Genomic DNA, 144179 nt, shown 5'->3' with positions numbered 1-144179 from the left:
GCAGGCTAGCAGGTCTGGCTCCAGCCAGGCAGGGCACTGAAGTCCCAAGCTGGGAGGGCAGGGAAAGCAGGGGCAGAAGTAGTCTTGGCAAGTCAGTTGGCAGCCCCAAGGGGGTTTCTGTGATCCAACCCATCACAAACAGCCCAGCAGCAAAGTAAAAAAATGCCCAAGACACATTCTTAACACCTAAAAAGATTGGGAGCAGGACCTCAATGTGATTTACTAGCAGGTGCAATGCACAGAGAAATACCTCTTTTTCCTTTCCAATGGCCAATAATTCATTGGATTCATCTGCTGTCAGATCTTACTATTTCATATATCAGATTGCCAGCTAATTTATTATCTGCAGCCATGCACCCATCACACAGGCCTCTTGAAAAACAACAACCCACACAAGAGTAAAAAAACCTGCCAACAACTGATAGCAAAGAGATAATCCCAAGATTAATCACTGACAACCCCCATGATTTAAAGGCCTTCGGAAACACCTTCCCCTACCAGTCATCTGGGTGCTAAGAGTCAAGTTAATTTTCGGGGTAGGTCCACTGACTCCTGTAGAGTTACCTTACATCCCAGGGCTGAGTTTGGCTCAAGACATGCCCTGCCCAAATTCTGTCCAAAGGCTTTCTCTAAAGGGATAAGCCATAACGACAGGCTCCAGGGGACTCCAGCACACCAGGGATGTGGTTGATGGGATGATACTTCCCGGTAACCACGTGGGGCTGTGCTGACAGAGTTCTGTGGGAACTGCTTGAGCACCCTGAGAGCAGTGTATCAGTTCTGGACCCACCTTCTATGGGCCTTCCTCTCTTCTGTCTGGCCTGGAAGAGCAGACTGGGATGGGGTGAAAGAATGCCGTACATGGAATCGTAGGCCTTGTGACCAGGTCTCCAGTAAGGCAGCTCCACAGTGGCGCCCGGATCTGCTTACTGAAGTCAGTGGGGACATCTCCATTGACTTCTACGGACATCGGCTCAAGCTCTAAAAGGTCCTGCACCAAAAGTTCCCAGACTTTGGCCTCCAAGAACCTGCACCTGCAGACCGTTCACTGGAGCACTACAGCTGTTCTCAGCTGCCAAGAGGGCACATGGGGGAGAGGGGTAGTTAAACAACCATCCCAAAAGCAAGAGCAGGGCCCGCCGATTGGAATGGGAATTGAGCCAGTTTAAGCCAGGTTTGGACTTGATCCCTGGTCTCTAAAGTAGCCAGAACCCTGGCCTTTCTCAGAATAGTTCAGCACATCAGATCCTGAATTATCATGTCTAGTCAGAGGTACTTGGAAATTATAAGAAGCAACAAAACCAGGTTATCCACATTTTATTCCCGCCCCCAAACCTCTTAAAAGATTCTAGTTTGGCTTGGATTGAAGGTGAAGGTCCAAACCAGTCACTAATTAACATGGGGCTGTCTGGTTTTCTGGTATTTATGTGCCATAAAAATTAATAGGGGATTTCTTTGGGCAAATAAATTGTGAGTTGGAAGGTGCCACTTTTGGCCTTTGTGTTCATCATAACCTCTCAGTGAGGTTTCCTCACAATTCTGAGTCAGTTTCATCCCAAGAGCCTATACTGGCTTCCCAAAGCCTGTTCTTAGAATTGGGAATGATGACAATCTCAGGTATTGTCATGCAGCCACTCTGGGGAAAAGTTAATTCTTTCATGTTGACCTCAATGGGCATTAGTATCCCAGTTTTACAGAAGCAGGGAAGGGAGGCACAGGTTTTCCGAAGTGGCCTGTCATTTTGGGTGCCTCCATTTTTTTCTGGGTACCCAAACTGAGACAGCTACAATCCAGTTTTCAGAAATGCCAACCGCCCACAGAACCCATATTGAAGTCAATGGGTGCTCAGTTCCTCTGAAAACCAGGCCCAGAGGGGTTTAAAGATGGGCACCCAACAATGGGACCATGACAAAATTGAGAGCTCTCTCGAAAAAACTGGCCATATGTGATTTGCTTAAGGTCAAACAGCCAGTCAGTGATAGAATCAGGGATCTAACCTAGATCCCCTGACTCCCAGCCCTGGGCTTTAACCTCCAGCATTAATCTGTACTAAGCCTATGCCAACTGCTGGGGTTTTGATTCTGTTCCCTTACAGCTATTTTACATTTCCATCTGTAATATCCAGCAACCTCCATCAGAAAACCACCATTAGGTCAATTCTGAGGGTATGGAGTATGCCATACTTCAAATATACTCAAAATTCAGAGAGGGGTAAGCTTCAGAACATCATGAAGAATATCACTGACACTACTCCAGATCTTCTGGTGGAGTAAATGGTCAGCGTAGCTCTGTTGATGTCAATGGAGCGACACCAGTTTACATCGGCCAATCCTCTTTGAGTTGCTTCCCCCCCACACACACCTAGTCATGAACCATTCTCCCTAATGAATCCCTTTCCTCCAATAATGTAGCATCGAGAAAGAACTCCTGTTGGATAGAACATTTCTACAGAGCTAGTTCTTCTTTGAGGCCTGAGGAGAGCTGCAGGTGTCTGGCATGGGATGAAAGCAGGCAACTAACAATGCTGTTTTATTCCTGACACTAGTCCTGATATTTCACTGGCCTGAAGTATGTCAGTGATACATGAGCCAAACCTTAAACTATATATGTAATACACAACATTGGGACCGATGTAATGGATTAAAAGGACACGATTATTATGATTATCTCAACTGCAGTGCCAGCTATTGAGTCATGTTCAGCCAAGGAAGTATCATGGAGACAAAATTTACTTCTTTGTATACTCGAGGGAGGGGAGGAGGAAGACAAATGACTCCAATCTGAAGGATGAAGACACCAGCCAGGCAAATTTTGCTTCTTTGAATGGTCCACTTTCTTAAGCGGCAACCACAAAATACAATGTTTAATCCATTAAAAGGGCCAGTCTCCAAGATTCAAAATCTGGATTTTGTCAACGCACCAGACTGCAACTCGCTGGGTGGGCTCTGGCTGGCTAGGTGATACTCTTGCATTTGGTTCCTTCAGGAAAGATCAGGGTGCCACTAGCTTTATGTCTGGTTATCCAAAAACCTTCACTAATTGATAGTCATCATGAGCACAATGGAACAACATATCATTATCTTAGAGTAAGTCAGATCAAATGTCTCCTGGTTAAAGAGGGACAGGATGGTCTTGTGGCTAAAGCAAAAGCCCTAGGAGAAAAGAAATCTGGATTCTCTGTCCCTGGATCTGTCAGAGTTTTCCTGTTTTGCCTTAGGTACTTCCCTCAGAGCCTACCATGGTTCTTTAGTGGGAGGAAAGTGGGGAGAGATTCGCCATTTTGCTCACTGGAGCTGCCGGGTGGTGCGTGCTTTTGCAAATCTGGCCAAAGAGGTACTAAGCACCTCTTGAGAGTGGATAAGTGCCCTCAAATAGCACTGGAGTCAACTGGAATAGAGGGTTTCTCCATGCCTTGGTTTGCCCCATCCATAAAATGGGGAGGATAATACAAGCATCACCAGATGGTTCAGAGGGGTCATTCGTTCCTGAGCAGATCCTGGCCTGGAAGATGCGAGGAAAGGTCAAAATACTAAGAGACTAATAATGGGGGGGAGGGATAGCTCAGTGGTTTGAGCATTGGCCTGCTAAACGCAGGGTTGTGAGTTCAATCCTTGAGGGGTCCATTTAGGGATCGGGGCAAAAATTGGGGATTGGTCCTGCTTTGAGCAGGACATTGGACTAGATGACCTCCTGAGGTCCCTTCCAACCCTGATATTCTATGATTCTATGAATAGATGTAGCATGAGAAGCAGGACACGGAACCAGAGTTTACATCACTCTGGTAGCACAGAGGGGCCATGGAGAAATCACGGCAGCCCAAAGGAGAGTTCCTCTGGCATAGGAGCTATGTAAGGTCAGTGGATAGTGTAAGTTTCCTGCAGCCCCAAGGTAGGAAGCATGTTTGGGGTGGAGTTGGGACCAGGAGATGGAGTGGTCATAACCCTGAGCTCTGCACAGCCCACTGATAGGTGTCAAGAGACTACCATAAGTTATGAGGGCAGGTCTATACAATCATGGATAGTGTGGTGAAAGTGGATAAGGAAGTGTTATTGACCCCTTCACAAAACACAAGAACAGGGAGGGGGGGGGGGACGTGACCCAATGAAATGAAGAAGCAGCAGGTTTAAAACAAACTTAAGGCAGTACATCTTCACAACATACACAGTCAGCCTGTGGCACTTGCTGTCAGGGGAGGTTGTGAAGGCCAAAAGTACAAATGGGCTCAAAAAACAAATTAGATGAGTTCAAAGAGAATAGGCCCATCAGTGGCTACTAGCCAGGATGGTCAGCGATGCAATCCCATGCTCTGGGTGTCCCTAAACCTCCAAATGCCAGAAGCATCTGGCACAGGCCACTGTCAGAGACAGGATACTGGGCTACATGGACCACTGGTCTGACCCAGTCTGGCCATTATGGCCTCATGAGCTACTCTACTATTTTACTCTGGGAGCCATACCAAGCAGGAAGAATCCATGTAGCACAAAGATAGCTTAAAGTCACCCCCCCCCCCATTCCCCCAATTCCCATCCAAACCGGGTCTTGGACAGAGTCTAGTCCATATCCTGCTGAGGTTATGATTAAATGGGAGAGCTGGGTTCTTTTGGGATGGCTTTTAGGATCACAACTACAGATGGACAGGAAAGCAAGGTTAGTATATTTAGCGGGACAAAAAATTATAAAATAAATGAGCTTTTTCATGTTTGACATTTGCTGTGAAATTTTCCATTTTTCAACATAAAATTTCATTTTGTTTTGGTCGGAGTGGGAGAGAGGGGAATTGCCCTCATTTTTCTCCCCACTGGAAAAAAATTGGGGTGGCAGGAACTAAATATAGTCAGGGAAAGGATCTGGGGGGTCCACCCTGACTTTGTCTGCCTGCCCCTAGCCCAGCCCTATCACACCCATGATTTCGGACACAGTGCCTTGGACAGCCATGCCTAATGGTTAGAGCAGGAGTTGGTAGTCACTAATCAGATCCCAGGGTCATAGCCAGAGCCGGAGGCCAGATGCCAGAGCCAAGGGTCAGAGCTGAAGTCAGGAACTGGAGCCAAGGGACAGAGGCGGATTACCTAGAACAGGGGTTCTTAAACTGCGGGTCGGGACCCCTCAAGGGGTCGCAAGGTTATTACATGGGGGGGGGGGTCATGAGCTGTCAGCCTCTATCCCAAACCCCACTTTGCCTCCAGCATTTATAATAGTGTTAAATATATTAAAAAGTGGTTTTAATTTATTAGGGGGGTCACACTCAGAGGCTTGCTATGTGAAAGGGGTCACCAGTACAAAAGTTTGAGGAAAAACTGACCTAGAACGAGGCAAGGCTGGGCCCAGGGCAGGAACAGGCCTTGGGGCGAAGCATGAACAGGGCTGGAACAGGACTGGGAACAAACAGGAGATATCACAGCCAGGGCCGGATTTCCAATTAGGCACCGTAGGCACGTGCCATGGGGCGCCTGTATTCTAAGGGTGCCTAAAAGTTAAAAGTGGGTTAAAAGTTAAAAAGTTCATACACAGGCCAGCAGTTCTCAGCTTGCGGGCTGCATGCAGCCCAATAAGCACACAACTGCGGGCAGCCCAGCCGCATGCTAAAAAAAAATTCAAAGTCTCGCCGCTCCCAGATCCCGGCAAGGGGTGGGATTAGCTGAGGGGGAGACTGCCCCACTCAGCCCTGCTGGAGCACTCCTGCCAGCAGGAAAGGCGGAGCAGCTCCCTGTGGCAGGGGAAGAGCTCAGAAGAAGTCCAACGCTGGGGGCCCTGCCAGCAAGCGGGTCCTGAGGGAGCCTGGCCCGGGCAATCCCCACTCCTGCTCCAGCCTGGCTGATCACACCTCTCCCAAGGGGCCAGAGTGACCCCCGACTGGCCGCCAGCTCATCCCTGTGTATATGAGCACCTCCCAGCGGGGCAGGACACGGGAGAGTGGGTCTCTGGGGGGAGATGTGGGGGGCCTCTGGGCAGCCGGGGGTGGGGGTGCTGGGAAGTAAGGGGCTTGTGGGGGTGCTGGGAGGGGGGGGAGGTCTGCGCGTGTTGGGGCGCTGGGCAGTCTGTGAGCGGCACTGGGCAGTTCTGGTGGTGGGTCTGTGCAGGGGGTGCTGGGCAGTAGGGAGTCTGTGGGTGGAGGGGCGCTGAAGATGCTGTGCCTAAGGGCACGTAAGGTGTAAATCCGGCCCTGATCACAGCCCAGGGCAAAGGCTTCAACCAAACTGCTGCTACAGCTGGGCTACAGCGCTGGTTAGCCAATCGGGCCCTATGGGCAACCAGGCAGCCTACCATGGGCCAGCTGCGCTCATGAGGTGGCCCAGAGACTGGTGCTGCTGCAGGCAGACACCTGGTCCTTCCAGGCGTGCCCCTACATGGGGGGACTACTGTGAAGGTGGAGCACAGCCAACCAAAGCAATTCTGCTGCTGGGGCTATGCCCCAGAGGCCCTAGCAGGTGCCCAGTAGCCCCTCTGCATCACTGGCACAAAGAGACCCTGGGACAGCCATTAGGTGGGCCCAAGGAGGGCTGGAGTTAGCCCTTAGAATCATAGAATCATAGAATATAAGGGTTGGAAGGGACCCCAGAAGGTCATCTAGTCCAACCCCCTGCTCGAAGCAGGACCAATTCCCAGTTAAATCATCCCAGCCAGGGCTTTGTCAAGCCTGACCTTAAAAACCTCTAAGGAAGGAGATTCTACCACCTCCCTAGGTAACGCATTCCAGTGTTTCACCACCCTCTTAGTGAAAAAGTTTTTCCTAATATCCAATCTAAACCTCCCCCACTGCAGCTTGAGACCATTACTCCTCGTTCTGTCATCTGATACCATTGAGAACAGTCTAGAGCCATCCTCTTTGGAACCCCCTTTCAGGTAGTTGAAAGCAGCTATCAAATCCCCCCTCATTCTTCTCTTCTGCAGGCTAAACAATCCCAGCTCCCTCAGCCTCTCCTCATAACTCATGTGTTCCAGACCCCTAATCATTTTTGTTGCCCTTCGCTGGACTCTCTCCAATTTATCCACATCCTTCTTGAAGTGTGGGGCCCAAAACTGGACACAGTACTCCAGATGAGGCCTCACCAATGTCGAATAGAGGGGAACGATCACGTCCCTCGATCTGCTCGCCATGCCCCTACTTATACATCCCAAAATGCCATTGGCCTTCTTGGCAACAAGGGCACACTGCTGACTCATATCCAGCTTCTCGTCCACTGTCACCCCTAGGTCCTTTTCCGCAGAACTGCTGCCTAGCCATTCGGTCCCTAGTCTGTAGCTGTGCATTGGGTTCTTCCGTCCTAAGTGCAGGACCCTGCACTTATCCTTATTGAACCTCATCAGATTTCTTTTGGCCCAATCCTCCAATTTGTCTAGGTCCTTCTGTATCCTATCCCTCCCCTCCAGCGTATCTACCACTCCTCCCAGTTTAGTATCATCCGCAAATTTGCTGAGAGTGCAATCCACACCATCCTCCAGATCATTTATGAAGATATTGAATAAAACCGGCCCCAGGACCGACCCTTGGGGCACTCCACTTGATACCGGCTGCCAACTAGACATGGAGCCATTGATCACTACCCGTTGAGCCCGACAATCTAGCCAGCTTTCTACCCACCTTGTAGAGCATTCATCCAGCCCATACTTCCTTAACTTGCTGACAAGAATACTGTGGGAGACCGTGTCAAAAGCTTTGCTAAAATCAAGAAACAATACATCCACTGCTTTCCCTTCATCTACAGAACCAGTAATCTCATCACAGAAGGCGATTAGATTAGTCAGGCATGACCTTCCCTTGGTGAATCCATGCTGGCTGTTCCTGATCACTTTCCTCTCATGCAAGTGCTTCAGGATTGATTCTTTGAGGACCTGCTCCATGATTTTTCCAGGGACTGAAGTGAGGCTGACTGGCCTGTAGTTCCCAGGATCCTCCTTCTTCCCTTTTTTAAAGATTGGCACTACATTAGCCTTTTTCCAGTCATCCGGGACTTCCCCGGTTCGCCACGAGTTTTCAAAGATAATGGCCAATGGCTCTGCAATCACAGCCGCCAGTTCCTTCAGCACTCTCGGATGCAACTCGTCCGGCCCCATGGACTTGTGCACGTCCAGCTTTTCTAAATAGTCCCTAACCACCTCTATCTCCACAGAGGGCTGGCCATCTCTTCCCCATTTTGTGATGCCCAGCGTAGCAGTCTGGGAGCTGACCTTGTTAGTGAAAACAGAGGCAAAAAAAGCATTGAGTACATTAGCTTTTTCCACATCCTCTGTCACTAGTTTGCCTCCCTCATTTTGCCTCCCCTTCATTTACCAGCACCAGGTAGGGTTGCCAGGCGTCCGGTTTTCGGTGCAGCAGCTCCGGTCGGCGGTGCAGCGGGGACCCAGGGCTCAGACAGGCTCCCAGCCTGCCCTAGCTCCACGCAGCTCCTGGAAGCGGCCGCCGGGTCCCTGCGGCCCCTAGGTGGCCAGGGAGGCTCTACGCACTGCTCGCGCCCCGAGTGCTGGCTCCGCAGCTCCCATTGGCTGGGAACCGCAATCAATGGATGCTGTGGGGGCAACGCCTGCAGAAGCGAGGGCAGCACGCGGCGCCTCACTGGCCACCCATGTACCTAGGGGCCGCAGGGATCTGGTGGCCACTTCCTGGGAGCCGCAGTAAGCGCTGCTGGGACCCCGCACCCCCTCCCGCAGCCCAACCCCCTGCCCCAGCTCTGAGCCCCCTTCTGCACCTCAAGCCCCTCATCCCCAGCCCCCATCCCAGAGCCTGCACCCCCAGCTGGAGCCCTCACCCCCTCAAATCCCACCCCTCTGCCCCAGCCCTGAGCCCCCTCCTTCACCCCAAACTCCTCATTCCTGGCCCCACCCCAGAGCCCACACCCCCAGCTGGAGCCCTCACCCCCTCACACCCCAGTCTCCTGCCCCAGCCCGGAGCCCTCTTCCGCACCCTGAAACCTCTCATTTCTGGCCCTACCTGGAGCCTGCATCCCCAGCCCAGAGCCCTTTCCCACACCCCAAACCCCTCATCCCCAGCCTCACCCCAGAGCCCAGCCAGAGCCCGCTCCCCAACCCCCTGCCCCAGTCTGGTGAAAGTGAGTGAGGGTGTGGGAGAGCAAGCGACAGAGGGAGAGGGGGATGGAGCCAGCAGGGGTGGAGCCAAGGAGAAGAGGCGGGGCCTCGGGGCGGGGCAGGAGTGTTCGGTTTTGTGCGATTAAAAACTTGGCAACTTTAGAACCAGCCCGTGCACTAGCCCCCTACTACAAGGGCACAGAGAACAACTGGAAAGGGGAAAATAATGAGGTTTTGAGGAAGTGTCATAGGTAGGGATGTAGGATTTTTTGTTTGTTTGTTTAAAAAAAAATAAAAAGTTCGTCTGAGCTAAGGAGGAGTGTTTCAAATGCGTACTGTTTCCTGAGTAAAATAAAGACAAAACCATAAAATATGAAAAATGAAAAGTCCTTATCTTGACATGAAAATATTATTCAGAATCTCTACAGATTGTTTTGCTAATTTCCAGAATGAATGATCAAATAGCAAGGGAGCCTTCTTTGGCTGCCAATATTTTTAATAGGCATCTTAGTCAATGTTAGTACAGCTGCCCTTTCAAATCAACTCTTGTGATGACTCATGCTTGGATTCAGAGGTTTCCCAAGGTTTATCTGCTCTCTTAATGTTCTTTGGTGGACCCGTCTTTGTGTCCTGTAGCAGGAGAGTGCCATCCAAAACACACAGCTCCACTGGGTAATAAAAAGGACACACACAATGAAAGGAGGTGAAGATGAGCTGTTCTCCAAGAGCTCTATATTTACACAGAACACTCGGAATCCAACACTTCTCCCGCCACTGCTCCAGCCTTACTCATGGCTAGTTCACATCACCTGTTTCCCCTCTGAGTCGACATTTCCAAGAACTCTGGCTTCCTGACATGCCCTCGGAAAACTAAGAAAGTGAAGTCTTTGGAGTTACAAGAAAATACAGCTGATTGCAGAGCACTGGGGAAAGTGTCAACAGCCAGTGCAAACAAAGGAGAGAAGGGAAAAACCTAAATATACACAAGACGTGAGCCTGGTGAAAGACAGCAACAAACAAGACAATTCATGTTATTTTAGGAGCCTAATTTCTCTTTTATTCTACATCATCTTCGTCACACTGGCCTGGTGCTTAATGGCATTCAGTGGACCGGCAGGATTCGGTAGCAGGGCAGGGGAGAAGGAAAAGCAATAAAATAAAGGATGCAGCCTTCAGCTGAAAACATGACCCTAGGCCCAAAGGTAACGTGGGAAAGGCTTTGTTTAACTCAGTGATGTTGTTCCTCCTTCCAGACCAGTCTAGAGCCTCTGAAAAAGGGAAGCACTCTCAATCCAGTTTTGGAGCCTCCAGTAGCTTGAAATATCTCCAAGTCTATTAAACCCTGAAACCAAAATAAGCATTTTGTCCTCCTTTCATGGAATCATATCAAAGACCTCTTAGGTCAACAACTTGTCCATTTGCCTGCCAGTGTCAGATTGTGCTCCAGAGTATATTCTCCAGGTCTTTGTCAAACCAACTTTTAAATGTGTTAAACAATGGGAAGTTCTGCCACCTTCCTGGAAAGTCTATTTCAAAATCTTTTTCTTATGCCCTTATCAAATACGCACCATAAATTAAAGAGAAAGTGGGTGAGGTAATATCTTTTATCTGGCGAACTCTCTAATATCCTGGGACTTTCATTTGACACTGCTACAACTACACTGCATAGCCAGAAATTAAAGGCATGTATAAGTACCGATGTAATATCCAGCTAAGAATTCGCCTTTTGTTTTTGCATTGCTCCAGGGACTTAAGCTACTCAACTATTGATATATTAGGAAATGCGTTTCATAGGAGAGAATGCCTGTAGTGCCATTGAAGGATGCCTTTTTAATAAAAAGGTATTGTCCATTTTAATGGGTGCATTCAGTACTCCTTATATAGCTGACTCCTCCAGTTCTCCTCCGGTTTTATATACTGCCGGTTTTAGGCTTTTATACTTGCATCAATATATTATCTGAGGGCACTGATAGGTTTCCTACAGTCCCTATACACTCAGCAAAGCTCTTAGCTGTCTGCTAACTTTAAGCAAGTGAGTAGTCAGTACATAATTTGGGTTACTCAGGTCCTTAAAGTAAGTAAGTATGTAGTAGGGTGTCCAGAAAGCAAATGTTAAAAATCAGGACAGGGAGTGGGGGAGGGGTAATAGGAGCCTATATAAGAAGAAGACCCCAAAATCGGGACTGTCCCTATAAAATCGGGACATTTGGTCATCCTAGTATGTGATTAACTGAGTTTCTGAATCAGGGCCGAAAAACCTCACTTGACTTGGAGCCTGACCCAAAGCCTATTGAGGTTAATGGGAATCTTTTCTGCTGACTTCAATGGGCTTTTGATCAGGCCCCGGGTAGGTGGATATCAACACAGAGACACATGTGCTCTGTATTCACCGTCTTATCAATGAAACAGGCATTTGTCTGTTTCTAGACCACGTCCTCCCCTGCCTATGTGCCGGATACTACCATTGAGAACGCATTCACTCTGCAATCTCATTGGTTCCCATCTTACATGAAGGGCCCACTGCACCGTCCTTTGCAGGCTAAGCTTTCTGGCACTGATTAATAAGTATTCTGCATATAGCAGTTGCTTGCACAGTCAGCTGTTTAGTATTGATTTATAATTGGTCTTCAAGGGAAAACTAGGCTTTTCCATGTCTGCCAGACACCAACGAAAATAGAGCTCACGTTAGCAATCAGAGATTTTTTCTGGTGCTAAGGATGGGTGCATTGCGGGGGGACGGGGATGGGAGATTTGTGCTCTGTTCACAGAGATACCAATCCTCAGTTACCCAACCACAGTCCATACCAAGGATAGATACGGTGGGCTCCTCGCAAAGGATCAAGAAATCGAGGGGGTGGGAGGCTAGCTCAACGAAATACAAACATGAAAACAAGGCCGACGTTAGACTTTCCAGCATTCTGAAAGGGCAGGTTCTTTCCACAGTCAGGGAGAAAAAAACAGATTTACTAAACAGTGTGACATAACTTGTTTGCACAGCATTTGATGACATCTACTTTATTACCTACACTACCTCCGTGTTAGCCCCCAGAGCCTTTTCCAGAGGGCTTGGGAAGAATGCATACAGTATGGAAAAGAAATAAAAGCAGTGTGAGGCTGGATGGCACAGCTGGGTGAAAGGAAAAAACCACCAGAAGCAACCTGGTTGTGTGTAAATACTGAGCAGTGGGGGGAAGAAATATGGTTCTTTCCCTTACACTCAGCATCATTTGCCCACTGGGTATAATTGAGACTGAGGTGGGGCAACTAAAGCTCTGCTCCTCATTACTAAGATGTGCATGATTGCTGGCACAGCATGGTACTCCCATGAATGCCCATCTGTTTGCATACAAGACCTATTTGCGAAAAAAGGGGCCATCGTTAACATGGCAGAAGGAGGGAACCTCTGGGAATGCTTTTTAGCTATTCCTCTCTATTCGGCATTGCTGAGGCCTCATCTGGAGTACTGTGTCCAGTTTTGTGCCCCACACTACAAGAAGAATGTGGAAAAATTGGAAAGAGTCCAGCGGAGGGCAACAAAAATGATTTTGTTTGAGGCTGGAGCAAGAGGAGAGGCTGAGGGAACTGGAATTATTTAGTCTGCAGAAGAGAAGAATGAGGGGGGATTTGATAGCTGCTTTCAACTACCTGAAAGGGGGCTCCAAAGAGGATGGATCTAGACTGTTCTCTGTGGTACCAGATGACAGAACAAGGAGTAATGGTCTCTAGTTGCAGTGGGGAGGTCTAGGTTGGATATTAGGAAACACTATTTCACTAGGAGGGTGGTGAAGCACTGGGTTACCTAAGGAGGTGGTCGAATCTCCTTCCTCAGAGGTTTCTAAGGCCCAGCTTGACAAAGCCCTGGCTGGGATGATTTAGTTGGGGATTGGTCCTGCTTTGAGCAGGGGGTTGGACTAGACGACGTCCTGAGGTTCCTTCCAACCCTGATATTCTATGATTCTGTGATTTCAAATCAAGGCTGGGATAAGGCATAGACACTAGAGGCTTAGGGCTGAGCTCCTGCAGTCAAGTGAGATCAGAATCGCCGTGTTAATTACAAAATGACAACAAATAGATTACATTTTCAAAAGTCTGATTTTCAATGTCATTTAGGCATCTAAGTCACTTGGGCTTTTGAAAATCTTACCCTCTGTTCTTAACACTCATAGAAGCAAAGGAAAATTTGAAAACACTGACCTAAGTGTAACTGATGCCTGCTTGAGTTTGCAAAGAGCCTGAACCTATAACTCCAAGAGGTGTGAACTGTCCTATATATCTTAAATCTGAAACCTGCCGCCTCACCAAGAAGGGGTGGGGACACAGCATGGAGGGTAGGATGAGGGGGAGGGATGGACAGGTTGTGCCTAAGTCCCCAGTTGTCTTAATTTTACTCTGTTTCAAAGAATTCAACAAAGTATTCCAATAAAAATTTCTCACTGTCTTCTAATGAAATACTGCGTTCAACTGGAGGGGGATGAGTGGGGGAAGGTGTGGATTTCCCTGCCCTGAGGTTCCTCTCCCTTTAGGGATACTGCTAAACCACCCACCCTGCAACGACTTATCCCTTGCTCATCAAGGGTGAAATGCATCCCTCCTGCAGGTGGTCTGCCCAAGGTCCAGGCGCTACTTCCCACATAAGCTCACAAAGTATAGATCTTCGGCACAAGACTGAGTTTGCCCACAAATCCTGCTCACCTTGAACAAAGATGGCAATAAACCATTACCAATACTAGCACTGACTGGGGGTGGAGCTGGGGGGAAATCCCTAGATTTCAAGATTTGGTTTTGTCCCAAAATTGGATGAAAAGTCAAAATATCAGAACTGATCATTTCAACCATTTATATTGTAATGTTTCAAATTTTATGTTCTATCACATAACAAATATCAAACTGATGAAGTCAGAATGAAAGGATATCGTCGAAACAAAACATTTCGATGAAATCTGTCCGTTCCCACCAAATGCGTTGATTCCTTCTAATCAGCATTTTCCAAAAGAGAACGGTCACGGTGGAACATTTTCAGCCCTCGCTATTGAATATGGGTTGGACTGGTGCGTGAACCCCCTATTCTGTTCTGCAACATTGAAGAACTTCACAGGCAAGACCAACCAACATTCACAGCCAGCCCACTGTGAATGGTCCAGTGGATAGGAAAATGGACTGGAGATCAGGAGAGCTAGGTTCTGTTTCCAGCTCCATCATTGACCGTGGGCAAATCACCTCACCATTCAGTGCCTCTGTTTTCATTGTCCAGCTAGGTTGTAAGCTCTTAGAGGCAGGGACTGTCTCTCACTATATGTGCCTACAATACCTAGCAGAACAGAGCCTGGATCTTGGTTGGGGCCTGTAGACGCTGATAATAAATAGCTGTAGTTAGAAGATGTAAAGAAGAGAGCTGTGCATTAGCATCTAAGTAACTTTAATCACCAAGACCGGATATGCACATGCAGAGCAGCCCAATCGGATTCTGTGTCATATTATACCTGAAATACCAGCACTCTCTTATTACCACCTGTGCCATGCGTGTGGGTAAAAGGCTCTAAACCCCCGGCCTCCACCACTCTGATCAAATTGGTCAAAAACAGGCCCACCACTAAAACAACAAAAGCAACTCTGGGATTTGGATGGAGACAGTCTAATTCCAGCTATTTATTAGTTTTATTCTAAGCAGCACCTACAGGCCCCAACCAAGACTCTCATATTTGATATTTTTCTGAAAGCTGCAGCTCCTGAACACAAAAGTGATTTCCTGAGCATCTCAGTGTTTTTTCTTTTTTTCCTAAGCACGTTTCTAGCCCTCGTGGTTCAAAATGGTTGGAATTTCTGTTTTGTGGGAAGTTTTGTGGAAATCTATAAAATTTTTTCAAATAATCGGCATTTTCTGATGGAAACCTGTTTTGATGATCATTTTCTGCCCAGTTTTACTCATGGTTGCAGAGAAAAGCTTGAAAACATGCTCCTTAGTTTCAGAGTAACAGCCGTGTTAGTCTGTATTCGCAAAAAGTAAAGGAGTACTTGTGGCACCTTAGAGACTAACTGATTTATTTGAGCATAAGCTTTCGTAGCTCACGAAAGCTTATGCTCAAATGAACTGGTTAGTCTCTAAGGTGCCACAAGTACTCCTTTTCTTTATGCTCCTTAGTGTAACTTAAAGGCTCAAAAATCATGAGGCAAATAAAAAGAACCCAACAGAAATGGGATATTAGACTAACTGGATCCCCGCTCTGATCCATTTTGGTATTTCCTGTATTCCCATGAGGCATGAGATGGAAAGAACCCAGCCTGATAAGCAGATGTGTTTGCAAGGCTGGCAGTGAAGAGAACACAGCTAAGCTCTTCAGGGCAGGCATTGTCCTTTTGAGATGTGTTTGCGTAGCGCCTAGCTCCATGTGCTCCTGATCTCAACCCCGAGGCACAGCTGCAATGCAAAATATAAACACCAATGAGCACATGCGATCTGGAACCGCTGAGAGACAAAGCAAACAGAGACGCAGACAGTTACTTTCCAGACTAAACCCACCCTTCAGAGCTTTGAAACAGCGGAGTTGCCTTTTTCATAGCTCTTCTCACCCAGAGCATCTGTGAGCTGGAAGAGAGTTGAACAAAAGTCTTTGAACCAATATAAATATTAAATATCACTAAATAAAACAAAAGGGAAGCCACTGAATCTTGCTGCAAGGGGAAAAACAGGAAGGGGATTCTTTCGATGAGAGGTGAAAACAAGAGCACATGGGGTGACGTCCAGTTTAAAATAATACCAACACATCAAGTTGCGTTTGTTACAGGAGAATGGAGTCTGTGCCTACAGCTCATCCAGCAGAGTATAATCTGGGCTGGGAGAACCAGTTTGGATAAGTAACGATGAAAACCGTTGTCCCCATGCTGGAACCAGACCAAACCAACCATTAGAAATGAATGTCCCAAGAGTGAAGCACTCACAGGAACACCCTTGCTGCAGAAATATTTGTTGCAAGCGTTTCTGTGCTGGCAGTGAAAGAAGCACACCCACAGATGGCCCCAAAAGGGGGTGGGCTTCACCCAGAAGGAAAAGGCCCTTGTCTGAGGAAGTTTGGGGTGGGGGGTGCATTTGTTCTTCCTGAAGGGGGGCGGTGGAGGAGAAAGCCAGACTCTTTTCTACATCAACAGCAGCAACAGGAGAGGAGCTACCTCTGCAGTGTCACCAACGCTCCTGAATCTCACAGTATTTAGCGTTTCTTAAAGGGCAATTGTTGAAATCAGGACTTTGTATGAGAATCTCCCCACCCCACCCCCTTTTTTTTTTAATAAAGTAAATGTCTAGCCCTTGCTGTTGCAAAGAAAAGCTTGAAAACATGAAGCGAGAGCAACCCAATGGTCAGAGATCAAATAAAAAGAGCCCCATTCTTTTTTAATTTTTAAATCTCATGATTGTTAAACCAATCTCATGATCTATGGGGGGATCTGACTCACAATTTTTTAGTGCTTGGGGCTGGCACCTCTGTACCCTTTTCCAGTAACAAACAGATGCTGTTCTGTTGTTTACTGAGCTTGTGCCTGTGTCATTATTTGGAGGACCACTGCCTGCTTGGGATGATCCATCCATGAGGAGAACACGAAGAAGCATAATAATATTCGACGCTACCCTGGCCACCTTCAGAAGCAACTCCAAGCCCAGGCCTTCCCAACTAATGCAAAATGTTGCTCTCCTACTTACTGGTAAAATTGAAGGTATGAGAGCTCTCTTATTGATACTCCAAGAGTCGTATCATGTGCCTAGTTACCAGGGTGATGGGCATAAAACCGTTGTTTGCAATAACAAATTAAGTAAATAAAGAACAATGAATAATTATACCCTAGCTGCAGGAAGCCTTTTTCTCCCTATTAATTTATCTGAACGCCAAACTCAGGCGTTATTTTCTTTTCATTAACACAGCCTCAGCTTACCTTACCTGCCATACTTGGCATGAAACCTTCTATCAAATGCACAAAATAAACAGGAATAATAATAATGTGGCTTTAGCTTTCCCTTCCCCGTGATGGTCTGCCTTTGAAGTGCAGGTGGATTACCTGGTTTCCAAGAAAAGATTTGCACCTCAGCTGAACAGAATTGTTTGAAAACAAGACCAAACCTGACTTTTGTTTCTAAGATTTTTTCTTAAGAAGAAGAAGAAAATGATTCTGCTGCTTTCCCAAAGGCAAGGGTCACTTCCGTGCGGCTGTTTGACAGTCCCTATAATTAACTTCTCAGAGTCAGATACATGGATTTTGTAATAATCTGAGGAGGTAGCGGCACTGGCCCTTTAAAAGACAACCATGTCCTTCTCCTGTAGCGCCATCTAGTGGTGGAGAGGAAGGATACACTTGGGGTTTAGGCACTGAATTGGGTCTCAGGAGATATCGGGGTTCAGTTTCTAGCTCTGCCACTCCCCCTTTGGGCCTCAGTTCCTCATCTGTAATATGGAGATAAAAATCCTTCCTTTGTCTGTCGTGTCTCCTTAGACTGTAAACTCTCTGGGGCAGAGACTGTCTCTTACTAGGTTTTTGTACTGCACCTAGCACTGATCTCAGCTAGTGCCTCTAGGAGCTATCATGATAATAGTAATGGAGAGGGATCAGAGAGTGCTGTGAGACAGCAGAGACGGTCTGGAGCTGGCTGCCCCTTCTGTGTACTTCTTCTGTCTAGCCTGAGACCCTCCTGACCTCCAAAGACACTGAGAAAGTTTTTTAGGCAGTGGTTGGACCCGATGACATGTTCCATGCCCGAAATTCAGGAGACTAATAATTGGATGGCCAAGGAACCGGATAAATGATAAAGTTAATGGGAGTCTTTCTATAGACTTCTATAGAAATTGGATCAGGCCCAGTGTTAATCTTATAACTTCTCGCAAGTTGGTGGAACAAAATAGACCCTGGTGTCCAATTTGTGTTTTTCTCAGTGGGGTGAGCTAGGGTCAGAATTGCAGAATCGTAGGGCAGGAAGGGACCTTGAGAAGTCATCAAATCCAGCCCCCTGTGCTGAGGCAGGACCAAGTAAACTTAGACCCTCCCCGACAGGTGTTTGTCTAACTTGGCTTTAATAGCTTCCAATAATGGAGACTCCATAACTTCCCATGGAAGCCTATTCCAAAGAGCTTAACTACCTTGATAGTTAGAAAGTTTTTCCTACTATCTAACCTACATCTCCCTTGCTGAAGATTAAGCCCAATACTTCTTGTCCTACCTTCAGTGGACATAGAAAACAATTGATAACAGTCCTCTTTATAACAATATTCTACAATATTGGAAGACTGTTGGGTGCTCCTCCGTCTTCTTTTCTTAAAACTAAACATGCCCAGTTTTTGCAACCTTTTCACAGAATATCAGGGTTGGAAGGGACCCCAGGTGGTCATCTAGTCCAACCTCCTGCTCAAAGCAGGACCAATCCCCAACTAAATCATCCCAGCCAGGGCTTTGTCAAGCCAAGCCTTGAAAACCTCTAAGGATGGAGATTCCACCACCTCCCTCAGTAACCCATTCCAGTGCTTCACCACCCTCCTAGTGAAAACGTTTTTCCTAACATCCAACCTAAACCTCCCCCATTGCAACTTGAGACAATTACTCCTTGTTCTGTCATCTGGTACCCCCTTTCAGGTAGTTGAAAGCAGCTATCAAGTCCCCCCTCATTCTTCTCTTCTGCAGACTAAATAATTCCAGTTCCCTCAGCCTCTCCTCTTGCTCCAGCCTCAAACAAAATCATTTTTGTTGCCCTCCGCTGGACTCTTTCCAATTTTTCCACATCCTTCTTGTAGTGTGGGGCCCAAAACTGGACACAGTACTCCAGATGAGGCCTCGCCAATGTCAAATAGAGTGGAATGATCACATCCCTCAATCTGCTGGCAATGCCCCTACTTATACAGCCCAAAATGCCATTAGCCTTCTTGGCAACAAGGGCACACTGTTGACTCATATCCAGCTTATAGATTCATAGATACTAAGGCCAGAAGGGACCATTATGATCATCTAGTCTGACCTCCAGCACAACGCAGGCCACAGAATCTCACCCACCCACTCTCGTCCATTGTAACCCCTAGGTCCTTTTCTGCAGAACTGCTGCCTAGCCATTTGGTCCATAGTCTGTAGCAGGTCTCATAGGTCAGGTTTTCCAAACCTTTTATCTTTTTTTTTTTTTTGGCTCTCCTCTGGATTCTTCCAGTTTTTCCACTTCAGTCCTAAATTGTGGTTCCCAGAACTGGACACACTACTCCAGCTAGGGCCTCATAGTCCAAACAGACAAGACAGACCAAGGAAGTGTTACCATCCCATTATACAGATAGGGATCTGTAATTTTAAAACTTAAAAAAATGGACCAGCTCCACAGCTGCTGAAAAAACCAAGGAGAAAACATTATGAAAAATTCTCTCAATTTTTTTTCTGGATATAAAAATATGAGCAAAAAATCTGACCAGCTCTGGTAGCTAGCTAGCTAATTAAGATGGGCGCAAACCTAAACTCCAAATGCCATGGATTTTTACATAAAGCTACTTACAAATACCAGCACTGACATTTGTGGTTGCTGGAAACGCTCTCATAAGGGTATGTTCAACTCTATTAAGGGCTCTTGCCTCACCCACCGAACACCAGCACAGATCTGATTCCAAGCATTCAAAACCTATTCATTCTGGAGTAGAGGGTACCTGTAGGAGAAGCTTTGAGTCCGGAGGGGGGAAATGTTTGGCGGAAGCTCCATGCACAGCAAGCCTGAGACCTAGCTCCAAAACATTCTGATGCCGCTTTAGAAGGAAAAAAGAAAAAAAACAACCACCTGCAAAAAACCTCACCCCTGCCAACTTATGCAGGAGGTTCCAACCCATCAGAATTCCATAAGCGGCCCAAACACATATTAACAAAAAAGCCAGATCATGTGTGCCTGGAATTTGTTGGCAAACACAGGTCAGAAAGGCAGATGTTGTCCTAATCTAACCTCCACCCACCAGTAAAGTAGTGCCAGTTTGCTGCCGACTGTCCTCCACCCACTGGGGCTGGTCCCTAGGGGAGTCCAGAGATGACAATGCAAACACTGCCTTTTACCCAACATTTGCCCCCTCTTGCTGTGGGGGGGAAAAATCATGCAAAGGGCGTTTCCAACCAAAAGGGAGTCGTCATCCCCCAACTCCAGAACCAGCTGAAATGCTTACAAAGAAGCAATGTGGAGCCGGCACGAACCAATAGAATCTCAGGCACCATAAGCTGTGGTCTTGTCACTTCTTACACCTAAGCAGCATTTGGCTTGATGTCTGCTAGGAGGGGAACCTTGCCAAGAAGAGCCTGTTATCTTTCCTCTGATATTTAGATTGTAAGCTCTCTGGGACAGGTACTGTGTTTTTGTTATAGGTATGAACAGCACCTAGGACAATGGGGCCTCAACCGCTCACTGGGGCCTTTTAGTGTCACTAGAAAACAACTACTACTAATAAAAAACACGGCCCTTCAGGAAGTGATGGAGATTCAACAGGAGATACACTTTGCTCTGAGCCAGTGCCCCAGCATAGTGCTATCTTTTGGGGATGAGATGGAAAACCGAAGCAGGTAGTCATCCAGGATCTGGAGGGCAGGGGGCAGTTTCAGGTGGTGGGAGGCAAGGCACTGAAAACAGGAGTCTATGCTATTACACAGGGAATCTTTCCAGGACATCACACATACCAGAATGGAGCCACCATGAGTTAGTCAAATTTTTTCCATCAGTGGGAAGTTTGGTTTTCAACTAAATGGCATTTTTCAAGAACAGAGTCTGTTTTTGCAGAAAATTTTGATTTTTCAGAAAAATTATGAACACCTGAAAGCCAAAATATTTTAATTTAGATATGTCACCATGGTGCCTCAAGGGAGCTTTAGTTCAAGTGTCTCATGTCCCCATTCTCCTCTGTGGTCTGGGCTCCCCAGCCAAACTTCATATCCCATGATGAAGGGACTGCCATGGTGCACCAAGATGGACAGTGTGGTGCATCATGGGAGATGTAGTCATGGGAGATGCAGGGAGCCCAGTCCATAGAGGAGAATAGGAGCATTAAGCACACAAACTACAATTTCCATGAGGTACCACAGCTCATATCCAAATGGAAAGAGTTTGGTTTTAAATTTTTCATTAAAAAAAAATTTAAAATTATCCATAGTGAAAAAAACCCATTTTCCAGTCAGCTCTGGGAGCTAGCATGGCCATCAGATCCATTCTGATACAATTACAATCCCCAGGCCTTTTCTCCTGCCAAATCTTTACAAAGCTCGAGGAAATTCCAAAACTTGAGAAATAAAATGTTATTTAGTTTCCATTCTTGCAGCCCCAAGCCATAAGTGGAAGTGGAATTAAAAAGTATCTTCCTTCACATGACTAAAAACTCAGCTCTCCCCCACACTAGGTGCTTCCCCGGTATTATCAGATGGCATTGCAATTTAAGCCCACAACAACACTAACTAAAAGCCCCCTCGGAATTCACAAGATCAGTACCATGTAAGCATTGTTGTTGAAGCCATATCGGTCCCAGGATATTAGAGAGACAAGGTGGGGGAGGTAATATCTTTTATTGGACCAACTTCTGTTTAACTCTGTAAGCTCGAAAGCTGGTCTCTCTCACGAACAGAAGTCAGTCCAACAAAAGATATTACCTCACCCACCTTCTCTCTCTCTCTCTCTCTCTCTCTAAGATCAGTATCAAGTTTAACTGTTCACTCTCTTTCCTTTCCCATATTCTCTACATCCAGCATTCCCATTTAGCCCAATGGCCACATTAGCACTCCTTCCTGGGCCACCCAATTCCAATCAATCAATCCACCCTCATCTTCCAAACCAAACCAGGTGCTATACAGAGGTCATGCAATGTCATCCCAGTCAAACAACTTAGACATTTCTTTCCTGTCAATATAGTGCTATTTAGGTTTCATGGAAAGACTTTTCTTCTCAGCCTGTAAACCACTCCCACTTCCCCAATGACAATAAATAAGGATAGTAATAAAGCTTTGAAATCAAAGGAGAGAAGAATCACAAGGTTTCCAAATCAAGTTTGAAGACCCCAGTGGCGCTCAGGAGGGCTCCAGAGCTGACCTTTCCCCACCCCACCCCCCATTTTCCTTCTGAGCTTCATCTGTCCGAACTCTCAGCACAGCTCTACAATTCTGCTGACAGTGACATGGCTTGGAAGAGAAGGGTCCTGTTTTAATTAGACTATCCCCCGTGTGCTTCTCTTTTAAGTAGCGGGAGCAGTGAGGGACAGTTCACAACACATGTTCCTGTAATTTACACCTCAGAAAACACTGACCAGGGAAGCCGACAAGACAAGAACCTAAAATGTTGCCAGAGCAGAAACATCATTCTCCTGCTTTGTCAAAAGTCCTCAGGAAGGGAACAGAAGTTTGGGAGATGATTAAAGACTGGAAGAACATGGTCTAGTGGACAAGGCCTCAGCAGATCCAGGCTCCAATTCTGTCTCTGCTCCTGCCCTTTTATGTGACCTTGGGCAAGTCTGTGCCTCTGTCTTCTCTATTTAGATTGCAGCCTCGGCAGGAGAGGGACTTTTGCTCCTAGCTCCCAGCACCGCGGGGCCTTGATAATGTTCGGAGCTCTAGGTGCTACTGTATAGAAATAATTAATGATAATAATAGAGGTTGAGAGACTTGCCTGAACTCAGAGATCTGGACCTGGAACTGCACTCACTCACCATCCAATGCCCATGGAGGTCTTTCTGTTTACTTCAATGGCTGTTGGAGCATGCCCTGGGCTTTAGATTTTTATTGAAAGTTGCCAGCCTCAAAAGTCAGATCGGATCCTGGTGTGGGTTCCACAAACCCCGCCTAAGCCTGTGGCTGTTGAGATCTGGTGTACGTGGGCTGGGGAGAAGGTTGCTGTAGACTAGAGAAAGAAACCCTGTAGCCAGGATAGGACGACACCACCCCACTCTGTACTCTTTGAGCTGGGCGCCCAGTCAACAGCCGCCTCTCTTCGGTTGTCCAGCTCTGAAGGCAGCACAGAAGTGAGGGTGGCAATACCATGACCCCCCCTAAAATAACCTCATGACCCCCGTTCAAATTCCTTTTGGGTCAGGACCCCCCAATTACAGAAACGCTGGTCCCTCCATAAAAATCTGTATAGTATAGGGGAAAAGCAAACAAAAGACTAGATTTCACAGTCCATGATGCGCTTTCCATGGGTGTGAATTTGGTAGGGCCCCAGCAATGAATAATTAGCAACACTGATTCCACCAGACTAATCAGGTCCTCCGATGGCGCTGTGCATTCTGACGGAGCTCTGTTAATCAAGGCCTTGTTGTTTTTAATATTTAGTGAGAGTTCCATGTTGATTTTTTTTTAATTGGTATATGTACCTGTGTGGTGGGGGGAGGGGCATAAACTACTACAGACAAGAAAGAAGTAGGGAGAGATCATAACAGTTTGAGAACCCTAGAGGGCTGCACGGGTAAGAGCGTGTGACGCACCAATGCCAGGTCCTTGCATTTTAAGTGTCATGTCCCAGTTATACTGGGCTCCACTTGTTCTCAGCAGATCTGCCACCCCACACGTTAGGGCTCAGTGAGGCCTAAGGCAGATGGGCTGAGCATTGGATTTAATTATTTTATTTTGAGAGAGAGAGAGAGACAGACTCTCTCATTCTGTGTTTTTTTTTTTTTTTTAAATCTCAAATTTTTACAATATGTGTTCTAGCTTTGCCTCCTTCCGCTGCTGGAACAGCTGTCAAAACGTGGCTGGATGCGAGGCTACTGCGGCTTTACGACTCACATTAGCAGCTCTTTAAGGGTCTGGCAGAGACTGGCTGTGAGGTTTTAGCCTGCAATTTCTCATTCCCCAACTGGCAGGAAGTGTAACGTAAGGTCAGAAGGGAAGCACTAAAGGTATGTGGCAGGTCTGGCAGGAGGCAGCCCGGAGCTAGCCCCATGGGGTCTCCAGCTCGGATCACACTGCCTACACCCTTCCCTTCTCGAGGCTGGCCAAACACTCTCCAGCCATAGCTTCTGCTCCAGGGCCTTGTCACAGCTCACCCCGTGCCTTCACTTTACCTCTCTTCCCCTGCTGTCTCCTCTGCGCCACAATGCTCTGTTCATTTCTGTCTCTGTGCTCCCTCCCATGCCATACCCATGCCCAGATTAGCCACCTTGCCCTCAACAATCACTGCTTCCAGTCAGCCTCCTTCCAGTGCCAACCTCCCACCACACAAACCCCCTGGCATGTCCCACAGTCCCTAACTCCAGTGCCTAGCCCCTGAACAAACCAGAACCCAAGAGGGTCTAACAGGACGCATGCATAATGAGCAGTGAAGCTCATGACCTTCCCATGGAATCCACCCCGCATTTGGCATCAGCCTTCACTGTGCCAAGCCTAACCCAGGGCTGGTGCAGACAATGGAAAAGCCCCAGTGTAATGGCATCAATGTCTGCTCTGCAGGGCCACCAAGCACCGGGAGCCAATGGAGTAAGCAGGGAGCTTCCTTTTCCCTGCCTCAGCCCCCTGCATGGAGCCTGGCAGCGGATAGGGAACGGAGAAGAGGGGCTTGGGGCAGAAATGCAAAACCCTCCTTCCATGTACATGGTCCACTGGCATGTGATGTGGTCTCTGGTTGCTCTCAGGGCCTCACGACATCTCCTGTGACCCAGTCCCTGGCCCTTCCTGCACCGTAAAGGGGAGACAAGAACATCTGAGGCCCTCCACTAACCGGGACTGTCCACATCTCCTTTGATGAGAAGAATCTACCACCCATCCTAAAACATGCACCAGCTCCACCAATACCAGAGAAACCATTGCTCAATCCAAGAGCTCCCAGAATCCACCACCTGCAGTCTGGCCTCCCTTTATTAAGCCAGCAAAGCACAACCTCTCCAATGCCACCTGTCAGCTGCCAGTGTCCTGGATCCCTCTGTCAGGCTTCAGAGCATGGTACAGAGACAACGCGTGTTGCCCTGGTGGGTGATCTCCTGTTCGCTGATGAGTCAAGTGCAAGCCTTGCTGGACCTCTCTGCAGCATTCCATACCCCTGAGCACCAGGCAATGCTATCCATCAGGCAGGAAGCTGCAGAATAGAAACACCCTGAAATGGCTCAAGTCCTTCCTCTCAGACTGAACCCAGAATGGTCATTACATGCAACTGTCTTCCACCTCCAGAGCTCATCTCTTGCATGATATTCATATCTATATGAAGCCACGGGGAGAGCTGGTCAGGTTGAAGAGCCAGCAAAGACAACACCCCACTCTACATCCAACGTAAAACAGAGCCATCTCCCAGCTCTCTCAATGCCTAGCTGAGATCAACATCTGGATGCAAGACAGCTGGCTGCAGCTGGATGCAGGCAGGACCGATGCTGGCAGGAAGAGGAAAGTGTTTCCAAGGATTTGCCATCTCTCCATTAGGAACATCTGCCCTCAGATTGCTAACTCACTCCACAGTCTTGGGGGTCTTGCCTTGCAATCCCAAATCCTACTGGATACCCACACAGTCATGGTGGCCAAAAAAAAAACCCAAACCCACTTTCATCTTTGACTAGCCAGATGGCTACCCTCTCCAGCTGTCAGACTCCAACCTGGCTACCATGATCCATTCACGTGACCTCCAGACTACACTACTGCAACTCATTATATCCACATGCCCTGGAAAACAATGCAGCTGGTGGACCCACACAGCAAGTCCTTCTGCTGAGCAACAAAGGTCACCATGAGCCCATCTACCCAGGGCTCTGGTCTCTGCCCTGCTCTCCTCGAACTAGAGTACAGTTCGAGGTCTCAGTCCAGATATTCAAAACCTTCCATGAAACTGACTGGAGCCATTTGAGTAATAGCCTCTAGCTCTGCAACCCTGGCTTCAGACAATAGCTACATGCCGCCAAAACCACAAAACGGTCAATTAGCAAGGGACTCCAGGACACAGAGCTTTCACCAGAGCCTGATCTAGACTACAGGGCTCCCTGACATGTGAAACAAGAACGACTGTGGACCTAAACCACCTTCAGAATGAAAGGCAAGAACCTCATTTCAGCCTGGCTTTCCCTCAATGAACGGTCCTCATGCACGCAGGCAGACACACAAACATGCCCTCTCCCGCGCAAACTGGAAACATCCAAGCTAATCCAACTATTTCTCCTGCAGCCAGGGAAGGGAGAAAGCGAGAAGGAAATTATGATTTCTATTTTTAAATGCTTGGCACGTGCACAGGGCCTACAGTGACGGAGGGAAACAGAAGACAACTGTCCAGGACTTCCTTACACAACACCAGCCGGAGCTTAGAAGTTAGGAAGTCTTATCTCAATGCTGTTGCTGTTTCTGCCTGCGAAGGAGGTGCGGGGAAAGACGGCTGGGCCCCAGCCCGTTAATTATTAACTTACTATTGACCAATTACTGGGCACAGCTGGCATTCACTAATAATCCAATGGATCACAGTGCCAGTCTGGTTTGAAAGAAATGGAAAATGTGGCTCCATGTGGCTTGCAGGCTAGATGGGATGTTGACCATCTTTCATCATAGAACCTCCTGTGGTATTCCTACTCATTGTAAAAGGCTCAGAGAAAGCCACCGCTTAAGGTATATAGAAAAAAAAACAAGATATCTAGCCCCAAAGCAGGATACTGAGCACCTGAGAAACCTCCCCCCTCCCTTTAGAGACTACAGTGACGAGTAACCTAGAAATACCAGACATACACAGAAGAGCTTCACTTAGTTTAATCCACTGCTGATGCAGCCCTTACAGTCCCCACAACTGGATAGCATCAGTTCTCTGCCTTAGAGCGTAACCTGCAAGACTCAAAGGGGGGGCAAGCAGAAAAACCTGGACGGCCACCCCCAGGGCATTCTGCCTCTTTCTACACACTGTCTATGGATCTGTGTGCTGTCCAGTTTTGTATCTGCTAATTAAAAAAAATCCTAGAGTCTGGTGACTTCTGCAGAATACAGCGAGGTTTTTCAGGCTGGAAGAAGTAGGCTCACCTGTTAAGCCATAGGTACACTGCACCTATGGGGCAAAGGGGTAGGTCAGTGCACAGACATCATGTTTCCGTGGAGTGGTTTGTAATGTGAGGGATTTGCTCCTGGCCTGTAGTTTGCCCTAGGCTAGCCCTTCACTGCAAACATCTTCCACACCCAGAGGCCTCACTCATGAACGGAAACCAAAATGATATGGACAAGGCTCCTAGACTAAGGCCAGAAGGGATCATCATCATGATCTAATCTGACTTCCTGCATGTCAGAGGCTACAGCACCTCACCCACCCACTCCTGTGATAGACCCCTAACCTCTGGCTGAGTTTGAGTGACAGAGAATCCACCATTTGCACTAGTTTGAACCTGCAAGTGACCCATGCCTCATGCTGCAGAGGAAGGTGAAAAATGTATGGCTCGTTCAGACAACATTGCCTTCTCCGAATAAACCCTTTCCCCAGCCATAGGGAAGAACAAACAGGCTGTCACAGCGCTTCCTACAACAGCATCCGTATTAAAATCCAAGCATGGCCCTGCAACAACTGGACCATGGGAGCAGCCCCAAGTTCAGACCTGTGTTTGGCATAAAGCTCCCTCTATCCTGCTCACCCACAGATCTTTTGATGGGAGTTGTGCTGTTGATTGCTGCAGTGAAGCATAGCAATTCTTGGGACCTCTCTCTCTAGCAGGGCATGGAGCCTGTGAGAATGCCTTGCAGTACAAGCTTTGCCTAGTCCTGGTTTTTCGGTTTGTTTTTTTAACATCTCAAGCCACTGGGCTTTCACCATTTCCCTTGGGAGACTTTGCCACACACCCCTGCAGCCCACTGTGCCCCCTGCATGAGTGCTAAAGGCCCCCACTCTTGCAAGGGTGACCTATGAGAGTTTTGGGCATTTGCATGCCACCAGCGCTTAATCTGTGCCAGGGCTGAGCACCAGCAACTCGAGGCTTGGCCATTCATAGCCCAGCACCTCTAGGCTTGGTGCATCAGTAAGGCTGCCAGTGTCACGGAAGTCACGGATTCCGTGACTTCTGCAGAGGCCGGTGTGGCTGGCTCCGGGGCCGCCCGATCAGCTCAGGCAGCTGCTGGGCCAGTCGCAGCGGCTGGTGCCGGGGTAGGCTCGGGACACCACCCTCAATCCCCCTCCCTCCCCACAGCAGCAGCAGTTTAGGTTTGAGAGGGGGCTCAGGGCAGCGCTTACCTTGGTGGGGCTCCCCCCAGAAGTGGCAACGTGTGCCTCCCTCAGCTCCTCGCTCCGTTCGCTGCCTCCGCCCACAGGCGCCACCCCCGCAGCTCCCATTGGCCACGGCTCCCGGTCAATGGGAGCTGCGGAGTTGGCAGTGGGCAGAGCTAGGAGCTCAGGAGGGACATGTCACTGCTTCCGAGAAGCCAGGTCAGGAACCTGCCAGCTCTGCCAACTCTCCTCCCCTGCCCCCACCCCAAGCAGCTGCAGGGGTCCCAGGCCCCAAGTACCTGCAGTGCACCCCAGACCACCACCCCCCCCAGCACTCACGGCACCCTCTCTTCCCAGGCTGACCCCTCAGCACCCGTGGTCCCCCCACGAGCACCCACAGCATTCCTAAGATTTAGTCAGGGGTATATAGTCAAAGTCATGGACAGGTCACCGGGCCATGAATTTTTGTTTTGCCTGGTGACCTGTCCATGATTTTTACTAAACATACCAGTGACTAAGACGTAGCCTTATGCATCAGTTTTGAAAGTTTAAAGAAAGAATGGCTTATAGCACCAGCACCTCTTTCATTACAAATGAAGCCCTGCATGCCACAGATCTGAAAGGAAAGGGCATTTGGAGAAAAGTCCTGGGAGAGACGACTTGAATTCTTTTTAAAAGCGCTTCTCAAAAATTTAGTGTCATGTCCACATGCCTTCTGAGTTTCTTTGCAGTGTAGACATTACATACCCTAAGACTCTAGTTAGACACCTGTAGGCAGCCCGTGTCAGCTGATGCAGGCGTGGGCTACAAGACTGTAAAATCAGGGCACAGAAGTTCAGGCTGAAGGCAGAGCTGAAGCTCTGGGGCCCCATGAGAGAGGAGCCTGGCCTCTAGCCCAAACCCGAAAGTCTAAACTACAATCTGACAGTCCTGTAGCCCAGTGGTTCTTAGGTCTTCCAGGAGGTACATCAGCTTATCTAGATATTTGCCTAGTTTTACAACAGGCTACACAAAAAGTACTAGCAAAGTGAGTACAAACTAAACTTTCAGACGGACAGACAATGACTTGTTTATACTGCTCTATAAACTCACCATTGAAAGTACAATATTAATATTCCAATTGATTTATTTTATAAACTATATGGTAAAAATGAGAAAGGAAGCAATTTTTCAGTAATTGTGTGTTGAGACACTTTTGTATTTTATGTCTGATTTTGTAAGCAAGTAGGTTTTAAGTGAGGTGAAACTTGGGGGTATGCAAGACAAATCAGACTGCTGAAAGGGGGACAGCAGTCTGCAAAGGTTGAGTGCCACTCCTGTAGCCCAAGTGTCGCAAGCCCAAGTCAACTGACATGGGCCAACCACAGGTGTCTAACTGCAGTGTAGAAACATCCTTATCGTTTAGGCCCTGCACTGGCAACCCTGAAGAACTTCTAGGGCTTTTAATAGTCCCACAGTTAGTACAGCATTGAAGTGCACACAGTACAGTATTAGTGTAGAGGGAAAGATGGTCCAGTGGTTAAGTCACTTGCTTAGGATTCATGAGTTCCATTCCTTGCTCTGCCACAGTCTTCCTGGGTGAGCTTGGGAAAGTCACTTAACTGCTCCACCTCATCAGTAGGATGAGACTAGCACTGCCCTCTTGCACAGGAGTGTTGTGAGCATACACGCTATAAATGTTGAGGTGGTCAGATGCTGTGGGAATGGGAGACATACGACGTACCTTAGATAGGTATCAGAACTAGCAAATCACAAGACCGCAATCTTTGGGCATCAGGTAGGGATGCTATACCACCAAAACTAGTATTTATCTCAATTTTAACACCCCATAGCAACCAGTTCACAGGGTGCCATTCCTCCAGTTTGTATTGTGCTGGGAAATACCATGAGTACAGTCATCCTTTGTGCACCTGAGTCTCAGAGCCATTAAAGGTTGAGATCCTCCTCTTGAAGGCCTAAATCCCATTGGGGTAGAACATTCAGAAGTTGGCATTTAGTGCCAGGCTAGTAAGGCTAGCTTTAGAAGTCTGGTTGAGGAACCCCACAAACTGACAAATGTGTTATGGAAAAAGGGTCCTCAACCAGCAGATAATCTGCTAACACAGCAGCAGCAGAATGAGTTACAAGTTCTTTTCCTAGCCTTCGCGGGACCAGCTTTTCAAGTCCCTCTCCATTTAGTCTGTCTTGAAGCAGTTCCCCAGAAGCTCTGCAGCTAATCAAATCCTTGTGTGCCATCTAGTTTTGGCTCTTCCAACCCTTCTCTTAAACTTAGAAGGGGAGGGTAACACCCTGTTTCCAATATATTCTTCCGATCTCCTTTTCACATGCCCAAACCATCTAACCCAAGTTCCCTCAGGTTCTACAATGGGTACCTCCTTCAATGTTTCCCCTAATTCATTCATTGCAAACATTTTCATTTCCACTCTATCCAAGAGCTGCACTCATCTCTTCCTCAGTGGCCTGCACTCTTGCATGATTCTAGCTATAGTCTTGTAGATCTTACTTTTCCGTTGGATAGGCATTCTCCTAGCACAGAACACTCCGCTTGCTTCTCTCCAAGACTTTTCTGTTCTGCTTGTAAATTTTTGCTTGAGCTCCCAGCTTGTCCTGTACTATTAACCCAAGCTACTTGAACTTCTGTACCTTTAGTAGTGGCCAGCCCTCCAGACTTAGTCTCATGGTCTTCCTGCAAGTTATCAGTGAATCCATAGACACATACTCTTATTTCTGCTGACTTTTATGCCATGTGTTTCAAGTACGCACTTCCATATCTCTAAATAAAATGAGCAGGATTGTTGTGCATTATTCACTTGGCTCGGAGGGATTTAGGGCAAGACAAAGGCAAACAGGAGAGGGAACCATCTCAGGTGAGAGCTTGGTTGGGAGTATCTGCCTGTACGAGGCTTTGCTATACTTTAGCTCCTGTATATTGGCATCTTACCAAAAGTTAAACAGAAGTCCAAAGCTAATATCACCCTGCACAACCTTAACTCACACACGTTTGCTCAAATGGGTGGGAGTACAGGGTTAAGCCTTAATAGCCCCTTATGTCTTCTGACGTGCTAGAGGAGGGGCATCCAGCCTGTGGTCCTTGAGGTTATAAATTGTTGCTTTTGAGGGCTACTGTATTTAAAAAAAACCCTCAGATTTCTAAACTGAAATGTTTGGCTCAGCCCCATCATTCCAGAGATGGAGTAGGGCCTCCTAAACTCCATCCCACCCCTCCAGCCCCAGGAGCAGCTCTGACATGAGCAGGGAGCACCACATAACTACTGCCCCTTCCTTGATGCGGCTTTTCCACAGCTCCCCCTGATGCCCATCCATTACATGGCAAGGGCAGCCTGAAACGAGTGGGAAACAGTCCAGAAGCTGCCCCAAAGGATGGGTTGTGGCCACTTGATCTCTTTTGAAAGGATCAGACACCACTGCCCTAGAGGAGTTTGTATCAGACACCAGCCAGCACAGGCTAAGAAAGGGGAACAGACGTCATTATAATTTAAAATACATTTATTGTTTCATTTGTTCTGGCTTTTGTTATACAAAGATGTTAAATAACTTAAATACATTCTCAACAGTCACTCAGAATCAGATTTATACCTACAAGCTGTACATATGAGGTAGAGAAAAATAACTTAGGCTCCCATAAGACATTAAAAAACCCAAAGAAAATACTAATCTTTCATATGTTAGTGTTCAGTCCCCCCATCTCCATTGCAAAAGGAAATGCCATTCTCAAGTGCACAAAACAAATCCTAGACTCCACATTCAGACCACACAGGGAACTGTAGCAAAATGGAAAGGGAGGGTCACGTGCAGAGTATGAAAAGGCTAGTTTGGGTTGGGTTAATTTAACACAAAAAAAAAAAAAAAAAAGGAGAGCTGGCAAGGCTGGGATAAATGCAACAGGCAACCCAGCTTCCTGTTCATACCTCTTTGCAAATTGTGTGATTTAAGTGCATTTCTCCAACTCCTTAGAGACTAAGTGCTTCTACACTCGTTATTGAATGGAGGCCAGCCCAGCCCAGCACAACCCCTACGAATACAGCATGCGCAATGGGAGAGTGGGTTGTGGTAAGAAAGTGACTTTTCAAAGCTTGGCTCTCAGAAAACATTGAGCCGTGTGCATTTGAACACAAAGGATGGGGGCGGGGGGGGGATCCAATTGAACTGCATTTCCATTATTTCAGTATTTCATTAACTTCAGTTTTCCACTTAGCATGATCCCTTTAAAGTAAGAGCTAGCATAAAATGGCACCCAAGTGAAGGTGCTGTTTGCATTTCTGTTCTACTCTTTCCTACAAGCTTTGGAGCTATAGAACTTCCCATCAGAGATACTCTTTCTGCTTTAACCATTAGCATTAGGCTGAGAAGTGACTGGAGATTCAAGTGTTCTGTATTATGGACCCTTTTCCCTCTAGGGGGGCCGATCCAATTTTAGCCCCACATTGCACTCTAAATCCAGTCACCAATTCAGCGATCTTCTGGCAACTTGCAGGGAAGTAAATTACTGTCTCAGCCCAGGTCCTCATGGAGAGATGTCTACAGGCTCAATCCTGCAAGGTACTGAGCATCCTCCACCTCACACTGACATCAATAGGAGAGGAAGGCACTCAGCACCTCTCAGGTGAAACCCATTTTACAAAGCCACTCACAATGCATAACCCAAGGCCTGAACGGGTGAGGGAAACTAGAGATTTTCTGCATTAACTATGTAGCTGCTGGAAATGAACAGGCAGGGAAAGAAGCTAGCAATGGCATTGCCCGGCCTGCAGCTGTTCTGTGGGCTACAGAAAGGCCTCAACTCTCCTGGGATGTCTGCTGGGAACATTTCACGAGCATTAAAAGTAGTGTTTGCAAATGACCATTCCCCTCTAAATGCTCCCTTCCAAGCAGTGACCCTTTAGAAAGGTTTTCCCTCATCAAGCTTGTACTCTTGATACTTGGCAAAAAGGTGGAGAAATGGCTAATGCCCATGGCAAAAGTGGAGCCAATGAAAGAGTAAGTTTGCAGGCCCCCACCCTCCTGGTATTTCCTTACAGGAAGGAGTGTAGATGGCCGGCTGAGGACATGACAGGTGTTAAGTCTCCCTCATCCCCTTCACGTTCCTTTCCAAAGTAGCCAGCTACAGTAAGTCATGGCTTTTGACAACAGGTCCTCAACTCTATCCTTTGCCTCCAAGGAGGACTGCCAAGCATCCTTAGCTGCAATGGACAATTCCAGCCTCACATTCGCATGCAACAACTACTGAACTGAAGTCAGCGAGAGCGGTGTGTGATGGAGGACAGAATTAGGTCCTGCTTGTTTAAACCCTTCCATGTGTTCTCATTCCTCCCCTCTCACCCCCCACTGCTTTCCTAATAGCCACCTCTGCAGCTCCAACTGAAAAAATCATTGGCAAAAGCCTCATTCATTTCAGGGACAGCGGTTTTGGCCCTGGATTCGTTATATTCCACCCGATACAGAGCAGATCTTAGAAGTTCAGCTGACAAATTTTAGGTATGGGCATCTTTACTGTAAACTTCTGCTTCCCTCCACCTCTGATCAGAAATTCTCATTTCAGTGTGAGGGAAGGAACGGATGGACAAACACGGTCATCACCTTAAGGTAAATACTACTTGGTTTGCCAAGGTAAGGCCTCTGAAGTTGGAAGAGAACAGTACTGTAACATTTAGGATTGGTTTTGCACTTCTTCACATCCAATATATGGAAGTCAGTTGCAGAGTTCAGAAGCTTGTTAAAGAGATGATGGGTGCAACAATTATTCTTGTGGGATTTATTATTTAATAGAAAAATCTAATATAAAACAAACGTTTTCAGTTTGCCTGGTTTACAAAAAATATTTTTATATTTCTGACATAGCTAAACGCACTGCTCAAAAAAGTATTTTTCCATCGGCTAACTTCTTTATTATCAAAAATTACAATAAAATTATATAAATAATGGTTGCACCCTCCCACTACCTTCCAAGTCTTGCTGGATCAGATAAAGGAGAACCAGCCCATAAACACTGGAGGGGGAGGGGACAGCAGAAAGCTCCCCATACACACCCTGCCATCCCTCTCCAGTTCTATCTGCTGCAAGAGTCCATTTTAGAAAGAAAAAAGCTTAAGCTTTGCTTTCCTTGTAAAATGGCACCATGACAGAGACAGGGTCCAATTCCACTCTCATACCAGCTTTATATAATGAGTAATTGCAATGGAGTTACACTGGCATAAGTGACAGCAAAACCAGCCCTTATGGAAAAGTAGAACTTAATATGGATGAAGTCAATAGATGTTTTTAGAGCAACCTCCAGATGCTTATCTTTATGTCTTATACAGGGTTTTTTGAGCTACTAGCAGGGATATAAATTCTCTGGTAAATTCCATAGGATCATTTTAAAAAAACCTAGAGAGAAGAGTTAGGAACTTTTATAATTCTCTTTAGCGTTCAGAGGCATTTCTGTAAAGACACTACTGGATCCATCTTAATTAAGTTCTATAGGACCTTCCCACAAGGGAGAGACCTAATTTCCCCCCCAATCCATTTATTTTCCAAAAAGAAGGCAAATATTGGAAACCCCTGGGATTTAAAAAACAAAACCAAGTGTGTATGTTATACCTCCTTAGGTCAAAAAGGCAAGTTCTGATTTCAGGGTGTTAGTATATTTTATACACTGCCTATACATTTAATGCATGTGCCTCGCTACTATTTTAGTTATTTATAGTTTTGCTTAACCACAGGAGAATAAACCTTACTATTTACAATATATAACAGGAAAGTAATATATCCAAATTAACATAAATACAATTTGTTTTTAAATACTTACAGAAAGCATCCAGGCTTCAGTGCGTGAATTATAATACACAGAAGAGCTCTTTCACTCAGTAGTTCATTCACTCTTTGCCTTTTACCTCTCTGTGATCGTTTAGTTTGCCTTATTGCCCCAGCCTCTCTCTCTCCGTTGTCAAACACATTGCTTGGAAATATACACCATGTGCAAGCTACCCTATTTGATGTGTCCCATCCACAACCCCCAAACTCAGTGTCAGTGCCATATATATATATATATATATATATATATAGGGCTCTCCATACATATATAGGGCTTCATTGTCCTCTGGCATTGACAAAAGTGTGGTGTTACCCCAGATAGGTCAATGCATACGGATACACAGGTTAAAAAGGATTGGGGGAGGAGAGGGGAAATCAGGCCCCACCGTTACAAAAAACTAAATGAAATCCAGCATGTAACTGTCCTGCTGAGAGTAGAGAGGGGTCTGGACCCAGCCACTGAAATCTAAAATTCCTCAAGTTTGGGGTATGTTTGGATCTGGGTTTAAGCCTCTTTTGGGGAAAAAAGGGGATATGAAAATATTACTGCAATGAGTTTGTGTCAGAGAGAGATTGGACATAATACCACATTGAAACCACAAGGTCCTTCTGAAAGGCTTTACAATAAATAAATGTTCGTTCAATATTTATATATAATTATGCATATATATCCACACTGACTAATAGGTTTCTGTTCAGTCTATTTAAAAAAAACAAACCACCAGGTAAACTGCTTGTGTGCGACTTTCGAACTGGCACATCTGGCAGAAGTCGTGGAATCCTCCTTATACCTCGCATTCAATGCGTCGATGTGCATTTGCCATACAGAGGTCACCAGAAAGGACAGGTGGTGCCCCAGAACTACCCACCACCCTCCCCAGTGCACCCAGTCTCCAGAAGTGTACAAAGAAAGAGCTAGTACGTTTTGCTTTGCAGGATCGTAAAGCTATTTAAAAAAAAAAAAAGGGAAAAAAAAACACCTTCCCTCCCGCACTGTTCCCCACCCCACCGGTCACCCACCCACCCAGAAGAAAAGTATGCCAACAGGCCAGGCTGGACGGTAGTTATCTGTTGATTAGGAAGAGATCCCTTCCCAGTAGATGCACATGAACACCTTAAATATTAGTGGCTACTATTTGAGAAGACGCTCCAATGATAGTCCTTCCTGGAAGGTCACATGGCTCTTGTTACACAACCATCTATTTATCCTTGAAAGCCAAGGAAAAAAAAAAATTAGCCAGTCACCCTTCCTCCCTTGAAAGCCAGATATGGGTTATAAAACTAGTGACAATCACTACTAGACAATCAAAGACTGCTGCCAAAAAAAAAAACACCACGAACAAAAATGCCCTCCACTCTCCAGTGTTTCCTTAGAAAGCTTCGTTAAGGCATTTACCAGCCGCTTCTGATCCCAGCAGTGTTATATGACCGAAGAACATTGCCACATCATCAAGTACTAGGTTGTAAATATCCTCTTTAAAAAAAAAAAAAAAGAGGGACGGTTGTCATCTAGTTCACAGCATTGGAGCTCTCGGCCATTGCATTTGGCTTTTGTTTCTTTGTCCGCTGTTAGGTAGAACCATATGTTCACTCGGCATTTGGAATCCCATGGTTTGTTACCTTTAAAAATATGGTTCTCAATCTAGTGGTTAAAAAAAAAGCTTAAAGTCATGGGGTCTTACATATAGCTTGTGCCATGTTCTAGAATAAATGGAATGCTGACTAGTAAAATAAAATCTTCGCCAAAAGGTCCGATCCAGTCCAGAATGGCTGCTATACAACGCAAGCAAGCATCAAGTCAGCCTTGCCTTCTGAGATGCAACGGAATTGATATGGTCATAAGCCGACTATTAAATCAAAATAAGTTCCAATTCAGCCTAGATAAAGGCTAAAGAGTCCTCATTTGGGTTTTTGAAGCAGCTGCCACAGGGTGAGTCTAATCAACAAGCAGTGAAAGAGAAATTAACCCTATACAAAATGAAAAGTGAAAGGTCTGCTAGTGGTTTTATTTTTTCAATTAAGACAGTGATAGTGCTAAAAACCTGCATCTGAAGAACATGTGAAGAGGACGAGTGTCCGATCAGACTGAAGGGGGCGAGTGTGTCTTGGAACTCTTCCCAAACTTTTTGTTGTCTGCAACATGGCAAGCTGGAGGGACCTCAACATTTCTGAAGCTATGTTCACTGATCAAAAAAACAGATATGGAGCCAGAGTTAAGATGGACAAAGAGCTACCCTCAAAAGTGGGTCTGAGCTTCGTATGCTAGATCTGCAGAAATTCCACTAGAGGAACAATTGGTACTCTCTATGCTTTACCCACCCCCTATCTTTAGAAAGCCTCTACTACCTTGACCACAACTTTTCAAGGCAAAAAGATCCTAAGTCAGTTTCTCTCGTTCATTTGCTTGGCTGTCTGGACAGTCGGGTAGATTTCCAGGAGTTTTGCGGAGGACTAGTGAAATAATCAACACCTCAAGGTAAGTGAGTGATCTATCAAGCTGATGGGTTCATGGACGGCTTTGGTGAGGGTCTACTGGTACCTAACCCCAATGGTGACAGGCACTTATTTCCACACGGTTGGACCTCATGGTTAAAATTCAGTCTACAGGAAAAAAAAACAACAAAAAAACAAAAAACAGCAACACAGCTGGGTCACCTGTACCCTACAAAGTGCTTATGTCTCAACATAGCTTTCAGATCCTAGAACGTCAGTCAAACCCTGTTTGTCTCCATGTGTAGTTCTCATAGATCATGATCTCCCACCACAGAGGACATCCATTAGGCAGAGCATGCATTAGTCTTTGCAGGTATAGACCTCTTCTCGTTGAGTACACTGCTTGCACTCAACGTAGCAGCACCAGCGAACCTGGCACTGGCATGGCCGTGTGACCACCCTGCTCTGTGTGTTGTGACCTCGGCCACAGCAAATGCTCTCGCAGTTCTTGTCCTTGTAACATTTCCTTCCTGAAGTCCCAGGTGAATACCTGCTCATCAGACAGAAACTGGGGGAATCGTCAATGTAGACGAGATCTGTAGTCCTTGGGATTTGATCGCTGTGGCCAGGGGTGGATTTCTTGGGTGGCGAGATGTCCCCTTCCCCCGTGGCCTCGTTGGTGGTGCTGCCCACTTTGAGGGACGTCTCATACTTCTGCTTCAGCTGCTTGCCAATCTCATGGAACGGAGAGAGCTGCCGCCAACAAGTTCGGACAGTGCAGGATCCGGACACACCATGGCACTTACAAGTAGTCTCCACGCCAGCTTTGATGACCTGCAAATAGAAGAATGCAGTCAAAGAGAAAGTCAGTCACTTATGGGAGCACAAGAAATGTAACCACAGAGCGAGCAAACAGTCTACAGGCTACCCTGTGAAACCATGAAATCATGGCAATTCAAGAGCGATCTCCTGGCTGGAGCAGGAAACTGGGGGCATACAGTTCTTTCCCTGGTTCTGTCACACTGATTTTAGACAAGTCATTTAACTCTTCTGTATCTCAGTTTCCCTGGCCTCCCAGGTGAGTTGCAATGCTTGGCTAGTTAATATCTGAAGTGGTTAGAGATCCTGCGGTACTAACCTGGAGTTTCTTGTTACCCATTATATTTGCACAGGTAGATTTTTCAAGCTGGGATGAATCAGAAGTTGTATATTGCAGTGGGATCATTCCTGTGTCCATGAATAACTATAATGTTCACCTTGCTTATCATTTTTACCATTTGCCCTTCCATGGTAAGTTACCAAAAACTACTAGTGGTTAAGCAAAAAAAGTATTTCTAAGACTCATTTGGGTAGGTTAAATGTAATCCTTTGTTACAAGTCTTAGATTCATACCTCTAGTAGCCCTCTGTTGGGTTCTAGAGTTAAGTCTTTCTACAGTGGTGGTCCATAGACCACCAGTGGTTTGCACGATACTTGCTGGTCACATTGTGCAGGCTTTCCTCCATTTCCAGTAACTACATTGCAATTAAAGACAGCTAAACACTTCCCCCATCTAATCACAGGCAGATAAGCAATCATGAATAGAGGGGGAGCACCCACAGGAGTTGCGGGCTACACTTCGAAAAAAGTTTGAGCCTATTAGGCCAATTTCAGATGCGTCACTTACAGTAATTTTAGTGCGACGATGCCTGGGGGGGGGGGGGGGGGGAGAAGAGCACACGCGAGTGCACAAGGATGCTAGATTCCAAATTGGCAGCATCTGGGAACACCAGAGAAGCAGCTCACTAGGTTTCAGACCATACTACACACTGTCCTACTGGTAGGCATGAGGTTCTGGAGGGATTTAAGACCTAGTGAAGTGTCCTATTCTCAGGTTGACCATACTGAGAACGAGTTACTGTGTTTTGAAGCAGGGTAAGAGAGGAAGCAGGAGAAAGCTACTGTAAAATCAGTAGCCCTGTAGAACCTCACAGCTGTCATTACGCTCTACTCAAAACTTCATGACTGGAATTCCACCTCTGCCACAACCTTCCTGCTCCAGAAAGCATAGGGTCCCTATCACATGAGGGCACAGAACCCACATCACAGGGCAGCACCTATGGAAACACAGTTGAGCAGTTCAGACTCCAGCGAGCAGATACCAACAGCATACAGACACCAGTCAGTTGAGTACATCAACAGGACACCTTTGCATACAACCAAGATCATCGAGGGTTCCCTCCAGTTCATGATCCTATTCTACAGATCGACAGCTCATCCAAAGAGCGGGCACAGGTTCTCACAAAGTATCACTGCTCACTGGCCAAGCGGAGGCTTAATGAACCATGCTGTAATTTGCTATGAAAATCCAGGATGCTCCTTTGTTCTCTCCTCTCCAAAAGGAGAGGTTCAGATGGGAAAGGATGGAACACATTCACGTATGTGAACACAATGATCTCATTGTGTCAGCCGCAGAGCTGGGCTAATAACTGATTTTTTGGTTCACTGGCAGTTTTAAAAAAAGTTTGCTTTGGGTCAAGCTGAAACCAACATTTTTGGGGAAGGAAGCAAAGGGCTAGATTCACAGAGGAAGTAAGCACCATTAACAAAAGGGAGAAGGAGATGTCCCCCCACCCCCATACCCAAGAGCTCAGTGGTTAAAGGTATTTGCCTGGGATGCAAGACCCAGTTTGAATCCCTGCTCTGGAGTAAGAACTGGAAACTGTTAACCACCAGGATAGGGGGCCATCACCACTTTGTGAATGGCTCCTACAACCCCTTATGAATTTAGTCCAAAAAGCGGGGGGAGGGGGGCCAAAACATTGTTGTGGAAAGGACTAAACCATTTCAAGATTTCTGAACCGGCCCCCTGGGCTGAAGCAGTTTTCCAAAACAGACACCAATTGGCAAAATGTTTCAGTCAACTCAAATCAGCATTTTTCAGTGAAAAAAGGTTTCGCCCAGCCCTTGTCACCACCTGGGGTTAATAATTCCCCTATTCAATGCTACAGGCAAGGATGAAGTCTTTAAAAACCTGGAGCCTTCAGAAGCAATTCTGCATACGTCACTAGGCTATAGGTCATTACCTGTGCAGGGTCAGATTCCCTCCCAATTATATAGTGTATGGTACTCCAGAGACCTCAATGGCGTTCTCAAAATCCAGTTGATGTAAGAGGCTCGAGGGGTCCAAGCCTCAGTCTGAGTGATCCAAAAGAGTGGGAACTATGAGGAAGTTCGGTGGGGTTAAAGCCTGTGGCTTCATATAAGAGGCATATTAATGGAGACAGCTACTTGTTCTCTAGGCACATTGTAGTCATGTGGAAAGACCCATCATGATGAGCACTTCCATTCCTATCCCATAGCACAGAGAGGCCCACTACAGATCTCAGTGGGATGCAGGATACACAGGGCCTATACCAGGGGTTCTCAGGACAAATTTTTTGGTGGCCTCAGAGTATGGCCACCAACTCTGGCTGGTGGCCGCTCTTGCCCTTTTTCCTAAAACACTTAATTAGCTTAGGAAAAATCAAATAAATATGCACATCGCAATCTTTGTCATTTATTTATTGACAGCTAGTAAGTCTGTTGTGAAAAGTGAGATTAGCAAACATACAAGTATCATTTTCCACAGCAGACTTACTCAGCCCAGGCAAGCCTGGGGACAAATTAAACCCTGGGGGAGGGCCAGGGGAAATGGGTGGGGGAGTTAGTGAGGCCTGAAGCCAGAACCCAAAGTCCTGCAGCTGGGGCCCATGGATGGAGTCAGAAGCCATATGGCTGGACCCTGCCACCACAGAGCCAGTGCCCAGGGCTGCCCCCAGAAGCCAGTGCCCAGGGCTGCCCCCAGAAGCCAGTGCCCAGGGCTGCCCCCTGCCACTCCTGAGCTGAAGCCCAAGCTAGAAGCCTGAGCCCCATCACCCCTGGGAAGGTGGGGAACACACCGGCTGCCTGCTCCTCCAGTGTTGTACCCCAGGTGACTACAGAGGGGGACAGGGCCCCAACCCCTGCTGGCAGCCCCAGCAACCAACACTAAGGTAGTGCATCTGGGGAGGGGGGCACTATTTTGCCCTCCCCATCACAGCCCAGGAAGCTGTGGCTGCAAGAAAAGTCCCAGATGGCTGCATTTAAGAAACACCAGCCTTTATGGTATTTTGCCTCCATTCCACAGTAGAGCCACAGCTTAAGCTCTTCTGGCCCTTCAAGGGGTAGGATGTGACCCAGAGTGCGACGGCAAGTGAGGCCGGGAATCGAAGCCCACTAGTTTGCAAAGAGTCTATGGCGGAGTGGCAGAGCCATGAGCACACTATGCAGGTTTGCTGAAGACTTCAGCACACCAGTGACTCATGTGGCCTCTTTGGCCATTTTTATTCTCCCATCTCCTGCCTCCCTCCAAGGCATGCTAGTTGGGCAAATCTTGGAGCCTCTTGGAATCAGAGAATCTCAGGGTTGGAAGGGACCTCAGGAGGTCAACTAGTCCAACCCCCTGCTCAAAGCAGGACTAATCCCCAATTTTTTTTTCCCTCCAAGATCCCTAAATGGCCCCCTCAAGGATTGAACTCACAACCCTCGCTTTAGCAGGTCAATGCTCAAACCACTGAGCTATCCCTCCCCTCTTTCAGCACAGTATGTTACAGAGCGAGCCTACACAATCTTATGACAAAAAGGTCAGGATCCTCATAATTATCCCCACTGTACAGATGGGGAAACTGAGGCAGGGAGGTGAAATTACTTATCCGAGTCACCCAGCAGGCCATTGGCAGAGCCAGGAACAGCCCAGGTCTCCTCAGTTGAAGTCCATTGCTCTACCCAGTGGGTCACAACCCTGGGGGTGGGAAAACCAACTGCTTTTCAAAGAGGCCACAGTTGCACGATTTCAAGCCCCCCCCCCACCCCCACACACAAAGGAGGGGCAGTTCCACTTGAGTCCTTCTCCTTCCCACTCCCAGCTTTGAGTTTGAAGGACGCTGGGAAGCCCTGCAAATTGAAACCAAAACTGACACCTTTGTACGGGGTCTCGTGTCAGATTCTGCCCTTGTTTAAGCCCATCGACTTCTGTGGGGCTGCAAGGGTAGCGTCTGGCCTGGAGGCAAGGTGTTTATTTCTTTACTCGAGCGTCCTCAGTCTTCCACTATCGCATTCTGTGGCTGCGGAAATGCTGATGTCAGGGGATGGAGACATCCGAAGCAGGATGTGATTTTGGAGAAGGGCTGGGGCGGGAATGGAAAGACCGACAGTATCTATTTCCAAGGTGTACACACACCAGTCAATCTAGGGAGTTCTTCCCGTTACAGCTTTAATTTGTACACAGGCTGTTCTTACTTACTGCATGTCGAAATAATTTGGAGCTCAGGAGGAGCAGGGGCTGGGCAATGGAAGGAATGTGTTTTCGCAGGAGATAGGAAGTATGGGAGGGAAGATGGCAGGACACAGGGAGGCCCAGTGCTGCAGGAAAGGAGGTTGCTGCAGAAGTCGCCTGGTTTAATAGAGGAAGCCGGAGGCAGCCAGCACTAGGTGACTGCAAGGAGAGGGGAATACAGGCCAAGTTCTCAGCTGGAACAAAGCGCCATCGCTCTACTGACTGATTTAGCCGAGTGGAGGATCTGGTCCAATTTGAAGGCATTATTTACCAGACTGTCCCAGAGAGACTTCTTATTGCTGGAGCCCATCCCCCTTAGAAAGGGCTAGATAACCTACTCCACCCATCCCTCTCCACAGGGGGGTTGAGCCCTGCAACTACTTTGTAGCTGCTGGGAAAACCAAGAGGACACCTTAATTGGACAGTCGTGGGTAGCCTGTACTTTTCATGGATTGGAATAATCTTTTTATAGTTCTGGTTCTTCCCCCCTACCCCAGAGGGCAATAAAACGCCCAGCTCCATATTTTCCACGAGAGAGGCTTTGTTTTTACTTTAAACGGACAAGCTATAACCATCCCTTAAAACAGCAAAGCAGAACACAGTCTGTTTTATAAGCTCCCTCCTGTAAAAGGTACCACTGCTGAGCACTCTTCCTTTGGGCCATCTGGCTTTACTCAGTGTCTTGAAATCAACCTTCACGCCCCCCTCCCACCCATGACGGTGTCAGCCTACGTTATAGCCCCACAACAGCAGATGACTGGCTTAAATCCATTTCCCCGACCAACGGGTTCTTAGTTACTTGGCGGCATGAATCCACCACATGCAAATCTGCAATAGGTCATGGACTTGGGAGCTGGGGCCTGGCCCAATCCTGATATTACAGTCATTTTTAGAAAGATGCTTCGCATCGTATGGCCTTAAGCAAACCCCAGCCAATGGTCACACTTCATTCCTGTGACAGCCAAGACCTTCTCAAATGCAATCCAATAATACACAGTAGCATTCAAACAAGTGACGGGTTACAGAGAGCGATGTGTTACTGCTTACAGTGCTCAGCTGGGCCAGCTTGGTCAGAAGCTGTTACACGCTATGTGCCAAACTGTCTAGCCAACTCCGCAAGAAATCCCACAACGTTAGACAAGAGCACACAGAACACATTTCAAAACACTAAGAGAGAGCCCCTATGCTTGCTCTCCTGCAGTCACTTCAAACTGGTTCTCCCCCCACACCCCACTCCCCCAGTGAAAACTGAAACAAGTTCTTATACCTGACTTCATGCCCAGACCACCAGTGTGCTGGGCAAAGCTGACGAGAGAGGCTTGCATAAGGTCTGTACTGCAGTCACTTCACGCTCCTGGAGCAAACTCCTGAGGCTGCTGGTTCTCCTCCTCACTCCTACAACCCACTCCCTTGTGCTCCGGCAAGCAACCCAGTGCGTGAGATTATCTACCTCTGGCACCCCACTGTTGACTTGGCTGGTGAGTAGGATCCTGTATAATGTGATTGTGCCAGATGTATTCAGATCCATTTAAAAGATGCTTGTTTGACACTCTTGCAGTATCAGACGGGATGGACAATTTGACCACCTTGGCCCATCTCTGCAGGTATGCCAGCAGCACTGGAGGAAACGCAAGACCCTATGGCACCCCCTAGAGGACAGGCAAGTGCAAAGAATGCAGGCTGCAAGGCTTTATGGGTGCAAGCCTTCACTGCAGGGCCAAAGGTGAGCGGAGATTTATTGCGTCTGGCTGAGGTTTTTGTGTTTGATGGAGGTGGGTCTGCTGGAGAAGAAACACGGCAGTTTATGAACTATAAGTATTGAAACCACCAGACAAACCTGGCAACATTGTCCTGATCTCCCTGCCAGCCCCACGGTTACCCACAGCCAGGACTACTCAGCCCTGGCACAGGGTGGAACTGAGCATCAAGTTTCTACTCCCCTATTTTTAATGAGCGTACCAGTTCCTCTATTCCAGAAGGGTGCATTTACAGTGCTGGTGCATAACAGGGACACATACCAAGCTCCCCATAAAATTTCTTCTTCTGGGGCTCATGAAGATTCAAGAATCTTACGAGGTGGCTACAGTGAAAATCCTAGTGAGCTTCCTCTCGCAGCCACCCTCCCTCACTGCCAATCAGTCACAACTCATGGAAGTCTTCCATGGAAAGCCATGGCTTAGGGGGTCTCACCACATCACAAGAGAGGCAGCCAGGAGAGGGCACCTGCTGGTGGACAGGTCTGCGCGGTGCTGGAGAATGGATTCCGGTGCTAAGGCCCCTGGGACAGAAGCATAGCCAAGAAGGAGCAGTAGCAATGCCAGCTCATTCAGGCCGGTTGCCGTAACTTGACGGTGGGAGGGGAGAGAAGGGGGATGGCACGTGTGGCTTGAATAGGATTTCTGCAGCGTGTTAGGTCAGGTTACCTCACACTTTCTAGTTTAGAGAAGGGAGTGTCGATTGGAACACATACTAGCTAGTTGAGCGGAAGCCCATGGGGAGCCGAGTTACCCGCTTTGCCCCCATCTCTCACAGACTTACTCTGATCTTGCATCTACCACTGGGGTCCTTTTACATCAGAAATATTTCCGCTGTGATACTAAGGTGATGCAAGTTCGCACAGCAGGTTGGGGCAGAACCAGGAACAGAAGCCTGGTTGCTCTATGCCCAGGCCTTTGCTTGATGCACTCGACCATGCTGCCTTCAACACCACTGGATTTACAGGGGAAGAGAACTTCTTTTAAATAGAGTTTTCTCTGTCCTCTAAATCATCAGGGATGGTCACAGCTGGAGATGGGACACTGAGCAGGCCAGGGCTCTGAGGTGGCAGAGCATAGTCTCTCTCTCTCTAGTGCTTCGCTGGCTGGTTCTTGCTCACATGCTCAGGGTCTAATGGAAAAGGAGGACTAGTGGCACCTCAGAGACTAACCAGTTTATTTGAGCATAAGCTTTCGTGAGCTACAGCTCACTTCATCAGATGCATCACCCTATGTGGGATCAGGAAGGAATTCTCTCCCAGGTCAGACTGGAGAGGCCATGTGACTTTTGCCTTCCTCTGCAGCGTGTGGATGCGGGTCACTTGCCAGGATTATCTGGGCGTCTCTCACTTAATCCCCTTTAAGGATGCATGGGAAGAGGATTAGGGTACAACACCACTTCAAGAATTTAGAGCATCTCTGTTGCTCTGGATTAAACAAAGACTGAATGGCTAGCCAACCACAAAAGCAGTTTCTCCTCCCTTGCTGTTCACACCTCAACTGCTAGAAGAGGGCCTCATCCTCCCTGATTGAGTAACCTCGTTATCCCTAGCCTGATTCTTGCTTGCATATTTATACCTGCCTCTGGGAATTTCCACTATATGCCTCCGAAGAAGTGGGTATTCACCCATGAAAGCTTATGCTCCAATACATCTGTTAGTCTATAAGGTACCACAGGACTCTCTGCCTCTCATCTGTTCACACAGCAGCTAACTGATTATCCAGCACTGGAGGACCCCACTTCTGACACACACTCGGGGAAGAGGGATTACAGCAGAGCACCACTCTGCAATGCAGTGGCATAATCCTTCCCCACAACAGCAGCACCTGTAGCCTGCGCTTGGTCGCCAGCTAAAGTCCAGTCTTAAAAAAAAAATTAGAGTTTTGGACATTCTGCAAACAAGCTTGCAGTTTTAGCCAAAATGCTGAGCACAGATCCCCATTTGCCCCCCACTAGGCAATCAACCGTTGAATGGTTTTAAACCAGTTCCTGGAATTGTCTAAACTCAGGAGCTGGGCACATAGTCATGGGAATTCTTAGACGGTTTTATTCTTCGAGCTCAGCCTGCAGCTTCCTAACTCAGATCAATAACCTGCTCCTCACACTTTTCCAGGTGTGGATTCAGACACGTGTTCAGAGCAGGGGAAAAAAAAATCCAAGAGGTATATGCTAACAGAACTTCCCTTTAGATGGTCATTCTAGAAACAATAACTGCATCTGTTTCCTCCCCTATCCGCTTTTACATTTAGATTTTTTTTATTATTCAATTTAATGATATTTAGAAGAATGTAACCCAGCTTTAAAGCAGTGTTTTGCACGGAAACTTTAGCTTCAAGATTCTTCCTGATTTGGTTAATGTTTGTAAGCACTTTGTGAGGGATAAGTACTTTTCCTGATGGGTTAACTTGGAAAGAATTCCAGGGGCAAGTTCATGGTCAGGCTTTCCTTTTCAGAATGGCTTTTGCAAGGCAGATCTGAACCTGGGAAAATAAAACGTATGCCTGTATCTTTCTACCTGCAGTTGCCTTGCTAGCCATTTGATTTGTAGGTATAGGTCAGGTAATTGACCCTCCAGATGCCAGTATTTTGCAGGAGCAGTTTGCTGCGGATGGAAAAATGCAGGTACAATTTGCAGCCATGTGTACCCCTAAAGAATTGCATATGCAACATGCTTGTGTCTTATGCTTTGACTTGTTGAAAGGAGTGATCATTACACATCCTTGCGTGCATTTAGCCTTAGAAGCCCTGCCTGACAGCTCTGGAGATGAAATCTCCTTGTCTGCAGGGAATAAAGACAGGTAGAAAAAGGAAGGATTGTGTAGCGATCTGGGCTGTGGGAGTCCTAGGTTCAAGTCCCTGCTCTAGGAGAGGTCCTATGTGACCTTGGATAAGTCACTCTGTGCCTCAGTTACCTTACAGACGGGGATATTAGCACTTCCCCCCCCCCCTCAAAGTGCATTCTGGTCAGATAGTTTGACACTCCAGTGATTGGGGCCAGGGACAGTACCCCAGAGAGGGACAGGCTAGACTTCCACCTCAGGCCTCATATGGAGAGGTCACCTCCGGGGCAGGAGAGCTGACCAGCCAGACCATTCAGTCTGAGAGCTCCCTATGGACACCAACCAAATTCCTCTTTTTTGGCAGTTACAATGGGGCCCAACCACACTCTTGGTGCTGAAAGCCAAAGCACGGCTATCCCTAGTTGTTACCAACTGGGGTCCGACGTACCCTGTGGGCCTCGAGGGGAAGAGTGACCTGCTGCTAAAGCCACTTCTAGTACAGCAGTCCCCAAACTTTTCATGGTCGTGCCCCCGCCCTTACCCTGATTGTGCACCCCCATCCCAGGAACAGGGCCATAGCTCCTGGGGGCGGGGGGGCATGGCATGGACACGGGAAACGGGGCCAAGAACCGAGCCATGGCCAGTGGCCAAGGCTAGGGCCAGGCGAAGAACCATGGCTGGGTGGTGCTCCTGCCCTGATCTCTCCCCCACTCCCAAATGTTCTTCCATGCCCCCTAGGGGGCATGCCCCACAGTTTGGGAACCAGTGCTCTAGTAGGATTCTCCCTCCCATTCCTGCCCTTACAAACATGAGCTTGGGAAAAAAAGAAACACCCCACTGATGCAGAGACCTGAAATAAGATGGATCCATTTTATAGCCTTCAGCAGCTGGCTTGGGAACAGGCCTTTCGTAGTTTTACATAATCTCAGCAGGCCAAAACCCCTCAACTGGCCTTTCAGGTTACTCCAAAATAAAGCAAGGAAACTTAATTACTGCATGAGGGGGAACAACTTCTGATGGATTTATGGTCTCAAGAGACTGGGCAGTGGGAATTCGCTGCTTTGCAGTTTTTCTGCCTCCTTTGCTCTACACCCTCATCCTCCCTGGTGGAACAGGCCTTTGAATGCACCACCCTGCAGAGGCAGCTGACAGTCACCCACGTTCCTGTCCCCTTCAGCTGACTGGGAGGAAGGGAGAGAGAGCTGGGAACAATGGTCCTTCCTGGGTAGCTGCATCCCCTCTCATAGTGCCCCTCAGACTGGTAAGGCATGCTTGACCAAACATGCCTCAGGGAAAAGGTCAGGCCTTTGTGGGATTACAGGAATTTAGCAACGCTCCAGAGAGACAGTTGCAAAGTCACGTTTAATGATACTTTGCTGAGAAACATGGACGAAATTTAATTAAAACATCACTTACTCAAGCCCAGTGGAACTAATTGAGTGTGCTAACATTCTGACTTTTCATTAATGGGTTACAAAAGAGGGGGTGAAGAGGGTGGTGGAATAGCATCCAGCCTCGCTTTGTAATATAACTGAGCCTCTTCCACTTTGCTGCCAGCCACGGAGCTTTGTGGCGTTGACTTCTTTCAGCAGGGGGTGGTGGGTGGGGAGAATAGCTGAGTGAGCTCAAGTAGATTTGGCAGAGGAAGGGAAATTGCTTTTTTAATAAGTGGGCTATTCAGAGCTCATGCTTCACAATAAAGAGGATGCTGGAGAGGTCCAAAGTCTAATTACCTCATCCTCACGCCAGACAAGCTTGCCCTTTCATTAGCAATTGAGGTCATATGGGAAGCACTTTGCAAGGCCGAACGGGCATAACCAGCTCAGTGAGGATTTCAGTCTTTGCGGGAAGTTACAGTTGACACATCAAGGGTGTCAAGAAGTGAAGTCAGAACCTCTACCAAGAGGCAAAACTAGGGTTTTGGGTTTTATTTATTTATTTTTTTAAATGGATGGGGCAGAATAATACCACCACCTAGGAATACATGGCACATTTAATAGCCTTTGTCCATGGAGAAGTTGCTCTGTTGACTGGAAGGAGACTAGAGTTTGTTGCCAGCCCAGTGAATTAGGCGCAGTTCCCTTCTGGGAATTGGTCCTGCTTTGAGCAGGGGGTTGGACTAGATGACCTTCTGGGGTCCCTTCCAACCCTGATATTCTATGATTCTATTCTGCTGTATCTCAGGCACCCGTGACACATTCTGCCAGGGTTGGGGAGTAGTGTGCGGGGCGGGAGGGGCAATCCATGCTGCTGAGAAGCAGGGAGAGACCACCCAAAATTGGGGTGAACCTTTACCAGATTGTTCCAGTGTCGGTCCATGGCAGGGGTGGAGAGAGTGTCTGGGTAGGGCTCTCTTGAAGGCAAGCTATGGGAGGGAGGAGTCTTCTTGCCCACCCCCAAGCCAACCCAAAGCAGACTCTACGGTGCACAACATGGATGCATCTGGTCCACACTAGTTTAACTAAACGGATGCCTTTAAGCCAGGGCAACCCCTAACGTGGACAGTTGTGGCCCAGTGTTCAGGCTCCAAGTCCCAGGCTAGGGCCCTAAAGTTGAATTCCCTGCTCAGCCATAGACTTCCTACGTGACCCTGGGCAAGTCACTGGCTTTCCAATCTGTAAAATGGGGATCACACCTCAGATGAGTGTTGTGAGGGGATAACTACATTAAAGACTGGGAGATGCTCAGATACGACAGTAACAGGGGTCCTACAGGTACCTTAGATATTAAAAGGGAGCTCTATTGCAGTCTCTCAAGTTGGTTTGTGCTATCTCAGATTAAGAGTTGCCTATTTTGAAACACAGGGCAGATTCCTCCATTTAGTTAAAAAAAGTCAAGGCACCAGCTGGTTTTCGAGCAGCCCTCCCATCACAGCTATCAGTTTAGCTTTTGGTGCTAGTCAATGGTTGGAGAAGCTGGAGCACAAAAAGCCAGGTCCAGTTTCTTTAGGAAAAGAAAAGGAGGTTGCCAAGAAACGTGACCTTGAACTGGATTAATTAACCCTTTAGTGGCATCCCCCTCCATGAAGGTATCGGGCTAGAGAGGCTGCCAAAGCAGAGGGTTCCCACACTTCCCTTGACATGCGCACCTAGCTCTCCTTGTTATCCCTGGGAATTAATGCTCAGCTCCATGTACAAGTGACAAGATGGACACAAGGAAAAAACAGGTTACAAGGAACGCTTCTTATTCTACCCAAGAGAACAGCTACAGCCACACCATACCAATGGGTTTAGCCACCAGGATTTAGTACAGTTTAGCTCTTATTGTGGCCAACCCAGGGGTAGCATTGCTTCGCCAGCCAGAGTGAACAAAGCCAGGTCAAACACAACAGCCTCTTGTCTGCATCTTTAGTTATCATTGAATGATGGTGGGGCAAACTATCCTGGCTACGTTAAGCTACATGCAGGCAGGACCAAGTCTACCTAGACCATCCCTGACAGCTTTGTCCAAACTGTTCTTAAAAATCCTCCATTGACGGGGATTCCACACCTTCCCTGGGAAGCCTATTCCCGAGTTTACAGAATGTTTATCTGAATATCTAATCCAAGTCTCCCTTGCTGCAGAAGGTGGGAAGCTTCTCAAAAGCTCTGCAGGAGGCATCTTAGTCCTGACAGCAACAGCGTGCAATTCTGCTCCTCCTGAGGGGAGGTGCTCATGCACCCTGGCAGTGGCCATGGTATTATCAAGAGGTGGCCAGATGTGATCAAGTCCAGAAGATGGGGAGGGGAGACTTCCTCTGATTTCATTTCAGACCCAACTCTAGGGAGGTGAAAGGCAAAGTGAATTAACCCAGACCACCCCTTAACTCCCCCAAGAGCCGATTTCCACAAGAGCCAGATTGGGTGGCTGGAAGGAGCAGTCTCTCACCTTCATGCCCACAAGGTTGTTGTGAAAGTCCACCCTGGCTCGCAGGTCCTTGTTGGATTTCTTCCCTAGGAACTCCTTGACAAACTTGTTGCTGTACTTGAGGTTGTCACCGCAACCGCCCCACTGCCAGGCCTCTCGGTTTTCCAGATCGGGGGCCTCGTCGCAGGTGCAGCGCTCCATGCGCCCAGCGCTGCAGGCCTTGGCCATGGCGTGGGTGAGCCCGGCCGAGGAAATAGCGTAAAGGAAGGCGGTTTCCTTAAAACCTAGGAGAGGAAGAGAAAGGACGGTGTTACTTTGTGGCAGGACTGCCTTGCTGGACACTGTTATCTCCAATGGACTGGACTGAAGGGATTAAGTTATTGCCAAAAGCATTACTCCACACAGGGTTATATGACAGAGTGAAATATTGGAGAATATAAAAGAACAATCTTTCTGTGGCAGAGAAGTGAGGAGAGAAAGGACAGATCAGCACTCAACCTGCAGCTCTTATCCTATGTGTGGCTAAGGCCTTGTTTACACGAGGAAACTTGCTGGTGTAGCTACTCCAGCAAACCCTCCTAGTGTAGACACAGTTTATACTGGCATAAAAAGGGCTTCTACTGCATAGCTCACTCCAGTTCCCTAGGAAAGAAGCTATGCTGGCAAAGACACTTATACTGCTATAAACTATATCTACAGTAGGGCTTTTTAACTGGCATAGCTATGCCAGTTAAAACAAACAAAAACCACACTCATACCAGCATAGGTATGATGGTTAGGAATTGTTAGTATAGACCAGGCCCATACCTGAGTCAGAGAGGAAGGAGGAGGGAAAGTGTTGGGGTTTTTTTGGGGGGGTGGGACGGCATCTGTGAAGATCCCCAGCCTCCAAAACCAGCAGAGGAACAAGTCAAAATCCTCATTAAGTAATCCACAAACAACAAATTTGAGGTCAGCAAGAGCTTCATGACCATGACTGTGTTGCACAGCAGAACCACTTGCAGTTAAATGGTTACAGTGGGGAATATGAACAAGACTTTCTGCTCCAGAAGCACATGAGCTCAAGGAAACTAGGTATGTTGTTATTCCTTATAAATATCCAAAGAGTTGAGCAGGGAGGAGAGTGACCTACACAGCAGCTGGCCCATTACCAAAAGGCACTGTCACATTTGACAAGTGTCTTGTGTTCATGCACACCCCCACACAACGTAGCGACTGTATCCATTTTACAGTTAATTAAACTGAGGCACAGACAGGTTAAGTGACTTGGATCAAGATTACGCAAGGAGCTGATGAAGACAGAAATGGCTCCTAGATCTCCTACTATCAAGACAAAGCTACTGCATGTTTGAGATCCGATCCCAGAATTCAGTTCTGGATCAGACTCAAGAATCCCTATCTTGTGAATCACTCAAGCAAAGGGTGAGACAGTGGCTGGTGTCTGTCAGTTAGTCGGTCACCCAAAGACATGAAGGTTCACACTGCTAGACGGGATCGGGCAGTGGCCATGCAAAGCAGTCGTTTCAGGAGTGAGATTACATGGTGCTGGGCCAGCACCAGTTTTAGCATTGCAGGGCATTCCCAGATCCATGGATTTCTAGGGACACAGCACTATGTAAGAGTCAGGTTGACACCAAGGGCCTACTGGAAGTCTGAACTTGGGAGATGCAGGTTCCATTTCCTGCTTTACTACAGACTTCCTGTGTGACCTTGGGCATGCTGCTTGGCCTCTCTGCCTCAGTTCCCCATCTGAACAATGAGGATAACTGCACTGCCCTACATCACTGGGGTGTTGGGAGGATAAACACAAGAGATTGTGAAACACTTAGAGATCTGCTGATGGAAGGCCCTGTCTAGGAGCTGGGCATTATATTGTCATAGCCCAATGTTGAGCCCACCAGCCCTGAAGGGGTTAAGGTGGCCCAGAAGCCTCTGGACAGGAGGCCCAGGGATTTATAAATACTAATTGCTGATGAAGCCCAGCTGGGGGAGAAGCTGTAGTAGCAGGAGAAGGCTGCAGGGACACCAGTCTGCCGTCAGAGAGACCAGGTGGGAAGGAGGAAGCTCAGGGGGAAGAATGAGCCCCGGAAGAAGGGTCAACCTCTGTGGGGAAAGAATGCCTTGCCTGAGAAGGCAGGGTAGGAAGAAGCCCAAGGAAACGGCAGGAAGGAAACTGTTGGGGTTGGCTGCTGATTATAGGATTCCTGGCTGGAACCCAGTGTAGAGGGTGGGCCTGGGATTCCCCTACCAGCCACTGGGAAGTGGCACAGAACTGCTGGAGGTGCCCTCCATACAGTTGGTCCTGTGTGAGGCCGATATTCGGGAAGTGGGGACCATGGAGTGACCTAAACAGAGGGCTGAGCTCTGAAGAGAGCACTGAATTATGGGAAGAGACCACCACCACAGTAGAGTGGCCATCAGCAGGGGGCACCATATGGCAAGAACGCTGCTGTGCCATGCCTAGCCAGGAGGAGGTGCTCTTGGGGTGGGTGAACCCCCATCACCCCTCATTTACTGCAGGCCACACAGAGCTAAACATCTCTGCACAGGGCCATTCCCCCCACACACCCAATACGAATGCAGAGAGGCATGGCCCCTACGAAAATCCCCAATTTCACCCACTGCAGCATTCGTTGGCTGTTTCTTATCTTGGTACCAGACAGGCTAGACTCTAAAGGTGTTACAAAACCCAACGTTCAAAGGGCAGTGGCTGAAGGTGACTGTTGCCCATGCCACATAATCATCACACAACCCCATGATTTGGCCCATCTCAAGCAGGCAAACCTCTATTAGAGTTGCAGACTTGCTCCAAACATGGCAGGGGTGCTCAGTAGCCGTAAGTGATCCCCGTCACACAGGACAGATTGTGTATTATAGAGCGGCCACTGACAAATGTCAAAATCAATGGGAGCATTCAACACGCCAACATTGGTTTGTGGCAACTTTCTCCTGCTAACTTTTGGATGCGAACAGAACAGAGGAGAAACTGGATTTGGCAGAGAGATTCCTAGATTTGTAGGGTGAAGCAGTGTGCTCCACTGGAGGGATTCCAAACTGCTCAGGTGTGTGTCATAAGCTCCATATAGCTAGAGGTGGTAATCTTTAGATAGGGATAGAGGTGAGTGCTTTTGGAGCAGGACACTGGTCTCTCTGCTGCTGCTGCGAGTGCTATTGTAATGCACACATCTCCTGGGTGTGGTGCTCTGTCCCATCTAGTGGAACAGAGACCACTTAGCCAAGGCTGTCAATCTCTAAGAGGTCCCAGATTCGATCCCACCTGCTGACGGCCAGGGTCTGTCAGTGTTACACTATGAAGTACAGAAATGAGAATTTGCAACCATGTTGTAACCCTTCTGCCAGGTGGAGCCAGCGGCAGCCAGAGCTGGGGTTCCTTTCCATCGATCCAACACAGAACCGGCTCAAGTTCCCACCTAGTAACCTGCATCCGATGAAGTGAACTGTAGCTCACGAAAGCTTATGCCCAAATAAATTGGTTAGTCTCTAAGGTGCCACAAGTCCTCCTTTTCTTTCTGCAAATTCAGAGTAACAGCCATGTTAGTCTGTAACATACCACCCCTGGGCGCCTCTGAGAGGCAATACTTCCCCTCTTGCAAGCACACAGAGTCTGAGTGTAGACAAGAAACTTAATAAAAGGAGGGAAGTAACTTGGCATTAATTTGGGAAACCACCACAAACAGGGTTCATAAACACAAACCATGAGAAAAAGACCAACTCCCAAGTAGGTTGGGCAGTGCCCTTTTCCCCTCAGGTTCTTAAGTCCAGCAACCCAAAAGTCCCTTTTACATGCTTGAGCCTTTTCTGCACCTCACTCACAGTTGCTGCTCTTGGTCAGTGCAGACCCAGAGTTCAGAGGAGCATCTGCAGAGTTCACCTCCCACCCTGGGTGTGTGTGTGGGTGCGAGGGGACCTCTGCACATCAGTCTCAGTGATTTGCAGCTCTTTTGCATGCTGGGCAGAAACATTGCCTCATCAAGTGATTTCAGCTCTGATTTGTTTTAATTGCTCAAAAGAGACTCCTAATGAACCCTATTTAGCTCTATTCCTTTTAGGAGAAAAACAGGTTAAGCCAGTCTAGAGAGGACCCCTTGGGAAAGGGGGGGGGACGCAGGGCAGTGCAGCCTCCTGACCAGGACACCACAACTCCTGTTCCCACCCCCTTTTACTTTCACAGGGCTCTGACATTCAAGCCCCTGCTTAACAAGGTTTTTTCGATGGAGGGTGCCCCCCTTCATTTGGGACAGGTTAAGCACAGTCCTGCTTTCCTGTATTCCTACAATAAATTACAACATTGCTGGGGTGCTGAAATATGGTTACCATTCAGTACGAAGGTCATTTGTACCCAACACCAGCTAAAGTTGATCCTTTGACACAGCTGTAAATGATGAATATGGAAAAAGAGCAGGAGCAAACTGTGGGTGTGTTTATGTAAATACAGTCTCTTCTCCTCCCAGCTAGCTGTCAGGGAAGCATTCCTTCAGACCCTGCTTACAGTATAAAGCATGATATTGGAACAGGAGATCAAAAATACATTATGTGGCTAGAGATCCTGAAGGAAACGCCATCAGCCATCAATGTGAAACAGCCAGCAACAGATGTGCTAGAAAAAGGCAACAGGTATTTTTGCATATGGGTTCTTGGCCTTGTCAATACAATGCTACCTTGGATACCCAGGGAGCGCAACAGGCCCCAGATAAAATAGCCCAGGCTCTGTGCACTGCAGGGGGCGTATCAAAACACAGCCTGAAAATGAATTTGGTGAGAAGGGATCATTTGGCTGGCATGCTGCCACAGCACTGCTTAGTGGCAAAACTTCAATGTAAGCTTGCTCCTCTTAGGTTGATTTCACAACCAGCCCATAAAGGTATAAAAGCTTGTTCTCCACTTCTCCCTCCTCCATCCTTTGAGGCTTAGATTCCCAATGCCCACCGGCTGGATATCATCTCTCTCCGGCAGCTCAGCCAGTTCAGTCAAGTTCATGTGACATTTGGCTCTGGCCAGAATTAGAGCCATCTCTGCAGTGCACTATTTGATTGCACCAAGATATTTTGTAACAAGATAATAGACTCTAAATCAATGCAGGCATTCTAACCTCAAGCATCTGGAGAGCCTGCCATCTACGGTGATCCAGTTTCAGCCATTTCCAGATCACTTGCAAGTCTCCAAAAAGGGCATCCAAAGAGGATAATACATACAGTTAAAGGGATTTTTTTAAAAAAAAATCGTTAAAAAGGAGCACTTATCTGGAAGTTACAACCCAGTGATCAGGCACTTTTGGTGACCAAATGCAAGATACAGAGAAGACAGGCAAGTTTCTCTCCTCCTTCAAAAGGTGCAGTAGCTCAAAGAAAGTTGGGGGGCGGCTATCTCCATGCTGGCACATTTGAGTAACTGCAGATTACTAGATAACACCTTCCCCTTTGCCCAGGGTAATGGCTCTTGCAGTGCCGAGACAGGAACCAAGAACTCCCCTTGTAGAGAAGTGAAAGATTCCAAGGGCAGCATATTATGCTACAGGCACAATATCGGCAGGATTTACAGCCTCTGGAGGGCAGAGAATGCCAAAGAAATAAAACATGGAACAACGAGGCAGCAGGCAGACTGGAACCTGCAGGGCTGTCATTTGTTATGACAAGCCATGTTTTTAGGCAGCTAAAATTTGAGCACCTTTAATGTGGTAATGGCTGTCCATCAAGTCAGCTCTCAGCTGGAAGGAACAGACTGTGGCCTCCAGGTGTCAGTATAAGAAAGCTTGTACTCTAAGCTCCATTAACCAGGGGTAGTTCTGGCAAGCGGAGATATTTTTAAACGTCTTATAGCTCAGGTTCAGAGTCTAGGGTTTCATAGGACTTTCCTTGTTCCACACAGTCAAGGACAGGCCATCAGTTTAGACCCAACACGTCAAGTGATTAAATTTTGTACTACCTGAAGATAGGTGCAGAGAGGAAGGAGTGTCTCATGGTCAGAGCAGAGGTAGTACTGTGCCGTGCATACGCGAATGACACGTTGTATGCCCCATGACCAGCCAGACCCACAGAACGATTCCATCTACTCCCTGAACAAAATGACAGCCTCTGCACATAGAGACTTCACATGCACTGTACGTGCAAGGCCATTTTGCAAGCAAGTGTACAGTTGCATGCCTGACTCAAAGTGTCACAGCATGCCACCGAGCAAGTGTTTGTGTCAGGACACCTGGGTTCCATTCCCAGCTCTCACTGATGGGATGACTTTCCCTTAATGTCTCTTGGGTCTCAGTCTGGAAGAGGGGTATAGCATTACTCGGCCATCTCAAAGGGGATGGTGAGAGAGTCTAAAGTTAGTTTTTGCCTTTCCAGAGCCCCCCCTTTTCACCCAGGGAATCTAAGTACTTTGCCAAAACACCATCTTATTTTCCATTAGGGAAAACAGGAAGTGGGTTTTTGCCTCTTCCAACTAGCTTCATTTGTATGCAGTATTAGTGAGACTTAGTTCCCTCCCTTCACACAAGGTTATGTGACTTACAAGACTCGCCACCAATATTCACTCCCCTCTTCTGCTCTCCAGAGCGGCTCACAGAGACAGTGTAAATTAACCATCCATATTGTCCTTGACCTGGAGCCATTCCAGGCCGGGACAAGTAGGGCTGAATGAAATGAAGCTTTTGCAACGTTTACTTTGCACTAGGACCTGGCAAAAGCTGACTCAGCATATCCTCTATGCCCCTTCATTTGTGCTTTGTTTCCCTTTCACAAAATAAAGCAGCTGGGCACATCCTGCTTTATGCCTTCATTTTAAGGAGGAGAAGATTCAAAGCGTTTTGGTCTGAAAGTGGTGTACTCTTTAGGCACCACTGTTTCATGGTTTATTAAGAGCGTTTCTTACCTTAAGAGAAAAGTCTGGGGGGTGGATTGGGGCAAATTCTACCCTCTGTTAAAACTCTTGCATTTAGAGACAGAACAGAGGGCAGATAATTTGGCCTATTGAGTCCATCTGTGAAACTCCACTGAAGTCAATTGGTAGCCGGCGTGTATGTGAGTATACTACTGGATCCATTGTTACCACACCCCACTTTGGGGGTCCACTGTGTTCTAGAGGACAGTGCTCTCAACCTTTCTAGACTGCTGTAACTCTCTCAGTCTGATTTGTCTTAAATACCCACAAGTTCCACCTCACTTCAAAACTACTTGATCACAAAAGCAGGCATAAAATTACAAAAGTGTCCCAGCAAACTACTACTGAAAAATTGCTAACTTTCTCATTTTTACCATATGAGAAATTGGAATGTAATTACTGTACTTACATTTCAGGGTATGGCATAGAGAACAGTATGAACAAGTCATTGTCTGTATGAAATTTGTTTGTACTGACTTTGCTAGTACTTTTTATTGGCCTAGTTTTACAACAGGCTACATATCTAGAGGAGGAGTTGTACCCCTGGTGGCCTGAAAAGGTCTTCTAGAGATCTAGATGTAGAATCATAGAATATCAGGGTTGGAAGGGACCTCAGGAGGTCATCTAGTCCAACCCCCTGCTCAAAGCAGGGCCAATCCCCAACTAAATCATCCCAGCCAGGGCTTTGTCAAGCCGGACCTTAAAAACTTTTAAAGGAAGAAGGAGATTCCACCACCTCCCTAGGTAACGCATTCCAGTGTTTCTCCACCCTCCTGGTGAAAAAGCTTTTCCTAATAGATAACCTAAATCTCCCCCACTGCAACTTGAGACCATTACTCCTCGTTCTGTCATCTACCACTGAGAACAGTCTAGATCCATCCTCTTTGGAACCCCCTTTCAGGTAGTTGAAAGCAGCTATCAAATCCTCCCTCATTCTTCTCTTCCACAGACTAAACAATCCCAGTTCCCTCAGCTTCTCCTCATAAGTCATGCATTCCAGTCCCCTAATCATTTTTGTTGCCCTTTGCTGGATGTCTTCCAATTTTTCCACATCCTTGTACTGTGTCCAGTTTTGGGCCCCACACTACTCTAGATGAGGTCTCACCAATGTTGAATAGAGGGGAATGATCACGTCCCTCGATCTGCTGGCAATGCCCCTACTTATACATCCCAAAATGCCATTGGCCTTCTTGGCAACAAGGGCACACTGTTGACTCATATCCAGCTTCTTGCCCACTGTCACCCCTAGGTCCTTTTCTGCAGAACTGCCGCTTAGCCACTCGGTCCCTAGTCTGTAGCGGGGTATGGGATTCTTCTGTCCTAAGTGCAGGACTCTGCACTTGTCCTTGTTGAATCTCAGATTTCTTTTGGACCAATCCTCTAATTTGTCTAGGGCCCTCTGTATCCTATTCCTACCCTCCAGCAGATCTACCTCTCCTCCCAGTTTAGGGTCATCTGCAAACTTGCTGAGGGTGCAATCCACACCATCCTCCAGATCATTTATGAAGATATTGAACAAAACCGGCCCCAGGACTGACCCTTGGGGCACTCCACTTGATACCGGCTGCCAACTAGACATGGAGCCATTGATCACTAGCCGTTGAGCCTGACAATCTAGCCAGTCTTTCTATCCACCTTATGTACCCTGGTTGAGAACTACTGCTCTAGAAGGCTGAGCAAATCCCCCACTGGTCCCCCCCCTCACTTACCTCTCTTCAGCAGACTGGCTCTGTAGCGCCCCTCAAGGGTGCAGTTCCACCGTTCGAAGCGGAACTGGTACTGGCATTCCAGGGCGCTCATGCTGATGGCCTCCACGAGGGTCTCGGCCACCCCTGGATCCCGCCTGCACATCCTGCGCTGCTTCTTCTCCAGCTTCAGGCGGTCGCACACTTTGTAATGGGCCTTGACGGCAGCTTCCTCCATTTCTGAAGTCAGAGGGAGGATGGTCAGAGGTTCATTCCCAGTCAGCCTGTGAAGAGACCGGGGCACAAGGTTGGGGAGTGACAAAAGAGAATGGACTAGTCAGAAAAACAGCTACCATGCTCAAAGTACATTCTAGCATCTCCAGTTGGTGCCAGCCACTGGCTGGAGACCCTGCCTCACGGAGTTGGGGGTGAAAAGGAGAGAGACACACAGCACATGTACTGCATTATGGCTCTGCAGTCATTGGGTTCTATGCAATGACCCCCCCTGCTCTCATAACTCACCCACCTTCAGGCCTAGGTTCAGGTTATGCCACCAAGAGGCTTTAGTTTTCAGGTTTGTTCCTCTAAGTTAAGTGATTTGGGAGCTGGGGGGGGGGGGAAATAGGTGTCCCATCCTCTTCAAGCACAAGGTCCTTGACTTGTACAATGTGCAACAAAAGAAGCTAGCATACTGTTCCTGGTGTCGAGTGACTGGCTGCTGGATGCTGACCAGGCTGGCAGCGGCCCCAGGGAGTAAAGAAGCTGCAGGAACATCTGCTGGAAGCATGAGCAGTTTGTTGGTTTTTCTAACAGTAGCCAGCTCTCCTGGCTCTGCCCTCTTCCGGCCAGGTGCCAGTGTAGTCAGTCAATGGGAATCACTATACAGGGTTTTGAGGGACCTGAAGATGCATTTCCCCCAGCCAAAAAGGAAGAATTGCTAGAGCCAGAATTAAAAAGCTTACTGGAACGTTTCAGCCCTACACAGACACACACAGAGCGAGTGCGGGGCTGGGCGTTCACCTTCACTGAAGCATACTCTGTTGGTTTCAGAACTTGCAGACCCCTAACAGGGCCCAATATGGGGGGAGGGCAGCAAAGACAGGGCAGGAAGAAGGGGAGGGGGAAATGGACAACTTTGAGTTAAAAATAAGGTTCTAGAACCTTAAAAAGTTATCGTTTTGTTTTAATGTTTAGGAGGAATTTCATGTTAAACATAGGGATTCTCCCTACCAAGCAGGCAATCAATCCCCAGCCAATAGCTGGAATGCCAAGATATTTCTTTACAAACAAATTTGTATTCCAAGTCCTGATCTGAGCCCCCACACCCAGCTGAGTTGACTGAAACATTAAAAGCCACTTCATAGAAGTCCATGTTGTTCTGTGGGATTAAAAAAAAGGGACCCATTTTGTTTCTCCAAAATTGTTTTGCTGATTTTGTTTAAGGTTCTCCCCCACCTCTTGGCCACTTTTGAAGTATTTGGATTTTTTTTTTAAATGACTGAAGGAAAAGGGGACAAAAAGAAATAAGGGGGAGGCACTGATAAGTGGAAAAAAAAAATCAAAGAGTGAACAAACAATTGAGTGAAAGTATTCCAAAAAACTAGCCATTTTCCCCAAAGACTGTTTTCAAAAAAGGTAATTTTTAAACCTCTTTGTAAATGGGATGTGGATACAACACATGCTCAGGGCCCTTTACTTACCAAGGAAAAGGGGCATCCAACCTCACTAAGGCAGGGCTACTTGACATGAACACGCAATATTTATGTGCTGCAGCAAATTCGATGGGCCATTCACCATGTGTACCCATCAGCACACTTGCCTGAACGGTTTGTTCCTTGACATTTCTACAGCTAACTTAGGAGGCACATGCAAATCTAAGAGAAAAGAAAAATATGGGAGGGAGGGCATATTTTGTAAATCAAGTCAGCCTCCAGTGACTCATCTACTTGATCTGGAACCACTCACTGCAATATTCCAGAAGATGTACACCACCAGGATTGTGCAGCAGTCGGATACGACAGATGAGGGGGACATACATCTACATGGACAATATGGCTAAGATTTTGTAAAGTGACTGATGATTTTTGGTGCCTCAGTTTTCCAGTGCCCAAATGGACTCCTTAAAGGGAGCAGATTTTCAGAGGGCAGGTGCTCAGCATCTTCTGAAAATAAGGCCCATTCAAGGTGCCTAGTTGAAAGGGGGGGTGGAAAAAAAAAAAAACACACACACGGCTCCTGAAATTAGTCACTAATCAAAAAGCTCAGGCTTTAAAGACAGTACTGAGATAGCAACACTCCAAAACCCTCAGTCAGTTCAGGCCTTTAGCAGTTGCTTGGGATTAGTGTTTGGAAAGCCAGATAAATGGTAAAATATCGAAGCATTAAATGGATCAGTGGTAACCTGAATGTTTTAAGTGCTCTGTGCAAAGAGTCTTTGCAGGATGCTTCCAGGATTGACCATGGGGGCTTGTGATTGATAGCCAAGGTGATAGGACAACTCTAGTTTGTAGGTTTCCACCCTTGCCACCGGTTCCTGCTCACCCCCTTAATAAAATTTTACAGAAAGGTGCCTGAATGACATCTCCAAAGATGGAACTTGACGACCATGAAAGTATAACAGCTCATTAGCTCAGAGTCCTGACTAGTGAGTAAGGGGGGAAAAAAAAATCATTCAAGTCTACTCTTTGGATTTCAGCCTGCTTGCCGGCCCTTCTCTTTGCTCAGCAGCCTAGGGTTTGGTATCACTTCCTCCATATCCTTCAGAAGTAACTTCGGACCTTAAAAGCTGGTCTACACTCCAGGGGCTATCGCAGCACTGTAGCTAGAACCCTGCGGCATGCTCCAGTTCTGGAAAAAAGCATGTAACTCCACCTTCTTAAGCAATGGTAGCTAGGTCAAGGGAAGCTAGGTCTACATCTGGGGTTAGCTGGGCAGAGCCACAGGGTTCTGGGGGTATAGATTTTTCTCCACATTCCTGAGTGCCATAGCTACGCCGACTTAAAATGTAAGTGATGACCACGCCGAAGCTTCAGGAAAAAAAACTCCTGTTTTGCTCAGTTCAGTGAGAAAAGACCCATCCAACGAGCATGATAATGGACACTTATCACCCAACCCAGCTTCATGGCTTTTTTGTTGAGGTCTGCTTGAGGCCAAAGCAAGAGAACAAGTTATAAAAAGGGGTCTCGTGACCAAAGCAAGTTTACAGGGTCAGTAGCAGTTGCTGCTACTTGACCAACAAAGGCCTGTCGTCCCATTCAGAAAAACCAAACCAAGAAATGAGGCGGCGGGGGGAGAAAAAAAAAAAACAGTAAAATGAAGTGTGCGCCTCTCCTAGCTGTTACACAGAGCCCGTCTTCCAGGCGAAGGACTCCTGGGGAAACAAACGATGCAGAGTAATATGCATCTGTGGCATGAAATCTATGCCCATTCCAGCAGGGGGTGCCACCCTAGCAGTATCAGGACTTTACTGTGACTTTTGAAAATGCCACCTCAGCCCTTGGAACAGAGCGCCACCAACACACCCCCCCCCCCCCCCGCGCCAGGGAATGTCAGTGCCGGTGCCTGAAATGCTAGCTTAGGGCTGCCACGGCATGGAACCCTTATAATCCATCAAGTCCTTTTACGCAACCTAGGCTGAGTGAGGTCTTGTGAGGCCATGGTGTCCAAGTCAGATGCCCTCTGGGCTCTGCACAGAGGCTGAGCTGTTCCTGCCCAGGAGTCCGGGGCTCTGTCGGGGTGAAGGAAGTTCACGTATGCTCCCCCTGTGGGAAAAAAATCCTCAGCTTTGGTGATGAAACTGCCACCTAGGAGGCTACATGCGATGGTGTTATTTTGACTTGAGGGGGAAATGCCCTTCCACTAAGTCCTGGACTGAGCCCAACTGCTTGTTTATCAATCAGGTGGCTCTAAGAAAAATTACTTTTGGTCCTTAAGAGGGAGAGTGGGCTAGTGGGTCAGGCACTGGACCGGATGTCAGAGACCTGGGTTCTATTCCCCACTGCCTGCTGTGACACTGAGCAAAAACACTTCACCCTACTGTGCCCCATCCCACCCTTTGCCAGTCTTGTATTAGACAAGACTCTTACTATGCATCTCTCTCCCCCCAGCACCTGGCACAATGGGGCCCTGATCTTGGATGTGGCCTCTGGACAATACAGATAATTTCAGCGAAAAGTCTAGGATGCATTTGACGGTAGAGGTGTTCCCGGAACAATCCCAGCTACCCCCACCCCCCCCCAGGAGGTGGTTATTGTTAGTGGGAACAGTTTCTAATAGTGACTGTGGATTTATATTAGTCATGTTTCACCATTCAGTCTGCATCTTACTGCAAAATGCAGTGCTTAGTTGGGAATCATTAAAGTTAGTCTCATCTCTTTTTAAAGAGACACTGGCATTATATCTGCTTTCAATATTGCAATAAACTGTTGGCAAGTGGTACTACCCTGGATGCTCAGTTGTGCCCAGCCTTACAATGCTAAAAGGTTTCCCCTCTAATATCAAATTGCAGTGATCCATTCTCTAATATTCAGAGAGAGAGAGAGAGCATGCGTGCAGGGCTGGATCTTGAAACTTCCAGCTTACCATAGTGTGCCTCACACGGACAGTGGCAAAGTCCCTAGACAGCTATGTATTTGTGGCAATATGGATTTGCCTGAACTTCTAGATAGATGCTACTCCCCAATGAGCCCTGGTTTTAGACAGGCTCTAAGCTAAAGCTTTAGTTCTCTGCCTAGCAAGAGGATTTGTTGGTGATCAGTCCAAGCGGGACGAGAGAGGCAGAAGCCAGTGAGTGCACTCCCAGTTTGACATAAATCGGGAGTTGCCTGAGCCAAGCAGAGCCACATCACTGCAAGAAAACTGCTTGGCTATATCTGCCTGGAATGCCAGGCCTGGTGAAATCCAGCAGTCCACTCTCCGCTTCCACAGGATTTCTGCATGGTAAATCTGCACGACACCCCCCTCCCCCAGTGGATCTCTTTCCTTTTTACTTGACTACTTTGCTGGCAGTTCTACTGCCTATGCCAGCCCCTCTTCCTTCTCACCTTCTCCTTTCTCCCAAAAAGGCTTTGAGAGGCAACTCTGTTGTATCCAGTATGAGTATGTCACAGCCCAATGACTCTGCAGGGCACACAACATAGCCCAGTGACTCAAGTGAAGGAAGCCAGACACTAGTTCAGACTGGACCATGTGGAACAGATCTGAGGTCTTTTCCTTTCAGCTTTCCAGCAATTCCAAATTGGGATTTTCCCCTCCTCCCAATAACTTTCCTAACTTGGGCCCACATCATACCCCCTTCTACAAAGTAGAAACACTACTTTAGTTTAATGGGTCCAATTTCTCTCTGGGACAATTACATGGACTTCAATGGAGATTAATCTGGACATCTGTTTGATGCCCGGCCTAGTCTTTGAAGGCCAGTAATTCATGAAGCATTCACCACAGTTGTTTTCACTAGTCCAGTGCTTACAGAAAATACTACACCAGTGAATTGTAACTAGCTATTTAGTTGTCTGTAAGAGGAATACAGCATATAGCTCTGTTGTAGACCTGAGAGGTAAACTGAAGAGATTTTTGATTTTACCAATACAAGTCATGGGGAACCTCCCTTAAGTTATTTCAGGTTTCCCAAAGTAGCCATCCAGCTAGTATGTTCAATAGATTCCAACTTACAGAACAGGAGATGCTTATACCAGACTTTCAATGCGCAATCCAAATTGATCCAAAAAGCCATCAAGAAGTCCATCACCATAAAAAAAAGTAGCAAACTTCCACCATTCTCTGAGCTTCAGCACAAAACTGAAATCCCCCCCACACACACTTTGGCTACCACAAAAAAACCCCACCCACCACTTACCCCCATGCCACAATAAGATTCCCTCCAAACTTCAGCCCAGATTTGTTGGCCTTCTGGGTGTCTCAGTGCAAGTCAAGCACCTTGCCCCTCAAGAACATCCTGTCAGCAGCTCCCTCAGTTATAAATTAAGGGAGAGCTAGGTGGAAAGCCCCTATTGATTTCTCCCTGTGTCACACCACCACAGAAGGGGGCATTGCAGGTAGACAGATCCCACACCACTTTGGTTTGGACCTCTGAAACACCTAACACAATCTACTCTATCTGGAAACTAACAGGCAGCTACATGCACATCATGGAACATTTGTGTCATGTGCTAGCAATATACAGCGTTTAACCAGTAAGATACCGAATTCAGAGTCAATTCAGGATAGATAAGTCTCTGGGCCAACTCCATCCTCAATGTCAGTGGCCCCCCTCTGACATAAAGAAAAGGAGTACTTGTGGCACCTTAGAGACTAACCAATTTATTTGAGCATGAGCTCATGCTCAAATAAATTGGTTAGTCTCTAAGGTGCCACAAGTACTCCTTTTCTTTTTGCGAATACAGACTAACACGGCTGTTCCTCTGAAACCCCTCTGACATAGATGATCATCATCATCCCCTCTGGGGGCTGGTTTTTGCAACTTCATTTTCCCTTAGTTATCTTCCTCAGTGCTCTTTTGTTCAGAGGGTCCTCCTTCCTGCATTCTCTATGAGGGGCCCATAGGGCCCCATCCTTGCCCTCCTCTTCTCCTTTTACTTCCCATCAGGTTATCCTTTTGTGTGCCCTCAGCCATCTTTACATTGAGGCCTGTCAAATCCACCTCTCCCCTGCTGGCCTGTCCACTTCCATGTGATTCCCTCAGTCTTTGCCCTCTCCTGAAGTTCATGGCTGGCATATGATGGTGGGTTAATTTTGCCCCTGAAGTGTAGATGCTTCACAGCATGAGCTGATAATGCTGAACTTTTGCTTTGAACTTTGGGAATTCATGACTTGGCTCCAGTGAGATGGTGAAGACAGTTGGAAGAGTTCTCATTACGGTGCATTCCTGTATAGGACCCGTAGTACCAAAATACATACAGCAAGGCTATTTTTGCCTCCTGCCAACCAGAAGTAAACATTTTAAGCTTCCATAGCTCTCAAAAGAGCTTTACAAATAATAAGTTAAGCCTGATAGCACTACTTTCAGGTAGGGCAGTACCACCCTTTTACAGAAGGGGAAGATACAAGCCCATGTATGCAGATACTCAACAGCAGAGCAAGGAACCAAACCCAGGTCAGCTAGTTCCAGTACTTGACCTTAATCACAAGGCTATGGGCTCATCCACTCGAGAGAAGCTCCAGTGGCATAGCTACAGCCCATAGCATAGACAGCTTACTACAACAAAAAGTGTTTTCCCATTGTTGTAGGAAAGCCACCTCTCCAAGCAACAGTAGCTAGGTTGATGGAAGCATTATTCCATTGACCTAGCTGTGTCTACACCAAGGGTTAGGTAGACTGATACCCAAACGCCACACCCCTCAGCAATGTGTTGATCTAAAGTCTAAGTGTAGACTAGGCCCCCAAGTCTTCTATTCCTCACAAGAAGGCTTGTTCTGGAAGCTTCCAGGGCTGCTTCCCCCACCCCCACCCCAAGCCTTTATTTTAACTAAGGCTGGGATTTTTGGTTGCAGAGCAGAGATTTACCAGCATGGAAACGTGAGAAATGTGCACATCTAGACTCCAGCTCAACTGGTCTTTTCAACATTCTCTTGCTTGTAGCATGGCTCATACCAGAAGGTTGACCAGTTCCCTGCCACATGTCAGTTTTGGAACCACTGCCGCATTCTTCAGTTTTTTGTTTTTCGATGATTACATTCACTCCCTCGTTTGGGAGCTTCTGGGTAGCTTGGCACCCCACGCTCCCAGTGACCTAATTCCCCTGGAACAACCCATTTTGTTCGTAAGCGAGTAGGGTTTTGCCCCCCCCCCTTCATCCTCTCAGGAATGAGACAACCATCAGCTAGATTTATGGAGGATTTTTACTCAACTTAAAACCTGCTGGTGAACTCTGGTGCCAGTGGAATGCGTGGGCCAGGGAGCTTTCACTCACAAATTTAAGACAGCATTAGCTTCACCCTCCGCAGTTTGTGCCAGGAGTTATATTCTCGCCTCAGTCTTTTCCCTCATCCGCATTGGTTGGCCAGCTCCATGGACAACCCCCTCTCCACCCTCCTGGGGAATTCTTAGCAACCCAGAACTGTTAATTATTCTAGTGATACTTTTTTTGGCTTAAGGTTATTCCTTCTGGCATGGATCCCACTAGATCGCAGGCAAAGCGTAGCTGTGGAGTGTTGGTACAGGGAGGCATAAGAAGAAAGTAGTGGAAGGAGAAGCAATAGGCTGAGGGAGGGGGAGTTTAACCCCTTCAGTGCCCCACTGTTTGGGACAGAGGCTCCAGAATTAGCTGCAGCAGAAGCTAGGACATCTCCCACCCCCTACTTGGTTTGCTGAAAACAGCAGCTAAGAGACAGCTACAAGTTTGACAGTTCAAGTAATAGACATCCCCTCCTCCCACCTTTGAGTCAGCAAGAGAAGGCAAGGCTGATGTGAGGGTTGTGACCAGAGATCTTACTCACAAGAATGGGTAGTCATTCCAGCAACAGCGTACAGCCATGGGCTATGTTATCTGTTGGCATAAGCCAGTGCTGCTCCATTGACATAAACAGAATTACATCAATATAGTGCACTAGAGATTTTAGCCCAAGAGCTTTCCATGCTTAGTAGTTTCATGTGTAAAATAAGAGGCACTCAAAATTCCAATTCTCCAAAGTGGCTACAAAGGACACAGCAGGTACAAAGGACATGAGCAAGGGTATAAGGTCCTTTAGAGAGGCATCAAAATCCAACCCCCACCCTATCCAGGTCTGCACCCAGCATCTCTGGCCCATCTATAAATGAGTCGTCCCCACTTTAGTCACCTACCAAGGTGCTAGGTGTTGCCTATGGTTATTTTCACGTGGCCCTCCTGTTAATAAGCAATATTAGAGCACATCCAAAAGGGTTTTTGGTTATTAGGACCCTGCTGCTATTAGGACGTAAGTTTATAGGGGAGTCACTTCTACTTGGATTACACAATCCACTGGATTTAGGTACTAGAATGGTGACAGTTCTGCTCTTTCCAAAAGATCTCTATGCAAAAGAATAAATGGACACAAATCATAACATTCAAAAACCGGTAGGAGAACACTTCAAACTCTCTGGCCACTCAGTAAAAGATTTAAGGGTGGCAATTTTGCAACGGAAAAGCTTCAAAAACAGACTCCAAAGAGAAACTGCTGAGCTTTTGAATTAATATGCAAACTAGATACCATTAACTTGGGTTTGAATAGAGACTGGGAGTGGCTGGGTCATTACACATATTGAATATATTTCCCTAAGTATCCTCACACCTTCTTTTCAACTGTCTAAATGGGCCATCTTGATTATCACTACAAAAGTTTATTCTTACTATATGTTCCATCCAATGAAGTGAGCTGTAGCCCATGAAAGCTTCTGCTCAAATAAATGCGTCAGTCTCTAAGGTGCCACAAGTCCTCCTGTTCTTTCTAGGAGTCAAGCTAGCCCTCAATTCTTCAGGACATGGGCATTTGTGGCACAGCTCCAAGAATCCTCGCAGCATGCCATGTGTTAATGTCAGTCTCGTCTGTCCGCTCCAGTGCCAAAAAACACATCTGACTTTGTCATGAATCACTCATTCGTCTCCCTAACACCTCAGCCAGCCTTTTGTTAAGCCCTCGCCTCCCAAATTTAAACAGCTCCGTGATGGACGTCATGCAAAGCACTGGCCTCTCCCTTTCCACGCTCCCCCAATCCTGCATGTCCTAGAAATCCTGCTTTCGTTCAGACGCAGAGAGTTTGCTAGCCCTGGCTCAGCCAACAAAGATTTACAGAAGGAAGACTCCTTGTGGCAAAAGGCAACAGTTTCCCTAATGGCCCAGAGATATTAAGTAGCGTGTTTAGAGCGCAATAGTTTAAATACGATAAGGGTTTAATGGAAGTCTCAAGCTTTGGCTCTCTATGCTTATTTGAGCCTTCCACAAAAGCAAAGTTAGAAAGCTCCTATATCTAAGATAGTACCCCTGGTTTTGGGGGGGCCAGAAATACTTCTGGAACAGCCTCTCTCCTTGTATTCGGCACTTGTGTGCCACAGGTGGAGAGAAGACTCAGCAGGGTTCACCCAAACATTTGGGAACCGTCAGAAGAGGCTTTAGCCTTGAGCTGTGTACAGCTGAGCAGAAGGTGCATGAGTTTCCATCCCAGCTCCTCCAAACAGTTCACCCATCCCCATTTTACCGTCCACAGCGATCAGATCGTAGAGCATTTGGATGGTTGGGCAGTTTGACACATCTGCTCTATTTCGGGAGCAGTTTACAGCTCTGCAATTCCTCTGCCGCACAGCAGCGATAGCTATTTCACTCAGCCACTGGCTTTAGTGTCATATTATCCTGGAGGCAGGTTTAAAAACTGAACAGGTGAAAAAACAAAACCTATGGGGCACTGGAGAAACCAGGATGCATGAATGGGGATTATGCCTCTGGGATGGTATAGGCTTTTCTTACTGAACCCAAGAAGGGCAGTGGCTGGTTCTGTCCTTAGTGAGTTAGGAGAGGAGGCAATTAAGATACTCCTTCAAGGGAGACTGGGGTATTTACATGCTTTTGAAGTGAATCAGTGGAAGTGTTATTACTAACAATTTTCAGAGTAACAGCCGTGTTAGTCTGTATTCGCAAAAAGAAAAGGAGTACTTGTGGCACCTTAGAGACTAACCAATTTATTTAGTCACTAAGGTGCCACAAGTACTCCTTTTCTTATTACTAACAATTGTAATTAACAAGTGATATGCACCCTACTGTTTCTGGGCAAGCGCTGTGTAAGCAAAGCCCAGCTAGTCAATGGAGCTACAAATTTATACCAACTGAAGACCTGGCCCACTGCTCTAAGAGATTCCCTCGTTAGGTTAAGTATCTGTGCAGGAGGCAGAGATTTCTTGGGACCAGTCCTGGATTGTGGAATGAACTCACTCAGGAACTAAGGACCACTGCAGCCCTCCCCACTTTTGGCTCCAAGCTCTAACAAAAAGTGTGGCATTACACTGAAAACCCTATCAAGGTACCACTTCAGTGCACACACACCCCTCCCCATAGGAAGATAAGGAGAGAAAATAGGAACTCTGATAGACTAGAGAGAAGGTGGGTGATGTGATCTCTTTTATTGGACAACTTCTATTGGTTAAAGACATGCTTCTGAGCTACACAGAGCTGAAGGGCTCCATCAAAAGCATGTCTTTCACCAACAGAAGTTGGTCCAATAAAGAAAAAAATTCTCACCCACCTTGTCTATCGAGCATCCTGGGACCAACACAGCTACAGCCACACTGCAAACAATGTGATAAGATATTCGCCACAGCTCTTAATCTGCTACTGGAAGGTGCTCACCTCCTCTGGTCATGAGGGTGGTGTAATAACAGATATACAAATCCATTGGCAGCCTTCTGGAGAAGTAGCCGAGGAGTCAGTATGAGCCAGGGAGAAGAGCAATGGATAAGTGGCTCTTGAACTGCCCTGTGGTTTAACTTTTGGTGTTGATACCTTGTGGGAGGAAGGAGGAAAGCAAGTGCTGTGTGTTGCATGCAGTCTTCCTTCCAAGTGATGGATGTGGAGTTCAGCAGCTCCTCAGAGGGAATCCTAGCTACTGCTCCCAATCCTAAATAGCAGCAAAACGTAGGACAGTGACATCCTGCCTCCCCAAGAGTGTGATGGAACTGAACAGCTTAGAAAGAAGCACATTTGCAGCTTTAGCAGGGATCATCACCTGTGTAGAAGGGCAGTGATGTTCGTATAGATCTACTGATTGAGCTAGAGAAACATGGATTGCCATGATCCCATGAGTACACACAACTAGAGGGAGACCAAATCGGATCCAGACCTCAGCTTATGTTGAGTCTTGCGCAGCCAAAACAGATGGATGCAAGGCAACACCAAGACCCTGATTCAGCCAAGGTGCTTGAGTACATGCCCAGCTTCATGCATGCCAGTAGCTCCACTGACTTGACCGAGTTCCATGCCTAGAAGGCAAAGGGAGGTGAAAGTTTGCTGAGGCCCCTTGACCAAGTCCATGATAAGCCTTAGTAGAAAACAGGGGAGTCCTCCAGACCCCTGCCTGTCACCACAAGAAACCACTCCTGCCCTTCTTACCTGAGGAGAAAAGAGTGAAAGTAAGGAATGTGGTTGAAGTGTTGATATTTCCTGTGCAACCTTGGACATGTCACCTAGAGTAGGATTTTCAAGAGGTGGTGAGTGGTTGCAGCTGGGCTGGTCATGGACTTCAATGGGAGCTGCTGTGCATCATTCCCAGACACCACCACGTGTAAAATAGGGAAAACAGTCCCTTTCCTACCTTTGGTCTCAGACCTCTTTGGGGGCAGGGGCTGTGGCTTACTTGGCATGTTTGTACAAAGAGCCCCAGTTTCAATTGAGGCCTGAGAGTGGAATGAACAAATTGATGCTGATGAGTCTCTCCACTCTTAGCAGTTGCACAGTACTTTACACAGAGTGGTCAAAATAAAAAAAGATCTATTCTCCAAAAATCACACAGACTGGTGTATTAAGAGAAGCATTTCCTTCCTGTATTGATTATGTATCCAATGTATTAAGTTAAACCTCCACCCCAAAAACAGAATCAACCGAGTATTAAACATAGCAAATTCCAATCAGATTAGGGAAAAACTTTAAGAAGATCTTAACAAGTGGACATTTACACAATTAGCTTGCTACTGGTAAATTCCTTCAGTGGTGCCAATGGCAGATTTTCACCACCTAAAATAGCCCAAAGCTGTTGATTCAGGAATGGTTGCCATCCCAAATTAGATCAACCCAAATACAGAGGCCACAAGGTGGTTTTGTTACATCAAGATTATGAATTGAATGGGCTATGTGTCAACTGGAAGGGGTGAGACTGCAGAGGAGAAAGCCCTATCACAATGTTACCCATGATCTACCCCAACACAGGATTGTTCCCTATAGTGGTCTGGAACCAGTTTACAATATGGTTCTTCTGCCACTTATCTTACAGAGAGGTTCTACCCTAAAGAAACCAGCTTCCCCCTCCAAGAAAAAAAAGCCAGCAACTTTGATTGTGGGAGTCCATATTTCTCTCAGTCACTTTGCAAGACTCTGCCCCTGCAGTTGCCAGCCCCATAAATGCACCAAGTTGGGTCCCTGCCATCACACCTCTATCTAGAGGTGCTCAGCAGGCCAAACTAGGCCTCTGGCTACATCCATGTTACCTCACTGCCTTAAAAAAGTCATGCCTTCCAGGACACCTGTGCAGACACATCTTGGGCCCACAGGTCACACTATCATCATTGAAAGATCAAAAAAACCAAAAACACTTGGCACATATTGCCTATAGAATTTTGATTTAGAAATCCAGGAGACCCAGCAAACATGAAACCACACAACTCCATTTCTACAGAGACTTTTCAGAAACTGCCTTTTAAAATATATATGTGTCCAGTCCAATAGCTTTCTTGAGAAGTGCCCCTAGTCCCACGAAGGGCTTCTGTTTTTAGTTATAAGCCCTGGGGAAACAAGCCTAGAACATTCTTAAAAACAGTACAGCTTTAGAACACTTCCCCCAGCCCCACTCACCCCCCATTCAGAAGGTGGGCCAAAAAGCTACTAGGATTTCAAGGAGTGGCCATGTCAAAGGAAGGAGAGGGATTTATACACCTGGTGTCAGATTCTGAACCTCAGTACAGGTGTGCAACTCCCAGTGAAGTCATTGGAGTTGTACACACTCTTACAAAAGGTTAGCATTTGGCCCATTGTCAACAAGCCAAGAGGATAGCCTCCTGAGCTAGTTAATCCCATCTTCTGCATAAAATGAGAACTCTCGCCTCCTTCCTGAGCCTGACCAGGGTATCATTGCCCATAAGAGGTTTGTAGAGACTAACTGGGGACCATGGATATAAAAGCATGAACTTCGACTGCTCCAGCAAATGGTTCTACAGCTCAAGAGATGGTAGCAAACATAAGCTTGTCGCTCTACTGCCAGAGGGAAACAAGGAACTAAACTGGATTTGGGTGGGTTACAGTGGATGCCATTTCTCCAATACCCAGCTCTACAACAGATACTCTGTGCAGCTACAGTAGTCCAGTCAGCTACTGCCATCGGATATGGCATTTCACTGGTCTTCGGAACTGGTCGCTGCTGTGTGCTGTTGGACAGCTACCAACATTCCCCCTCCTTTCAGTTGTGTGGAAGGTAGAATTCCCCCACCCCTTCCCTAAACTAGGGAGGGACAAATGACAAGGAATCTGGGAAGGCTGGAGACAATGGCAGGAATTCAGATTAAATTCTACTGTGCATCTAGGGACATAAATGCAAAAAAGAGGGAAAAACCTGGAAAGCTGGAATGCCAGTAAGTTAGAAGCCATAACAAATTGAAAGCAGTGAAACAATCCCCCTCCTAAAAACAAATCTATCCTCCTGCATGGACTAGGATGACAAGACCTGGAACATAACATTCAGTTCATCACCAGAACAAAAAACAAAAAACAAAAAAAACAGACACACTAGAGTATTCAGAGGAAAGAGGTCAAGGGGCTGGAGATCTGCAGGGAAGGCTGAACTATATGTACAGCTGGCTAACTGATGAGTTGGAGGGTGTTGCTAGCATAATGGCAGAGCAAGCATGTAAATACAGATGGAGGGAGAAATTTAGAAACTGGACAAATTTTAGCTAAACAAAATCCAGGCGGAGGATACTGAGAGTTTATACAAAGGCCAAGGAAGTGGTGGAAGCTTCATTGTCTTAAGACAAACTGCTAGGAAATAGTGCACCTATTTAATTCAAAAAGTTGATGCTCCACAGTGAAGTTTCATTACAATGCTCTTTTAGCACCAAGAGCCTCTCCTCGGACTCTAAGACCGAAGGTGACTAGTGATGGATATATACTTTCCAGTCCAACTGGAGTTCAGTGAATCAGCGCCATCTTTGTTTCTCCTTTCTGAAGTAGTTCTTGGAATTGCTTGGGTCTTCCAAGGAAGATAACTCATCAGGTGCCTCTTACACAGAGGCTAAGAAGTCCTCCAACATTCTTTACCCTGCTCCCCAAGCTAGAGAGAGTTAAGCTGCAAGTCTTACCACCTCAAAGCACTGTACGTGTAACCCACCCTTGCAATCACAGATCAAGTACAGCAGCACCTCAACCAAGCACTTTGCCCATTTGCTATCTGCCAGTGATGTTGGTTTTCCAGGGACCATCACAGCAGAAGCTTACTGCTATTGGATTACCATTCATGCATCTCCTGAATGAATGGCAAGTCTATACAAATCTATTCCCCCACCATCAGTTAATTTAAGCACAAAACAAAAAAGATAACCCCTTAGAATTGTGATTTCCCTCCCCACTACAATTTTTCAGGTGAAGGATATCCAAGTTTATTTAGTGTTGCCACCTTCAACAATGAATCAGCAATTCTGTTCTCACTTGCATGGAGGAGAAGTGGGAGCAACTTCACTGAACTAACATGGGTTTAATAAAGGAGAATCAGGACACCTAACTCTAGAGATGAAAGGAGCCATCTATTATAGCTTCTTCTGAGTTAAGCAAGAACATTAGCCAAGTTGAAAGTTTCTTTAAGTTGGAGGGAAATTCCAACTAAATAAAGTGACTACATTTCCAGAGTATTTCAAAATGATAAAACTGGAGGGTACAGCTTAAAAATAAAGTTCAACCTGAAGTATGTGCAAATTATAGAAGAGCTACACCACAAAACCAGAAAAAGAAAAAAGTCTTGCATGTGGTTCAGCTGAGTTGTGTGTAAACACTCAGGGTTTCCTATAACACAATATCTAATGCAGAGGGTTATGTACAAAGCAAACTTCTACTCAGTGGCTAAGGCAGGGGCAGTCAATTTTTTCCTTTGAGTTCCAAATTTCTTTGTCAAGGAATAGTGAAGGTCCAGACTCCAAAGAAAAACCAATTCATAATAAATACAAATATTTTGGGGTCTGTTCAAAAGCATCTGGCAGTCGGGATTTGGCTCACTGTCTGCCTATTGACTACCCCAGTCAAAGGAGACACTATACCAGGAAACTTGCAATAGGGTATGGACACGACCATTTAGACATAAGATAAGCATTGGACTAAAGACCATGGTGAGGTCATCTTGCAGCCTGCAAATAAACTGCCTTGTGGACCATCAAGCTAGTTTGCTACTCTTACTGGGTAAAGGTCTTCTATGCTGGCCTGCACCAGATACTTCAGGAGGAAGGTGCCAGCACTTTTTGCCTTTATATGAAGCCTCAAGAGCAACACTTTCATCTAATTGTACAATAAAATAGGTGTGCATGCATGGGGGGCACCTTCCCACCCTGGGAGAAACCATTTTAATTGGTGTCAGAGCAGCAGCCGTGTTAGTCTGTAAGGTGCCACAAGTCCTCCTTTTCTTTTTGCAAATACAGACTAACAAATTTGAGCATAAGCTTTTGTGAGCTACAGCTCACTTCATTGGATGCATTCCAAATAAATCTGTTAGTCTCTAAGATGCCACAAGTACTCCTTTTCATTTTAATTGGATACATGTGAAGAGCAGAATATACCTGCTGACCAAAAGTAACTCAGCTATTCGGAAATAAAACAAATTTTAGGAGTTAGGGAATTCACTTGGGATGAGAGACACCCAGGTCTGAGCCCCTGCTCTGCCAGATTCAGAGCAGTGTCTCTCATCCTGGGCAAGCGACTGACCAGTGGGAGATGGAGACCCAGCCCTGCAGCCTTTTTCCTCCAAAAAGCTCAGAGGGTCACAATTTTGTCCCAATATGGGAAAAATTCTCACCTGAAAATTTCTCTGTTCAGCTCTGCCATTCACACAGATCATTAGAAGATCCCTGCTGAAGCTAAGTAGAGTTTAAAAAAGTTTTCATTGCATGATAATTGGGAAAGCCAGAGTTTGTGGTGCACATTAACCTACTTCCAAGGTTTTCCTAGTAGGGCAGGGGTGGGAGGTCCTACTTGATCAAGTTATTCAGGGGTTAGAATCATAGAATATCAGGGTTGGAAGGGACCTCAGGAGCCTTAAAATAAACTGTCAAATGTTTCTTCTTTAATTCTATATGTCCCAACTTTTTTAGTGGGTGGGAGAAAGGTGGACTCTATTGAGGACAAATTCTTATAATTCCTGATGTCAGTCTAGCTTGGTATGGCCCACTGAGAATTCAAACAGCTATGAAAGGGCCCTGTGCAACCAGGAAACACACTAATCTGCAGCCTGCATGTTCGTAAGCCAAAAAAACCAGTAGGATGTACACAGTGGTTGCCAATTAATTCCACTGTTCTGAATGGACATCAAGGAACTGTTACAGGACCTTTGCTTAAGTAAGCCTCCAGAAAGAGGTAAATAGTAGAAAATAAGTTGCGTTATTGAAACTGAAGGTAGGGTGACACTTTAAGGCCTGGTCTTCACTCAAGAGTCAGATTGGTCAATCTGCATCACTCAGGGGTGTGGAAATATCTACACCCTTGAGAGGTGTAGTTAAGCAAACCAAACCCCTGGTTTAAACAGAGGTAGGCTGATGGAAGGATCCTCTGTCAACCTAGCCACTATCTCTCAGGGGCAGTGGATTTTCCACAGCAGTGGAAAAACCCCTCCCATTGGCATAGTGAAGGTCCACACTGAAGTACTACATTGATACAGCTGCAGTACTTCAAGTTGAGACAAGCCCTAAAAAGGCAGAAGGTTTCATGTTCAGTGGTCTTGCTATTATCCATTTAAGTTGCAGAATCTGAAAGTCCCACTCCAGAAGCCTTTCTGGAGGAAGGCTGTTGCTGCCGTAAGCTTGTCTTCAGAAGGCTTGGTAGTGGTAGATCTCAATATCTTGTTATTCTTCAGTGTTGTCTTATTCCAGTGCATGACAAAGGAGGAGGGTCACATCCTCTGGAGAGCAAACCAAACCATTTACAGGTTGTCCCCCCTCACCACGTCTCCCAAGGTGGGAGAGGTCAAGAGCCTGGGATGAAAGGACCCAAATGGGGTCAGGCTTTCCTCTCACTCACTAAGCCATCTGCACATCATTAAGGAGTCCCCACCTGAACTCTATGGATTCCAGCCTGCTCCTTTCTTGCAAAAAGCAGGTCATTTTGCAGCTGGAGTTGAGGTCAGTAGTGGGACAACAGGACATACCCTATGAAGTAAGAGGAGCCACAGTTTAGTTAGTATTCCCAGTCAGATTGCAGCTTCATCTCAAAGTACAAGTGTGTCTCTCCCCCTTCACCCTCACTGCAAGTATAGTGTACAAAAAGGAATCCAGACTGCTATCTACATAGATGCTAGGTGAATCACTCCATTAGTCCACTGCTTGTAAACCTAACACTCCAACCCAACAAAGATTCTATTCCACTTTGTTTCCTCCACCCCACCCCACATACCATAGTCAAGCTATTTCACAGCAGTCCCTATGGAGCTGGGTTGGTGACAGGTGCTAAAGATGGAAAGGAGGTGCTGGGGGGGTCAGAAGAGTGATGACTGGCATGGGGCTACCCACTAGATGTCTCTGGAGTTAGGGGGAGGGGAGAAATAGAGTCTTACTCCAGCTACACTCAGGAGGTAACCTCAAGATCACGGATCATTTCTGTGCATGCATATCCCAAGGGGTTGCAGGAGTCAGCCACTGCCTCCAGCAGTAGTGTCAGGAAGACAGGAAATAGAGTTCTTAAAAATTTGTGTTAGCTTAGAGTGAAGTTTGAGCACACAAATTCCTAGCTACAAGGTTTTACTTCTAGTGCGATCAGGACTGGCGGGCCTGTTCTGTTAGGTAAAGAACCAAGAAAGTCCCTGCTCTAAAGAGATTCCACCCTTTGGTAAGGAAGGATCCCAAGACACTGAAGGTACATTATATTGCAATAGAAAACCCACAGCACCAAGTCTCGGACTAGAGCCCAGGCTGCGGTGCTAAGAACAGCACGGGAACTACCAAACAGCAGATGTTCTGGTCCTTTGTAACCATGATCCACGTGAGGCGCCTGGAGCCCAGAAAGCAACTCCTCTCCCCCAGTGCTCTTGTGCCAACTTCAGTTTCACCACCTCATTGGCTTTAGCACAGTGTTCAGACAGGGATGCACCTCCCGCCATGTAATACATGTGCTGTTGCATGGTAATGCAACCAGAGACCGCAGCTTGCTAGCTAGCAGCTACTGGCGTGTGTCAACCTGCAGAATGTAAGGGGACTGTTTCCCCCCTTACTAACATTCAGTGGGGGTGTTTTAGTTGCTAGCTCCCAGTACTAAAAAAAGAGGGAAGGGTTGATGGGGAATCAGGACCCTGAGACGGACAGCCCCCAGGAACAATGGGGAGAGGCCAGTGCTCCAGGTCAGCCTGAATGACCGGGCGAGCAGGCTAATCAGAGAGTCAGGAGGCCAGGGAGGTCCTGTCCTTTGTGTGAGCTGGATTTGCCTGGGTCAGACAGAGTGGAGCTGAGCTAAGGAGAAAGCAGGGGTGCAAGCTGAGCTGGGGAGCAGAGCTGTGCCAGATCCAGTGAGAGCAGACCCTGTCCTGGGAGCAGAGCTGCAGCCCCAAAGCCAGAGGCACAGCCCAGAGAGAGCAGACTTGCCCTGGGAGCAGAGCTGCAGCAACCAGAGCCAGAGGGGCCAGAGCAGCAGCCCAGGGAGCTGGAGGCAGAGCAGCAGCCATGCAGAGAGAGTGGTGCAGCTGGGGCTGGAGCAGTCCGGAGCTGGGTGCGGTGAGCAGCTGGGAGAGTGAGGGGGGACCCTGGGCAGTGGGCCCAGCACAGGGAGATGCCTCAGCCAAGAGGCTCTGCAGGCCAGGCTTGGATCGTAACCCTGACAGGGCGGGGGCGACATCGGGAAGAAGGGTCCTACCACTTGGAGCCTGAGAGCGTGTGACCATCACCAGAGCGAGTGTCCAGCCCACAGCATCCCTGCAGCACAGCCAGGGCCTGAGCAGAAGACCTGGGACTTACAAGAAACAGACTTAACTGCCTGGATTTTCCAGAGACACTGTTTGTGATGTTCCCTGCCACAGAGCGGTGTGATGGGTTTCCTTTAACCTCTCATTATTCCTTATTCTTTTTAAAATTAATTGTTGATTAAATAACTTGCATTTGCTTTAACTTGCACGTAATGGTCAGTGGGTCAGAGAAGGGCCCAGTGCAGAGAGAGTACCCCGGAGCGGGGACACCCTAGCCCCTGTCCTAGGTGACCACGGCAGGGTTGGGGGTCAAGCCCCCCAGGAATCCTGGGCCCAGCCTTGTTGGGGTTATGAGGACTCTGCCAGACAGGAGAGTGGAAGGGGAGTCCTCAGATCCTTTTGCTAGCCCATTTCACTGGTGTAGTGCAGAAGCCAGGAAAGTTCCCCACAATAGCGGGACTATTCCCCTGCTTACAAGAAGACAGCCTTTCACCATCTCTAGTGGGAGCAGGCAGATGTCAGCTTGCATGTGCTAAAGCAGTGAACCCCATGCCATAAATTAAGGAGTTAGCCACAAGGTTCTGTACACCATCACTCCTGTCTTGCACAGTAGACACTGCTGCTTAAGATGTCCCCATATTGCTCCACTGCTCTGCTTCAGCTCTGGCAGGGCCATCTCCAGACACAAATGGTTCAGTTTTCTCCCTGCTATGCAAGGAGTATCAATTGAAATGGCTGCCTCTCCCTTCATAAGCTCTTGAGTATTGTAGGAGGGCTTGGCTCAGGAGGGAACTGAGGCTGACTGCACAGGAGCAGCAGGCTGGAGGTGCCTACCTGGGAGCTGGTTGTTAAGACTGGACAACTTGGGAGCTGGGAATGAAAGGCCAAGCATCAGTCTGTTGCTTGCAAGGAGCATCAATCTTTGCCCCTGGGTTTCCACCTGTTGTGGTGGCCTGTAGGTAGGAGATCCATGTAAATCTAACCACATGGGACAGATTAGAAGCCTCGAGTGCTGTGGTGCTCAAAAGCTTGTCTCTTTGACCAAGAAGTTGGTCCAGTAAGAGATATTACCTCACCCACCTTGGTCCCAGCATACGAGAGACAACACAGCTACAACAATGCTGCAAAATGAACATTTGTGGTACTATTGTTTATAGTAACTGAAGAGCTTCAGAAGCTTTGAACACAACCAACAAAAACACAGTCACCCACCCAGGCAGCTATGTATGAACATGACCATGTTTACCCACCCATTTCTGTACTGACGAGTCCCACCAAGGAATTTCAACCCCCTGAAGCCAAAAGCTTCTTAAGTCACGCTATGCACATGGTCAAGAAAGTTGACAAAAAGTTACAAGAACTTCAATAGCAAGAGGTTGGCCAGAATCAGAACAATTCTTGAAGCCTGAATAAAGAGACTGCCCATAATGTAACCTCATCCACCCCTCCATCTGTGAATAAGCAACACCTCAATGGTGGTCATGTAGCAGATTCCTCAAAAGATTAGAGTCATTGCTTTGCAAAGACCACCATGTAGAGGCAACTCAAGGCTCCAGGAGAGGGTAACAATGGAATGTTTGACTTACTTGTTCAAGGTCTGTTACAGTCTCTCTGGCATGTCATGCCCACAGCAGGCTCTTTAGAAAGATGAAAAGTTTGAGCAAAGCAAACTGTAGGTTTGTTCCCAGAAAGAGAGCCTGTGAAATGGTCAACTGCTCCTATGAGCACCCAAACGGTCCATGTACTTCTTAAATAGTGCTGAACCAAGTACAGGAATTGAGATAGGAGGGAAGAGATGGGAGATTGGAAGGTGACAGAACTACTGGCGAAATAAACCTCAGTTCTGGCTAGGGTGACCTTATTTCCCCATGCTGAATATGGGCCACCTGGTCAGATTACTCATATTAAGCGAGTTCAACAGCAAAAAAATCAGAACTATGCAGTACAAACATTCAAACTAACATTAAGTTGACTGAGCCAGTGTTAAAAAGAAATCCTGCATAGTTGGATTCATTTTATTTACCTTCTTATCTTTAAGGCTTTATGGTTTGCACAGGGAGAGGACACACACCAGGGGTGACTGACTGACCCAACCCTCCCTGCCTGGTGCTCTCTGCCCTCCATGCCTGGCTAGGCCCCTGGGACAGACTTGCCTCTCCTGGTACCACATCTTCAAGGCAACGTGTGGTGTGGGGCAGCAGGCACATACCCTCCTCCCCAGATTTCTGCCAGGGTTCACACCAGAATGTGACCAGCAGCAGCCTTTCAGCACTTTGCGGGAGGGAAGGGCCAGGACCTGCTTCCAGCTGCAGGGGAGGGATGACCTGGCCAGTGTCTTTGCAGAGCTCATCTCTTCTCCCCTCCCAGTCACCCCCCTCACTCTGCTCCCCTATGGCTGGAAGCGGCTTGTCCCTTCCTGCCTGCACAATGTCAAAAGGCAGCTAACAACTCCAGGCTGCTGCTGGCCACGGATGTAACCCAACAGCTGCCTCTTGTGCCCTGGCTACAGCGTGGGCAGGAAGGGGTTAAGCCCTAAGATGCATTGTGCACCAGGGCCCAAGGAACTGGACTGCAGGGGCTTCCGTGAACCCAGCCAGAGAGGTGGCTCAGGTGGGAGCAGGATGCACCTGTGGGGGGGGGGGGAATATGGAGGAGTAGTGGGGCAGGTGAAGCGGCAAAGAAGGGAGAGGACAGCGAGAAGGGGTAGCACATAAAGGGCCAGTGTGGGGGCAGAAGAGGCGACATGTAACTGGCTGTCTCCTGCCCTTACCAGCCACCGCAGCTCATGCTGGTTGGAAACAGGATGGGGCCCTGCTGGCCAAGAGCCAGCACGCAGCAGGGGCTGTGCTGACGGACCAGCATGGGGAGCGGCTGGCCCTGCATCTGTGTGTCGCCACCAGCCTTGCACACACACACACACACACCCCTCAGGCCCCGCGCTGGTGCGTGGGCAACTGGCGAGCACGGATTTGACCAGCAGCAGGACCTGCTAGTACTGATGGGGGAGGGGGAAGAGAAGAAGAGGGGGAAAAGAAAATATGGAACAATTTCCCCTTTTTAAAGAAAGAGTCAGGACACCTGCAGGAGGGCTTAAATATGGAACCACCCCTTTAAAAAACAAGACATCTGGTCACCCTAGTTCTGGCAGGCTGAAGGAACAGTAGCAATGAGGATTGCAGACATTTCAGTCACAGGTTTTAACACTTTGTTTCTCAACTGCTTTGCTGCCACCTACCCTTTGAACATCGAAACAAGGCAGAGTGCTATGAATAACCTCACGGGCTGTTCCCAGAACAGCCCACCTGCAAGGAATTTTCAGTGTTTTGGTTGTTCATTTTTTAAAATCAACCTGAAGTTTATTAGTAGCTTAGATGGCATGACAGGAATTCATGACCGTGGTCTCTTCCTTGCCTTTGTACAAGGCTAAGAGAAACACTGGCTACTTTGACAACCTTGAAGCAGACACTGGGAATCCCTTCCGGCCAAAGCCGGCAACCAGAACTTCAGTAGTTTCCTCATTGAGGTTCAAGCAACTGTCATTAGGAACAAAGGCTGCTAGTTTCTTGCTGTTCTTGATCAGCTGGACTCTGACACATTTCCTGATGGCTGAATTGGGCTGCTTAGTCTCTACACCAGCTTTTTCCCCAAGAACAATTCCCTTTGCATGGGAAGCTCCTCCAAAGGGGTTGGCTTTCAGGGCAGTACTCAAGTGGGCCTTCTTGTATTGTGGGTCGTGCCATTTCTGATCCTGTTGGTGGCGGCAAAGCTTACTAGTGGGATGAAGCCCCCGGCACTTACCCATTGTGCTGCCGGGCAGGCTGTTCTACCCAGGCAGCTGTCTCTAGAGCACAGGGGAGGTGGGTGGCTGGATTTTTAAGTAAGATCCCATCTTTTGCAATGACAGACATCAGGAACTAAGCCTCCTTATGAAGAGGGCTGCTCTGAAAACCTCAGTCTTTCACTCTTGTCCCTCACATCACAGCCATCAACTTAGGGGACATGGTTTGTCTCTTGTGAGACTTCAGACCTGCATCTCAGAAGAGGCTTCTGAATTTAAACCCATGCCAAGATTAGGAAGAGAAAAGTCTCCCACATCATCATGTGCCAACACCTCTCCCAGATTGAGAGGAGTTCAGGTTTCCATAGACACTGTTTTTTTGGTGGGGGGGGGTGTTAATACTGGAGGTTGGTTTGGGACAGCTGAAGTTAGACCCCAGAAAAGTGGACATTAACTTGCCCCATGCCTGACAGGATTCTCTCTCCCAGCCCCCCTTAAATCTTACTGAAAGACTGGGGAATGAAGCCTCATTCCCTCACTCCAGCTGTCTGAAGCAAAGAACCAGAGTAAACCACAACAAGGGCTAACCACTAACAAGTGAGGAGGGTTCCTTTTCATGGTACCGCCACTTGCACTTTATTTGGGATACCTAGCTCATGAGGGGCCTGGTGTGGTTATTGGAGCTGCTCACTGTACTCCAGTGGGTTAAAGCCGCAGAGAAAAGTGACACTGTCCTGCTGCCCTGGATTTAAGTGAAAAAGCAAGTAGCATGGCCAAAAGGATGCATGCAGGGTTGGGGGAGGGGGGAGAGAAGAAAAAGACAAGAATGTAACATGGGAATGCAAGAGGAGACTGAACACCTCCAAAAAACCCACACCACACCCCCATTTAATTTTTAGGCACTGCTTTGGTATGGCGACATTTAACTCATTAGGCATCACGTTTGTAGAAAGATTTCCTGGCTGAACGAATCTGATGACATGGTCCACATCTAGAGGTGTATGAAGGGGGGTGTGAGGGGGTTGAAGAGGAGGAAATCTACTGAACTTGCAGTAGGTAGATCACTTTGCCTGTAATGTTATACACAAGTCTGCTTGGGGGTTGGGAACTTCATGGGAGCTTATTTCACTACTGCTTTAGTAGATGGACCTAAACTGCAAAATCCAATTTAGACCACCACCAAGTTAGTAAAACTCTGTGCCAGAAAACCAGTTACCTAAAGCCTCTTGCTGGTCATTATGGCCCTTCTAGTTCCAGATGGAATTTGCTAAGTACAGTAGCATGAAGCTGGAAGGTAACAAAACTAGACTGAGTTTTGGTTTTGCTTCTAGAGTGTGCATTTGAGCCCTTCTCATTTTGATCTGAACGAGTTCTTCCACTATTAATAATCCACATGGCTGCTGTTTGATCTACATATTACCACTCAAGCCCAGTGTTTTTATCTGGTAGATATTCAGGGAAAGAAGGAGTACATCTGTGTGTGTTCATTCTAGTTAAAGTTTCCTGTGTGGTTCAGCCTGTTGTGCCTACAGGTATGTTTATTTCACTACTTTAGCAAACCAGCAGACTTTTTAATGGAACTGTTGATATTTTTCCTGGCTAGAATTCCTGGCTGGGCTAGGCAGTGTACAACTGAAGTTCATTCCTAGCTACAGTCTGAAACTATTATTCTCCTCATGGGACTGAAGAGAATTGAAGGTTTCCATTGCATTGGTCAGATTTCTTCATTCTCCATCCTTCAAATTTAAGATATCTAAATAAAAGAGCTCAGGCAGTGGACAGTAGCTCTTGCCTAAGCCAAGGCTTGTTTTAGCACCAGGCACACTGGACATTCATCTCCATCATTGCAGCCATATGTTGTGCTGTAAGTAATGTGACAGGGTCGAGCCAGATGGCTACAGGAGAGTAATAGAAGGCAGATATATTAGCCCCAGGTTAAGTAGGTCCCTTTTCCCTGGGTAAGGTAACAGGGAAGGTTCCAGAACAATCAGGAACCTTCTGGAGACAATTAAGACAAACACCTGCAGCCAATCAAGAAGCTGTTAGAATCAATTAAGGCAGGCTAATCAGGGCACCTGGGTTTAAAAAGGAGCTCACTTCAGTTTGTGGTGTGTGAGTGAGGGGCAGGGAGCAAGAGGCACTAGGAGCCGAGAGTGAGAATGTGGACTGTTGGAGGACTGAGGAGTACAAGCATTATCAGACACCAGGAGGAAGGTCCTATGGTGATGATAAAGAAGGTGTTGGGAGGAGGCCATGGGGAAGTAGCCTAGGGAGTTGTATCTGTCACACAGCTGTTCCAGGAGGCACTCTAGACAGCTGCATTCCACAGGGCCCTGGGCTGGAACCTGGAGTAGAGGGCAGGCCTGGGTTCCCCCCAAACCTCCCAACTCCTGGTCAGGCACAGGAGGAGTTGACCTGGACCGTGGGTTCATGAAAATGGCCAAACTGAGGGATGCTGTGAAGCTCCAAGGCGAGCAAAAATCTGCCAATAAGCGCAAGACCCACCAAGGTAGGAGGAGGAACTTTGTCACAGTAGGTACATTGCTACACCCCAGCAGATGAAGCTCTAAGCATCAGACTTGATGCAAGGCCAAACACCTTGGGACAACACTGGGGGAAGATTCCAGCTTTGTTGGCTTAGGCCACATGATCAATAGATCATTCTTTTGGTGTTTCTTGGCATTCCTTTAGATGCTGCAATGGGAACAGTAGCTCCAGTCTGCAAGCAGCAGGCTTCTGTTTTGCAGGGGGGAGAGGGAGAACTATGACCAGCAAGACATTTATATTCCAGTAGCACTCAGAAGTCTCAATGAAGATCAGAGCCCTGTGCAAGGAGCATTAGATATGCATAATAGGAGTTCCTGATCAGGAGGGCTTAGTCTTCAGTACACAAGAGAATTCTTGTTTTACAAGAGTTTAAGTAACTTGCCAGAGGTCAGACTGTGGCAGAGCCAGGAACTAAACCCAGATCTCCAGAGTCCCAATGCAGGGTCTTAAATGAGGAAGGACAGTCAGAGGTCTAATCTCACTTGGTTTCAGGGAAGGCAAGTTTAGATCGGTCAACAATTGACCAAGTACAACCCACCAGCAACAGTCCCATAAAAAGACCAACAGGGCAAGCATGCACGCACATATCTTCTGGGGTCTTAGAGTGTCACCTGGTCAGACAGCAGGAGGGCTCAAGCAGTCTGATTGCTAAATACTGCCTTTGTGGAGGACAAAAATGACAGCTGGTGCAAGGCAGTAACAAGCCGAGACAATGCTGTCCTACAGAACAAGTGCAGGATTTATTCTTGCTGCAGGAGACTGGTTTTGCTCTAGCCTGCAATGCATTCATGCCATGCCAAGCAGCACTTAAACCCATTGGAAGCCTGATCTGTGGTTATTGGTCTTGGAATTCTTTACTGATTGGGGAGGAGGGGCACTTCAAAGCAAATTATACCCCTGCTCCCCTCCTAGACCTCTGGACTGCTTTTGACTGCTCCTCATTCTATAGCCACATAATATTGTGAGGTGCTTCACTGAAGGTCCAGGCCACAAGAGAGGCACCTGGCCAGGAATGTAGAAGATCACTGGGGATTTAGCTAGCCAGCCCATGTGGCTTCAGGTCTTCAGAAGGAGTTTGAGGCTTCAAAGCCATCATTTAGCTCCATGTCACCTCCTCCTTCAGCCCCATTCCTCAGACTTCAGTGCAAGCTTTATTACACATTGGCAATCCACATGCCTGAGAACAAAAGCATGCCAGAGATGGGGATACCAGTCTAGTTGCTCTTCATGTATCTGAGTGTGCCCTCTTGTGGCAGAATGAGGGCAGCTGACTGTGGATCCAATCTGCCCAATCCACAGCAGGGGCTCATGCAATGAAATATAATCCCATATTACCATGCACTAAGAAGAGGGCTGCATAGATAGTAGATAGTCACAACGCACAGTCAACTTGTGGAACTCCTTGCCAGAGGATGCTAGGAAGGCCAAGACCATAACAGGGTTCAACAAAGAACTAGATAAATTCATGGAGGATATGTCCATCAATGGCTATTAGCCAAGATGGGCAGGAATGGTGTCCCTAGCCTCTGTTTGCCAGAAGCTGGGAAATGGGCGACAGAGGATGGATCATTTGAGGATTACCTGTTCTGTTCATTCCCTCTGGCACTGGTCATCAGAAGACCTAGTTTTGTTCCCAGCAATGCTGTGGACCCATTTTTAGTGTCAGGTAGTTAACTCCAGTGCTTCCATGTCCCCTCTCGATATTGAGCTTGTCTATTTAGATTGCAAACTCTTTGGGGTGAAGACTACTTTGCCTTGCAGTCAGAACTGATCACAGCCAAAGCCTCCAGGTGCTACTGTAAATACAAAACAGGAATAGCAAACAAAAGCCACAGAGACAGGTATGTTGTGGGTTGTCATTCTGGAACCCATCTGCAGCTCCATGCTTGGAATAAAGATAAGGATAGGCAAGTGACTTCAGGAATAAGTCGAACCAGTTCATGACACTAATCAAGAATTTTAATGCTGCATCCTCTTGTCCACATGCCATCAAGTCCACCATTAGAAAAAAATCCAATCTTGATTTAAAATTTCCAAAGAGATCACTTTAGTTCACATAGGACTTCCCTGAATTTACTCCCAGGGCCTGTGTTATGCAGAAGATCAGACCCGTTGTGGTGATCTAGTCTTTTCAACCTTAAACAACTCCAAGCCATCTATGAATCTAGGTCTAGAACAGCAAGTCCAGTAGCCTAACGTGTGGTGGGGCTTCTTCCAGAAGAGAGCCAAGCAGTAATTTCTGGAGACAGTCTTGAGCAAGTTCTCTGTGATTGAGCATAAGAGCTCAGTGGTCAGCTCTCCAGACCACACCTACCATCTCAACCATCTCCATTTCCTCCTCCTGGTCAGTACCTGCCACATGGGAGCGTTTCTGCACTCCTTGCAGAGAACAGGCTGATTTCATACACTTTGTGACACCATTGCTGGTCTTGCAGTTGTCTTTAAACGTGTGTGAGAGCAAAGTGCTAACCTTGGCTACACCCACAACTCCCATTGACATAAATGGGAGCTGCATGGGCATATGGTAGATAAGGGCAGAATTTACCCCTCAGAATACCAAGACCCAAAAGTTTCAGGTACCAGTAGAGTTGGTGTGTACACAACAAGAAGCAGTCACTAATGTAGGCATCTGTGCAGAGTAAGTGCCTACAAGATCAGTGTTAGATTCCTTTAGAGACACACACTTGCTATGTGCCTGAGTTTTGAGACTAGTCTGTGCAAGAACGCAAGTTGCAGCCTGCTCCTTTCCCCTAGCTCTGAGAACCTTGCCTCCACCCAAGCCTGTGGGATGGTACATAACCAGTCAGGAGACTAGATTTCCTGAAGGGTATATGCTCTCATTGGGTTCTTCACCCTGGGCAATTTGTAGTACACTGGACTGGAGGACTAGCTGGGGAGAAATGAGAAGGATGCAGGAGAAGTTACACTGCACTGACAGACCAATCCACTCAAACCCTTGTTTGGTCCATCTTATGCTCTCCCTAGAAGGGTTTTCACCTCTGTCCTGGCCCACACAGACCCAGTCTAATGAGATTTTGGATCCCTAGGGCCAACATACAAGACTGACCGGAAGCTGGTAGTGCCTATTCAAGTGAAGCCAGGGAAGAACATGCCAACTTGATGCCATGCTACCTATGAGCCCGAATGCAACAGCTGCGTCTTATAGAAGGGATCTTGTTGGGCCAAGTCAGGGTGGTGTATTGGGAGGGGTTATGTTGCCTGTGGGCTGTCTGGGATCTGCCTGCAGTTATGAAAAAGGCATGCGCACAGGGCTGTGGGACTAGAATCAGGCTGGTTAGTTTGATGGGTCTTTAGAGACCTGGCCTTTTATTTGAGACCTGGCCTTTTATTTGAGCATTAGGAATAGATCTGCCTGAAGGAGAGGCACAACCAGGGAGTTTTTAAAAGGGAAGCTTTTAAAAAAAAAAAAAAAAAAAAAAAAAAAAAAACCCTGCAACACTTGTTTGCATGGAGCACCCACTCCTTCAAGGCATGGCTGACTAACCAGAAACTGACCTAGAAGGGTTCACAGAGCAGAATCAATATCTAATTGCACGTGCAAGTCAAGGATGTAGTAAAAGCGGTGAAGACCAGAGTCTTAAGTTACAGCTGGATTTTTGCAAGATGCTGAAAACAACTTGGTACAACCTGGACTGTGTGTGTGCCAAGTCCAGGAGACGATGACGACTAAGCACTCTTATGGGTAATAGTCTTGTATATGTTCCTACTCCATTTCCCTGTTGGGCATCAGATACCACTTGTTCATTTCAACAAATGCACCATAAGAACGGCCATACTGGGTCAGACCAAAGGTCCTTCTAGCCCAATATCCAGTCTTCGACAGTGGCCAACACCAGGGGCTTCAGAGGGAATGAACAGAACAGGTAAGCAAGTGATCCATCCCATCGCCCATTCCCAGCTTCTAGCAAACAGAGGCTAGGGACACCATCCCTGCCCATCCTGGCTAATAGCCATTGATGGACCTATCCTCCATGAACTTATCTAGTTCCTTTTTGCACTCAGTTATAATCTTGGCCTTCACAATATCCTCTAGCAAGGAGTTCCAGAGGTTGACTGTGCTTTGTATGATGAAATACTTCCTTTTGTTTGGTTTAAACCTACTGCCTATTAATTTCATTGGGTGACCCCTGGTTCTTGTGTTATGGCAAGAAGTAAAGAACACTTCATTTACTTTCTCCACACCAGTCATGATTTTAGAGACCATCGTATCCCCCCTTAGTGGTCTCTTTTCCAAGATGAAGTCTCACTCTTAATCTCCCCTCATATGGGTCTCACACAGCTGTGGAATTTTAAATTCAGGAATCTTTTATGCAGCTGATTGGCAACAGAAACAGCCATAAATAAGGCACCTCATGAAGATGGAGCTTGAGGTGTCTGACTGGTGCTTACCCTAACAGGGTTCCTAAGAATGAATTGGCTCATCTCAAACCTATCCAGGCACAAGTTTACAAAACAGCTGAAATCAATGAGAGCCTCTGCTTATACCAGGTTAGAATGACCAACAGATTGAGGTGAGGATACTGGGGTGGGTGAAATATTTCAGGAATGTTTAAGATATAGGAGCACAAATCCCACAGATTCACAAGAGGACTTGTGGCTAAAATCATGGAGGCACGTTAGAAAGTTTCTCCCTTAAAAATTTAACAAAGCCTTCTCCAAGCAGTGAGATCTTCACTGGATCAGAATTAGTGACAATGTTATTCCTTAGAGTGGACTAAGGTACCCAAGTGATAAACTCATTGGTGCTCCATGGAAGGAGCAAGGATTATGTGGGTGGATTCACATTAGAGGAGGGAAAAGCCACTTAATTCACCTGCTGCTGCCCCCAATGAAAGTGCTCCCTCTCAGATATTTTCTGGTCCAGAATGCCAGAACCCCATGGCCTAGGTCTACTTCCCTTGAGAGATGGGCTATAGTATACATTCTACAGTTCTTTGAAGGACCCAGGAGACAATGTGCCCATTCTAAGCTCCTGAATGCTCCATCCTTGAAGGTCAATGCACAGTTTCTCATATCCTTCCACAACAGTGACGGGACAGTTGTTACATAGCCACCCACTAGGTATAGTGTAACTAAATAACTTCAGTTTTTGAAGCCTTCTGTCACCACCTCCCCCCCAGTTTAAGGAAGCATTTTTGCAGCAGCTACTCATTGTCAAAAGGAGTTTTTATTCCAGTCTTCCCTAGATACTTATCAATGATCTTGTAGCTCTGCTGGATGGTTAGGTCAATAAAAACCAGACCAATGTGACTTTTCTTCCAGTCTCATCCTGTAAGAGCTGGTGAATGAGCAATCTAGACTTCTAATGAAGACTTGTTAGTCTTAATATAAAGAGGGTTGACTTGGGATCTGTGTAGTAATACCATAAGGATCTGTCTCATCATGAAAGGTGATGCAGTGTTTGCATTCCAAGTAAGTACAAACTAAGAGCTTTAACACCAGATCTATTCCAGTTTAGACATGCTCATAGAATATCTACTATGTATCTTTGCCTATTTGCAACCCTTGGGAAAGCGCAAGTATATTTTTTAAATTATTCCCCTCACCCCAAGTTTTTGTAAAGATAGCTCCCCACCCTTGACTCTTCTGGAAAAATGATTTAATACTGGAAGCAAAAGCAAAGAACTACACATGTCAGAAAGTTGTTTTGACCATTTCAAATATGAAGTTGTTTGTAACACTATATAAAAAGCTACTCTGATTTTTCCATATGCCAGAGCAATTCCCTTGAGTTTAGCCAATATGTTTATGTAAAGTCATGAAATACTCCCTGTTCTAGTTACTACTTTGCACTGTGCTGCTACCATAAGGAGTAGAGCTTACTGTGGTAGATTAAAAAGGTCTGAGATTTTAACCAAGATCAGCTTTTCATCCAGCAAAGTTCAGATTCTGGATCTAGATTTCATATTCATGCAGTCATAAAGCGCAGTCAAATCGTTTATTTTGCCATCTAGTTTTAGAAGTAAAAAGGGAGTTCTGTGACAGAACTAAATTTTGTAGAAACATGACAGCTCATTTTGCAGCATCTTTGACATTAAAAAAGGATGAGAGATACAGAACTAAATGATTTCTGACTGGGTTATCTTGATCTATTTTAGATACTGGAATGGTTCCTTAGCACTTGGCTTTTATGATCTATATTATACAAAAACACATAAGGCTCTAAAGAGCTAGGAACTTTTTTTGGACTTTGTCGTCAGGATTTTCAAGCCAGTCTAGCTCCCATAGACTCCTTTGAAAATTCTGGTCTAAAAGAAATACGTAGGCTAACACTTTACCCCTTCCAATGAAAATCAAAATTTCTGCCTTAAAGGTTTTATCCTCCTACTCCCCAGCCTCCCAAATGAAAGTTTGTTTTAAACAAAGACAGTTGCATTTAAGATATTTAGCTTTTATCTCACAGTCCACTGGAATTGGAGAAAGAAAAGGAGTACTTGTGGCACCTTGAGTTTTTTCATGAAGTTGATAGATTTCCACTCCATACGGCTAAATTCAGTGCCTTGCATAATGACAGGTTTCAGAGTAGCAGCCGTGTAAGTCTGTATTTGCAAAAAGAAAAGCACAAGTACTCCTTTTCTTTTTGCGAATACAGACTAACACGGCTACTACTCTGAAACCTGTCATTTGACTTGGACTAGTTCTCCAGCAGTGGGATCTGACAGATCAGGATGAGTAAGTGGACACGTGTATATTGGCTGGTTACAACCAGGGCTACCTAATGCTCAGTATTTGGTAGGGGTACAGTCTTCAGAGCACATCACAGGGTCTCTGCCACCATGTGGTCTAAGATGTAGCTTTAGATCACAAGCTTCTAGATACTATATTGTGCTACAGTGTCCGACCCAGCTGCCCCACTTAGAACCTAAGGGCCACCCACTGATGTGCATTTCTGGACGGTTTTGCTTGCAGATTCAGACAGTGGCATGTGGTATTAGCAGGATACTAGCAATAAACAAGCCTCAGGCGACATGGGGAAGGGTGCTTCTTCATAAGCAGTTCCAAGCCTTTAGATCAAGTTTTCCATCTCAGTTGAGAATTAAGATCAGATGCTTAACATGGGCAGGGAGGGTTAAAAAATGGTTTCCTCCCTTTGTGTTTATCCATCACTATTACTATGAGGGGGAGGGAGAGGTAGCACAAACGTGAATGCCTGCTCCCCACATTGGATTTGACTGGCGAGATTCTGTCACTCCATTTTAAGAGTCAGTTAGCTCTGCTGGCTTGTACCACACTAAATTGGAGCAGAATATAAGGTGATCTATGGAATCTTTCATGAGACTCATGTTCACTAGGGGTCTCATGCAAAGCACTCAAGTGAATGGGAGCTTTTCAAGTGACTTTGGGGTCAGTCCCTAGAAGTCTCAAGGTTGATTGGTGTCATCTCCATTCAGGAGGAGACAGCCTCACTTACTGCACTGTGACAACAGCTAAAGATGCTTATGCTGAGAGCTGTAGATTTAAAGGCTAAGAGGGACCATGATGTGGTGGCATGACCAAGCCCACAACTTCACACAGCAATTCCTGCCTCAAGTTCAGTAACTGAATTCACCCCATCCTTTGGGAAGCTGCTACAGTGTTAATTACCCACACTGAACAGTCTGCACTGTACTTCCAATTTGGCTGGCAGGTGAAGCCATCCATCCATCGGCTCTTATGTCTGCTAGGTTAGAGCATCCTCAACTTTGAGGAGGTCTTCTCCCTGCGTAGATACTGTCTGGACTGATCGACCCACCTTTTAACCTTCTCTGATTATTGCAGAAGCTTGAGCTCTTAGTTGTGTAGAGGGGCATTTTCCAGACTATGAATCTTGTGCGCTACTCTTCCCTGATCCTTTCCTTATTTACCATCCTATTTAGGGTAGATGTCAGAACTGCAGAGATTGCAGTAGTGGAATCCTCCATGCCATGTATGATGGGAATCTCACCTCTTCATGCTTAGTACTCCCCCAAGTTATACAGCCAAGTACTGTAACAGCCCTTTTGGCCAAAGCATTGCACCGGGAGTTTGATCAATGCACTTCTACCTCAGTTGCTTTTCCAGTCTCACCATCTCCTCAAATACAGGAGAAAGAAATCTATCCTAGAAGTACCCCCAATTTTCCTCCCTTCTGCCCTAAAAGGGCATCACTGATGTTGGTTAGCCCAGCAGAGCATCCTGTGCTACAAAGTGTTTTCCTTGAGCTAGCAATGAACTAATGGGAGGGGGACAAGCAAACGTTGACATGACCTAGAGTCTGGCGCGATAGTTCCCCATTCTGAATGTATCAGGTTTGTCTTTGTTCAGTTCAAGCCCCTTCTGTTCACAGCCCCACCAACCCACCCTGCAACTTAATTCAATTACCAGCCACTGAATAAGTTTTAGGCAACTTGGTTATGTGGCGATAAAGCATGAGCCCTTTAATAATTACACACATGAGCTTTCTGAATTGGGGTTGTAAGGCTGCAAACTGGACTTCCTTTAATTGTGATTAGCAGCTTCCAAAAAGCAAGTTAATCATTGACCTGGCCCTCCACCAGGAGACCAGAGTCCTAAAGATTTCAAGTGTCAAGTTCTGCATAGCCAGCTCCATGAAAGAAAAGACCCTGCTGAGTCAGACACTAAACTCCTCAGAGCTGCTGATCTCCTCCTTAAGGAGTGGAGGACAGTTGCACCTAGAAGCCCCAGCCAATTTGGTGCCCGGTTGTACTAGGTGCTGTAAGCAAGGTTACCTACTCAGGTGCTGAACATCAGGGTAAGAGGAAAAAGCATTAGCCCCCATCTACAGAAGGGAAATTGAGGCAATAAAAAAAGTGGTAGATCCAGGAATTGAACCCAGGCCTCCTGAAGTGCAGGGCCATCCTTCCTCTCCCAAGGCTGTAGGGCAACCTTTCCCAGATCGCCTTGCACACTTCTGGCAGAGGGAGCTGATAGATCCTAGGAAGTTAAGCACCCACATGTGGATTTGTGCATCCAGGTCTGAAAACACTGGCCTTCAGGTGCTGCTGTGGCAACAGCAAGTCCATTAAGGTCAGACTCCATCAGGTATGTGGGCAAGAGCTGCCCTCCAAGCCTGGGGTGAGAAGGGGCCAGAATTTACCAGTGTACACTGCCAAAGAGCCACAGGAATAGGTTAGCAGCCCCCCACCCCAATCAGCTCCACCTTCAGGGCACTTTGCAAATACAGTCCAGTACTCCTGTTAGGTAGGCTAAAATGTAAATGATTCCATCTTCATCATCTGCTCCTGTGTAAGTGGTTCCCTCTGCGGGGGGGGGGGAGGGGGGTCGTTAAAAGCGGCTTCTTGAATTCACCCAGGTCAAGGCCTACAATTTGGAAGCTGGAGATCATGGTTTGTTGATCATATCCATAAAAAAACCCACACATGCACCTCACTCATTTTAAAAGGGAGTGAAGAAACTACTATTCCAGCTCAGGACCAAACCAAATGCTTCTTCCTTGTACTTCATGGGAGTAAATGTGAGGAAAGGCAAAGTCTTGAACCGATGTCCCATGTAGTAAAGGGACTAGAGAATCTCTCACCCTTTCCCAGTTCCCTCTTGTACTACTTTTGCGTGTTGTCCTTGTTTGGATTCCAAGACCACACATTTGGGTCTGGAGGATTGAGACCTCTGTATGGACCACTGGGACCATTAAAGAGTGCCATAGAAGCATTAAACAGCATTGAGGGGTGTTAGACCCACATTCCTGGCCAGATTCCAATTTGGGGAATTACATTCTGCCTATATAAATTCCAGCTGTAGTTTCAACTGGATACAGTATTCCTCACTTGCCATCATAGCTCATTTTTCTAAACAGCTGCTGCGTTTCACTCTAGAGAAAGATGAAAGAGCCTATGGTACTTGTCAAAAGTACAGGCCTGAGTGTGTTATAACTAGTCCATAGTCTATACCACAGTTCAAGAACTTGCAGCATAGGTAACACCTTGAGTCTATGCACCACTTTCCCTAGATCACACCACCATCCAATGTCAGCTACAGAAATTCCCTAAATGGAAAGGTAATTAGGATATTTAGAGTATGTTTACATTGACTTTGGCAACTGGAGACAAAGAAATAGAATCCTTAATTTTGTTTATTACCCAAGGTGCTATAATGGACAGAAGTATGCAGGTATCCAGACAGTCTCATGACTTCTGTGGGACCACTTGGTAAGAGTACCAGTACCAGGCAATACCCAAACTAAAAGGGCAAGTGTTTCTTGGCCTGCCAGGACAGAAATGCTTATGGACCAGTAAGTAGTTCTGAACATTGGAGTGAACCGGGGTAGGGGAAGTCACTCCACATTGCAGATGCAGGAGAAGCACCAAAGGTGGTTATAGGACATCCCCTGGGATGTGGAAGGAGAGTCAGCCTGCATCTGGGGCCAGAGAAGGCATTCCTGAGCAGCAAGTGCTTGTAGTGCTGGCCTCTGACCCAGCCAGCCTGCCCTGACCCCAGAGGTAGCTATAGCAATCCATGTGTAGAGTACAGGTCAGTGAGGTTTGCGAAGAACATTGGGGTCTGTCAAGATGGACACCACTAACACAACTGTTATTGAATGTTATTACCTTGCCTTGTCAAGTGTTTGCAGTGGGACAGATCTGATGACAGACTATTGGCAGAAAAACCCTAGCTGATCTCAGAACCAAAACACACACCAGGGCCTAACAGCCACCTCTGCTTCCTACTCACCTGTAGTAGCGTGGCACACATGACTGGCCTTAATGATCAGTCACCCCATTAAGTTGAGAACCACTGCTCTAGACTTCATGAAGTCAGTCATACAGACACAAGGGAGGAAGATTCCCTCCCCCCACACACACACTTCCCTTGGCAGACTCCTCTTCTGTCATCACAGGTCTTTCTCCCCTACCCAGTGTTCATAGAACCATAGGATTGGAAGGGACCTCAAGAGGTCATCTACTCCAGTCCCCTGCTCTCATGGCACGACTAAGTATTATCTAGACCACCCCTGACAGGTGTTTGTCTAACCTGTTCTTAAGAGCCTCCAGTGACAGATTCCACAACCTCCCTAAGCAATTTGTTCCAGTGCTTCATCACCCCGACAGTTGGAAAGTCCAACCAAAACCTCCCTTGCTGCAATTTAAGTCCATTGCCTCTTGTCCTATCCTCAGACATTAAGAAGAACAATTTTTCACCCATCTCCTTGGAGCAGCCTTTTATGTCCTTGAAAAGGCACTATCATGCCGCCCCCCCCCGCCCCAGTCTTCTCTGCTCTAGATTTAAACCCATTTTTTCCAATCTTTCCATGGGGGGCGGGGTGTTCATGTTTTCTAGACCTTTAATCATTTGTTGTTCTTCTCTGGACTTCCTCCAGTTTGTCCACATCTTTCCTGAAATGTGGCACCCAAAACTGGACACAATACTCCAGCTGAGGCCCTATCAGCACAGATTAGAGTATTCCATTTAAATACACTTGAGTACTCTTGGAATAAGCTTGTTAGGCTTCCTTGGGCCACCACCATATATTCTTTCCATCTCTAGTGCCTGAATTCAGACTTGTTTGGGCAGCACACCTTCACCATCACTCCAGGAACAACATTTGTGACCAGCCACTTCCAATCTAATATTACACTAAGCACATCAGTTGACAAAACACCTGCTTCTCCTCCCCCAAGTGGAAGAAGAGACTTAGGATTAAAGGGACAGGAGTCATGAGATCCAAGTTCCAATCTGCTACAGATTGGTAGTCCAACGTCAGGCAAAACAGCTTATGCCTTTTCTTTCTGTTACAGGATAATGTTGACCCGCCTTTGTAAAGCTCTTTGAGTTTCATGGACAGAACATGGTATAACCAGAGGACTACAAACACGGTCTTGTGTTATTCTAGTAATTAAGAGAGTCTTCTACAATATAGCATGTACACAAAGCAAGGAACTTTGATGAACTAAGATAAGGAAAAACAGGCTATATTTTCTCCCTCCTTCACCACTTTTCAGGTACTCTACAATTCCCAGTGGATCGGTCTCAAGAGAGGGGCCTTCAGGAATCCAGAGAAGAAAATTAAGGAGCCCCCCCCCCCATTGTGTTCATACCATCAACCTGAATTCTACATTCTAGAGGGACACTCTTCAGCCTTGCTAGACCATCCTGCTACTTCTGCAGTCTCTCCTTTGCAGGCGAGCAGACACCAGCGCTACTGCCTGCTGACACAATCTCGTTAACATGTAACCATGCACAATTTCTGTCCCAGTGGCACTAATTACTGGGTAGGCCACCCATTTGGAAACACCGAATTCTTTCCCTGAAACGATTCGTTTGGGTGGAATGCGGGGGGGGGGGGAAGAAGAGAGGAAGAGGGAAGAGAAGGCATCATCCACAGCTGTCTCAATTCCTTTTCGGACTGCGGAACGGAGCAGCCAAGTTGGGAGCTCCCGGGTGACATCTGTTTAACACGGCCGCCTGCAGTTCACCCCTCTCTGCATGGAGACTTTAAAGAATCACTGCTGAGATGTTTACGTCTCCTAGGAAAGGCTCCACAAAGAAGTGAAGTCAGTTTTAACAGCCAAAAGAGAAGCATTGCCACTTAGGGGTGGGTGCTGGAGGCCAAGCTAGAGTCACACTAGACGTCTTGGTGCTTTAAAAGCAGGTGCTAACAACAAGATGAGGCAGATTTTGCTCTGGTGTAAATCCCAAGTATGCTGAAAGAGGGTATATGTTGGTTAATCCGGTAGAGATCTAGGAGCAGAATTGACTCAGCATTTCCCTGGAGAATAGGTCCTTAGTGCAGTTTTCACTTTAGTCTCATACCTAAGTGAAGAATCTCACAGGAGACCTTTGCAAGGGAGGTGGTGATCAGCTTTCCAACTCGGGCCAAGGGGAGTCAAACACAGCCCATGCTGCCTGGCAGGGGCCAATTGATCACATTCATGTTTGTCAGAGCCACCTAGTGCCCTGTGGCTTGTCTTTTCACCCTGATTCTGGCTTGTAAAGCAGAAGCTCTTCCATTTGCAACCTTAGGGGTCCCCATACTAAAGAGTGCAGCACACTCAAGTATACCTTCCATGCACACTCTGTAAATCATGTACTGTTGTGGATTAACAAGGACCATGAACCCAGTTATTGAATATTCTTCTGTGTGTGAGGAGGCTCAGTGAGCATGATCTCTGCTTTAGTCCTCTTAATAAAGAAGGTATTAGCAGCAGATGCTAATCATTTGCAGGGCTCTAACCAAACAGAAAAGATGCTTAATTAACATAAGCAAACTTCATTTTGCACAGCAAAATGGGATGCTCACCTAGCAGGTGAACAGCCAGCATTTCCTCCCCAACCTACCCCGCAAGATGCTTAAGAATAATCAAGCCCAGTCTGGAGAATTCAAGTAGCAACACAAACAGCCCCTCTGCTCAGCAATGCAAGAAATTCCCTGAGACCAAGAAGGGAATCTGGAATTAAGTCAGGTGCAATGTTCACTGTGCCCTTCTCTTGACCCAGACTATTAGTTTTGAAGTGCCTATAATCTAAACTGGCCATTGGAGGCAGACTTTAGGAAAGGCTACTCCTAACAGCTGCAATAGACTACCTGTTCCACTACAGCATTAGCACAGCATGGTTTAAACAGATCTCGGAACAATCCCCAGTCAGCATAGAGATTAGAGCCAGACTGCAAATGCTTAGCGTTGTCTGATATTTTAGATGCTGCGTGATGTAGTTTGCAGAAGGCACAAACTTCAGTGTGCTCGTGGGACTGCAGGACCCTTACCACGAAACCATCACAAAAGGAGAGGGCCTACCTCACGAAGCTAGCCCAGGAGCAAAAAGTTAAACAGCATGGGTTTGGGAAGGGAGCAGGCAAGCAGCAGTGTTTTGAGAAGTTTGCCAGACCACAGAGCAAGACAATAGACATGTCTTACTGGAAGAGGAAATCTCAGCTCCATTAGGAAACCACTCACTGGTGATTGTGTAGCTCAAGGTGATGGAGTATACAAACCCCAGAGACAGAAGCTAGACTCACTATTAGATTTCATGTTGGTTTACTGGACTGGCTCTCCTGATTGCACTCCATCCTGCTCCTTCTACCCATTGCAAGCTGATCCCATTTCAAAACAGATTCTTTGAAAAAGACAAGAAATAACCCCACAATGCTTCCCCCAGCCACCGGCAGTGCAACTATACCAGGATTAACAGAGCATAAAAGACTTGAACTGCCCCGACTGCTTCAGTGTCTGAATTCAAATTTCTCTACTGAGACCAGTTGATCTTGCCACTGTGAGGTTTTAGCCCAGTGACTGACATGGGAAGAATTATAGAGAGATCTATTGCTAAAAGGGAAAGCCAGGTCTTCAGGAGGACGCAGAGGTAAAGCAGGAGAAGAAAGCAGATGGGGGGGCGGGGGGGGAAATGTACTTTTTCCTCCTTACATATGATTAGCTTTAGACTCCAATTCAGAGTATTGAGAGAATGGATCCTCCCAGAGAAGACCCCCCCCCCCCCAAGCAAGCTTTCCCATGAAAATATTTAATTTTCTTTGAGAACAGGATACACCTGCAAGCCTCCGCCAGTCAATGCCCCTCCAACTCCACAGCTCCATTCATGGGTTGACGGAACCCTCTGCTGGTGGAACTGTGAAACTGCATGCAAAGCACCCTCTTCAAAACTTGGGGAAGGCGTGACAGGTGACAAGAGCAGGGAAGTCAGGGGTCCGCCCATGCTAGCCGCACACCAAATCCACACTGCAGGAGAGGGGGCCAAGAGGCACCATGTAGCCAAGGAAAAGGTGTATTCCAGGAGAGCTTGCTGTTGTTACAGGGGAATCTGCGGAACAGGAACCAGTCTTGAGCTTTGTAAGCGCTAAGCCACCTAAGCAGCATGCAAGACCAGTGAAAGCTGCAAACCTCCAACCAAAATCCCCACACTTTACGTCTCACTGTTCAAAAACCTGCAGACTAGAAAGGGTTCTGCTAGCACTAGCAAGCTTACTGGTCTTTGGTATACACGCACCAATCAGAGTGCAATTGTCACTCCACTTCCTTTAAGAGAAAAAGCTGGGAAATTAGACCCAGAATCACTGAACCAGACCAATCTGGGGTGTTCCAGCCAGAAACAAATACCAATTCAAAAGCTACATTTAAAAACCCACATGAACACTTCGAGACTAGAGGGTCTTGAGATACAGGAAGAAAAACTTGTTCTGTAACTGTGCTTTCTGGGGCAGGAAATCAAAGGAGGTGCATAATAGCAATGATCTGACACTTTTAATAGAACAGCGAGCCAGGGAAAAACAATTAGAGAGTGAGTTATTTTTCTATAAAACAGTTTGTAAACATCTGGATTTTGCCAGTGTGTTTTATGGTCATTTTCTTGGGGGGTGGGGGGAGGGGAAAAGAACAGAGGAGCTTTTATCCCTCAAGGGGGCTTCCCATGATGTACTGCAAGTTTAGACAACTGAACAACAAAACCACACCTCGCTGAGTGTGCAAATCCCTTCTCCATCCTCTAGATCCCAAAGCAAAATCACTCCCTCTCACACACACAGAGAGAGAGAGAGAGTTTTCCCAGCTACTGCCAATTTTTGGAAGTCACCTTTTGTTTGTGAAACCAAAGAGTAACTTGATTTCAAAGCTACATGACCCCTAAACAGAAGAGCTCTGGAGTCAGGAGCAGCTGGATCCCCAGGACAGACCCACCAACGTGCCTTTTGCCATTGTATAAGTCGTGCCCTGAAGTTGCACTGTATGCAGAGAGGGAAGGGGGTGGGGGAGGGTGGACCACAAACATAAGCAAAATATCAGCTTGGAGACTGCACTGCTACCCTCCACGAAACATTACAGGAAAGACAAAATAAGACTCCAGAATCAGCACTATTTATTTATTTTTAAATAAACCCCAGTTCAAATGATCTCAGCCAGTCTGCCCAGGCTACAGGGAGAGATTCAAAGCAGACGCCAAATACAAGAGCCATGAATACAACTCAGTGCTGTAAATTGCTATGAGAAATGGGGGGGGGGGGGAGGGAGAATCCCACTTAAACACAAACAAACAGCTCCCAAGCAACAACCTGCAGCTTCTAGACTCCCGGGGATTAATGACAACCTGGAAATGCAAGACGACGAGCAACGTCCTGCGCCCGGTTTCCAGGGGCTTGACAACGAGCAAGGCTCCCGGAGCCGGGTGACTCCACCAGAAGCAGCCGATAGCGGGGTGAATTGGGGAGGAGAGGCTGGGTCCGGTCTGTGTCCCTTCCACACACACCCCCCCACACACCCGATTGCTCTCCCTGCTGTTCTGTGCCTACGCGGACACACTCCGCCGGCTCCCAGGGCTGGCCCCCGGCTCACCCCGGCCAGCTGATGCCAGCTACAAGAACTCGCAGGGTGGGTCAGCCACAGTACAGGGTGAGGGGAACTGGCTCCCAAACGCCTTCGCATCTCGCCTCAAGGGGAAGGCGCCCAGATGTGGGCTAGATCCCTGGCCTCGACCCGCCCCAGGCGGCCAGGAAGGGGTTGTGGGGGGGGCGGGGGGGGCATTGACACAGTCCTTGCACCAGGCAAGAGAAGGAGCATCCCCGCCCTGGAGAGGCAGAGACAGACACCTTGGCGACCCCCCCCGAGTACGACCGGCGCAAGCCAAGCCCTTTGCAGCCAGCCCCAGCACGCCCAGGGCGGCGCGCCCCCCGCCTGGTCCTGGGGGCAGTTGCAGAGGGTGCGGGGGACTAGACCATGGAGGGAGGCGCCCCGGCTGACCGGCCCGGGGGAGGAGACGGGAGGGTCCCGGGGCGCCGCTGAGCTGGGGGGGGGGGGCGCAAGGTGCAGCGAGGGGAGCTCACGGGCTATTTGCGAGACGGTGGGTGCAGGGCTGCGAGCGCCAGGGGCACCGAAAGGGTGCAGGGGAGGGGCGGCGGAATGCAGCCTGGGGGAAGGGGGGGCGCTGGCCTCACTGAGGTGAGGGTGCAGGTTGGAGCTGCCTTGGGGGCAAGCGGGGGTGCAGGGCGCGCGGAAGTGGCGGAAGCCTCATGGGGGTGCCGGGGGAGCTGCCTTGGGGAAATTGGGGTACAGGGGAAGCTACATTGGGGTGCCGGATGAAACTGCCCTGGGGGGAAGCGGGGGTGCAGGGGGAGCCGCCCTGGGGGGAAGCGGGGGTGCAGGGGGAGCCGGATGAAGCTGTCCGGGGGGGAAGCGGGGGTGCAGGGGGAGCCGGATGAAGCTGTCCGGGGGGGAAGCGGGGGTGCGGCGTTGGGGCCGGGGCGCCCGGCGGACCTACCCGAAGTAGGCGGCGGAGGGTCCCGGGGCGCCGCCGAGCAGCACTAGGAGCGCGCAGGAGGAGAGCCATCCCAGAAGGAGGTGTCCATCCAGCATTTTGCTGCAGCGCTAGGGCTGATCATCTCGTTTCCCCGCAGAGCCCGATGAGGCTCCGGCTGCCCGAGCCGCCTTCTTATAGCCGGGGAGGCAGCGAGTGCCCAGCCGGGAGCGGGGCGGGGCCGCGGGGGCCGGCCCCGCCCACAGGCCACGCCCACACGCCGTGAGGGCTCTGCGGGGAGGGGCGGGGACGACTGAGGAGGGGGCGGGGTTAGGGGCTCAGGCTCCGCCCCCAGCAGAGGCCGGCACATGGGACTGTGAGGGGCGGGCTGGGAGCAGCTGCAACGGGGCAGGCGGGAGCTCCCTGGGAAAGAGGCCGGCAGATATAGCGGCCTGAGAGGCAGGGGAGTGATCGAGGCACGGAGTGTGTGTGTGTGTGTGTGTGTAAGGGAGAGACTGTGCGTGAGTGTGAGAATCAGTTGTGTGAGCGTGATTGTGCACGTGAGCGTGAGAATGGGGAGCATGACTGCGATCGGGCGCATAAGCGTGAGAATTGTGTGCATGAGCGTGAGAATCAGCTGCATGAGCCTGATTGTGCGCATGAGAGTGCGGAGTGTGCATCTATGCTTGAGTGTGACTGCAGGAGTGAGAGAGACATGTGAAAGTGTGACGGAGCTTGCATGATTGTGAGCATGAGCATATGGAACGTGTGCAGGAGCTTCACTGTGCCTGTGTGTCTGTCGTGCCTGAATGAGTGGGATATGTGAGTTTGTGGACATGCGAGTGTATACAGTGTGCATGAACGTGAGTATGAAGTGTGTGACTAAGTGAGAGTCAAAGGAAATGTGCATATGTGAATAAACATGAATGACCAGGAGTGTGTGGTGGATGTGTGTGAATGAGAGACAAAGAATGAACACATGTATGTGAATGAATGTTTTGGTGTAGTAAGAAGTATAAAGTCCAGGGACATGGGGGTTATACTTCAATGGATTTATTTTTCCATGTGTAAAATGCACCTAGTGCAACCTCCAGGTGCATATGTTATAAAAACTACCAAAATAAAATAATCATAAAATTGTTAACATGTCAATTAAAAAGAAATTCCTTGAGGCCAAAATAGAAAAATCTTTCTGGCATTCCCAACTTTTTTGGGCAGCAAGACCCATTTAACCAGACTAAAATCTTGGTCCTACATCGATTCATAGAGTCCAAAGTCAGAAGGGACCATTGTGATCATCTAGTCTGACCTCCTGCATAACACAGGCCAGAGAACTTTCCCAAAACAATTCCTAGAGCAGATCATTTAGAAAAACATCCAAGCTTGATTTAAAAATGGCCAGTGATGGGGAATCTGCCACAACCCTAGGTCAATTGTGCCAGTGGTTCATTACTTTCACTGTTAAAAATGTACACCTTATTTCCAGTCTGAATTTGTCTATCTTCAGCTTCCGGCTACTGGATTGTGTTATATCTTTCTCTGCTAGATTGAAGAGCCCATTATTAAATATTTGTTCCCCTTGTAGATACTAATAGACTAAAATCAAGTCACCTCTTAATCTTCTCTTTGTTATGCTAACTAGATTGAGCTCTTGGAGTCTATCACTATAAAGCATGTTTTCTAATCCTTTAATCATTCTGCAGGTCTTCTCTGAACCCTCTCCAATTTAACAACCTCCTTCTTGAATTGTGAGCACCAGCGCTGGACACAATATTCCAGCAGCAGGCACACCAGTGCCAAATACAGAGGTAAAATAACCTCTCTACTCCTACTCGAGATTCTCCTGTATGTGCATCCCAGGATCAGATTAGCTCCTTTGGCCACAGAGTTACACTGGGAACTCATATTCCACTGATTATCCACCATGAGCCCCAAAACCCTAAATCTTTTTCAGAGCCACTGCTTCCCAGGATAGAGTCCCCCAACCCTGTAAGTATGGACCTCATTCTTTGTACCTACATGTATGCATTTACATTTAGCTGTTTTAGAAGGCATGTTGTTTGCTTTCTCACAGTTTATCAAGTGATACAGATCGGACCTAGCCTCTTCATTATTTACCACTCCCCCAATTTTTGTGTCATCTGAAAATTTTACCACTTATGAATTTATGTTTATGAGTGTATATGAGACAGCCTGCACACAAGTGTGTGTATATGTGCACAAACTGCTATATAGTAAAGGAGCGGGAAACTTTCTAGGAAATTGTATAGCTCTACATTAAATGCTTGCTGTGCCAGCTAATGCCCACCTCATATCCAGTAGTGTCGAGCAGTTTAACCAACCCCTTCACTTCCAGAGTGTGATTTGCAGTATTGTTAACCTGAAAAACAGAAGACAGACAAAACTCCCAAACCCTGAGATTTATCTGTCATGAAATTTCTGAATTGGAACTTCATTGAGAAAAGTTTTGCTTCTTCTCCCGTGCCGTGGGAGCATGTATGTTTCCGGTGGGGAGTGAGGGGCTCCCCACACAACTGCTGGCAAGGGGATTCCACTCTGTCCCTTTCCCTCTCCTCTCATGCCTCAGCCACTCTCTGTGGGCAAATCTGGCCCCCGAAGCCTGCACTGTATACCCTTGACCTTAGTTCTGCTCTGGAGTGCCCTTTGGGGGTGTTACCATGAAGACAGGTGCTTTGAAGAGGGAGCTGGCAGAGTGTGAGCCTAGAGGGAACCATTTCCATGCAAACCACACATACTAACGGCCAGCCAAATCCTGCCTCCACAGGGACTCAAGAAGAGGGTTCTTAAAGAGCAAGCAGCTTCGACAGCATTCACCACAGCAACCAACCTTGCCTCCATTTATAGGTCTTTGTAGGGCTCACATGATGGCTTCCATTTTGTACAACACACCAAGGATTGAACCAGGGACCTCCAGAGCTGAAAAAGGACATCTCTACAGCTTGAGTTTAAGGGGGGGGAGTACATTTCCAAGCTCCACCCACAAAATCAGATTCAGCCTCCAGATACCACCTCCAGTAGATGATGTAGGTGTTCAGGCTATGATTATGCATGCTCTTGTATGAATTTTCAAACTATAATTCCCAATTCTCCTTCTTTACCTGCTTGGATGAGCAGTGAAATAGTTAATCCTTTAAGGGCCAACAATGTTAGCATCACATATCTGAGTTAGAACCCACTGAGATAAAGGGTGCCGATCATGCTTCTCAGCTATTGTTTCAGGTTCTTCAAACGCAGGCAGACGTCGCTGTGTCAGTTCCATGCAGCTCATGTTTTCAAGGCTCTTTCAGCAGCTAGATACTTTTTGGTACAATGAAATTAAATACTGGAGAATAAAAAGGCAATATGAAAAAGGTACCAGTATGCCAGATCAGCTGCATATAACCCATATTGTCTGTGGATCAGACACAGATGAGGACACGTAATATACTGGCCAAGATTACATACCTCCTCTGGACAAAGGAAGCTTGTCCCCAGCAGACATGCTAGGTCAGAACCTCATCCACTCAGAGGTAGATAAGTGGGGAAAGTCTTCAGGGGCAATTTAATCCCAGGGCAGTCCCCTTGGCAGATTCAGGCGCTAATCAGGCTCACTCTCCCTTCCTATTGATTATACCCATTTGTCATTTCCACCTAGGAATCTACACACACACACACACACACCCCTTCCGGGTTTTGAGCTTTTCCTAGCAACCAGCCCAGCTTTGCAGATCTCAGCTAGTTTTCCGGTGACTTTCAGAGAAGATCAAGTTCAGACTGCATTTCACCTAGCTGGAGACATCACAGAGAGCAAAAAATATTTCCAACGTGTCATGGAGCCTTCCATGGCCCAGGGTTCCATCTCCTCTGGTTAACTAAAGAAACTCAAGACAGCTGCCACCCAGCTGAACTCTACCCCGCTCCGGTTCTACCTGGACAAATTCAGGGCAGCCCAGATTCCCCAGCTAATTGCAATGTGCAGAACTGAATACAGAAGCAGGCAGCAGTTGAGTTGTTTCTTAAGGAAAGCCAGTGCTGGTGGCACCCATAAGTGGTTGGGAAATACTGCATGAGCCTGCTGACCTCTCACCGTTTCAATGAGAGAGATCTGCACAAAATAGATGACATTTTAAAAACTACGAGTGGGGTTGCAAATGCCTCTTTGGGAGGGTTGGCACAAATCCTTCAACCGATGGACAAGATGCTTTAAAACCCATCCTCCATCTTCATCCCAAATAGGAGCAAGAATAAGGCAACAGGCTTGTGTGTTTGAGAGAGATTCTGATAGTGGAAAGGAATGATAATCTACATGGCCAGTCAGTGCAAATAGCAAGAGTGCTTGGAAAGGTGGAGTGGCCATAACATCTCGCTGTTTCCTCGCTCTTGAAGCTGAGTAGGGAAATGAAGCTAATTCACTTTGAAGTCCAGACTGCACGTGATTCTTTTATGAATGAGACAACACAGGGCATTTTCAGGAGTTGCAAAACAGGGGCTGACAAGAAGATTTCTTCTTTCGGGAGGCAGATGTAAAGCACATGCAAGGTGTCTACAACTTTGCCCAAACTAATGTGTTTCCTGACTAAATACTCTGCTGAATGTTTAGGTGGTGGATGTGCATTGTTCTCATGATCATTTGCTAACATAAGCCATCTATCGGATCCCTTTCCCTTATTAAAAAAGGAAGTATATAATGACTTCAATATAGCACATAACAGTGTTACAGCATTATATCTGGTGAGTCTAACCATGGACGAATACAGTTAGGGTGCATTGTATGCACCACACATATAGAGCATGAATGGTGCCATTCTGAAACAGACCTGTGGCTAACCAGGATTTTCAAAGTATCACTGCCCTAGAAAGTCGCAGTCCAAAGCTAAACGCAGGTCTTCCTGTTCCCAGCTCAGCACCTACGGGACACTCATTTGAGCAGGTCTGACTTTCCACCCAGAAGGGGGCACCGCTGCATAGACATACCGCGCAGCGTTAATAGAGGTGTTACCAGCCATTAAAACAACCAACAGCCATTTTTAAAAAGCCTTTTAATTGATTGTGTTTTGCAGAATTTCCGTGGGCACGCAATAGCTTGCCCGAAACGAATAGACTGAGCAAACAACCACTCCGCATTTCAAGAAAGAGCATTTAAAAAAAAACAACCCCCACACACTTACAACCACAGCTAAACCTGCGAGTGGTGCTGCTAGGGAATTGTAAGATAAAGAGACAGTCCTTTATCATTGGAATAACGGACTGGAGCTGGAAGGCTCCGTGGAGAATGACTGGGGACCAAGGCATGGAACGTGGTCCACTCACCAGTGATGAATTCAATTATTTGTAATGTGCTAGCTAGCTAGTGTGTGTGTGTGTGTGTGTTGTGTGTGTGTGTATACATGCTTCTGCCTGTCATATAACAATGGTGAAGAATCACAGAGTCACTTTCTTCTAACACTGAACAAGGAACTATATTAGTAACAAGAAAACAGTCCTGTCTGGGAAGCGACCCTGTTTCTAGTCATGCTTCTGCCTAGAATCTTCCCCTACCCACGCCTTTGGTCTCACTTCCTACTTCACAGAGCACATATCTTATGGCCCTCCGCTGGATGGAATGGAATGGCAGCTCTTTTCAATTGTTTGTGATTGCTGTTTAGAGGTTTGCCCCGAAGAGGATAAGCCATTGTCACATCTGCCCCTTGTAGGCCAGACTTCACCTTCCAAAATGGGGGGGGGTGAGCTTTGATCTCTGCAACCATGTCCTTACACAACACCAGCAGCTGCTTCACACGCCCTGTGCCTATAGGAGCCCCATTAGATCACAGGGAATGACCAGGGTGACTTCAAGTTTTCCCTCTCTGTGACTTGTGAGTCAGCTCTCAGGCTCCTGGCTCAGCCAGTGCAGAGCCAGTTGCAGGATCGAAGCAATTTTTCTTTCCATCTTGTCTCTTTTACTAAATGAACCCTTGACTTGCTCTCTTTTACTGCATGAAACTTGAACTGGTCTACCATTTTTAAACATTAGCTTGAACTTCCATCCTTTTATTTTCACTTCCTGTTTCGTTCCTTTCCCCTTGGTTTATTTTTCATCGAGCTCCCCCAAAACATTCTCTCTTTCTGAAGGCATTTCCTGGCAGAAACCAAAGTGCCAACCACTCAGCTCTTACAAGTGGCCACTCAGCCAGAGCTCTGACAGCGTGAACCAAACCTCACTGATTCAATGACTACAGCTCAATGGGGGGGGTGGGGGGGTTGAGTCATAGAAGTCAGAGAAAAGGGAAATACCTATGAGGTCACGTCGTTCATCCCTGGTTGCCAATCCAGTAAGATTTCCTACAGTATATTTAGCATTAGGTTCCAGTTTGCAATGACTTTAGTGGTGCGGTCTAGTGAGGGATGGAGAGGGCTAGTTATCCCAAGAAGCCCTGAGCTATCATTCCTGCCCTGACACAGATTCCCTCTGAGACAAATCACTCACACTTCCCTTCCTCAGTTTCCCCAGCTGGAAAATAGAGATCAGTTATCTACCTCAGAGAGCGTTCATGCTGTGTTTGAGGTGTCAATGAGCCCATACGTGCCAAATGAGTAATTATTTTAAAGTTATTAGTGTTTATTCCACAATCTAATGGAGCTCGCAGTTAGGAATTTTCTCCCTGATCTTCATCTTATATCTGTTTGCTTATTTTCACCCCATGACGCCTGCTCATAACCCTGAACAATTGCTCCCTCCAGGGTGTTTCCACTATTCAAATATTCACAGACAGGTATTGATGGGGGAAAGGTTCTCTGTTCTTTTCCAGCAGCAATCAGCCAGATCTGCATAGCTAAGAATTTCCCCAGTGCAGGGAGCTCTGAGCTGGCGCAAAGCCAGCATATCACACTTCTGGGCTCCACCTCCCTGAATACGCACTCAGGGCCAAGGGTAGGGGGGTCTGAGGAGGGACCCGGTCAGAATGTGCTGTACTCCAGTTATACCCATCTGGTGTACTGTCCCTAAGGGACCATTGCCGGTGGGGGTAAATTAGAGTAGGAGCCAAGCTTTTCTAGCCTATGCCCGGGCTGAAGATGTTGCATATCTGCCCTGTGAATCAGGGAGCTGTAAATGGCTACCTCACATCACCTTCCCCAGATGCTCCAACCTCTTCACTCCCCGCTCTCACTCCTCCCATTGAAATTCACCATCGTGCAGCACTTAAAACCCCCTCTTTTAAGGACTTTAAGTGGTGCATTGGGCTTTATGCAAGCCCTCCACACAGGAGTGAATGTCACCTTCTGTGCAAATTCCAGGATCCCCCACACTCTTTTCGCCTGGGGAGGGGACCCCAGGGAACCCTGCCAAAGCCAATCCAGAGGGCACAATCTGATCCTCCAGTTGTGTCAACCCAGCTTTTTGGCTTGTTCTTCTGCCTCTAGTAACAAGGCACAGAGCCTGAGCTGATCTCACCTGCACAGGTGTAAGTGAGTCTCCTGTAAGTGGGATCAGGCCTATCAGATGTACATAACAGGGACAAAGCTACATGGAGCCCATTTTGCAAGGGCCTCATTCACACAACCTCAAAGCACCAGAGGTTTGACCATCCCTAATTTGCGCCATGGAACCACTTTCTCTCTCCTTACCAGCCACGCTCAGAGGGGGCTGACTCACCTCCTTGACCATCAACATGTGTTACAGCAGCTGTTACTGGGTGAATATTAGGATACATCCAAAGAGGCTTAACAACTGGGTGACACTCCTAAATGAGTGTCTGTTCCACAGTTGTTAAACCTCATTAAATGTTGCTGACAAGCAATCACTATTCCTCGTCACCATAATGGACTATCTCAGATCCCTTCCCAGTGTTGCAAGCTCTCTCCATTCTATCCCAAGTCTCCCGACCATTAGGGTTTTTCTTAAAGCCCCAGTTCCTGGAGTCAGACAGTGAGGTGAGGTTTCCGGGTCTTTTTAGTGTTCGAAAGTTCCTATTCTCATGGTTGCAGAGAAAGGCTTGAAAATGTGAACCTGGAGGCAAGTAGAGAGAACCCAAAAGTTTTTAGGCTCATGATTTTTAAGCCAATCTCATTTTGGGGGGTGGGGGGTGATGGCCTGACTCATGATTTGTGAACAGCTGTTTACAATGTTGTTTTCCAGATGTACCACAGAGAGGAACTGAGAGGGGGGTGTTACTGGATTCCCCAAAGAAGCTCTGGAATGGCTCACGCCTTGCATTCATGGAGTCTGGGCTAAGGGGAGTATGACCTTTGAGAATGCTCAGCTCCTCCATCCTGGTTTCTAACCTTTCATATCAGCTATATCCCGGGAAGGACAGTTCTCCACCTTAAGGACAGTCGTGTGCATCATGTGTCTTAAGATGAGACCATCAGCTTGAAAATTTATCAGTTGGGTTTTTGGCTTTTTAATGAGTTTGGGTCATCCTGCACCTTTCCCTGGGTGTACACAGGCTCCAAAGGAAGGAACACAAAATCCATCCCAAGGCTTAGCTGCTTCCAGGGGTCCTCCTCAAGGACTGCTCAGCTCACACCCTAGGTCCTCTCCTTCTAGAGAGCTATTCCCCATCTCCCTTATAGCCAAGTGGGGAAATGGAGCCATCTGCAATTGTGAGCCAGCAGTATACACTTAATGCTTCCCAGCAAGGTCAACACCTGCTGAAAGGGCAGGGAACCAGGCAAACACTGATGGCCTGTCAAATATACAAAGTAAACAGGTAAAAAAAGTAGAGGATAGATTTTTTTCCTCTAATACCTTTCCGTTATTATAAGCCCTGATCCTACATGAGATCCCCTAGCATGGGCCCCTATGCTCCTGCAGCCACAATTCAGTCAATTGAACTTCACATTTGTACAGGAGTCTACGCTATCAAAGCCAGCTACAGGATCAGAGCCTTTTGCAGTACTGGTAACAGCAGAAGACAAGATATTTTGACACAGAAATCTGATTTTAGTTAGTGTCTTGTTAACTATTATCACAGTGTATTACTATGGACCTTAGTTTACTAAAAGCGAACAGATTTTAAAGCTCTAGTTGACTTTTCGCCATTAGTCTGGTTTACACTAGGTGTTCACTCAGGGTGCAGGGTGATCTGCAGTAATAACCCTAACAGTACTTTGCACCTATGTAGATCAAAGTGAATTACAAACCTGAACTCGTTTAGTCTGTGATGATCTCTAGCCAGTTTCACTTCTGATCCTTATGACCTGCCACAAGCCGTTGTGTTTGGTCCCTGCAGGCTGCCTGGCTGTCCTCCCAGCCCAGCAAAGAACCAGTCTGTCCAGACCACTTCTTTAATGCCCCATCAGTTTTCAGTCAAACTCCAAAACAAAACAGTTCAACATCGATCCAACAGCTAAACAATTCTCCTGCCCCAGGGCTTCCTTGCCAGAGTCTCCATGGTTCTTAACAGCTCTTCCCCTCACTTGAGCTTTCAGCCTTTGCAGGAATCAGGTGCTCAGCACTTGACCCCTTGCAAACTAGCAGCCCCCAACCTATTCTTAACAGGGCTATCTACCTCTGAACAGGGCTGGCTGGCCCCAGGCTCCGAAAGCGGCAGAACATCCTGTTCCAGATGCATGTCGCACAGCACTGCAGCACATGCTCAGAGTTAAGCAGCTGCCTAAACACTTTACCGAACCCTGGCCTCTTCGGCCTGGATCCATGTCCCACAGACATCACCAGGAGTCTGTCCTTTGACTGTGGTGGACGATAGCGAGCTGATCCAAAGCCCGTTGCAGAGACCCCTGTTCACTTGGATGAGCTCAGATAGGTCGTTTATTGATTTGGGCCCTGATCTTCCGAAGACTTATGCTCATGCTTAACTCATGCCCCAGAGGGAATGAATAGAACAGGCAACCATCAAGTGACCCATGCCTGGGCGACAAGGAATGGATCACTTGATGATTCCCTGTTCTGTTCATTCTCTCTGGGGCACCTGGCACTGGCCACTGTCGGAAGATGGGAACTGGGCTAGATGGACCTTCGGTCTGACCCAGTATGACCACTCTTATGGTCAAGCACCTGGGTAAGCCCAGTGAAGTCAGCGAGACTATGCCTGTTTTTAAAGTTCAATAGGTGCACAAGTCTTTGCAGGACTAGGGGGGTCTTAATTAGCACTTTCTATGGGCTCAAACCTTCAAACAGCCCTTATTAGACATAGGGAGTTAGGCACCTTAATACCTTTAAAAATCTAGCCCAGAATGCTTACTACTGTGATTAGCCTCATAGCAAGATAGGGTCCTGATTAGCTTTGTCGTATTTGGTGATTGGAGGAAATCGTGTTTTATTCATTCTAGAAAGCCTCCCGGGGCCTTGGAGGTTCCAATCCAGCCAAGCAGTTAAGCAAGTAAGAAATGCTACTGATTTCAATGGGGTGAAGCACGTAGCTAAACATTTTGCTGGACGGGGGCCTTAATGTGTTTCTGTTCCACCCCAATAAAAATAAAACACATATTTACAGGAAAGTTTCTAAGGATGCCCATTGCTTAACACACCCACAAGAGTGACAGTTGCCCCTGGCAACTTGTACCTCTATCTTAAGGTCACCCACCTTACCTGTATATCTGTTATTGATAGCATGACCAAGGCAGGGGTCACTGACCTTGAAAATGTATGAAACAAGCTAAGTGAAGGACATGCCAGGGCCCCACAAAGGAAAAGAGAAGTGGAAAAATGAGTGGCAGGGTGGAGAAGGGAGAGCAATAAATAAATTTTAAAAAACCAACCAAAAGAAAAGAAATTACCAGACTGGGTGAGATACATGGTCCAGCTTGTCCGTTATCCCGTCTCCGACAGTGGGCAGCAGCAGACGCTTCAGACTGAGGAGCAAGAAACCCCATAATGGAATAACCTGCAGTGATGGGGTTAATATGGGCCCGAGAGGCCAATTCACCAGCCTGGGTGCACCTGGAGGGTGGGCCAGGCCTAACTGGAAATAGGGTTGCCAGGTGTCCGGTTTTTGACTGGAATACCTGGTCGAAAAGGAACCCTGGTGACTCCGGTCAGTACTGCTGATCAGGCCGTGAAAAGTCCGGTTGGCAGCGCAGTGGGGCTCCCAGAAGCATCTGGCATGTCCAGCTCCTAGGCGCAGGGGTAGCCATAGGGGCCCCAAGTACTGTCCCTGGCCCTAGCGTTGGCTCAGCAGGTCCCATTGGCTGGGATCTATGGCCAACGGGAGCTGTGGGGCGGTGCCTGCAGGCAGGGGCAGCATGCGGAGCCAAAAGGACATGCCAGCTGCTTCCTGGGAGCTGCCTGAGGTAAGCACCACCCGGAGCCCACACCCCAACCCCGTCCCAGCTCAAAGCCCCCTCCTCATCCCCGTACCCCAAAGCCCTCATCCCCAGCCCCACCCCAGAGCCTGCACCCTCAGCCAGAGCCCTCACACCTCCACATTCTGAACCCCTTGGCCCGAGCCCAGAGCCCACTTCTGCACTCCAAACCCCTCATGTCCAGCCCCACCCCAGAGCCCGCACCCCCACCTGAAGCCCTCGCCTCCTCCTGCACCCTAACCCCCTGCCCCAGCCCGATAAAAATGAGCGAGTGAGAGTCGGGGAGAGTGAGCAATGGAGGGAGGGGGGATGGAGTGAGCAGGGGGTGGGGCCTCAGAGAAGGGGCAGGGCAGGGGCAGGGGTCGGAGCAGGGGTGTTCGGTTTTTTGTGCGATTAGAAAGTTGGCAACCCTAATTAGAAATAAAGCTCAGCTGGGTGAGGCCCAGTGAGGAAAGGACCCGGGAAGGAGAAGGTGGGAAGTGCCCTCTCTCTAGAAAGCAACCTGAAAGGAAACAAAGAGGGAGAAGGGGGGAAAAGACCAGAGATGCTCCTCCAGGGGTGATCTGGAAGCCTGTCTGAGAGAGGGATCCTGACAAGTTAGAGCCATCTGGAAAGCCTGAGTAAGAGGAGTAGTGTGCAGCTCCTGGGATGATCAAACCACAGGGCAGGAAATGCAGCAGGAGCAATCTACACACACCTGCCCTGAGCCCAGCCAGGCTGAAGGTTTAGTTTGTGTCTGTTTTTGCTGGACTTTCACAAAGGACTCTATGACCCTGGAAGGGGCTGGACACTAACGTGGTCTGGTTGGACACTCTTATGGCTGGAGTAGGTCAAAAGAAGATGGGGGAAACTGAGTCAAAGTTCCACCGCCAGTCAGATGAGGGCAGCAATTTTGCCCCCTCCACCCACAGGAGAAGTTCCTTCATATTGCTGGTAAGTTAGCTGCATTATGCCATGTAATGTGGGTTTATGTACATTTTTGATCCAATCTAGTAGAATTGTGGAAGCTTTCGTTTGTCATAGATTCATAGAATATCAAGGTTGGAAGGGACCTCAGGAGGTCATCTAGTCCAACCCCCCTGCTCAAAGCAGGACCCATCCCCAATTTTGCCCCAGAAACCCCTAAATGGCCCCCTCAAGGATTGAACTCACAACTCTAGGTTTAGCAGGCCAATGCTCAAACTACTGAGCTATTCCTCCCCCTGCCCCCCGAACTGATGAGAAACACATAGAAACATTGAATTCTTCTGAGGTCTCTGCCACAGTATTTTCACGGTGAGGCGAGTTCCCCTGGTTAATTATGCACCATGTAAAACAAGGAAACACACTCTTTTTTAAAATCAGTTCTTATTTTCTTACCTCACTTTCACTGGATGGCCTCTTGTACTGGTGCCATGAGAAAGGGCAGGTGGCAGTACCTGATTTACCATCTATAGACCAGTCGTGATTTGTATATGTATGTGGAGGAGTGAGGGAGACTGGAATGTGTGTTGGTCCGGGAGTGGTGAGCTTTGATTAGCTGAACTGACTTGTGAGAGGGGAGCCTAGAGAACTCTCAGAAAGCACTCTGAGTCAGGGCTCAGATGGCAACCACTTCATTAGGGGATCTCCCCTTCCTTCCATGTTCTGCATGTTAAATAGGTGCATTTATTTGAACAAGGGGGAAACTGCCCCTCCCTAGTTCCCCCTGCACTCCCCAACAGCCTGCTTCAAACTTCAGCGCCCAGAAGGAGGAGCCCTGGGATGTCTTTCAAGGAGCTCCGGGGCAGCTCCTTCTCTGAAACTGTGTTTAAAAGCAACCAAATTAAGTTGAAATGCTTGTAACAGAACTTCCCGCATCCACTGCTTCTGTTCACGTCAGCTGGCTTAGCTAGCAGGCCTGTCCTACACATCCTGAGGTCTACCGGACCCAGCCAAGAGATCTGGCTTCTGGTCGGCTGCAAAAGAGCCAGAAACAAACTGAGGAAAAATATTTTTGCTGTCACACTATCAAGCCCACCCACCGAATATGTGTCGAGTATTTTCCAGGACTGCTGAAAACTCTTCATTCTCAGAGAGAGGGCAATTTCGGTCATGTTGTTTCTCTCCATCCCTTCCGGGCTAAACAAGCTGCTCTTCAGTGGGCTTGTTTTAAGTGGGCGTGAAACATACACATGTCTGGGATGCACCAGTCCTATGCTGAGTGTGTGAATTGCATGGGTCCTAGTCAATGTAGTCCATTGACTGTGTGCCAATCCCAAATCTAATATCAGAGGGACAGATAATGCCTGCCCACTCCAAGGATAGAACCAGTCCCCACCCATTCCTGTACAAACCAGCCTCTGCACCACCCCTCCTCTTTGGGTACAACGATGATGCCCTGCTAATGCTCTCCTGGGCTTAGGTGCTCCCAAGAGAGAGCCAACCACGCATACCATAGCCCCCAAAGCATGCCAGGGTGCTCCAGAGGTTGTAACGGCTCCCTGAGCTCCTCGTGCAGCTCTATCTTCACTTGTCCTCTGGCTGCAGCCACCATTAAGCCCAGAGGGAGAAATGGACCCAAAACAAACCCTTATCCCATCTGAACTTTGGGGAAGCTCTGTTCTGGATCCAATCTCTGCCACCAGTTCCTTTGTCACCAGGAGAATCGCACTTAATCAATTCCTCCCGTTGCAGGGGCCTCAGGCATTCTGGCACCTTGGTCCCTCCTGATCTCTGACTGTGGGTGCCTAACAGTCTAGTACCCTTTGGGCTGTGATAGTTTGGTCTAGTTTTGATTTGGGGGGGTCAGCATGCCAGTGCTGGGTGGTGTTGGTGGCCTGTGTTATGCCAGAGGTCAGACTAGATGGTCACAGTGATCGCTTCTGAATATTGATTTATTATAAAGCCAGATTTGGTGTTCTGGCCTTTTGATCTGTAGCATTTAAGTCTCGAACACCAGATCTGAATATTCATTTCTTATCAATTCCAAAGGGACCACTGTGACCATCTAGTCTGCATAACACAGGCCACAGGACTTCCTTGAATTAAATTGTTTGAACTAGAGGATATGTCTTAGAAAGTTATTGGATCTTGATTGAAAAGTTGCGAATCCTGGAGAATCCACCACGACCCTTGGTAAATTGTTCCAGTGGTTAAGGCATAAATTTTTGATCGAGTATTTCCAGTCTGAACTTGTCTAGCTTCAACTTCTAGATTGAAGGCACTATTATAAGCATCCACACAGGGAACAAATATTTAACAGACGAATTACATCACCCAATAACTTTTTCTTTTGTTAAATCCAATGGCTTGAGCCCCTGGAGTCTGTCACTATAAGGCATTTTCTAATCCTTTAATCATTCTTGTGGCTCTTCTCTGAACCCTCTCCAATGTATCAACATTTTTCTTGCATGGTGGGCACCAGAACTGGACACAGTGTGCCAGCTGTGATCACACCAGTGCCCATTACAGAGGTAAAACAACCTCTCAAGAATCCCCTGGTGATGCCTCCAAGAATCCCATTAGCTCTTTTGGACACAGCATCACACTGGGAACTCACGTTCAGCTGATTATCCGCCATGGCCCCCAAATCTCTTTTAGACTCCCTGCTTCCCAGGTGGGCTTTTTAATTCAATCAAAGCAAGGGAAAATAAGGAAGAGGATATTTAGGGAAATCCCCAGTTCTATCCCAGCCTAGGGTGGCTAGTGACTGGAAGCTTCCAGCTGTGTGTTTGGTGACCAAGGTGAAAAGAGTTCTAACAGGAACTAGACAGGCAGTAATTCATGTTGGTATTAACACTATCCTACACTTCTGTGTGTTACACGTCTCCTCCTGTGCCGATCCACAGAGGATGAGTCTCTTACATCCCCAGACAGGGCTCTCACGCTCAAGCAGCTCATGCTTCTTGGTCTGGATGTCCCCAGTGAGTCAGGCAAGAGGGCAGGTGTCACAATGGCCACTTGAAGGAATAATTAGGCATCCAGCACCTTGGGGCTTAGTGTAGGTGCTTCAAAGCTGATGCCTACAGCAACCATCCTCTCTGGGGATTGAGCTCACCATCTCCAGAGGGAGAACTCAAGCTGCTACCACGTAGAGCAAAGGGCCAAGTTTCTAGCTTCCACATGCAGCAGCTGCATTGCCTGTGGCTGAGGCACAAAGGGGTACACTTAACCTCTATAACAGTAGGGTTTCCTACACGCACTGGGCAGAGGAAGCTTGACTTGAGGTTGAAACAGCAACACTTCAAGCTGTCAGTGGGATGCAGTCTTGCACCTACTTTTCCATTACGGGGTGAGGGCTGAGCTCAGGCCTTCAAGAACTAAGAGCATAAGCTTCTATAGCTTGAGGTAAAGATTTACTTTTGCTTGCTGGCAGCTGTAATGGTCACTTTGTGCCTGATCCACTGAGAATAACAGGCGGCTCACAGAGCAGTGAGTTACCTTTGGGTCATTAGCGAGTCCCTCCAGATTAATGGGTCCTTGTATTACCTATGGACCCTGTCTTCTGCTTTAGAACCCAGCAGTGTCATGTCAGGAGGCAGCAGCCATCTGCAAGGGGAATGGTGATATACACCGAGGCATACAATGCAAGCTGTGACTTTCACACGCATTGAGTATTACTGGGCACTGTTTTCCCCTTGCATGGGTAAGCACATTTCCTTACATAACAAATCCCCATTGCAAGTCTCTGGGGATGTCTGCCCAGCTTTCTAGCTTTCTAAAAAGAACCCTGTGTTCCTGAACTTGATTGATCAAAGTCAATGAATAAACTTGCAACAAGCGAAGAAGACTTGGGGCCAGATTCTGATCTTGGAAATCCACCATAAGTGTGTAAAAAACAGGCTAGCAAATGGGAGGCAACTCAGACTTTGGCTGTGTTAAGGGGATATGAAGGGATCGGCTCAAATTGGTAGAGACCAAAACTGACTGACAGTTTGGGGGGGGTTTGGTGTCGTACATTAAACGAGTTGGTGTCCGACTAGTTGTCATGGGGCAGGTGTCCATGCCACAAACCCTCTCTACTATCGGCAGTCTAAGTAGAGAGGCCAAAGAATGAGTGAGCACAGAGCCCCGTTAACCTCTCATCCCTACAGATGGGCTTTTCAGATGAGGTTTGAGGCACATGTGTGGATCAGTCAGGGGTGTAGAGTTGGTTGAAACTTTTCAACCAAAAACTGGGGAGAGAGGGTTGTAATTCTCAATGAAAAGCTGATAGGGTGGCTGGCCCTTCAAAGAGAACTGGGTCCAGCCATACCTTTGACACACTTAGCTCACCTCCCCAGGTGGAGAAAATGAGCAATGTCACACAACAGGCAGATCATGTGGTTAAATCAGGCCATTGAAGGGTAGCTAGGAGAAGCCTGTGGAGAACTCGGAGGGTGACAAATAACTCCAGGTAGAAAGCCTTGAGAGTTACAGCTTGATAGCATGTAAGGAGCACGTCAAAGAAGCCCAGGCAGGACTGACATGAGAACACATACCCTTGGGGGCTGTGACCAGTTTGAGATTGGAGTGGAAGACTTTTGTGTTCCATGTTTATTTTGAGGTTTTCTTTTGATGATTTAGCCAGAGGGCCTAGTTATTTCTCCACCCAAACCAGAATAGAAGGCCAGCAGCGGGTCTGGGCTGACAGAGGAGAAACATAAGGCCCTGGTTAGCCGGTAGCCAGATGGGGTAGCTGGTGCTGTTAAAGAGAAATCTTGAAATGAATCAAAATGAGAACTTTTGTTTTGATTTGAATTGAAACTATTAAGTTTTTTGAAAACTGGGAAACTTGTTCTCCGCCCCCCCTTGCCTTTCCTGGTGCTGAATGCTGTGGAGTAGATACTGCCTAAAAGTATTGCTTATATCCCTTTTTTCTTTGTTTCCACTCTGTAACTCTTCAAAACTTCCTTAACTCTGGAAAAGTGACAAAGCAGCACATTCACAAAGTTAAAGAACCTTTGAGAAGTTACAGAATGGGAAGGAGCGGAGGAGAGGACCCTGGGTGGTGGTCACTTTGTGCAGTAGCAAAAAGGGGGAACATTTAATTCTGAAAATTCAACATGTGTTGCGGGGGCAGGAGGAAGAGTTGCACTTTGATTCCAGCAGAATTGAGACAATGAAATACCAGATATTTCATGACCTTATTTTTCTCTTTGCCCCAACTCTAGTCTGGAGGAAGCTGGTACTGCCACTGTGGGTGCTGTATCTGCCATAGGCAGGGGACTGAGACCTTTTCTCTTCCCTCCAAGGCCTCCAGTCTGGTGACTTTCTCCAGCCCTCCTCTAGCTTTGACATTAAACAAATTAAGAAAACGTTCAGTGGCAATGAGATGACTCAAAGGAATAACAGCCAGTGAAATGAACCTAGGAAAAAAGGCCAGCAGGCTTAGAATCAGAAATGGAGGACTGGAAGGGACCTCAAGAGGTCATCTACTCCAGCTCCTGTGCTGAGGCAGGACTAAGTAAACCTAGATCATCCTGACAGGTGTTTGTCCAACCTGTTCTTAAAAACCTCCAGTGACGAGGATTCCACAACCTCTCTTGTTACCTGTTCCAGTGCTTAACTACCCTTTATAGTTAAGATTTTCCTGCTATCTAACTGAAATCTTCCTTGCTGAAGATCAAGCCCATTACTTGTCCTACCTTCAGTGGACATAGAAAACAATGGATCACCATCCTCTATAACAGCCCTTTACATATCTGAAGGCTATTATCAAGTCCCCCCTCAATCTTCTTTTCTCAAGACTAAATATGCCCAATTATTTTAGTCTTTCCTCAGAGGTCAGGTTTCTAAACCTTTGATAATTTTTGTTACTCTCCTCTGGACTGTCTCCAATTTGTCCACATCTTTCCTGCAGTGTGGCACCCAGAATTGGACACAGTACTGCACCTGAGCCTTCACCTGTGCTGAATATTTCCAATGATTACCTCCTATGTCTTGCATTCAACAGTCCAGTTAATGCACCCCAGAATATTAGCCTCTTCAGCAACTGCATCACATTGACTCATAATCAATTTGTGATCCACCAGATCCTCTTCAGCAGTGCTATCACCTAGACAGTTGGTCCCCATTTTGCAGTTGTGCAGTTGATTTTTTTCCCCCCTTCTCAAGTGAAGTACTTTGCACTGGTCTTTATTGAATTTCATCTTTTTGATTTCAGATCCACTTTCCATTTGTCAAGGTTGTTTTGAATTCTGTTGCTGTCCCCCAAAATGATTGCAGCCCATCCCACCTTGGTGGTATCCTTAAATGTTATAAGCGTACTCTCCACTCCATTATCTAAGTCGTTAAAGAAAACACTGACTAGTACTGGATCCAGGATTGACCCCTGTGGGACCTCACTAGATACACCATCCCATTTTGTTAGTGAACCATTGATAACTACTTCTTGAGTATGATCTTTCAATCAGTTGTGCATCCACCTTACAGTAACTTCATGTACCCCACACTTCTCTAGCTTGCTTAGGAGACTATCATGTGGGAATATGTCAAAAGGCTTACTAAAATAAAGAGAGGTCATCCTTTGATGGAAGGAAAAGGATAGCCCATTGACTGAAAAGACACTAAAGCCATCTGCAGAGGCTGTTTGTATGTATTTGTAGATGTTTGGAATCAGTTGTCCGGTTGGAATACTAATAAATACAAACCCAGAGCAAGGGTTAGTAAACAAGTTTGAGGGAAGAGGGGGCATGGTCTTGTGGGTTAAGTCTTCAGCTTGGGAGACCTGGCTTCAATTCCCAGTTCTACTACAAAGTTCCTCTAACCTTGGTCATACCTCTTGCCTTGGTTTCCTGTCTGTAAAATGGGATGTTGATTCTGTCTTGTCTATTTAGATTGCAAGTCCTTCGGGAGAAGGATGGTCTCTTGCTATGTGTCTGTACAGTACTTGGCCCAATAGGCCCCTATTCTCTGTGTAGGCCTCTAGGTGCTGTTGTAATAAATCAAAATTATAATAATTCCAGGCTAAGCTAAAACTTGGTATATGGTAAGTAGGAATAATTCAACCAACCTCAGTGGAAAAGCACTAGCGTATAGCTGATCTCAGTTAGACCCACTATCTCAATGGGAGTCTGGCCTCTAAATACCTCTTAAGGATTTGAGCCCAACTCTGATTCTATTGAAGTCAAAGGGAATCCTACCATTGACTAAAACAGGAGAATGGTTAAGCCAACGCAGAGCCTTTGAAATTCCCAGCTCTAGAAATTAGGTCATAGTAGAGAGGACTGTCCCATGGGTTCCAAAGATTAGGCTTAGGCCCTCCTAGCTGTGGTAGTTTGTAGCTTGGTCTTGCTCAGCGCTGAGTAATCCATCCAAAATAGACATTTTGTTCTTAAGGTCAAGTATTCACAGGTCTCTAGGTGCTTAAGTGAGATTTTCAAAAGCACCTAATGCCTATTGATTTCAGTGGGCGGTGGGACTTTTTTAAGTCCATGAGAGTTAGGCACCTAGTGAGATTTTTCAGAAGTGCTTATCTGCATCTCTAGGTGCCTAAATACTTTTGAAACTCTGGCTGTAAGACCTTTTGAGTAACACATACTGTAATGAAGGGTCTGATTGTTCCACCTAGGGTTACTCACTGGTCCAATATTATCAGGACCACCATAGAATCATAGAATCATAGAATATAAGGGTTGGAAGGGACCCCGGAAGGTCATCTAGTCCAACCCCCTGCTCAAAGCAGGACCAATTCCCAGTTAAATCATCCCAGCCAGGGCTTTGTCAAGCCTGACCTTAAAAACACCAGGATGTTCTTAAGATCCCACATCCCACGTGCAGGACAGTCACACCCTAACATAATTTCAGGGGGCCCCATGAAACACAGCTGGGTTGCCTTGCTGTCATGTTGGCTGGTCATTGCATGGTGTCATGACATGTTGACACAACCTAGTGCGACACTTCCTAGGGGTACCCAGGGTTGTGAGGCACCGCACTACCACCTGCCCTTAGCATTAGGGAGTCTTGTCTGTGCCTGCTGTGGATCTGGTCCCTGAAGCCACCGGTCTCTGGCAACACAAGCACTGCCTGCCAGGCCTCTGCGGGCCTCGCTCTCTCTGTACAGGTTAGCGATAGGCACGCTCCAACCCCTGAGACCTCTGAGTGACCCTCTGCCCCAGCAGCAGGGTCCAGCCCCTGTTCCACTGGACACTCTCAGAACTCTTTGATCCATTACTGCCAAAGGAAGAGTACACCAAACTTGTAAGATTCAACTCTGGAGCATCACTTTGCTTAACCCCCCGTCCTTATTATTCTGTCCAGGATATGGATACAAGTTTAGCAAGGGACAGAGATTCAAGTTAGTGAGTAAGGACAATGGAAACAAAGGGTGACATGTAAAACAAAATCACAATGTGCTTTCTAGAGCCTAAACTTAACTAACACGGCATTCGCCTGTCTGCCCCAAGTTCTAGCTTGTGGGAAAGCTTTCCCCAGCATTTTGAACTTGTTTGGTTGAGACCCCATCTCATAAGATCAAGCCCACTAGCAACCTATCATCACAGAGTGAAGGAATAATGAGGGGTTGATCTGTACCCAAAGTATAGTTCAAAAGTTCATTCTTACCACTAAATAGGATTAACTCCTGCTGTGTGTTTTTTTCTCCAGCCCCTTTCATGGATTGATTAGTATTTGGTTCAGACAGTAAATGAGTGTCCGTTGTAAACCATACAATGCTCAATTGGCATATGACCAGCCAGAGTGAGATAAGCATCTCTTCCCCTCTGCCTGCCAAGAGGTATGCAGATTATCTTTTGGGGACCTGTCTTAACTCACAGACCTAGAGTATGTAATCTTTAGTGTGTGTGTGGATATACACACAACTCTTCATGTATTTTCTGTACGTACATCTTGCAAGGATTACGATGACCCAGTGTGACACAGACTTTCATTAGAGAACTTGGTGAACCGAGGGGAGGTCCTTGAGTCGCACACATTGTGGTGGTGTCATAAATCTATCTTCAGAGGTGACAACTCCAGTTACCTGTGGTTTCCAATGCTAGGCTCAGAGGTAGACGGCAGGGACATAGTAATAAGCACAAGATAATTGAGTATGCACAGAGTAAGGGGACAAGGCCAGTTGATTGACTGGGAGTAAGTTTGACAGAGAAGGCAAAGGAAGAAATCATGGAGGTCCTAGATCAGCAGAGTATGGCTAGTTACCAGAGTTGGGCAGGAATTGGCTATTCTGTTTTGTGGGAAATGCTGTGGCTTTGAAAAAAAAATTGACCCTGAAGCAGAATGAAAACCACTTCAAAATTCTCACTAAACAAAATTTCAAAAATTCATGTTGTGTCACTTGAAACACTACTCTTCAATCAAATTGAAATCTTCAGTTTTGACTCTGGCTTTCTTAAAAATGAACATCTCCGTGAATTTCACTGTGAAAAGCCATCTTCAAAAAATCAAAATGTTGAACTTTCACTTTGACATCATCAAAATGCTTGGGTCAATTTTTTTTTTTTTTTGGACATTTTCCAAAGTGAGATTGACATACTTCAATTTTTACAAAAATGTATTTTTCATCTAAAACTGCTTTGATACATTTCCAACTGGCTCAGTAATACTAGCCTACCTTGGAGTGGAGTGATTAACTTGGCCACACAAGGCCCAATGGGAGTTTTTGCAGTGACCTTAAAAGAGCAGGGGTCGACTCTCTTTTGAGATTGCTCAGTTCAGTCGTGGTACATGTTCAGCCTCAATAACTAAACAATAGATACAACGTTTGCTCGTATCAGTGACACTGCACCATCATTGACTGACTGTAAATGTGGGGTGTATACTGGGTGACAGTTGTGAATAAGCTGGGGAAAAATTGGACCTAAATCCAGCAAGAGCCACTTCAGTGACAAAGTCAATTTATATATAAATGTTCCAGATGTTTTCACCAATTTTTAAATCGCAGCCTGATTTTGATCCTCTGGAATATTTAGGAAAATGCGTGGAAGCGAGCATACCAGCATCTGACTGGCTAACAGTTGTGTTGACCAGTGTGATTATTATGTAACAATTGCATGGGTTGGGACATGTAGTGACATCAGATGGAAAACTTGGGGTGCCTTTTTTGTATTAAACCCATTGTCTAGCAAACTAGAAGTCCTTCCTCTTTGGTTAATGGGTCAGCAAACTGTGTTGCTTTAATGGTTAATCATTTACCTGCATTGTTAAACAAGTAAACCCACTCAGATAATGTTCTGTGCCTGCAAAGCATGTGCGATTGAATTCACAGCTGGGATCAGAGAAGGTGATTGAGACAGTGAGAATAAGAGGATAAAAAAATCAGACTTTTTTTTTTAATGGTGGAAACATCTGGAGAACTTATTTATATAATTACACGCAGACAATGGCAAACCATTTTCCTAAATGCAAAGTAAGATCAAGCTGTTCTATTTCCACTGGCCCATCTAATACCACCCAAATGTGTGTCTGCATATTAGCTTGGCACCTTCATTCCAACCACTTGTAACTGACTAGCTGTGGAGAGGGTCATGATTTCATAGCAGTTCAGGAATTCATGGTCTTTGTCAGTGTCACAGTTCAGGGCAACTACACCTGTCTTTCCCCTTTGTGGTCCAGCAAGGGAGGGCTTTCCAGGCTCCCAGCTCCTCAGCAGAAACCTGTCTCTCTCTCTCTTCTGACTGTGGTTTCTCCAGGCTGCACAGTTCCCTGACTACACTGTGAATTCCCCAGCAAGTCAGACTGCCTAAGCAGGCCTGCTTTGCTTTCTCCTCAGAAGCTAAGAACAGTGTAAATGCCCGCGGTTAGACGTAATCACACTGCCCTTTCTCAGTGCATTTATTTTTAAGGTGAAAGCATAACAGAGAAAATATATTAAACAATAACGGAACCTGCAGGCATGCGAGTGATCTTACCAGAGATCACTCCACTCCAGGCAGGGCTTCAGCAGGTGATCCGTCCTTCAAACCCCACACAGCAGATTTTCTGTGGTTAAAAGCTCGTAACACTTGTTAAGTTCAAAACAAGCACCCCCATGAATCTGAGTGTCATTTCTTTATGCCATTTGGATCTTTGGTGTTGGGACCCTGAGAACAGATAATTAACAGACAATTAATTATCCTCCTTTCAGACTGTAGCTTCAAAGGGCTGGGTTTTTGCATAACTGGCGGTGGGCGGGGGGGAGGGGAGGTGCTTGTATTCACCTCCCTGTAGATAATTCCCAGGAAATTCACTTGGCAGGTGTTGTCCCAAGAGTTCATTCTAATCTACCACAATGTTCAGTTTATGCCTTTGATCATGCAGGTCCACAATACTACATAATCTTTGCATTTAACACAATGGACTCCAAAAATAAAATCTATTGAATAAGATCTCCCAAAGATACTGCAGTAAATTGTCATATCTGTCAGTCAGTACCTCTTGTTGTGACTGTTTGGACTCAACGGTTGTCAGAAGGGGCAAGATTCAAAACACAGGCCCCTTAACTTTTGAATAGCTGTACTGCAGTTTGATCCAGCAGTGGGATATGGGACTGGGAGTCAGGGGACCTGAGTGCTAATCCTAAATGCCGTTGACTTTTAGTGTGACCTTGGGTAAGTCACTTAATTAGCCATTTTAACAGCTACACGGGGATGTGGAGGATTCGCCATTACTTTAAATAAAGATTGGATGACTTTCTAAAAGATGTTCTCTCAATCAGTACATCCAGTGACACTAATGAAGTACAGCCAGGGTGACACCATGGTTGTGAGCCAAACTTGTCTCTGTTCATTTTGATCTATCTTTGCCCTATAACTAAGAAATATCAGGTAACTACGGGTATGTCTACACTACGAAATTAGGTCGAATTTATAGAAGTCGGTTTTTTAGAAATCGTTTTTATATATTCGAGTGTGTGTGTCCCCACAGAAAATGCTCTAAGTGCATTAACTCGGCGGAGTGCTTCCACAGTACCGAGGCAAGCGTCGACTTCCAGAGTGTTGCACTGTGGGTAGCTATCCCACAGTTCCCGCAGTCTCCGCTGCCCATTGGAATTCTGGGTTGAGATCCCAATGCCTGATGGGGCTAAAACATTGTCTCGGGTGGTTCTGGGCACATATCGTCAGGCCCCCGTTCCCTCCCTCCCTCCCTCCGTGAAAGCAGCAGCAGACAATCGTTTCGCGCCTTTTTTCTTGAGGAAATGAGATTCAAAAGTTCGCGGTTCTTTTCCTGTCTACCTGGCCAGTGCATCTGAGTTGAGAGTGCTGTCCAGAGCGGTCACAATGGAGCACTCTGGGATAGCTCCCGGAGGCCAATACCGTCGAATTGTGTCCACAGTACCCCAAATTCGACCCGGCAAGGCCAATTTAAGCGCTAATCCACTTGTCAGGAGTGGAGTAAGGAAATCGATTTTAAGAGCCCTTTAAGTCGAAAAAAAGGGCTTCATCGTGTGGATGGGTGCAGGTTTACATCAATTTAATGCTGCTAAATTCGACCTAAAGTCCTAAATTGTACTGTCTAAGTGACTTAGGTTCCAAAGACCTATTTTTAAAAGTGACTTAGCCGTATAGGAACTTAAATTCCATTCAGGCTTCTATGTGCCCAAGGCTCAGTTCCTCAAAGGTATTTAGGTGTCTGACTCCCACTGGATTTCAGTGGGAGTTAGGTGCCTAAATACCTTCTGAAGATCTGCACCCAAGTTCATTTCTGAAAATGGGACTTGGACTCTTAACCACACCAGGTGTGGTTGAAGATTTTTACCCGACGATTATCGCATAAATATATGGTTTGGGGGAACCTCTTATGCCATGAAAATTAAACTCAACCGTTTTCTCTGACTTCTCTCCACTTGGTATATTCAATGACTGTCCTGTCAGCTCCGTGGTGATCTTCTCAAACTACACCCAGGAAACACCGAGGCATCAGACATTGCCACCAAGTGAAAAGTGAAGACATGTCTCAGACAATAAAGGCAGATAGTACCGGATGACAAATATTCAGAGGAAATCTCGAAACACTTGGGTCTCCATACAGTCACACTTCAAGTCTGCTCCGGCACAATAGTTCACTGATCCCACTGGCTGAATGTCGGCACACACAAAGTTAGCATTGGCACTCCAGAGCGTTCTATAAAGACGGAGTGTTTGTTCCTGAGCTGCAAATCTTCTGTCACAGGGAAGTGCTTCTAGCATTTTAGAGGGCAGGTGGCAAACTTTGAAGTGAACGTCTCCTTCAGGGTTGGAGAGGGAAGCTAACAACTTGGCCTCCCCAGCTTTCTTTGTTGTCAAGCAGTGAGTTTTCTCTCTGCAAGGGGACAGGGAAAGAACATGTTCTTCAGATGAGAGCAAAGGATCAGAGATGGAAGCCACAAAGCTTGAGAAATTTTTTAGCCCTTGTCTTCTCTGCGGGGTGTGCAGGGGGGGGAGGTGTGCTGTTAGTTTGAGTTAAAATCCCAGTGATGATAAGGCAGTCTGTAGTCTGAATATGAATAGTAGATAAGGTTTAAACCCTTGACTCCCTTAGAGTTTAATTCAAGTGAAAACTGCAAACTGCCTTCTCTTTATTAGGATGTTTAACTCCTGTTAGGTAAATAGAGATAAGAATTTAACTTCATCCCAAGGAAGATGCGCCCTTAAAAGGGAGACACTAAGTTGAAGTGGAGGCTGTTGTAAATAATGAGTTAATGTAGATTTAGGTACTATGCCTGCCTTTGAGTCCTCTGACATTTTTGTGCTTTAAAAAAAAAATAAGAAAATTGTTTTACAATCCCATTTTCTCTGTTGCAAAGACAGGGGAAACCAGGAAACTGAGAAGACACAAGCTGTTCAATGCACCCAGTAAACCATGGTCTCTCCATTATACTTAGGCTTGGAAAGGTTAGATTTTTATCAGTAAACATTGATTTCACTGTACGCACAGACTATGAGAAAATATTTCCAGTGACAATAGAAATTTACAGATAGGCAAAGTAAGAAAAATGCTTGAACTCATTCGTGTGATTTTAAAGTTATTTACTTGATATATGTGGACATATGATGACAATTTGTGCCTTAACCATTAGCAAGCTTTAACTTTTTGAATCCCAACATCTATGGTCACTAAAAGTAATTGTCAGTCACCCCCATAACTGAAAATTTCCAGTGATTTAAAACTGGGGGGAGGGGAATTGCTTAAAACCCATAACTTTGCCCAACTTGAAAACTGAAATAATTTAAAAAATAAAGGGCAATGTTATCTACTGAAATTGTAAGAAAATCAAATTCTGCCAAGCCTAGTTCTACTGATTGTAGGTGCTACTCAAAATAATTGTAAGTAGAAGTTTCAGACAAAGGTTGGAGCTGACAGTGTTCCTTTAAACTGTGGGTTTTATTCTGAATTGTGACTTTGTAAAAGTAGCATTTTGGAGTTCCACGGTAACTGTTTCAGTGATTTCCCCCCCCCCCCACCAACCTAAAAGCTCTTTTTACAAATAAAACCATGTCTTGTTAGTTAAGAAACAAAACTGTGATCCTGGCAAATTCAGCTGGGCTTTGAGTCAAGCCTGGTTCTTTCTTTCTCATTCACCATCACCAGTAAAGACACTGCAGACCAAAATAAGCCCTCCGTTACACCCCATTGTCTCCAGTCATCCCCTGCCCCCCTCCCACATAAACCCTATTGCAACCACCTTGTCTTTAGCATGAAACAATGCGATTGATGATGCACACAAATTAATAAAGTCCAGCTACTTCTGCCATTGCTGGAGTGCTAAAACTAGTCCGTAATCTGGCCCCCGTCCATTCATATCTGCAGGCTAAGATGATGACACTCTTAAATAGTCACTTTAGAAAGCAAAACCTCATTATAAACCACTGGTGTTTAGAGAGAGGCCAGTGGTCTTGGGATTAAGGGGCACAGTTGGGAGTTGAAGCTCTCTCTCAAACTTTGTGTGACCTTGGGCAAGTCACCTAGTCTATACGGTGCCTTTGCACCAGCAGGTGTCTACATTGACTGGCCTGTGTGAACCCCGCTGGGGTGCAGTTTTGATTAAGTTTTCATCTGGAAGGATTCCTGGGTCTAGGGCTCTGTGGCCCTGTCTGAGGGAGGCTACTGGCATGGGAGACCTATATTCAAGTCCCTGCTTTGCCTGTTTCAAAGGGGCGGCGGAGAGCTCTGCTCTGAATGGGGTAGAGTAGGGACTTGAAGCTGGGTGTGCCCAGACAATGCTTTCACCACCAGACTATAGAGCAGGGGTGGCCAACCTGTGGCTCCAGAACCACATGCGGCTCTTCAGACCTTAATATGCGGCTCCTTGTCTAGGCACCGACTCCGGGGCTGGAGCTACAGACGCCAACTTTCCAATGTGCCGGGGGGTGCTCACTGCTCAACCCCTGGCTCTGCCACAGACCCTGCCCCCACTGCACCCCTTCCCACCCCCTCCCCTTAGCCTGCCCTACCCTCACTCCTCCCCCTACCCCTCCGAGCCTCCTGCATGACACAAAACAGCTGATTGGGGGGTGCAGGGAGGGAGGGGGAGGCATTGCCTGGCGGGGGCTGCCGGTGGGCGAGAGGCACTGGGAGCGGGGTTGGGAGCTGATGGGGGGCTGCTGACGTATTACTGTGGCTCTTTGGCAATGTGCATTGGTAAATTCTGGCTCCTCCTCCGGCTCAGGTTGGCCACCCCTGCTATAGAGTGTGAGAATCTCTCTCTCACACACACAGATATGAAAAGTGGCCAGAGAACCCTGGACCCCAAGAAACTTCCTGCATTGCAAAGCTCAGATTTCGATCCAAACTCTATACCCTGACTGTTCGATTAGCGAGGGAAAGGTTTCGTTTGTCTTCCAGTGTGGCATGAAGACCAATGTTGACCGCTCACAAGTTACTGCCAGACAGAATTGCCACCCCGCAGCCAGCTCTCATAACTGTCTTGTCCCTTAGCCTGTACCACAACACACAGACTCCTACTCTCTTACTATTTCTTCTCTCCGAGGGGGAGGGGAGAGTTGGTATGTAGCTCACAGTTGACTTTCAGTTCTGTCCTTCCTATATTTGCCTTTTCAGTTCAATGTCTGGCTGCCTGTAGGCATGGAGTTAGGAACACTTTCTGATGCATACACCGCAGACAATGAGCGACGGTGCCCTAGTCCAAGGGGTTGCCCGGTAACAGGGTCACACGACAACACTAGCTGTGTGTATAGTCTCACAGGGCTGCTGGTTCGGTGGGGGAAATGTTTGTCCGGCATTCTGACTTTCACACTGGACAATTTTTCCCCCTGTGGGACTCTCATTTCCCCCGCTCCTGCCCATCACTCAAAGGAAAATGACATCCCAGATGAGGGGAAAAAATAAGCACAAATCTTTGCCAGGTCACACTAATAATGAAACCTAATTCTTATATGATGCTTTTCATCAGTAGTTCACAAAGCACTTTACAAAGGTCAGTATTATTAGCCCCACTTTGCAGATGGGGAAATTGAGGCACAGAGAGGAAGTGATTTGGCCACGGTCACTCAACAGGCCAGTGGCAGAGCCAGGAATAGAAGCCAGAGTCTCAAGTCCCAGTCCAGTGCTCTAGCCATTAGGCACCACTTCACTGTGGCTATTCCTCACAACAGTCTTCAGGGAAGTCCATGGAGTTATTCCAATCAGAAGCAGTATAAATGGAAAGAGCCTTGGCCCTCTGTCTCTTCGTCTGAAGTACTAGTATTGAAAGGGTTACCATACCTGCACTCTCAGTGGTGAACTGAAATCCTTTCCCAGTGATAATGGGCCAACTTCTTCCTGCAGCTAGCGTGAAGCTCCCCAGTGAAAACCGTGGGTGCTGCCTGGAACTGGGCAGGTCCCTACCAAAGGAATGGTCCCATGAAGCCAGAATGACCAGATATCCCTGGCACTGGAGTTCCCAGCTGGGGGAGAGCCGGCATGGCTGGTTCCACATCACCTCCCATTCACAGTCCTCAGTACAGAGCCGGGGAAAGGAGCACCCTTGTATTTCAGTGCCGAGGGCCGACGTACCTGATGCCAAGTAGAGCAGCCCTGAAGGTACTTCGCTTCGGAGCAAGGGCCATCTTCCCATTCTGTGTTTGTACAGCACCTAGCGCAATGGGGCGCTGGTCCATGGCCGGGGCTCCTCACCACTATGGCAAAATAAATAAAAGGGTGCCAAACAGGTGTGAGGTTGAGCCCGATGCCGATATTTTTGAACTAAGGGTGGAATTTATCCCTTCTCAGGGTGTTCTGTACCTCCTAGACCCCACATTCCAGTGTTAAAAAGGGGCTTCAGGCTTTCACAAATCCTCTGCCCTGGGATGAGTTTCACCCCAAAACCATCCTGGGCCTGATTCTCCACCGGCCTCCTGCTCGTGTTGTCATTTGCACCAGGGCCAAGTCAGTGTAAAATGATCTGGCCACGTTGCACATCCCTAAGTGACTGCGCTAGGGGCAAAGCCACATAGACCCAGAGCCCGGGTTCCCTCTGTCGCTGGATCCCATTATGTGTGTTGGGGGAGGTGTCTGTCAGTGCGTGTGCGTGCATTTGTGTGTGCGCACCAACCACCCATAGCCTGTAAATCATTGTCAATGCACACACATATTAGGCCACAGTTCAGGGACTAACTAATGAAGCATCCCCTCTCAAACGTGGCATCATAGCCCTGATTTACACCCTGGGGCCCCTCCGCTGCCCCTGCAGAGCAATCCCAAGGAAATCCCTGCTACTTACCTAGTTCTGAAGCTGTAGGATCCAAAATGCATTTGACTAGAGCTGGTTGAAAAACTTCCAGCGGAACCGCGTGCCGTCCGAAACTGTCATTTCATCAAAACTGAACCCAGGTGCAGAAACGCGACAATTTGTCTGACCTTTTGGAGCAATTCAAAACAAATTGTTCTGACCTCCTCGTTTCAAGAGCATCAACCTGTTTCATTTCAAACCAGTACAACACAAATGTTTTATTTTGACTTTATCCTTTTGATTCATTTCATCTTGACTTCTAGCTAGTGGAATATTACACTAAAATAAATATTTTATTATCAGAATGCCTCTACCATCTCAAAATGAAATGGACTTTTTTTTTAAATTTCAAGTCTACAAGAAGTTGTTCTTTTAGGGGTTGTGTTTGGTGGTTTTGGTCCCAGGTTGGAACAAACACAAATGTCAAGGGTCAGAATTTCATGTGGAATGGAAATTCCATTTCCTGCCAGCTGTACATTTGCCTAGGATGACCAGATGTCCCAATTTTATAGGGACAGTCCTGGTTTGGGGAGCTTTTTCTTATATAGGCACGTATTACCCCCTACCCCCCGTCCCGATTTTTCACTCTTGCCCTCCGGTCACCCTACATTTGCCTCACACAACTACCCTCATGCAACAAGATAGGATGCAGAGCGTGTCTGGGGACTGGGCTTGTTAATTTTAAATTTGAAACTTTCTGTGCTATCAATTTGGGCAGCAGTAAGGAAAAGGGGGTGTACCAGGATGGCAGCTTACTGAGCATCCCTTCGTGGCCAGGAGATGCTTTTCAGGTATCCTGCCCCTGTGAGCCGCCTTTTGCAGGCCCCTTAAGCATGCCACAGAGTCTCTCTTGGGGCTAACCATACCCTCACCCAGGGGCTGGTTTAATAACAAACTGTTCAAACAATCTTGAGAGTCTCCCAAATAAAGTCTGCCACTCAGGCTCTGCTGGGCGGTACGTTCTGTAGTGTCTAGCTTCAGAGGGTCCCCCCACGCAGAAACCTAGCTTAAGCTTCCCCTGGCAATGCAGAAAACAGCCACATCAACAGCAGAGAACCCTCATGGTCCCACGTTCTAGTCCTGCTCCGTCTTATGTGTTGGGGTCTGGGGGGGGGTAGGTTCAGTGTCTTGCTTTACTATAGACTTTGTGTGTGACCTTAGGCAACTCATTTATCTGTGTACCTCAGTTTCCTATCTGTAAAATGGAGAGAAGGGTATTTTCCTACTTAATAGGGATGTTGTGAGGATAAATACCTTAGAGAGTGTGAGGTGCAGAGCTACTAGGGTGCTAGGAAACTGACGTGAGATAAAGGGACATGTACATTAAAGGAAGGAATCACACAGCTTTTTAAACTTCCTGCATGAGTAACTTTTGTGTGTCCCCAATTTTGGGTGGTTGCCACGCCCTGCACCCCCATCCAGGCCTTGGCAATTTGGGAGGGACAGTGGGGACCTGCAGCTTCCAGATGTATCTTTTCATAACAATCAGAAAGTTTGTTTTCCTGACACCAGTTAAATGGTTTAGTTACTTGATTATCCTCCCAATTCTTTGTTGTAAAGGAGACTCCGGCCTAAAGAGCATAAGGAAGGGTATGTTGTAGACATGGTGCTCCACTGTTATCCCAGGATTAATTAACCACAGGAAATAGTTTTAGTTGATGGGTAACAACCCTTCTACATTAGCGAAAACAATTCACATTCTTCGTGCAATATGAGGTCTGCAAAATTTATCAGTGCAAGAAGGGAGAAAAATCTTTATTCTAGTGCATCCTGTTGACTTCAGTGGAATTACCCGCATGAGAAAGAGTTTACAGGATCTAACCCTTATTTAGGACCATCCGCAGGGGTATCACTTGCAGTAAAGGGGCAACTGAATGGGGCAAATGTTGTGTCTTTATGTGGGTGGAAAGCATCCATCATCAATTGGGACAAATCTTCCCCTTGGCATAGCTAATTAACAGACCCCATGCCCTGGGCAGAGATGGTTGAATAATTTTTATCTGCCACAGAAAATCAACTTTTGTTTATTTTAAAAAATTAATTTTTTGTTTTGTTTTGTTTTCACTCAACCCTTTCAGTTTTTTGCAGTTGGAAATTTTCAGTTTTCAAAAAAAATCAAAAATTCTCAAGGGAAGAAGAGACTTTCCATGAAAAATTTAATGCTGTTGAAAAGCCCACCTTCCATAGAAAATATATTTCAATCAGCCCTGGTCTCGGGGCAGATAAAAACAGCTTTCTCTTATTTTATCTATGTGTGATGCGCTTTTAAAACCTGCAAATGTATATTTGCATTGTCACTGGATGGACTAGCCCTCGGGTGAACCTACCTCTGCTCTAAATTCTGGCCCTTTAAGGACGGGCATTCTGGGACTTGTGGTTCCCTGGAGGAATCTCATGATTGTAAACTACAGCAAAGCCTGATGGGAAAGGGGGCTGGGCTATAAAAGAGTTGCCTGTGGCTTAGAACAATGGAGGGTAGTGAGCAATGAGTTGGCAGATGAAGTGGCAAAAAATATGCTCACAAACATGAGCAAGTTGATTTAGAAATCCCTTTCAGTAAACTGGAGTTTAAAAATCTAATTGAAAAATGAGTTAGGACAGGAATGGCAGGAAATATGGGCGAAAGAAACAAAGGGGAAAAGGATCCATTAAATACGCCCAAGAGTTGAAAATGCTGTTATACTCCAAGGCCCTGAGAGAAGATTGAAATGGCTATATTTAGAATTTAACTGGCCATTGTGGATTGAATAGTAATATATTTCTAATAAACATAAAGGTGGATTATGTGGGACGTGCAAGGTCCAGGAAACAACTGATCATCTCCTGTGGCAGGGTCAAGCATTTACCATTGAAAAGGGGTATTTATATGAAAGACTCTGAGGCCTTAAATTATCGGAAATTTTGTTTGAACACCTAGTAAGAGCATCAGGAAAATGGGGCCCTATTTTTTTAAAAAAGCAATTTTTCAATGCATTAAGAATACTGTGAAAGACTTTCATTGCTGAATTATATATGGTGTTCAGTGCTTGGCAGTCATAGACTCAGCAAGTGGGTCTGCTTCGCTATAAAACGCAAGCAGCAGAAGAGCAATGAAAAGTGTAATAGAGTTTTAGTTAGGATGGAGTTAGGGGTAGGGAAGTCTTGGTGAAAAAGCTATAGTGATGGCTTGATGCTGAAAGCCCCCAAGGGTTCAGGACCTAGTAGGTACCTTCCTGATGGGAGCAGAGCCTCGGAGGGGATGGGTTGAAGAAGCTTGTGAGGCCTGGAGACAGGATGGAGAATGACCCTGGGGAGGTGTGAAAGAAAAGGCCTGGATTGATAAAATAACAGTGTGGGACTTGCCTTGAGCATGTCTCCGTTCTTGTTTAAGGGCCCTGGACTTGGATTTCCAGAGAGGATGGGAGGAAGGACACACTTCCTCCCCAGCAACCAAGCAGGAAGGAGGATCTTGTCTGGGAAGGGCAGAAGGATCGTTTTATGGTTTGGGTTCTTGTTCCTCCCCGGAAGGGAAGGACTCTTCAGTTGGTTGGAGGGCCAAGTCACCAAGTTCCTGAGTCCCAGAAAGAGTGAGGGGAGACTGGCTTCAATGAGCTCTAAAGGCAAACATGCTTAGAACAAATATTGAGTCTGCTATGCGGCTGAGTAGACATGGCTGTGTAATCTGCCTGATGCCGGAACATAAGATGTACTATTACACTCATAATATAAAAATTTTACACATCTTCCTGTTTCCCTCTTCCCCTGCCCACCTTTTTGTATGTCAGTCATCATTTCAGACCCTTCGGGGCAGGAACTGAGTCTTGGTATGTGTTTGTGGAGGGCCTGATCCCAACTGGAGCCTTTGGACAGTGCCACCATACATGACTTGATGGCAAAAGTTCCAGAGGAACAACTTGAATTGACTGGAACACACACGTTCTGCCAGTGAGGTCTGTTAGCTTGTGGCATAGCCTCCCAAGGGAAGCCCCATCATCAGAGCAATGGTGTGTTGATCCCCAGGAAACAGAGAGGCCTGGTGAGTCATCTCATCCTATCTCAGTCCTATGACTGTCTGATTGATACAGTGCCTATGAACAAGATCTCCTGATGCTGCCCTGAGCCAGCCCCTTACTGCAAGTTCTGACCTTCTGTGGAGGAGAGAAGGGCATCCTGGACTGTGAAGGATTTGTGTGATGTGGGTAACTATCCATGAACTCAGATGCCATCCAGACTCTTTCACAGCTGTGACTGAAGGTAGCATTTGAAACATCGGAGGCTCTGCTCTGCCCACTCCTGCTGGGGTAGGGTGGCACCTGGTTAGTGATACCATTGGTAGGGTTGTTTGCCTTTCCTTCTGCTTCATTTGATCTCTGGCTAATACAGGTCAATATTTCAAAGTGGTGTCCTCTGGATTCACTGCTGACCCTGAATGCCCCATCCGAGAGCAACTTCTTTGGCTTTCAGCCAGTGTTGGGTGCCGGCTCTCTGACTTACAATGCCTTGAAGAGGCCTGGTGTTTAATCAGCCAAAAACAGAGGCACCGCAAAACCACTACTTGCTCTTATAAACGTAGCTTCTGGCTCAGAAGTGTCATAATTACGCTTGGGGGTTAACTGCCATTCAGATGAATGGAAGTGGGGGCAGTTTACTCTGTCTTAGAGCTCTTCCAGGCTGCTCGCTGACTCAGAAGATGAGGCTGTCTCAGTCGGCGCTCACTTCACGTTCAGAAGGTCTCATTGATTATACGGATTAGATGCTCACTGCTTACCACGAAACAAAGCTTGCCTTCTGCACAAGCTGAGTGCACGCCGCAAGCAAGATCTGGCCGGCAAGCCAGCTGTTTGACCCCACTGCCTTGGAGGTACTGCTTCCCCCACACAAGCATGGATGCAGAAGATGAGTTTGACAGTCAAATAAGGCAGCTGGTTGGATGCTTTGGTGCTACTGGATGGGGAGGTGCTCGGAAACCGGCCCTGGCATCCTCCAGCGCGACAGAGCTCTCCTCCCCAGCGGCTGTCTGCCGTCAAGGAAAGCCGTGCTTCCTCCCCTGAAGGAATAGTGCTGCTTTCCTGGAACCATTCCTGGGGAAGGCCTTCCAGACGCCTATGAAAAAAATGGTTGAGCTCTTTGACAGGGCAGGAGGTGGAAGGAAAGTTCAGATTTGGTCCTGTGTCTCTGTCGGTCCCACGAGGAGAGATCTCTGACCTTGATCCGACTGCGTACCATGAATACTTAGGAGTGGTTCGCCCACCCGCTGAAGAGAGGCACCAGGGGTCTGCAGGCACGTGAGCCGAAAGGGACCAATTTCTGTGGCCCCGCCATTAGCAGAGGGGCTGCATTAAGAAAGAAATAAACGGCTCCACCTACTGGTCAAATAACTCATACACTGTATAGCATGCTCAATATTTGTTCTAAGCGTGTTTGCCTTTAGAGGCCACTGAAGCAGGGGAAGGTGACTATTAAACAGTCCCCTCCCTTATCTTGATGGCTAGACGTGCTCGGAAAAGTCCACCAGCACGAGCATGTCCATATCTGACTCCTTCGTTTGGTGGCTGTTCAAATACAGACACAGGGTGGTGAGTGCAGCAGCAGCCTGCAAAGAGAGCCGCCTCTGCAGCAGGTCTTATCCATGCCCAGTGACACGAGCTCGTCACGAATGGTGTTTTCACGCTCTTGCCCCTTTAAGAAAGCGGGGCCGTCTGAAGGGAGGAGGGGGGCCAGGGCCGGAAAGCAGAGCTGGAAAAGCAATCGGCGGCTTTAGAGACTCCGTGGCTGTGTCTGAAAGCTCTTCCGCAGGTACCATGGACTGCGGAGGAGTGACTGTAAGGGCCTGGGGCCAAATCCATCCCTCGGGCGACTGAAATGAGTGGTACTGCCCCACCTGAGGGTAGCCCATTGCCCATCAGCCCGGACACTGGCTCTGAAAGGATGTTGGTGCAACCCGCTGGGGAAACCCCAGCAGCCGAGAGACGGCTTCTGTCCCTGCAGCTCCACTGAAGTCCATGGGAACTAGCGGCAGCCAGCGGAGGCCCAAGAGCTGAGTGGAAGCACCGGCGGTGCAGAATGGCCGCTCCCTTCCACGTCTTGACCCCGGCAAGCCTCCACAGCAGCTGGCACACGCTGGCTTCCGCGTTGGCGGACGGGCTAAGGATTGGACTGGAAAGGAACCGTTTCTCCCACCTCTCCAGCTGGTGGCTCCAGGGCAGAGCTGTTGATCCATCCCCTTTCACCCCCGTAAAGCGTTCGTCAAGTCAGCCTTAACCGTGATGTCCCCAAGCGGGGAGATCCAGGTGCAGGCTTGTTCCTTCTGCAGGATCCGATGTGACCTTCCAAAGCCCTGGTCACAGGCCAGCCCTGCATAAAGCTACATGTGTGTTCTGAATAATCCGGCAACTTGAAAAGCCCTGGGAGGTTCTCCAGGAATAGTGTTCCCTGGGCTCAGGGGCCCGTGCTACCAGCTCTGCTGAGAAACTCCACTAGATCTGAGCCAATGCACCTGTTGCTGGATGGGGCTGTCGTGGAGAGTCAATGCCACCTAGTGGCAGGAAATTCATTTCCCCTAAATCTGCTGACTTGCATGGTATGGGGACTGGAGCTCTGTTTTCTGAAGTCCATTCTGGGGGGAGAGAATGTAGCAATAACCCACCGCAGGCTACACGTGCTCTGGGCTCTCCTTGATTTCTTACACTACAGCCACTTTATGCCTCTCTAGCAGCGTAAGGAGGCCTTACACTGAGGACACGTCAGTTCTATGCCAGTGCCCTGTGGGGGGGACTGAGTTCAAGGGCTTGATGCCAACTGTTTTTAACCCTTGCCATAAGAGGTGGGGCAGGCATGTGGTCATATGGCATTACACTGTGAGTATTCTCTGTTTCCCAGGGCCTATGCAAAGCGGAAGTGTAAGTTAAAGAAGCCCTGAGGGTGCTCTGATTTACGCCTGAAGAAAAGCTGGGTGCATGGTGCTCAGCCCTTCCAAAGGCAGCACAGCACCTCCAGGATCACGCCGTTCTAAGGATGAAAATGCTGCTGTATTGCCAAGGTCTCCAGTTTAAATCACTTCTTATCACAACCCAAACATTGAGGGCGTGGTGAAAGATGAAAAGGGCAGGTCACAGACTGCGAGCAATCTGGATTGCTTGATAAACTGGGCACAAGCAAACAATGTGTTTGAATACTGCTAAGTGTAAATGTATATATCTAGGAACAAAGAATGCAAGCCGTACTTTCAGGATGGGGGACTCTATCCTGGGAAGCAGTGATTCTGGAAAAGATTTGGTGGTGGTTATGGAGAACCAGCTGAACATGAGCTCCCAGTGTGGCACTGTGGCCAAAAAGGCGAATACAATCCTTGGATGTATAAATGGGAATCTCGAGTAGGAGCAGAGAAGTTATTTGACCTCTGTCTTTGGCACTGGTGCGCCTGCTGCTGGAATGCTGTGTCCAGTTCTGGTGTCCAAAGTTCAAGAAGGAGGCTGATGAATTGGAGAGGTTTCAGAGAAGACCTATGGTAATGATTAAAGGATTAGAAAACCTGCCTTACACTGATAGACTCAAGGAGTTCAATCTGTTTAGCTTAATAAAGAGCAGGATAAGGGGTGACTTAATCAGTCTATAAGTATGTACATGAGGAACAAATATTTAATAATGGGCTCTTCAGTCTAGCAGAGGAGGTCTAACAGGATACATTGGCTGGAAGTTGAAGGTAGACAAATTCAGACTGGAAATAAGGTGTACATTTTTAACAGTGAGGGTAATTAACCATTGGAACAGTTTACTAAGGGTCATGGTGGATTCTCCATCACCAGCCATCTTTTTCAATCGGGATGGATGTTTTTCTCGAAGAGCTGCTCTAGGAATTATTGTGGGAAGTTCTCTGGCCTGTGAGTACAGGAGGTCAGACTAGAATCATAGAAACATAGAATATCAGGGTTGGAAGGGACCTCAGGAGGTCATCTAGTCCAACCCCCTGCTCAAAGCAGGACCAATCCCCATTTTTTGCCCCAGATCCCTAAACGGCCCCCTCAAGGATTGAGCTCACAACCCTGGGTTTAGCAGGCCAATGCTCAAACCACTGAGCTATCCCTCCCCCCAAATGATGATCACAATGGTCCCTTCTGGCCTTGGAATCTATGAATCCCTTTGCCCTATAGATGGCTTTAAAAGAAATAATTTTTTTAAACAAATCTAGCGCGAGTGAAAGTCGCCATGTTAGCAGCCCTGGAATGTGAATCTCTGGCTATCTGCAGTAGGTACATAGCAATAGAAGAGTCCTGCATGCTGTCCTGCTGACAAGATCTAACCTGACCTGAAGGGGCTGCTATTGGACTTCTGAATGTAGATGAGGCTCTGTCTACACTTAAACCACGACAGCAGCAGAGCTACAGTGCTGCATCTGCACCACTGTAGCCCTTTCAGTGTAGACACTCACTACAGTGACTGGCGGGGATCTCCAGTCACTGGAGTTAATCCACCTCTATAAGAGGAGACAGCTAGGCCGACGGAAAAATTCTTCTGTCGACCTACTGCTGACCATGCCGGGAGTTAGTTTAGCTTAACTAGACGCCTGAGCAACGTGGATTTCTCAAACCCCTGAGGAATGAAACTGGATCGACCTAACTTTTTAGTGTAGACCTGGCTTCTGTCTACATATCCATTCACTCCTTATCCTTTCTGCTGAGACTGGCACCAACAGTGCCAATTAGTGTCAGGGGCTCATGTGATGGGAAAAGTAAGAGTACACTGAGACCTGTTAGGACAACTAATAGTAATGACTGTCACTTGCTGATAACTTGATCTACAGTGACTCCAGTATGAATTTGCACATAAGAATGGCCAGACTGGGTAAGACCAATGGTCCATCTAGCCCAGTATCCTGTTTTCTGACAGTGGCCAATGCCAGGGGCTTCAGAGGGAACGAACAGAACAGGAAACCATCAAGAGATCCATCCCCAGTCATCTACTTCCAGCTTCTGGCAGTCAGAGGCTAGGGACACCCAGAGCATATCGTAGGGCAATGCTGCACTCCAATTTAATCTCTCTTTTGAGGTAGGAGTGAGCCCTCGCTAGATGGCTAACATGTAGCTCAAGCTACATGAGAGGCCTTGCATGAGTCCTCTGTGCTCCAGTGGGTTTCACCTCCTGAGAATTCTAGCTCTGCAGCAATTTCAGAAAAGGCCAAGCAAGTTAGGAGAAACCAGGCTTCACTTCAAAAGTTATTTCTCCTCCCTTGGTATCCTGCTGTTAATTGATTTATCTCGTTAGACTGACCTAACACTTGGTAAAGCAACCCACATCCTTTCATGTATTTATACCTGCTCCTGTATCTTTTACTTCATACATCTGATGAAGTGGGTTCTAGCCCACGAAAGCTTATGCCCAAATAAATTTGTTAGTCTCTAAGGTGCCACAAGGACTCCTTGGGGGTTTTTTGAGAATACTGTTAACTGCTACATCAACACTAGGTGGCAGTACAAGTTCACATTTGGCAACATCTGCAGGAAGGTTTGCATCTAACATGGATTGCTACCTTCGGAATTAGGACTTCTGAGTTCACTCAACTTTTCTGGGCCAGCCCTGCTTGACCACAGAAGTAGAACAGGACACAGGCTGAGTCACTTCCCTCATCAATCATCTACTTGACTCTAGTCCTCGGTTAATTCTGGGTCCAAAGAAAGTAGGGTGATCCCTGATCCACCTCTTCTTCCTCTCCTCCCCCAAAGCTGGAACCAAGGGTGAGATTAGTGGAACAAGGGAAGCAGAAAACACAGCACAATACAACCAAGATCCAAAATAAGCCAAGGCTTCAGGCCACTTCAAACTAACCACCACAGCAGGGGCTGGTTTGGAGAGCTGGGCATTGGCTCCAGTGTGAACCCTAGCCCAGGGTTCAAATCCAGCTCAAGAGTTAGTAAAGCTCATTCCTATCTCACCCCTCTTTGAAATGGGTGGGTGATCTCCCACATTGCGATTAGCACTAATTAGACCCCTTGTTGGTAATTAGTTGTATGACAGCAGCATTCTAGGCACTGAACATACCCATAGTAAGAGTCTCTACCCCAAAGAGCCTAAATAGATAAGACAAAGGGGGGTGGAGTAGGGAGGGGATGCAGAAGCAACGTGAGTTGGTCAAGTTGTTTCAGCAAGGGCTGAGCTGGGAACAGAATTTAGTTGTCCTGAGCCCCAACCCAGTGCTGGGTTTACGGGGGTTTTAATAGTCTGGTTCTATCATCCCAGGCAGGCACGTACTTGCTGCAGCAGCAGCGAGGCCAAGGTATACAGCCTGAATCCAGCCTCCATGGCGGTGTCTGGCTCTAGGGTCGAGCTCCTAGCTAGCCAGCATGTGGCCACCTGATGGATACATTTTTTACATCTTTGGCCTTTACATGGGATGCTGGAAACTAACAATACAGCCCACCTTGGCAGCTGTCAGGGGGCAGGCCAGCTAGGACCGGCTGCAGGCCTGCTCCCTGATGAACTGGGCTGGTGGGTAGCCAGTGACCCCAGCTTCACCGCCTCAGAACAGACAGAATGGCCACAGCCCTGGTCGAGCAGCCCGGCTTATAACCTGGGCCCCCACAGCAGAGCAGCAGCTGTTCAGCAGGTACCCAGCCCACAGCGGCGCTGGCCCTTGTTCCAATCCCTGCTCCTGCTTTGTCCCAGTTCTGCTCCCCTCTAGCTTCAGATTTCTGGTTTCGATCCATGGCTCTTCTTCTGGTTCATGATTCAGGTTTACCCCACAGGTTTGGCATTTGTCTCCGTCCCTCCGGTAGTGCCCCTCCTCTTGTTTCCTGGACACGGCCTGCCCTGGACCCAGCTCTAACTGGTAGGCCAAACTCTCGCTTCCACCACTAGGTCTGATCTCCGCGTTAGCCACAGCAATGGATAATGCCTAGATCGATGCACATGGAGCACCTTGGCTAGGGGTTGGGGAATTCTGACTTTCCAATCAGAGCTAACTGTGGCGTGAGCATCTGTCCACTAGGCATTGGACTGAGTCACCACTTCGTATTTCAGGGGCTGTTAGGCACTCCTCACATGCTAATAACTTCTGATCGCCTCTGAACGGGAGTCACACTGAACAGCTAGAGGTGAGAAACATCCCTGCCATCAGCAAGACTCCGAACCCCTCCTTGCCCCCACTGGGATTACCAAGATGTCTCTGCATGGATGGGGAGACATGTAAAGTGTCAAAGAAGCAAATACACTAAAAAGACATAGGAGCAAATTCAGCACCAGGAGCCAAAGTAAAATGGAGTTGTACCCATTTTCACCAGGGCTGATCTTAGCCCATAATAGACCCTCCGGCTGGGCATGACAAGCAAAAAACCTTTGATCCTTCTCAATTTAACTCCTTCAATAGATCTGAAAGGAGGAAAATCAAACTCTTG

At 47.2% G+C, this 144179-nt stretch overlaps 1 protein-coding gene and 1 pseudogene across 1 annotated transcript; both read right to left on the bottom strand.

Moving 5' to 3' along the window:
• Window positions 1–35941: 35941 nt before the first annotated feature.
• On the bottom strand, window positions 35942–103135 carry WNT9A (Wnt family member 9A). Its single transcript, XM_048837379.2, has 4 exons — window positions 103008–103135; window positions 59680–59939; window positions 51101–51363; window positions 35942–38197 (listed from the first exon to the last, which is right to left on the bottom strand). Exons 1-4 carry the CDS (start codon window positions 103100–103102, stop codon window positions 37724–37726), a joined length of 1092 nt encoding a protein of 363 aa, XP_048693336.1. The 5' UTR covers window positions 103103–103135; the 3' UTR covers window positions 35942–37723.
• Window positions 82833–83267, bottom strand: LOC125633048 (small ribosomal subunit protein uS12-like; annotated as a pseudogene).
• Window positions 103136–144179: the final 41044 nt, after the last annotated feature.

The sequence above is a fragment of the Caretta caretta genome, chromosome 2 (assembly GCF_965140235.1).
Source record: "Caretta caretta isolate rCarCar2 chromosome 2, rCarCar1.hap1, whole genome shotgun sequence".
Classification (NCBI taxonomy): Eukaryota; Metazoa; Chordata; order Testudines; family Cheloniidae; genus Caretta; species Caretta caretta.
This window is presented reverse-complemented; position numbering and strand designations above follow the sequence as displayed.

Bases quoted from the DNA above. Each gene is read 5' to 3' on its own strand.
- WNT9A (XM_048837379.2), bottom strand. From the start codon at position 103,102: ATGCTGGATGGACACCTCCTTCTGGGATGGCTCTCCTCCTGCGCGCTC. The intron at 59,940-103,007 runs GTAGGTCCGCCG...GTCTCTTCACAG, and splicing joins CCCTCCGCCGCCTACTTCGG to GCTGACTGGGAATGAACCTC. The intron at 38,198-51,100 runs GTGAGAGACTGC...TTCTATTTGCAG, and splicing joins ACAACCTTGTGGGCATGAAG to GTCATCAAAGCTGGCGTGGA.